The sequence below is a fragment of the Dama dama genome, chromosome 16, assembly GCF_033118175.1.
Source record: "Dama dama isolate Ldn47 chromosome 16, ASM3311817v1, whole genome shotgun sequence".
NCBI lineage: Eukaryota > Metazoa > Chordata > Mammalia > Artiodactyla > Cervidae > Dama > Dama dama.
Genome location: NC_083696.1, coordinates 33,414,711 through 33,558,889, shown reverse-complemented (window position 1 = coordinate 33,558,889; position 144,179 = coordinate 33,414,711). Strand labels below are relative to the sequence as shown.

The following is a 144,179-nucleotide window of genomic DNA, read 5'->3' as shown; positions in this document are numbered from 1 at the left end:
ACACACACATTATATTATATATGGAAAAAATCATTAACATAACTGAATACTGGAAATCTGGAACAGGTCAGACCCCATATATTTGAGTCAATAGTCTTTTTTCATACTTCTTGTTAGTCACCTTATTCTTTTAATATAATTGAAAAAATAATAAAATATGATAACTAGAGTATATTTTACAAGATTAATTAAAATATTAGTACTAAAATTTTCCTTCCTTTTTTACCCTATATCCCACTTCCCAAAGGCAAATCCTTAAAAGTGTTTTTAACTATTTATTTCAATATTTGCCCCCATTTAACGTCCTTAAAAAGTAAAATTTTGAGAACCTATTTAAAAATATTTCCTCCATTTTCTTTGATCGATTGTTTCACTAGATAGGGTTCTAGGTTGAGAAGCATTTTCATTTAGAATTCTTGAAGGCATCACACCTTGTATCTTCAAGCTGATGCTAACTTGATGGCCAGTTCTTTGTATGAGTCATCATTTTTCTCCTAAGATTTCAATTTGAAATTCAGTTTTCATGATTCTTCACTTTCTGTGCAGAGAATTTTCAGTCAGAAATGTGTTACCATTATTGTTATGATTAGTCATAATTTCTGTACCTCGACTTTTTTCATTCTCTTTTTTAGAATTTCTCTTCATTGGATGTTGCACTTTCTGAGTTGATTCTCTGGAACCTTTTTCTTTCCCTTCTTATAGTTCATCTTTTTGTTTTATTTTTATTTTTTTGTTCTCTCTAGTCAATTTCTGTGACTCCGTGTTGTAACATTTCTGGTGAGTTTTACTTATGTTTTGGTCTTGCCAGCAGCTGAGTGCTGCAAAGGCAGTCACTGAATGGCTTGGGGCATCACTTCTCCCTTGGACAATTTGTGACTTGTTTGTTTATGATGGGTGTAATCTGGCCAAAGTTTGCATAATTTCATTTCTTCTGTCAGTATTCTTTTGTTTTGCCTTTAAGTTGCACTTACATAAACACTGGAAATTATTATGTGTGTTTTACTTAACAATTGAAGTAATTGTGTAGAATTCATTCCAATGTTAGGACTTGAGAGAATTTGTCCTGAGGGACACCTTAGTAGAGAAATCTTAGGATGTGTGTGTGTTTGTGTGTGTGTGTGCGTGCTAAGTTGCTACAGTCATGTCCGACTCTTTGCAACCCCGTGGACTGTAACCCACAAGGCTTCTCTGTCCAAGGGATTTTCCAGGTGAGTATACTGGAGTGGGTTGCCATCTCCTCCTCAGGGAATCATCCCAACCCAAGGATTGAACCTGCTTCTCCTACAGCTCCTTCATTGCAGGTAGATTCTTTATCACTGAGCCACCAGGGAAGCCCATTAGGATGTGCAGAAGGGGTAAATCCTGTGGAGAAACTTTTCTGTTCCTTCCAGGTTTACATATTCTTGAGGAATCAGCCCCAGGTGACAATGAGAGCTACTTAGCATCCAGCAACCACAAAGGCTTTCTGAAGTGGGTTCCAGAAGAACTTAGTATTACCACCTGCTCAATTTACAATGATGGCTGGAGAAGGAGGCATATAGGGGGCAACAGGATTCTTGGGACAGTAATATTCATACTAATGAATCAAACTTGTGTCAACTCACCTGTGTGCAATAAAGTCAATCTACTGACACTGGGTTGGGGTGAAGGAAAGTGTAGTGTTTATTGCAAGGCCAAGCAAGGAGTATGGGCAGCTAATGCTCCAAAGACCTGAACTCCTCTGAAAGGACATGCAAAATTTGCTTCTGAGGTTTGAGGGTAACCCTGGAGCCCAGCCAACAGGCCCACATTGCTCCTGGAATTTGTGGGTTGTCTCAACAAGTAAAACCCCTTCAAGAATTGTGGGATTGGAAGTGCTGGTTAGACCCTCGACTTGCCAAACTCTCCCATCCCCCAGTTCCCAGGGGAGTTCCCAGTTCCCAGTAGAGCAGGTGGGAGATTCCACTGTGAAAGTTGAGGACCGAGGATGTTGGGTGAGGGGGATGAACCCAATCAAGTGGAAGATGTGTACCTTAGAGAGGTACAGTACCTACTACTGGGGTGGTTTAGAAAGGAGAGGAAAAGCAATGCTGCCATGTCCTGGGCCCCATTAGTGAGCACACTGCCTGGTAGCCCTTATTGCCTAAACAAAAACATGCTGGGCAGAAGACTTCACTGTTGGACCAACCATCCAGTAGACAGCACCACGTTTCCACATCCACCTCTGCACAGAGGTATAGCAGTGACCAGCAGAAAGGGGGTTCAGTTCAGTTCAGTCGGTCAGTCGTGTCCGACTCTTTGCGACCCCATAAACCGCAGCACGCCAGGCCTCCCTGTCCATCACCAACTCCCGGAGTCCACCCAAACCCATGTCCATTGAGTTGGTCATGCCATCCAACCATCTCATCCTCTGTTGTCCCCTTCTCCTCCTGCCCTCAATCTTTCCCAGCATCAGGGTCTTTTCAAATGAGTCAGTTCTTCACATCAGGTGGCCAAAGTATTGGAGTTTCAGCTTCAACATCAGTCCTTCCAATGAACACCCAGGACTGATCTCCTTTAGGATGGACTGGCTGGATCTCCTTGCAATCCAAGGGACTCTCAAGAGTCTTTTCCAACATCACAGTTGAAAAGCATCAATTCTTCAGTGCTCAGCTTTCTTCACTGTCCAACTCTCACATTCATAAATGATCACTGGAAAAACCATAGCCTTGACTAGAAGGACTTTTTTTGACAAAGTAATGTCTCTGCTTTTTAATATGCTATCTAGGTTGGTCATAACTTTCCTTCCAAGGAGTAAGTGTCTTTTAATTTCATGGCTGCAATCACCATCTGCAGGGATTTTGGAGCCCCCAAAAATAAAGCCAGCCACTGTTTCCACTGTTTCCCCACCTATTTGCCATGAAGTGATGGGACCAGATGCCATGATCTTAGTTTTCTGAATGTTGAGCTTTAAGCCAACTTATTGACTCTCCTCTTTCACTTTCATCAAGAGGCTGTTTAGTTCTTCTTCACTTTCTGCCCTAAGGGTGGTGTCATCTGCACATCTGAGGTTATTGATATTTCTCTGGAAATCTTGATTCCAGCTTGTACTTCTTCCAGCCCAGTGTTTCTCATGATGTACTCTGCATGTAAGTTTAATAAGCATGATTACAATATACAGCTTTGACGTACTCCTTTTCCTATTTGGAACCAGTCTGTTGTTCCATGTCCAGTTCTAACTATTGCTTCCCGACCTGCATACAGGTTTCTCAAGAGGCAGGTCAGGTGGTCTGGTATTCACATCTCTTTCAGAATTTTCCACAGTTTATTGTGATCCACACAGTCCAAGGCTTTGGCATAGTCAATAAAGCAGAAATAGATGTTTTTTCTGGAACTCTCTTGCTTTTTCAATGATCCATCGGATGTTGGCAATTTGATCTCTGTTTCCTCTGCCTTTTCTAAAACCAGCTTGATTATCTGGAAGTTCACGCTGCATGTATTGCTGAAGCCTGGCTTGGAGAATTTTGGAGAACGGGGGGTGTTCCCTCCAAATGCACACACACACACACCAATAAAATTTGCACTTGAGCAGAGAATAGAGGGCCTGGGAAAGTGGGTCTGACATTCCCTTCTCTGCTTCCAGCATCTTCAGACAAACCTCTGGACTGAGACTTTGAACTGAGCACTAATAATTGTACTTTCCAAATTTCACTGAGTGTTTGTTAACTAAAGAAAGAGATTAAATTTAAACTGGATTTAGTCATTACTGGACAATTGAGTTTAACTGGCTGAGCTAGATTCAGTCTTCCTGATGTTGAATGGGCATGGGGAGCCTGTTAATGAATCAGCCTCACACTTGTTTCACTGAACTGAGACTCTTCAACCAAAACTGTTGCACAGAGACGAGAATACCTGAAGGAATAGTCAGCAAACTATTGACACTGGTTATCTATGGGGATGTGTGTGGGGAGTTATAGGACACACACATTTTCTAGTAATTTATAGTAATTTATTTTTGTAGTAGTAATTTTGTAGTAATTTATAGTAGTAGTAATTTTGTAGTAATTTATTTTTATAATTATTGTGCTATTTTGTAATTATAAAAGGACAATAACAAAGTGTAAAAACTCAGAAGCTGATTAGCTTACAGCTGACTAGTTTGATGTGTCAGCTGTACTTGTTGATGGAGCCATTGCTAATGAGGAAGACCAAGACAGTCCAGTGGGGTGGGATGTGAAGACCAATGTAAACCCATTACTTCCATGAGCAAATCGAATGGAGGCTCTGCTTGGTAATGTGAGTAGCTAGTACGCATGAGCAGGACAAACATTTACTGCATCGTCCAAACCATGGCATTTTGAGTGAGCCAGAGCACTGGTACTAATTCTGCTGGGACCACAGTGTAAACCAGGACTACCCCCTGGAAACCTGGCAGTTGTCATCTGAGCGTAGAGTATATTCCATGTGGCTGTGCTCTAGGAGTGGAGGTCACCTCAGGGCTGTACCCATGTGCCCCAGAGAAGGTCTGGGCACCCTAAAGTGATCCATGTAGCGAATTTTGGTGATTAAAATGTCCTAGACTAGTAATGTCCAGTAGAAATATAATATGAGAGCCACATATGCAACTTAAATTTTTTCTAGTAGACACATTAAATAGGTAATAAAGAAGCTGATGAATTTAATCCTAATAATATATTGTGTTTCATCCATGTGGAAGGCAGAGTAATGCCCTCCAGAGAGGTTCACATTCTAATTTTGCCACCTGTGGTATGTTACCCTACAGGACATAAGGGATTTAACAGATATGATTAAGCGAAGGGCCTTGAGAAGGGGAGATAAATCTAGATTATTCTGGATTATCTGGGCCTGTTCTAATCACATGAATTGTTAAAAGCTGAGATTCTTTTCTGACTGTGGTCAGAGAAGAATGGTCAGACAGATGGAACACTGTGGGCTTTGGAGATTGATGAAGGGGTCCATGAGTCAAGGACTGTGGGCAGCCTCTAGACACTGGAAAAGGCAAGGAAACAGCTTCTCCCCTACGGCCTACAGAGGAGCACACCTGGATTTTAGTTCAGTGAGACCCAGTTTGGATTTCTGACCTCCATGACTGTCATATAAAAAATTGGTGTTGTTTTAAGCCAGTAAATTTAGTAGTAATTTGTTACACTAGCAATAAGAATCTAGTATAATCCAACATGGGCTTCCCAGGTGGCACTAGTGGTAAAGAACCCGCCCACCAATCCAGGAGATGTAAGAGATGCAGGTTCGATTCCTGGGTAGGGAAGATCCCCTGGAGGAGGGCATGGCAACCCACTCCAATCTTCTTGCCTGGAGAATCCCATGGACAGAGGAGCCTGGCAGGTTACAAGTATGTAGGGTCACAAAGAGTAAGACATGACTGAAGTGACTTAGCACACACGCATAATCCAACATATTTTCGTTTTAACACTTGATCGTATAAAAATTATACACAAGATATTTTGCATTCTCTATTTCATGCTAAGTCTTCAAAGTCCCGCGTGTATTTTACACTTTAAAGCCCAGCTCAGATCTCAATTCAGGCTCTCATTTCCAGCATTAGTAGCCACATGTGATTAGCAGCTACAACACTGAAAAGCACAATTCTAGACCCTTAGCTCCAGGATTCTGAAATCTGAGTTTCCCAGCATGGATTCATCCCAGCCTGAAGTATCTGTGTAGCATCCTTCTAGGGTAGCCCTATTTCCAGTGTTCTATTTCCAGCCAGTGACACTTTGCTTCCTCTGAGCATTTAAGCTGTGCCTGTGGGTGGTGGGGCAGGGCCAGCAGCCTTGGCAGACTTCCCACATGGCCCAGGGAAAAAAAGGGACAGTTTTTGCAGGTCCCAATTGTCCTCCCAGCGGGAACCAGCTTGCCAACTGATCTCCTGCTAAAGATCCTTTATCACTGCTCTCAGTCCTGCTGGCCTTGGCCAGCAGCTATTTCTGGGTCTCCACAGAGACCAATGTTGACTCATGGAAGGTCTGCATTCCATATTTTTTAATTAAAAAATTTTTTTTATTCTAGCTGTGTTGAGGTATAATTGAACGTTGTGTGAGTTTAAGGCACACAGTGATCTGAAAGACTCATGTGTTATGAAATGTTTACCGGAATAAGATGACTTAACACACGTTTCACCTCACCCTTTTATTGTTGTTGTTATGGTGGGAACATCAAGGCTCTACTCTCATAGAAACTTGCCAGGGTACAGTATAGTATTGTTAACTCCAGTCGCACACCCCATTTTGATCTGCTTTCTCGTGCACCTGCATGAAACAGGCAGAGGTAGTTGCAGGAGGCTCTAACTGAAGATAGTTCGGTGCCCATTCATGCCAAGCTGGCATGAGCATTTAGGTCATTCTTCGTGGCCTCTTCTAGAGCCTGACCCACAATAAGCAGGTCACACAGGGAATGGGCCAGTCTGGCTGTAGGACTAGGCACCTACTCTCTGGTTTGTTGGCACAGCTTGTCAGTAAAACCAACAGAGAGCAGTGGGCCCTGAATACCTAACTCCCCCATATAATGGCTCTTTGTAATATTAGATGCGCAAAAATGTCACAAGGGACATACCGCACTTGCTGAAGGTTGAGCTGCTGCTGCAAAGCAAGCAGAGAAAAAAAACTCTCCTGCCCTGAAAAAGCACATGTTATTATCCCCTCTGATTAGATTTCCCAGAGAAATGGCCCATCACCTGGGAGAGTAATCCTAATGTCCCTCAGCTTCTTCCGGGTCTCTGCTTCTGACTGTAACTCATTTCTCTCTGGCACACGTTGTTTGTAGTTCTGATTAGACTAAGGTGAAAAACAGGTGAATTTATTGGTACAGTTTGCTCATGTACTCTATGCTATTGGTAATTCTGAAGTACATTCAGAGGCACTGGCCTTCTAATTAAGAATTTTCACAGAATTCTGTGATGTGTGCATGGTCAGCCGTGAATGGAGAAAACCTGCATCTGAGGAGGGCGGTAGTATGGTGCGGGTGGAGCTATGAAGACTGCAGAAAGAATGATTCATTTCAAGGTTATGGTCTAGATAGGGAAATTGCAACCCTTGGCAAGTTTACAAAGTGCTATCCACACAAATAAAAATTATTCATTAAACTGGATATGGGAAATTTTGCCAGGGAAAGTCTAGTGTTAATAGCGCTATGTTCTTATTTTTAACCTCCCAGCAGATTATAGCTCAGTCTCTCCTCAGTTTTAAATGTGTGTGTGTGTGTGTGTGTGTGTGTGTGTGTGTATGTGGCTTATGATGGAGATGTAGCAGTGTTCTCAAGAGGATAAAAGTGTGAGAGCACAGAGTATTCTCACTCTACATGGTTTCTCCTCCTTCCAACTAAAGGAGTGTTTACAGGTTCTGTTGGTGGTAAAATCCACTGCTGAAAGCCCTGGTCCGTTTCTGACTTTAGTGGATTCCTGCAAGGCAAAATGTGAGCTGACGCTGGATGTCTTATTCTGAGAAATAGTGTATGAGGTTCCTGGACAGTGGGGCTGAGGGATCCTTTGGAGAAGAGCTCAGCAGACTTTCTTCTCACCTTCTTGGACAAATGCCCAGGGCCACCATGTTGCAACACGCTGGGGGCATTTTAGGACGACACGGTGGGGGCAGCTTGGGACTGCTTGCAACTCTGTTCACATACTTGGCCAGGTATACTTCGAACTCTTGTAACTAAGGTAACTTGTAACTTGTACTTGGCATTCTAGGTTCTCCAGGATTGGCCGCAACTCTCTTCTCCAAGGGCTTCCCTGGTAGCTCAGTTGGTAAAGAATCTGCCTGTAACTCAGGAGACCTCGGTTTGATTCCTGGGACAGGAAGATCCTCTGGAGAAGGGATGGGCTACCCACTCCAGTATTTTTGGGCTTCCTTTGTGGCTCAGCTGGTAAAGAATCTGCCTGCCTTGCAGGAGACCTGGGTTTGATCCCTGGAGAAAGGAATAGTTCAGTATTCTGGCCTGGAGAATTCCAGGGACTGCATAGCCCATGGGGTTGCAAAGAGTCAGACATGACTGAGCAACTTTCACTTTCTCTTCTCCAAGCTTGCTTGCCCTTCTGCCCTTTCTTGCATCCTGTGCTCCATACCTGTTAAATGACTTCCTTTCCCCCACTTCCTCATGCTCACCCACTCTGAGCCATTGCTCACGCCAGCTGTGTTTGAGAATGCCTCGTCTGTTCTTTACCTGCATGCTTGTGCGTAGTCACTTCAGTCATGTCTGACTCTTTGCGACCCTATGGACTGTAGCTTGCCTGTCTCCTCTCTCCATGGGATTTTCCAGGCAAGAATACTGGAGTGGGTTGCCATGCCCTACTCCAGGGGATCTCCCGGACCCAGGGATCGAACTGGAGTCTCCTGTGTCTCCTGTACTGTAAGTGGATATTCTTTACCTCTGAGCCACCAGGGAAGCCCCTATTCTACCTCCTTGTGCCCAAACACTATGCATTCTTTCAGATTCAGTGTCTATGTCACCTCTCCACCAAAGCTCTCCAGCTCCCCAGCCCTCTCCAGCTCCAAGTTACCTCTTCCTCTTCTGAGCTCTTTTCTTCTCTCATGACAAATCTCTTATTCCCTTTGAGTAGACATTTACGTTCATGTCTCATTTTTCATGCTAGACCATAAGTTAGTTTCTTGAGGGTAGGGCCCAAGTGAAATTTATCTGCCCCTTGAGGGACAACCTACTCACAGCAGGTCACTGTTGGGTAAATGGATGAACACAGCATTGATCAAAAGCCATTGAGATGAGCGCTCTTGGAGCAGGGTTTGTTAAAGTGAGTTCCAAGGACCATTTGCTTGGGGTGGGGACAGGACGTTGTTGAAAAATGCAGATTCATGGACCCCAGTAAGACCTAGTGAGTCAGATTCTGTGGGAGGTAATGCCTGGGAATCTAGTTTTAGGTCAGATCTTTGAGAAGTCTGATCTTTGAGAGCCTCTGGGGATTTGCAAGGAATGTTCAGCCTGGTTGAGGTTAGGTCCCCTAAAGTAAGGATCTAGAGAGTGAGGGCTGGGGGCTCTGGACAAATTCTATTCCACTGATGTGTCAGAAAGGGCATTTGTATTGGTTTAAGGCACAAAAGGGCAAGCTGCAGTGACTTGAGGTTATGATTGTAAGGAGCCCAGCATCTAATTCAGGGAATCCTTCTAAGTCAGGGAGAAAAATATATCCCATGGCAGACAGTTTAATCTGTTTGTGCCTATCAACCAAAGCATTGTCAAGTGTTAGCTCCAGGTTTGGAGAATTTTGTTAGAAAACTCAAAGGTCACTGGTTTAATGAAGAGAATTGAGTGTTTATTTATTAATAAAAAAATATTTTAAACAAGAAAGCAACTAAGGGAAATCAACCAGACTTTAGACCTCAAGCTGGAAAAGAAACTCAAAACAAAACACAGCGCATCCAAGTGATTATATTAAAATAAAATTCTATAATAAGAAATGGGAAATGTATTTCTGTGGACTTCAGTTACTATGGCCAATGGGTAACTAAGGAAATACTCTACTCTTCCCTACTGATTTTTTCTGGGTGATTTTAACCAAGTATAAAAGCCATCAAGAGAAAATGTAGCATGCATGCCTAGCTACATAGGGAGAAAAGCAAATAAAAAGGCACTTCATTCTTTACACAAAAAGCTTTTTCCCAAAGAAAAGTACTGCAGTGGTCATGCTTGTCCAAAAAAAAAAAAAAAAAAAACCCAAAAACCAAATCACAAAAAGGGACAAATACTATTAAAACGATGGCATAATAGGGCTGCTGTTAATATTTAGAAAGACAGAGAATTATAGGGTTCAGCTGTGGAGAAAATGGCTCAAGGTTCTATTTTCAGCTTTTCTACATGTCAGAGGTGGCCAATGAGGGGTGGCTGGCAGGGCGGCTGGCACGCTTCCAGCTGAACTGGTTTAAAAGCAGAGACCAGAGGAGCCTTCTTGGAGTTGAAGCAGTAGGTAGAACAGCCTCTAGGACCCATTTTTCTATATATTGCATTCTTTCTCCTTTTAATTTTCAACTTGATGGCCATTAGGAGGAGATTACCTGGTTGGATCATTTAGTCAGAAGTTATCAAGTTTCCATTTGGCCAAAGGCTGTGTATCTACCAGCCATGCAAGAAACCCCTTTTAACTCTGAGCTCTCATAAGACCTCTGCAGTGGTCCCAGGAGTGCTTTCAAGTCTTCTTTCTGTGCAGTTGGAAAGACAGGAAGACTTATTGGAGCTGCCCTAAGAGTTTCACTTGAACTAGACTGTCTAAATATATCATATTGCATGAGGCCAAATTCTGGTTGCCTCTGTGTGTGTGTGTGTGTGTGTGAGTGCGCGCGCGCGCGCATGTGTGTTCTCTGGGGCACGTGGCATTTGTTTTCTCTTCCTCTCACACTTTGGGCCAATTTACCTTATCCAGGTTAATTGCACAATTTTGTTATTATTGTGGAAATTAGGTCATCCTGGTAGTCAGACAAGCCACGTTGAGTTACCACATAAATGTTTTGCTCCGAGGCACAGAGGCAAGCATATTCAGAGGCATCTTCTTGTGAGCCTTTCCAGTTATCCTTGCCGAAAGGCCTGACAAATTCAGGTTTTTCCTGCTGTCTGAAGCAGTGTGCCCCTCTCATCTTCAGAAAGCCAGCAGCGAAGCAGTACAACACGTACCATCGTGACTAATAAGAGCACCAGTCGTCCTTGTTCCTGGGGATTGGTGCCTCATACTATCTATTCCTGAGAGGGCTCCATTTGATGTTCCCTGTCTAGCAGTGAACTCAGCAACCGTAGCTCAACAAGCAACCTCACTGCATGAGGTCATTGTCACAAAGTTGTGGCCCCCACGATGGAGAATGGGACTAAAGCGAGTGTGTGGGGAGATGGGATCAGATCCTGCTGTTGCCTTGTGGCTGGGACAATACCCAGCACATGGGATTTCAGCTGAAGCAACCACGCTCAGATCAGGCTTAGATTAGGCTCCTCTGGGGAGGATTAAACCCAGCTCTTGTTTCTGATGAACTTGCACACGTGAGCCTGGCATTGTAACTTTGACTAATAAGTGTGAAAAGAGAAATCAGAGTCCTCCATCTGTGAAGAGCTATTCTGGGGGAAAAAAAAAAAATTACACAATACCAGTGATGCCTTTATCAGGTGTTTAGTCTCTTCAATGTCTCTGGGGCTTATGAGTTTACAACAAGCTGCATTAACGTCTATCAATCACTTTGGAAAGGGAAAGGCACCATGAATGCCCTAATACTACTCACTCCTCAAGTCTTGGTCTTGCCCATTCTCTTACTCTAACTCCATTCTTGGTCTTTTCTATTTACTTATGATATATATAGGATCAGGATATCAGCTACAAAGGTGTAATGTCTCAAAAATTATTTGCTAACGTAACACCCCACAGATTACTTCCTGGTTGAGTGGATTAAGCTTGTTTCCCTTAACCCTGAGGTCAATCATAGCGTCACTAATGGTAGGAACTGAGTGTTACTTATCTCCTGGTGTGGGGCAATGTGAAGTACACTACAGCTCTCTGATGGATCCTAGCCAGGAAGTGTTTGTGTCTCATCCTTTGGATCTAGTCTTCAGTTTACAGGGAATAAGAAGATAGGAGGACAAGTTTAAGAGGATAGGACTTCTGCTAGGTACCTGGCCTGCTGTCTCCAAGGGCTCCGTGATGTGTAACAAAAGATGAGAGTCCTAGATTAAAAGAAAATTAAAGATAATAATATGGTCTAATGCATGATCCTGGATTGGATGCTGGTTTAGCTAAACTAGCATTAACACATTTTGGATACAATGGGAGTGAGGGGTTGAAAAGTATTGGATTAGAAGAAGATTTATTAACATGGAAGGATGAATGATTATATATGTATATGGGATATATATGCATAGAAGGAAAGTGTGGAATGCTATACACATAAGTGTTAACTGTGGTAACCTTTGGGAATAAGAATATGATGTTTTGAATTTTTTTCCTTATTGACATTTTTCATTTTTTCCAACTTCATTGAGATATAATTGACACATAATATTATTTAAGATGTACAATGTGATGATCCAATACACATGGGATCTAATTTTTTTTAACTTTGAAAACATATTGCTTTTGTCATCACAAAAGTTTGTTAAAAAGAAAATAAACCAAGAAATGCATTTCCAGGCAGCAGTGATGAAAAGGAACAGAAATTCAGGACAGTCAGGCTGCTCCTGGGCTAACACAAAGGATGTGCGAAAGCCTCCAGGCCACCCTGAGGCCACCTCATCAGGAAGTCCCCAGCAGAGATCATAATTCTACAGTCATGTAGCCCCACTTGTTCCATTTTGAGGCACAGGTGAACAATAAAATTTGTCACAATATAATTGAACGTGCTGATTGACTTTCCACCAATAATGATTTTTGAGGGCGATGGGCTGTTGGGATAGGGGCTCGGGGTGTGAGCCTCATGGGAGGTGCTGGGCTCTGTCATCTGCCTTTGTCTTCTCCTGCTATGCTGTGTTCTGAACGGGAAGCATCTCTTCAGCATGGGATCTTCATAACTTTGTGAATCACTTGGTTAATTCCTCAGGGCCAGGTTTTACCAGTGACATTTCCCCTTAGTCAAAGCTTTTCCTGAGAGGAGAATTCTGTAGGAGGCAGATGGATGGCACACAGTTTCCACTCAAACATTAAATGACATACAAGCTGAAATAGCATCCAGAAGTTCTCTGCTTTAATCCCTTAGTCTTTTCTCCCGGGCAGGTTAGTGATACTGAATGACACTTCCTGAATATTCAAATGAAGGGATGGTGGAATAGCTTCTTCAATCCTGTTTTGATGGTAAAAACAGGATAAGGAAAAATAAAACTAAAAATGAAGTGAAGAAAAACCAGAGGATTATATCTCAAAACTGGGACAAAAATTTTACTCTTAAAATGAAACAAAATACCTAAGAAAAATTACTCTTGCAACAAAGTAATCTTAAAGAAAAAGAACCAGAAGGGATAGATAACAGAGAACAATAACTTCAATCATAATATGCAAGGTCCCATCCGCCCTGCGGGAGGGAGGTGGAAAGGCCAAGTGTACGCTCTGTTCCTTAGTGACATCAGTTAAGTTCAAATTGAATCATCTGGCCTATCTTGTTGAGTCCCAGGACCTAGAGGGACCAGGTTGGCAAATCTGCCTCCAAATGAGTGGAATATGGCCATGATGAGTCGGTTATGACTCAGACTGAGACTGAGAACAGTCCTGTTTGTGAGAGGCTGTTCGCTGGCGGGCATGGCTGGCATTTTCACCCTTGAATATGCAGTTTAAATTAGAATGAAAAATCCCCTAAACATATAAAAAGTAGAACTATGGAGGGAGGAAACTGATGTTTACCTCTCTTGGAGTTGTTCAGCATTTTTTGGTGATTCAGTGTTGACACCCATCTCAACATGGCGATATCACTTCACACTGTTGAACTCCTTTTTGCTACTTTGCTAAAGATTACGATGTCAAATGTATGAGTTTGAATTGTATGATTTTTGTAGATCAAATATGGCTGAATGGTGCAATTTCATGTTGTTTAATCTAATAATTGGCCTTTTCCCTTAGAGGAACTAAGATGTGAGTGGAGAGACAAAGAGTAACTCATCAGTGGATGCAAAATGATTAAGAACTGGAATTAAGAAGCCTTTATTTTGAAATCAGTAATGCATATATTAGTAATACCTTAATTTTTTTTTCCTGACTCCCCTCAATAGGTGAATCTTTCCCTTAGATGAACCATCTGGTCAAATTTATAAACCACAGGGGGAATTGACCCAACGACTATATGCAACTCAGTTTTATCCCCAAATATTACTGTCTGCCTTGACCACCCATCTTACTTCTTTTTCCAGAAACAAATCCACCCTTACACAACCAAGATTTATGCCCATGGTAGCGATTTGGCAGAATATGGTGAAACTCTGAAGGCAAGTCCCAAAGAAGAGTTAGTGTTTAAGTGGCTGCAACATTTCTGGCACAAATACACAGCTTCCCAAAATGACTGCTCACTTAGATGGGTAAGCACTGGTTGCGTTTCTTTTAAAATCAAACCGATTACTTTATAATCACACCTTCTGAGACAGGCTCTGGGTCTCTAGAGTCCCTGGAGAGGCATTTTGTTCCTTCTGCCTGAATTTTATTCAATCTCATATTTCAGTGGAGTGGCTGTGACCTGGTAGGTTCTTTTTCAAGTCCTAGAGAGACTCACTCCTAGATTATCTGTTAGGGTTTTAATTTTTTCTTTTTTTGTGGAGGGATCTTTATCATGAAACTTCTCAGATTTTGTCTTAACTGCTGTTGCATTTCTATCACAGAACCAGCTGAACTGCTAGAACACATGACATGATACTGGACTGGTATTTTCTCTTCTTGCTAGTGACTTTTCTATTCTATAAGGTAAAGGACAATCATGAATTTTCTGACATAGTTAAATAAAAGGTCAAAATTAGTCCAAACTATCCTGAAAGTCCCTGATGCTGGGAAAGATTGAGGGCATAAAGAGAAGAGGGCAATAGGGAATGAGATGGCAGGACAGCATCACTGATGCAATGAACATGAGCTTGGGAAAACTCCAGGAGATGGTGAGGGACAGGGATGCCTGGCATGCTGCAGTCCATGGGGTCCCAAGAGTCAGACACGACTGGGCGACTGAGCAACAGTCCTGAAAGTCAGATGACAATAGTTCAGGTCTCAGTTCTGAACTGACTTTCCGTGTTATCTTAGGCAAGTTAACTAACTTCTGGAACTACAACTTTCTGCCATGGGAAAAGAAGGGCATTAAAGTATTAACAAATAATCTCCCAGTTACCATCTAACTCTAAAACAATACAAGTCTGTGTAAAACCTTGTATATTGTTAGGCTATTATTTAAATTATTCCATTATTCCTTAAACATTCACTTTTTTTAAAAAAATTATTTTTTGTCATTTTAATTTATTTTTAATTGAACAATAACTGCTTTACAATGTTGAAACATTCTCTTTTGTAGAGAGTAAAAAAGAAGATAGCTCAGAAACAGGTAGGTTAGTAGGAAAATCCAGGTTTTAAAGTCTCTATGGTAATTGAGTTATAGGGAGATAATTTAATTTTTTAGATATCTTCATCTTTACAAGAAAATATTATATAAGATAGCTCTGGGGATTCTGGAGGATGGCTCTCAACACCTAAAGTTATATGTCTAAAAGTTGGGATTAATAAAAATAGAAGTAGTCATATGTGTTGGAATGGTCATGGTCACCTCAAGGTTCCTTTTTGTGGTTGAAGATTGATGAGGTGCCTGTGTTACTGTTTGGAATAAGAGCTGAGCATTTAGGCAGAAGAATTGCATTTGCAGAATGTTTGGCACTAACTCTACTTTAGGGCTGATGTTAATTGGACTATTTCTTTTGTCATCTTGGGTGTCAGACACCAATCAGCGCACTGGCCTAATTTGCTCCATCATGAAGTATGGGATTGAGTGTCCTTGCTGGTGACATTCTGCCACCTTGTGGCCAGCTGTGGACTTCAGCACTGTGCATTTTCCCTATGTGTCCTGGATCAGAGAAGCAATACGGGACAGATTTTCCAGGCTTTAGGATTCCACGCACCATTCTGTGAGTTCTGTTTATAATTTACAGACTCTTCCATTGATCATCAAATGTTTGTGAGGCCTTCCAGCCCCAAAGAAGAGTTAGTTATCTAATCCTTTCATTCTTTAAGCTCACATTAGCTCACATAGCTGCTGGGATGGCAGAAAGAGAGGTGTAAGTGTTGTAAATGTCTGATCTGACTTTGGTTTTGCTCCTTTTTTAAAAAAAATAATTTTATTTATTTTTGGCTGTGCTGGATTTTCATGGCTCTGTGGTTTTTTTCTCTACTTGAGGTGAGTGGGGCTGCTCTCTAGTTGCGATGCATGGGCTTCTCATTGTGGTGGTTTTTCTTGTTGTGGAGCACAGGCCGTAGGGCGTGTGGGCTTCGGTAGTTACAGCACGAGAGCTTGGTAGTTGTGGCTCCCTGGCTGTAAAGCATGGGCCCAGTTGTTGTGGTACACAGGCTTGGTTGCTCTGTGACATGTGAGATCTTCTGAATCAGGGACTGAACCCATGTCTCCTGCATCGGCAGGCAGATTCTTTACTACTGAGCCACCAGGGAAGCCCCAGTTTCACTCCTTAATAGATTCTTGCTTCAGGGAAGCCCCAGGTCTGGAGTTGAGAGGTCAGGTTCTTCCTGGTTCTGCAGATTAAACTGTCCGTCCTTGGGAAGACCAACTCGCCCCTCCATCCTCAGCCAGAAGTTACAAGGCTTTATAGGGTTACTGCATGTCTGTTACTGCACATCATAGCACCTGTTTGTGGTAGGTACTATTTTTATCCTCATTTTATAGATTTACTGAAATTCAGAGACATCATCATCAGCTTGTCTAAGGTTGATCAGACAAACCACAGTAACATGAGTTTCCACAGTGAACCCCTTTGCCTTGTCCCTGTGAAATGAAATAAAAACACCCACTTTACTGCACACAAAGCAGGTATAAGATCACAGGAGATGATAATGCAAATAAAAGTCGTTTTAAATGAGAAAAATCTATCCAGATGTTGGTTGGCATTTTAAAAAATTATCACTATTACTTTTATTATGATGCTGAGATTGTTGCTAATGACAGGCAAAAACTGCGTATTTCCTCAGTGGAAGAGAAAAGTGATTTCTTGGAGAGGAATATCCAGATTGATTAAAAAGTTATTTGTAGCTGCTATAAAGGATATTCTCTAATCCTCTCATTTTCCTATTTGCTGCACAGTTTCAGACTAAGCTGATCCTAATTAGAGATTGTGGGAAATGAATTTCTTTGTGAATTCCATGTATAAATGAAAAGGTGGCTTTGAACCATGGGGGGATAGCAACTAGACCAGTGTGATAAAAGTTTTGAGATGTTTGCCTGTAGCTGCCTAGGGGAATTGGACAGTTAATTTAAATTAAATGGGGGAAAGGAGATGTTCCATCATCCTCTCTGAGGGATCAAGAGGAATTCATTTTGTGTTGTTTCTCTGGGACTTGAGTTCCTTGGAATGATTGCAGATAGACTTCTCAGCTCTCTACCAAACTAAGAACAATATCTGCCTCATGAAAACAAGTAATGCTCAGGGTAAAAACCACCAAACAAAAAACAATGTATCCTTCTATTCTCAAATCTAATGTTGGGTGATAGGAAAGCATGTCTTAACAAAACCTAGCCACAGTATATAAAGGGACCACACTGGATGTGAAGTATGTAACCAAATGGTCTAGGCAGCACATGTTCACCACTCACTTCCCTCACACACTCTCACAAATCATTCATTCAACAGGATAAAGCCAGAAAGAAACCCAGGCAAGAGTAGCAGCAGGTCTTTGGAGGGCAAGATCCTGCTTGAAATGCTGGAGAATCAATGGAGCAGGCATGAGATTCCATCAGAAGGCATCTCACTAGAAATTTTGAAATTGTGTCTCTGTGACTTTTCTGCCCCTAGCAAAAGAATGTTGTGTTGGAAAACATTTTGGTTTGTTTCATGGGATATAAACTGCTAATGTTTGCCACTTTGTATCCATAGTTAGGATATATGACCCATAAGTTAAATTTTTAGTCCCTGTGGCCTTTTTTCTTTCTTGGTAAATGATTGCCTTACATACTTGATTTTTGTTCATTATCTACCTGTATTGTACAATTCAGAGATATGTAGGGATTAGAAATTGAAAAATTACACCTTGAATTCCTCTTCCAGTGCATGCAGACACACACGCACACACAAATTTTAACAGGTTTAAAATAATCTATAAAATTTAAATTAAAATAGCTTCAAGGTTTTTTTTAAGGAGAAAATGTCATAAAAAGAAAGCTTGGGGGATATAAAAGAGAAGATATATCAATTCTGCCCATTTCTCGTTGATGGTGGTGATATGGGTGGTAGACAAGTTGGAGATGGGTTGAGTGTATAAGAATTTGGCTTCTTAAACGACTTCTTATCCTCTCACCTGTTACCTCTTTAAGTCCTACCTAGCTAGTGGTTGCGAGAGATAGGAGGGCCATCAATCTAGCACACTATGTAAACTGGTGGACAGGGCAATGTCAAATTACCTAAACTTGGATTCTCCTGGCCTGTATTGAAGAACATCATGAAACAATTGTTTCTACCATAAGGAAGTTGTGGTAGTTGCTGTTATTATATTATGGGATGGATGCCCTCCTTATGGAGACTCTTAAGATAAATTAATTTGCTCTTAGCATCAGGAACAGTTGTTTTTCTCCTGAGCAATGAAAAGAAAAGGAAAAAACCTTATGACACTGAGATGTGTCCTTAAAGGTCTTGTTGTTGCACTGACCATTAGAAAGCTTGAAGCTAAAGTTGCAACTCATTCACAGCAAATACATAAGACTTTATGGTATTTATTTTTGTCCTAAGTTTATTTCTGTCTTTATTGTATGTTTTAAAATCTTTTTTCCCTCATTTGCCTTAGTGGTAAGGATTAGGTTTGCCTGTGGAATGAAAAACTCAGAATGCCAGTGGCTTAATCTAGATGAAGTGGAAGTAAAAGTGTTAGGCGCTCATTCCTGTCTAACTCTTTGCAACCCCATGGATAGTAGCCCACCAGGTTCCTCTGGCCGTAGAATTCTCCAGGCAAGGATACTAGAGTGTGTTGCCATTCCCTTCTCCGGGGATCTTCCCGACTCAGGGATCAAACCCAGGTCTCCTGCATTGCAGGCAGTTTCTTTACAGTCTGAGACACCATACAAGCTTCATTTTTTCTCAGGTAAAATTCTGGGTAAGTAGTCCAAGTCTGGAAGGGTAGTTCCACGGTCATTAGGAGCCCAGACTTCCATTGTGTTGCTCTGTCATCTTCAACACACAGCTTCCAACTCATAATCCAAGAAGGCTACTCTTACCATCATGTCCACAGTCAATCATCAGGAAAAGACACATCAATCCTCCCTTTTAAGGATACTTCCTAGAAGTTGTGCAAATAGCTTTCATTTACATCCCATTGACCAGGCCTTCAGGAAGAGCCCCTGGAGAAGGAAGTGAAAACCTGCTCCAGTATTCTTGCCTGGGAAATTCCAAGGACAGGGGAACCTGGTGGGCTACAGTCCATGGGGTCACAAAGAGTCAGACATGACTGAGCACACACATACATACACACAGAGACCAGACCTTAGGCATTTGGGTACACCTAGCTATAAGGACCGGAGAAGGCAATGGCACCCCACTCCAGTACTCTTGCCTGGAAAACCCCGTGGACAGAGGAGCCTGGTAGGCTGCAGACCATGGGGTCACTAACAGTCAGACACGATGGAGTGACTTCACTTTCACTTTTCACTTTCATGCATTGGAGAAGGAAATGGCAACCCACTCCAGTGTTCTTGCCTGGAGAATCCCAGGGATGGGGGAGCCTGGTGAGCTGCTGTCTATGGGGTCGCACAGAGTCGGACACGACTGAAGTGACTTAGCAGCAGCTATAAGGACAGCTGAGAAATGTGGGTAGCCATGTGTTTCAGCTAAAAATGAGGAGTAGTAATACTGTAAAGGAAAGGGAGATGAGCTATTAGGGAATGAGTAGAAGGTTGTGCCAATTTAGGTTATTTTATGAATCTTTGTGAATTACTTTGAATTCTATCCATATTGGGACAGGGGTGGTTATAAGTAGTGAAAGAATAAATAAGTTTACGTTCCTTAGAAGAAGGACAGATCTTGTTATTGCTTCTGTTTAACATGAGTCAGAATCTCAGAACCTCTCTTTGATGGAGTTCTTCAGCAGTTTCTGTAATCTCGATTTGGGATGCTCAGATCGCTAAGGGTCAGTGAAGGTAGGACTGAAGAGATTGAATGATTGTTGTTGATCTCTGAAAGTCTAGTGAGCAATATGCATTCACCTGAGCTGAAGGGGGTTACATGAGTATTTGATAAAAAGGGGGAATAACCATCATTCAATATAGTCATCCCTCGGTATCCGTGGAGATTGGTTCTAGGTCCCCTGAACCAGGCGGTTCACCTGAGTGAACCTAAGGCAGACACTTAAGTCTGCCAATGCTCAAGTTCCTTCTAGAAAATGACACAGTACTGTCAGCCCTGTATCTGTGGGTTTTGCATCCACTGATTCAACTGCCTGAGACCAGGACTGGCTGAATCTGTGGATGCGGAATCCAAGGATACCGAGGGCTGGCTGTACATGCAATTTGTTTGGTGGACAAATATCTTTAAAAGAGTGCAGCTCTTAGGGAGCCATGGTGTTGTAAGGACATGACAAAAAGGATCCAGAATAGGGAGATGTTTTGGTGCTCGCTGGTGCTCATGCTACACTTTCAGTCGAGTTCTGCCCTTTGTGACCCCATGGACTGTAGTCTGCCAGGCTCCTCTGTCCACGGAATTTCCCAGGCAAGCATACTGGGGTGGCTTGCCATTTCCTATTCCAGGGGATCTTCCAGATCCAGGGATCAAACCTGTGTCTCCTGCAGCTTCTGCATTGGCAGGCAGGTTTTTCACACTGTGCTACCTGGAAAGCCCATGTTTTGGTGCTACTGACAGGAATTGTTGTTTTGTTATGAGACTTTAAAGTTATATAGCTATACTAGAGCAGTAGTTTTCAAACATCAGTGCACCTAAAACCTTAGGGACATTGCTAAAACTGCTGTGCCTGGGCCCCACCCTCACAGATTCTGATTTGTTAGCTTCAGTTCAGTCGCTCAGTTGTGTCCGACTCTTTGTGACCCCATGGACTGCAGCATGCCAGGCTTCCCTGTCCATCACCAACTGCTGGAGTTTGCTCAAACTCATGTCCATAGAGTTGGTGACACCATTCAACCATCTCATCCTCTGTCATCCCCTTCTCCTCCTGCCTGCAATCTTTCCCAGCATCAGGGTCTTTCCCAATGAGTCAGTTCTTCACATCAGGTGGCCAAAGTATTGGAGTTTCAGCTTCAACATCAGTCCTTACAATAAATATACAGACAGTCCTTTAGGATGGACTGGTTGGATCTCCTTGCAGTCCAAAGGACTCTCAAGAGTTTTCTCCAACACCACAGTTCAAAAGCATCAATTTTTTGGCACTCAGCCTTTTTTATGGTCCAACTCTCACAATCATACCAGACTCCTGGAAAAAGCATAACTTTGACTAGATGGACCTTTGTTGGCAAAGTAATGTCTCTGCTTTTTAATATGCTGTCTAGGTTGGTTATAGCTTTTCTTCCAAGGAGCAAGCGTCTTTTAATTTCATGGCTGCAGTCACCATCTGCAGTGATTTTGGAGACCACGAGAATAAAGTCTGTTACTGTTACCATTGTTTCTCCATCTATTTGCCATGAAGTGATGGGACCAGATGCCATGATCTTTGTTTCTGATTTGTTAGCTTGGGGACAGCATTTTGACAAATATTAGATGAAAGGAAGTTGATTGCCATAGATTAAACATTTCTTTATGGAGTCAATTAAACTTTCTTTTGAAAAAGATCAAGAACAAGTCAGTTAAAAAACCGTGGAATTTGCTTTTAATACTTTGTTTTCCAGGTTTCTGAAGGCTCCAGCATTTCTCCTCCCTGTGACAATCTCTTTAATGAAGCATTACCCTCAGACAATCAAGCACAATTGAATTCCTGCCTAAATGTTAACAATTTGATGAGAGCTTTTAGCACTCTCTTGCAGCTCTGGGCTCCTGACATGCCAGGTACCAATGGGTATGGAGAAAGCATGCTTCTCCAAGATTCTTCCTCACCATGGCAACCAGTGCAGGCTGATCTGTGTCTGTCAGTTTCCAGGCTGGCGACTCTACAGGGTCACCTGTGCCATAGCAACAAGAGAAAACTGCGATTGACTTCAACATTTCAAGTGCTCTGGAAACAGGGTTTCAATCCCAGGCCCCATCTTATTCTGCTCTGTAGTTTCCTGGTGAGAAACTATTTGACTCCAGAAGTTGGGGGCCTGAGAACAACAGGGTGCAAGGGAGGATTCTGGGATGTAAGAGACATTGATTGCTGACGTGGATAAATTGGAGCTATCAGCTGAACCAGAAGGAAATAAAAAGTATGACTTCTGGGGGAAGGGAGGGAACCACTTTAATAAAAACAGCTTGCAATTTAGGCCAGGAAGTGAATTACAAGTTCTTCACTCTATGTGAAATATCAAGGCACAAGGAAAAATCAATCATCCTTGCCTTTAAGTATTTGTGAGTGTGTATGTGGGCGGGGGTGGGGGGGTGGGTAGAGGTGGGGGCAATGGGAATGATGCAAGGTTTACAGTAAAATTAGGATGAGAAAGAGAGAGAAATGGTAGCCTTGAATTTTTCCAAACATTTTATAATAAAAAAGTTTTTTTCCAACACACAGCAAACTTAAAATAATTTTGTACTACTTAGATTCTAGTGTTATTTGATTTTACTGACTTTATCATATATTATTCACATGTATCACTCTATTCTCCATCAACACATTCTGCCTTTAAAAACTTAATATTCTGATCATGTGTCCTTTCTTTCCTTCCAGTTCTGGTGCTTATTACCCTCCTTTTTGGTCCTTATTCACAGAAAGCCATCATCTTTAATGATTATGACAAAGAACATGACGGTGATAACTACAAAAGTAGCCCTTGGATTGAACATATGGTATATGACAAACAGTACTAGCCACTTTCCTTATCTTCAGTTCAGTTCAGTCGCTCAGTCATGTCCAACTCTTTGCGACCCCATGAATCACAGCATGCCAGGCCTCCCTGTCCATCATCACCAACTCACGGAGTTTACTCAAACTCATGTCCATTGAGTCGGTGATGCCATCCAGCCATCTCATCCTCTGTCGTCCCTTTCTCCTCCTGCCCCCAATTCCTCCCAGCATCAGGGTCTTTTCCAATGAGTCAACTCTTCGCATGAGGTGGCCAAAGTATTGGAGTTTCAGCTTCCGCATCAGTCCCTCCAATGAACACCTAAGACTGATCTCCTTTAGGATGGACTGGTTGGATCTCCTTGCAGTCCAAGGGACTCTCAAGAGCCTTCTCCAACACCACAGTTCAAAAGCATCAATTTTTCGGCACTCAGCTTTCTTTATAGTCCACCTCTCACATCCATACATGACCACTGGAAAAACCATAGCCTTGACTAGATGGACCTTTGTTGGCAAAGTAATGTTTCTGCTTTATAATATGCTATCTAGGTTGGTCATTTCTTATCTTACTATCTCATCATTTGTCAGAATGAGGAGGTACAGTTATCTCTCTTCTAATAGAGTTTCGGAGATGAAGTGGCTAAACTAGAATCCAAGCCTGGTCTTACATGCCATTTTCACTTCAGCAGACCAGTTTCAGGAGAATAACAGTCCTAGAAATCTCCTTTCAAACTGGGTTAGTGAGAAGTTCAGTAAAATCACTATCAAGACAATTGCTAATGTCACTTTCTGCATGTAGAGACATCTTTAGTTCAGAGTGTAATAGAAGGACTAATCTTTGAACCATCATTATTGTGAAGCCGCTGGGTATCTGCGTTTCTTCACAGAGGAGTGAGCTAGGAAATGTTTTCCTTCTCTTTATCATCACTGCTGAAATTTATTGAATTCTTCCATGGGCCAAACACCACACATTTATTTAATACTTAAAGCTAATTCTTTGGGGTAGCTGTTATAATCTCCAGTTTAGAGATTGTAGGGGTAGGAGAGGATCCTCTCCCCTACCCCTTGGGTTCTGTGGATGGCTTCTCCTGCAAAGGAGTGGCCAAGAGCTAAGGACAGAACTGGTATATAGCGTGGTTGTTTGTGAACCTCTGGAACAGGGAGTTGACTCCCTCTCCCTGCAGACAAGGCACCATGGCGGCTCTCCTGTGCATCCTGAGGAGACAGGACATGATTCTGGATCCTGCTTTTGCTGGTGAAACTGCCGATCCTCCCCTAACTGGAAGAACAGATCCAGACCCCGGGACCTAGGCAGTGCTCACCCGTCTCTGCCATCAGCATGCCCTGTATCCAACAGTACCAGTGGGAACCATACTTTTTGATTCTCCATGAATTAGGACTTCTTTCCTCCTGGACTAGCTTTAAGTGGGGTCAGGAATTAGCGCTCAAACTTCCTTTTGTTTTATTCATACTCAGTTAATCTGTGTTGGCGTACAAAAACCCATTACAAAAACAGAGAAATCACTTTCACTTTCAAATAAGGAACTAGAAAATTAATCTTTAATTGGATGAAGATAACCTGGTGTGTCATTTACCCAGGGTTTTCACAAAGTGGATATCAGTAGTGTATAAAATCCCACACAAGTCCTGACTTGCTATTACATTTCAGTGACCGTCTTGATTGCCAGAGATTGAGCTGGTAGGCTGATTTGTACTGGAAATACATTGTCTACTCATAGTTTGTTCATTTGGCTTTGTCCTGAGTCTTAGCATTAAATAGGCAACATGTTGGGAGTTAAAATCTCTGTGTGTCTCTAGCATTTTTGTATGTGTTACAAGGAACTAATCATGAGTTTGTGCAGAGAGTTGAATACAAGAATGTGTATTGCTGATAATCAAGAAAAATGGGAAATATCTGAAATAGTCAACCGTAAGAAATTGGTTAGATTCTGGTACAGTGATACAGTGGGATGTACGGCAGCCGTTTACAAATGATGATGTAGGAGAATATTAACAATCAAAAGTGTTTATAATAGCGACTTCCCTGGTGGTCCACTGGAGAAGGCTCCATGCTTCCAATGCAGCAGGCCAGGGTGCCATCCCTGATCAGGAAACTAGATCCCACATGCCACAACTAAGAGTTTACATGCAGCAATTAAAGATCTTGCATACCCCAACTAAAAAAGATCCCGTGTGCCTCAGTGAAGATCAAAGATCCCATGTGCTGCAACTAAGACCTAGCGCAGCCAAATAAATATTTTTTAAAAAGTGTTCATGATATATTAAGAAGGAAAGGCTGGTCTCAGAATAAATCCTAGTAGTGGTCTCATTTTAAAAGTCTTACACACACACCCGCACACACACACATACACACACACACACTGAATGACTATATCCCACAGACTATTAGTACCTGTTATACTTTGTGATGGGATATGGATGTTTTTATTTTCTTCTTCAGGTTATGAATATTTTTCTACAAAAATGCAGCTGATTACTTCTTCAATCAGGCATTTATAAAAGCTTATTACAAGAAGGGGTAGAGAAATAAACTCTTGTCCCTATACAGTTGCAGCAGGCCACTTTAGGGAGTCACTTCTGGAGCCCCAAATCTCACCTCATCCTCTCAGGGCGCCCCAGGCTCTGGCCAGCTTGCTGGGACATTTCTCTCAGTCTCTGACCTGCTCCTTGCTATGGATATCTGGACAATGCCTGTCCTTTTTGGCCAGAGGCACTAGTGAAAAACTGTAACCTGAATGAAATTCTCCTGAAACATATTCTTGTATTAATGGGAAGAGGGAAAAGAGAATATTTAAGAAATTAACTTTATCTTCAGATCATCTAGATGACCACCCCCCCACCTGCCAATTTTAGATGGAATTTTAATTGAATTCTTTTTGAGTACTTTCGTAGCTTTTGAGAAAAAACTTTTTCGAGTGTCCAGCTGCAGCCTCCTGTGTGCACTTGGCTCTTGTTTGCGAACTCTGAAGTCCGTTGCTATGGAAGCAATACTCAAGTCAGACTGCAACAGGAGGACCTCTCCTGAGTCCCCAGGAACATATTGTTTCCTTCTGTTTGGTTCCTTTTGGTTTAAGTAGATGCAGAAACTCTCACTTTCTGCATAGCCTGTTTTCTATGGCCAGACCTTGATGAGTGGATGGTCAAAGAGAGCAAATCATTCTCAGCTATTTGAGATGCCCATCTCAGAAAAGGGCAGGTGGAATTTTGATGGGTGAATTCTAATGAGAATTTTAGCCTTTGTTTTGCACAGATGCTTTGAAGAACTGGCCAACCTGTCCCATAAATGGGATTAAGTTTATCATGGCTCCTAAGCAACAACATTTTCAGTTGACGGATGCTTTTGTACCTTGCAAACTACTGGAGCCTAAATCTGTTATGTTTAACCAAAGCTCACCTCGAAGATGCATGGTGCTTTCCTATAATACTTGCAAACTACAAAGTGTTTCTTACATTTCTTATATATTTTAAATTCATGTTCTCACTTTAGAATTCTATGAGGTTAAATGTTAACATAACTCTTACTTTTATTGGAGACTTAGGAAAACCAAATGATTTTTCTCAGAGTGCAATAGAGTGAGAGTACTGTTACATGCTGCGTAAGAGCAGCTAATCAACGCTCTCTTCAACCAAGAGTGACCATGTCATGGAGCTGTAGCCTTTCAGTTTGTGACCTGAAGCCAACCATCTTGAAAGTCCCCATGAAGAATGACATATAAGTAAAAATATTCAGCAAGATTATGAGGGAGAGGAAGGATGATAAGGAGCAAAATTCCAGGAATTCTTGGTGGTTCAGTGGTTAGGACTCCATGTTTTCACTGCCCAGGGCCCAGGTTTGAACCCTGGTTAAAGAATTAAGATACTGCAAACCAAGTGGCATGGCCAAAAAAAAAAGAAAGAAAGAAAGAAAAAAAGGAACAAACCTCCATGTGGGTAAACCATGCATTCTTCACATTCCAATTTATATATCTGAAGCTTAAGATATCCTGAAACTCCTTAAGAGTGTGTAGCAAATAGAAATTTCTCTGAAAAACAAATATTCTACAAAAACTAAAACAACCTAAATGCCAATCAAGAGTAGAAGGGACATATAAATGGTGGTGTAGTTATACAATGGGGGGACAGCAATAAAAACAGAATGACAGACAAAACTTAAATTCATTATGCTGAATGAGAACAACAAGAGACAAAAGAGCATGTGCTGCATGAATCCATTTATATGATGTTCTAGCTGAACCGTTTATCTGAACTGATCTCTAGTGGAAAGAAAATCTGTCAGGTTTGCCTGGGGATATGGGAGCATGGGGGTGAGGCAGAGTGGACCGGGGAGCTTTCTGAAATGATGAAAATGTGCTCCATCTTGATTGGGGTGATAGTCACATGGGTGTATGTATTCATCAAAACATACACTTAAAAATCTATACATTTATTGCCTATAAATTATACCTTGATGAAGAACAAGTGTATTTTATAGGCTTTCTCTGTGAGGGCATTTTTCTAAGTGCTTTACATGATTTAACTTTATTATCACAAAACTATACAGGAGAATATATGTTTATTTGCACTTTACAAATGGGGAGACTGAGGCACAGAGTGGTTACATAAATATCTAAGGTAATGGAGCTGGGATTTGAATTAGGGGCAGGATTTGAACAGATTTGAACAGTGATAGTTCGGATCCAGAGGTGGACGCTTAGCTGCTGAATCATATTTCATACTTGCCAGCAAGGGCAACCAGCTTGTTATTCCCCGTTTCCTATAACAGCTTTTCAAATTTGCTCATATAAGCAGAAAGAGTCTGGTGACTTAAGTATACCTATTCACATTGGGCATTGGGGTGTTTTAATGATTCCATTTAGCTTCATGGGAGACAACCCCTGAATTGTAGACTGGCCTTGCCAATTATCATGAAGACCAGTTGCCTGAACTTTGTTCTCTAATCATTGTCCAGTACAGTTTATTATAAGATATACAAAACCATGTGCTTGAGGTTGCCAAGAAATAGAAGGTGAAAGTAATTCTGGCATGAAGATTTGAAAGAAGACTCATGCACCCCAGTTTGATAGTTATAACTTACTGTATAGGTTATTATATGCTGAGAAAAATGAAGTGACCCCAGTGTTCACTGTAGCTGACTGTGAGGAATGAGACTGAGGTAGGAGGAAGATTTCTAATTTCTCGGTTATACGCTGGCATATCATTTGCAATTTTTATTCTAAGTATGCATTCTGGATGAGCTATTTTAAAAAGTTTTTTGTAACAGTGATTGAATTAACTATCCCTTCTTATGTGAAGGTTAGTCATTTTGCATTAATCATACACTGAAAAAACATGTACTGACTGTCTACTAGATGCCAGGTACTAGTACTGGAGATATCTAGGAATTAGTAGTCTATCTAGTGGGTCAGACAGGGATATGAGTGAATAATTATGAAACAAGGTGCATACTCTGAAGTTGAAGGAACTTAGATCAGACCAGGGAACATTGCCCCAATTCTCCTTTTAGCTATGTGCCTTTGTTTAGTCTCTCAGTCGTGTCCGACTTTTTGTGACCCCGGGGACTGTAGCCCACCAGGCTCCTCTGTCCATGGAATTTTCCAGGCAGGAATACTGGAGTGGATTGCCATTCCTACTCCAGGGGATCTTTGTGACCCAGAGATTGAACCTGTGTCTCTTGTGTCTTCTGCAGTGGCAGATGGAATCTTTACCACTGAGCCACCTGGGAAGCCCCTATTAGCTATAGAAATCTACAGATTACTATATCATAGGTAGCTCTACATGACTTCAAGGTGGGGGTGGGCTGGGGCATGCAAGGAAATGAGACATTTCTGAGTGACTTAGGATTCTACAGTCCTCCTATTTTGTGAGTATTATTGGAAGCATGCCCAGTACATGGAAGATATGGAGCTGATTTTGCATGTAAACGTGACTTGCAAGACATTGGTTATTTCCTAATCTTGGTTTCTCATACTAATGTGGTTGGGGAATTCCTTGGTGGTCCAGTGGTTAGAACTCCATGCTTTCACTGCAGTGGACCTGGGTTCAATCCCTGGTCAGGGAACAAAGATCCTGCAGGCCCAGGATATGGTCGAAAAAAGAAAAAAAAAAAGTGGTTGGCAGTTGCCAGAGAACTAAATTGCAAGATTGTTATTTGAGTGCTTTTCTCTGTTCCATGGCTATGGAATGTATCCCTTATTTCAGTCACTGTCTTCCTATTTTGTGAAAGGCAGAGTGAGTAGGGGAGCTGGCTTGATGCAGATCTATTGTTTACTTTCTAGAGTCTCTTGAAATAGAAATGCCAAGTGGCCCACTAATGACCAGGGTAGGAAGAACTCCCTCTACGTCTGGGGGCAGTCACAGGGCCTTTGTCATATAAAGGAAAATACACTCATCATCATGAACACCTGTTGTCTTTAGAGTCAGAAGAAGAAGGGACAATGGTACACTTTTCTTCCTGCTTTAGTTTAAATGAAAAGTTCTTTTTATTAACAGATTGTAAAACGTGGCACAAGTGGTAAATAATCCACTTACCAATACAAGAGATGCAAGCAATGCTTTGATCCCTGAGTTGGAAAGACCCCCTGGAGAAGGAAATGGCAACCTACTCCCGTATTCTTACTTGGAAAATTCCATGGACAGAGGAGCCTGGTGAGCTACACTCCATGGGGTTGCAAAGAGACACAGCTGAGCACACACACGTGCACACACAGGTTGTAAAAAGGTAAGTTATTTTTAGGACAATTAGTGCCATATGGTGCACCTGTACCAAGCCTGTCTTCTTTAATCCCGTGCTCCTGCCTGTTTAAAATGTGAGTGATTGCTTCTGTGTCCCCTGCTCCAGTAGCTTCAGTCTAGTTTAATCCTTCCTGCAACACTGCTGTCCTTCAATACCTTCTTTATAATCATTCCTGATTTTGGAATTGTTCTGTAATTGGAAGTCAGCCTCACTGGGCATGTGCATGTCTTAAGCTCTTCACAATGGCCTACCAGTCTAATTAAACTACAGAAACATGAGAACAATTAGGTGGGGGTGTTTGCAAAATCAATGCATGTTAGTAATCTGTGTAGTTACAGAGACCTCACTCAGACCTAACTCCTTGGATGTGCTGATTTTATCAATGGAAATAAAAATACAAGAAAAATTTCCACATTTCATGACTCCAGTCTATTCTTAGCTGTGAGACTAAGGCTTCTGTGGTGTCAGAGAATTTGTTTGTAACCACAGCTTCTGGATCGGAGAGAGAAATGCCACTTCTGACCTCTTCTCTGTTTGCAAACCAATGGAAAATAATAAGGAGAATAAGAAGCAGTGAACGTCCCTCTTTACTGAGATTAGGAAACATTCATATCTGGACTCATAATACTGTATTTGAGAAAGGACTTTCAGGTTAATGAAAACTATATCAGTGTGAAGATAGAAAGAAGGGTAGAAACTTCAGATTCCAGGCACAGATAAGACAGAATGCAGAATTCTTCATTTCACAGCCTTGGCTTGAAACAAGGTCAGAGTGCATAGAATGACAGCAACGTTCTGTGAGCACTGGGTGACCTTAGGCGGCAGCCAAGGAAACACAAGGACACTCCATCTTTGCCATTTCAGAAGACTATGGGTGGGTGGAGGATATACTATGAGGAATAAATAGTCCTCTAGCATCTATGTCTGCCAAAGAAGAGTGAAGACATCACTGTCTACCAAAACCTTCAACTGAGTGGCTTTACTGGGAAAAGGGAAACTCCCACCTCTCCCAGAGCCACTCACAAAGTTCAGAGAGTATTGATAAGACTTCTGGCGGCAGCAAGCCTCAAATGCTCACCAGCTCATTTGCCCGATCCTTACCCCCTTACTATCTATTCTCATCACATGACTCAGAAATAATATCTCCCTCCTTCAGTACTAGTCCATTAACAATAATTTCAGAGTGTGGTACTGGAAAGAGACTGGAGTGAATAGGATGGAGAGAAAGGGGTATGTGTGTAATATTGCCACTTTTTATTAAAAATGAATATTAATTCTTGAATTTGAAAAGGGGAAAACTAACTCTCAGGAATAAAACAGAGTAGAAAAATGCAAAGAGTTAAAAAGAGATAAAAGAATGAGAGAGAAAAATAATAGTCATAGTAAACAGAGGAGAACCAACATATGAATAGTTGGAATCCCTCACACACTGTGCCATGGGGCTTTCATGAAGGCTGACACCAGAACATAGAGAACAGAGGGAAAGGACATGTGAATACCATTTATGTTCCCACTTCATCACCACTGCACATACACACACCCCACACATACAAATCAACTATTTACACATGGATTTAAAAAAATTACTCTTGTGTATGGACAAAAATGAAAACACAAATACATTACTTAAGGTATTCCAAAACCTTTCTCACATTCTTTCTTTTGGGTGAAGCCCCTTTAATCCAGTCATTAGTGTTTGTGTTTGCTCATAAAATGTGGTCTTTATGCCATGAAGATCTTTGGTGATGAACGTTTCACTAAAAAGCATCTTTGCATCGTCTCCAGAATCTCCTTCTGATATAGGAAGCATTTTTGGAGACAACATGTCACTTTGGGACACCAAGATGAGTAATTCTCAGTTGTGGGGAGGAGAAGAACGGGGAGGAGGAAGATGCTATAGATCTGAAGCATTCACTCCTGTTTTTCTTCTTTAAAGCTGAAACTCCATGACAGAAGTATCCATCTGTGGAAATAGCTTGTTTCTCCCCCTTCTCCTCAAAGCAGAAAATTCAGCACCTGTACTTAAAGTTCCGTTAGAGGAGTGGTTGGACTCAGAGTACATTAGGAATCCAACTGCAGTTCAGTGTTGGTGGATTCAGCAAGTTGCAGCAGTTCTTCAAAGAATATAGGCTATGGTTTCCGGTTGGGATGACCTCACCAGGACCCTTGACAACAGTGCTGGAGCAAAAGAAAATAAAACGGTTAGTTGAGACTTCAAAGACAGAAATAGAAGATGAACGGAAGATGACACATGAGAAATAGCATAGGGTAGGCAGCTGACTTCTTTCCTCACATTCCAGTTAGTATTACTGTTCGTCACTCAGTCGTGTCCGACTCTGTAACCCCATGGACTGTAGCCCACCAGGCTCCTCTGTCTATGGAGTTCTGCAGGCAAGAACACTGGAGTGAATTGTGATGCCCTTTTCCAGGAAATCTTTCCAACCCAGGGATCGAACCTGGGTCTGCCCCATTGCAGGCAGATTCTTTACCATCTGAGCCACCAGGGAAGACTAACATTCTGGTTAGGGTGGGTTAAGGACAAAGTAGTTTTGATTCTTAAATCCTGTTTGGCCTGAAAGACTCCTCTTATTTCCTCCAGAGTAAACAAATAAAGGATAGAATCAATCTTTATAAAACACTTGCACATGGGGCTTCCCTGGTGGCTCAGTGGAAAGGAATCCTCCTGCCAATGCAGGAGACATAAGTTTGATCCCTGGACTCGGAGACTCCTGCATGCTGCGGACCAGCTAACCCCATACACTACAACTACTGAATCTGAGCTCTAGAGCCTGGTAGCCTCAACTACTGAAGCCCACGTGCCCTAGAGTTGATGCTCTGCAATAAGAGAGGCCACTGAAATGAGAAGCCCATGCACTGCACCTGGAGAGTCGCCCCTGCTCACTGCAACTGGAAAAAGGCCCATGCCACAGCGAAAGTCCAGCACAGTCAAAAATAAATAAATAAATAAATGAAATTATATTTTAAAAAACCCCAAAACTTGCACCTTAAGAAGGGCAGATGGAGTGGTGATACTGATTTTGAAGATAGAAACTGTACAGGATTGGGGGGCTGGCATGAGTCACTGATGGCCCCTCATCCATTGAGGCTCATCACCATCATGCTGTCAGGGTAGCCTGCATTGCTCAATACTCTTGAAAGGGAGTCGGTACCTAGTAACTAGTACTAGGGTCTTAGATAAGGGTCTGGGCTCTGTGGGCAGAAAGACTCAAATTTTCTTGGCCATTTCTATCTTACTCTTGCTTGCAGTCATTTTGCTTTAGTAAGTGACATAGTTTCTCCAAGCCCTGATTTTATCTAATGTTTAAAAAAACAATAGTGCTCAACTTATACGGTGGTTGCAAGGTTTAACTGAGCTAATTCATACAAAGTGCCTCATTCACAGCTGGGGGCATATTAAAATGTTTGAGCGCATTGGTTAGTGTTATGGTTTCTAGTCTTCGTTGAGAAAAGTCAAGATGAAAGGTGTTTTGGGATCCCCTGGTGGTCCAGTGGTTTAGAATACACCTACCAACTTACGGGACATGGGTTCGGTCCCTAGTCCAGGAAGATTTCACATGCTGTGGAGCAACTAAGCCTGTATGCCACAACTACTGAGCCTGCACTCTAGAATCTGGTGTGCCTCAACTACAGAAGCCTAGGTACCTAAAGCCCATGACCCACAGTGAGAAGTCACTGCAGTGAGAAGCCCATGCACCACGATGCCACAACAAAGAGTAGCCCCTGCTGGCTGCACCTGGAGAAAGCCCACACTCAGCAACAAAGAACTAGTATAGTCATAAATAAAAAGATGAAAGGTGGTTAGAACTGCCACACAAGGTCTTATATTAAGAGTTATGAAGTTATAATAAGTGGATGGTCTTTTTTTTATCATTAATGATGACTATAAAGAAGTTATCATCACAAGTACAATACCTGCTCAGTAGACCCTGGCAACAAGATACGACGTTGGTTGTATTTCTAACTAAGCTGGAGTTGAAGGCATTCTCCAAAATGTGGTGGCAGTTGATGTCTACAGGGGTGTTGGTAAGTATGCCTAGAAGTGGAACAGAGTGCCATTTATTTAGTTAATGATGTCACTGAACTTTTCTTCTATTCTTGACTTCTGCACCATGCTCCACACATTTCACATCACAGTATGCTTAGGAGCAACTCTGCCTCTCAGCTCTCTAGAGCAGCGTGTGCTGTGTATGTAGGAGGTGGGCACTGTCCCCCCAAAGTTGCCATCCCGTGAGCGCAGGGAGACAGGACACAAACAACACAACATAATACCTGCGATGCAGGCCGTTAGGAAGCAGGCGATGGTCCCTGCAATCAGCGCTCTCATTGCTCCTGCGGTGATGTCATGCTTTCTTGAAGGAGCCATGGAACCTGGGGAACGTGGAAGAAAGTATGAAAGGTTAACGTTGAGGATATTGATTAAAATTCCAAATTCCCTGCCTCTGAGAGTTCTAGGGCTGGAGTCTCCAGTCAGCTGAGTTTTCTTTTCCTTTTTTAAACTGAGTGGGAAAATTCAAGATTCAAGAGCTAAGTGATGAGCTTCACATCCAGAGAAGTTTCTCTGGTGTAGGAGACCTCACAGTGTGTTGAGGGCATGGCAAGGCAAATGGGTTGCAAGGAGGGATCGAAATATCTGCAACTCATCTCTCACCGTCCCCTTCTTTGCCTATGGTGGCACAGAATTAATTAATCACAGCATTTTCCCATTGAACTTCCACTGGCCCTCAGAATCCTTCTCCAGGTGGTCATTAAAAATCTATTGGAATTGGCATGCAAAGTGAAATGTATTTGTCATATTTGAGTGGAGTAATAATATCTGTTCATTTGAGCAAATTCTTCCTGATGTTAGCCAGGATGCACATAGGAAAACTACATTGCAGAGCGGGGGAAAAAACAGACCCCAAAGAATTTACCACTGTTGCAGTGTCTCTCTTTCTAACACAGATAATGATACAGAGCAACATGGAGATCAGAAGCACGTTTACACTATATCTGTTGGTGAAGAATATTCTTTTCACTTACTGAGTCCACCGATCACTATTCCCAGGGAACCAAAATTGGCAAAGCCACAGAGAGCATAAGTGGAGATTGCCTCAGAACGCATCTGGAAATAAGCATAAACACACAGATGTATACATGTTGTGATCTAGTTTAGTAAATCTGACATCCTAACTGGGCTTCCAATTCTGACTATGAAATCACTATCGACAGATAAATGTACAGTGTATGGTGTCAAACATCTGTTGTTTTTTCCATCTGCCCTTGAATTTTGAGGAAGAGAAAGGGGCTGTGTGGGTTCAGAGACTTCATGAAGTTCTTAGATTGGTAGTCTTGTCCTCTACAAATGCTATCTTCTGCTCAATGATAACTTTTATATTGTGTCAGGCAAAGTATTAGCTGCTGATGATACAAAGTTGGTTCCAGAAAATACTCACATTACATTTATTTGACAGACGACTTATTCAGAATGTATAAAGAAATGCTATAACTCATTAAGAAGACAAGCATTCAATTAAAAAATAGATAAAAAGATTTCATGAAAGATATGCAAGTGGCCAACATAAGCATAGGAGAAGATGTTTGACATCAATTGTCACAAGGAAAATGAAAATTAAATGAAAACAATGATATCATTGTGAAGTCGCTCAGTTGTGTCCAACTCTTCACGACCCTATGGACTGTAGTCTACCAGGCTCCTCCATCCATGGAATTTTCCAGGCAAGAGTACTGGAGTGGGTAAAATGGCAAAATGGCAAAAAAGATGGACAACATGAAGTGTGGGCAAGGATGTGGAGCAATTGGGATTCTTATACACTGTTCAGTTCAGTTCAGTTCAGTCGCTCAGTCGTGTCCGACTTTTTGCGACCCCATGAATTACAGCACGCCAGGCCTCCCTGTCCAGCACCAGCTCCCAGAGTTTACTCAAACTCATGTCCATCGAATCAGTGATGCCATCCAACCATCTCATCCTCTGTCGTCCCCTTCTCCTCCTGCCCTCAATCCCTCCCAGCATCAGGGTCTTTTCCAATGAGTCAACTCTTCGCATGAGGTGGCCAAGGTATTGGAATTTCAGCTTCAGCATCAGTCCTTCCAATGTTAGTGGGAATGTAAAGCAACACAGCCTGTTCGTGAAATATGAACATACCTAGCAGTTTTTTTTGCAATCGAATTAACATAACAGCCTGTATGATCACTAATACCACTCCTAGGAATGTTGCCAGGAGAAATAAAGACGTATGCCTACAAGGAGATTGTACATGAGTATTTCTAGCAACTTTATTCACAATAGCCCCAAGCTGGAAACAGCTCAAATGTCCTTCAATAGCCAAATGGATAAATAAAGTGTGGATATCCATAAAATAGGATACTACTCTGCAATAGAAAGGAAAAAGCTAACACATGCAATAACATGAATCCTGAATCCATTTATATGAAGTTCTAGAATAAGCAAAAATGATCTGTAGTGAGAGAAAGATCACTGGTTTCCTGGGACTGGGTTGGGGTGGGATGAGGTGTTGTTGACAACTGGCCAAAGGAAGTTTTCTAAGTGTGGTGGAAATGTTCATTATCTTGATTGTGGGCGTGGTTACAAAGGTGACAGATTTATCAAAATATACTTAGGAGTACATCTACCTAAAGAAACAAAAGACCTATATATAGAAAAGTATAAAACACTGATGAAAGAAATCAAAGAGGACACAAACAGATGGAGAAACATACCGTGTTCATGGATTGGAAGAATCAATATTGTCAAAATGGCTTTTCTATCCAAAGCAATCTATAGATTCAATGCAATCCCTATCAAGTTACCAACGATATTTTTCACAGAACTAGAACAAATAATTTCACAATTTGTATGGAAATACAAAAAACCTCGAATAGCCAAAGTAATCTTGAGAAAGAAGAATGGAACTGGAGGAATCAACCTGCCTGACTTCAGACTCTACTACAAAGCCACAGTCATCAAGACAGTATGGTACTGGCACAAAGACAGAAATATAGACCAATGGAACAGAATAGAAAGCCCAGAGATAAATCCACAAGCCTATGGACACCTTATCTTTGATAAAGGAGGCAAGGATATACAATGGAAAAAAGACAACCTCTTCAACAAGTGGTGCTGGGAAAACTGGTCAACCACTTGTAAAAGAATGAAACTAGAACACTTTCTAACACCATACACAAAAATAAACCCAAAATGGATTAAAGATCTAAATGTAACACCAGAAACTATAAAACTCCTAGAGGAGAACATAGGCAAAACACTCTCCAACATGAATCACAGCAGGATCCTCTATGACCCACCTCCCAGAGTATTGGAAATAAAAGCAAAAATAAACAAATGGGACCTAATGAAACTTAAAAGCTTTTGCACTACAAAGGAAACTATAAGTAAGGTGAAAAGACAGCCCTCAGATTGGGAGAAAACAATAGCAAATGAAGCAACAGACAAAGGATTAATCTCAAAAATATACAAGCAACTCCTGCAGCTCAATTCCAGAAAAATAAATGACCCAATCAAAAAATGGGCCAAAGAACTAAACAGACATTTCTCCAAAGAAGACATACAGATGGCTAACAAACACATGAAAAGATGCTCAACATCACTCATTATCAGAAAAATGCAAATCAAAACCACAATGAGGTACCATTACACGCCAGTCAGGATGGCTGCTATCCAAAAGTCTACAAGCAATAAATGCTGGAGAGGGTGTGGAGAAAAGGGAACCCTCTTACACTGTTGGTGGGAATGCAAACTAGCACAGCCACTATGGAGAACAGTGTGGAGATTTCTTAAAAAACTGGAAATAGAACTGCCATATGACCCAGCAATACCACTTCTGGGCATACACACTGAGGAAACCAGATCTGAAAGAGACATGTGTACCCCAGTGTTCATCACAGCATTGTTTATAATAGCCAGGACATGGAAGCAACCTAGATGCCCATCAGCAGGCGAATGGATAAGGAAGCTGTGGTACACATACACCATGGAATATTACTCAGCCATTAAAAAGAATTCATTTGAATCAGTTCTAATGAGATGGATGAAACTGGAGCCCATTATACAGAGTGAAGTAAGCCAGAAAGATAAAGATCATTACAGCATACTAACACATATATATGGAATTTAGAAAGATGGTAATGATAACCCTATATGCAAAACAGAAAAAGAGACACAGATGTACAGAACAGACTTTTGGACTCTGTGGGAGAAGGCGAGGGTGGGATGTTTCGAGAGAACAGCATGTATATTATCTATAGTGAAACAGATCACCAGCCCAGGTGGGATGCATTAGACAAGTGCTCGGGCCTGGTGCACTGGGAAGACCGAGAGGAATCGGGTGGAGAGGGAGGTGGGAGGGGGGATCGGGATGGGGAATACATGTAACTCCATGGCTGATTCATGTCAATGTATGACAAAACCCACTGCAATGTTGTGAAGTAATTAGCCTCCAACTAATAAAAAAAAAAAAATAGGCCTTTTTGGGTATGTAAATTATACTTCAGTGAAAAGAAATTATCTGAGTAAAAAGGAAGTTCACAGATAGCAGAGAGGCTCCTTTCAGCTATCTGTGGTATGTGCTTGCCTTTCTTTTTTCCTCAGCTCTGACCAGATCATAGGAACATTAGGTACCAGGAGAGTGAATAGTCTTTTCACGGGGAAAGATGAGAAGATGGCAGGTGGACTCTTGGAAGCATGAGCGTGACCTCCTCCTCTGTTCCAATGGACAAGACATGCTGCTCAGCCCAGACAATCTTCCTCAGGTTGAGGTGCTGACTGTGGGAGGCTTGGAAGACTCAGTGGGCTCAGTTGTTCACAAGAGGCACAGCCTATCTGGCAAAGGCACTCACATGACCAAGGCAATAATCTTCTTTACCAAAATCCTGAAAAATCTATGATTTGGCTTGAAGAACAAACCAGGCTAATGCTCTATCAAAAGTAGCCGTGCCTTTTTTTTTCTCTAACTTTTTTCCCCCCACTAACTGAATTTTTAAAAGCTCACATTCAAGATCCAAGTGGGAATGGTAAGTTTTTTTTATTGATTATAAAGCTCCTCTTCTCTTTCACAATTTCTGAGAACTCCTTTGTTGATATTCTCAATCATCATGCAGACAGGAAAAAAAAAAATTTCAAGTATTTGGGCAGTCCACTGTTTGTGGAAAAGCTCATTCTTGTCCCCTGCTCAGTCTATGGCTTTTTCATTTAGTTCAATTGGCTTCAAAAATAGGCAAGCTTGTTAAGAGACCATGGGGAAGGAGATGGCAAAAAGTGCTTAAGATTCCCTTCTCATTTCTGAGGATCTAGGGGAAGAAGGGACACAGATGTGGCCATGTAGGGTCTTATTATAATAAGAGGACAAGGAGGCTGGGATGATTCCACTTAGCCTTTGCTGAAGGGTTATGTGATAGAAAGAGCTGCACTATACTAGGAAATTAATAATACTTCTTTCAGTTTTCCTTGTACTGGATCAAAGATGCCACAGGAACAAGGAAAGTCATTGTAGCATTACTTCTAATAGCTAAAAAATTGTAATAGTGTTCATCAACAAGGGACTGGTTAAAATAAGTTATGATATGCTCATATTGTGTCACAGGCATCCAAGATATGTTACCAAGGGCAAGGAGCATTGCTGACAACAGAGAGCATGATGTGAAATGTGGAGAGGAGCTGAATGGTAGAGAAATAGGGAGGATGACTTCTTTATCCTGTACACCTCTTGTACCTTTCGAGTTCTGTACCATGGTGCATTTTATGTGTAAACAACCAAACATGCAAAGTATTATCTTTATTCTAAGAAAAAGAAGATGGTGAAAATGATGGAGTGATAAAGAGCTCATTCTGGGGATAACATGCTACATATGCATTCCTTTTTTTTTTTTAAACAGAAGTATATTTGATTTACACTGTTTTGTTAGTTTCTGCTGCTCAGCAAAATGATTCAGATATATAGATATATATTTATTATATACAGATGTGTATTCTTTTCCATTATGGTTTATTACAGGGTATAAATCTAGTTTGCTGTCCTATACAGTAGGACCTTATTGTTTATCTATTTTATGTATAGTAGTTTTTATCTGCCAATACCAAACCGAATTTATCCCTTCTTTTCTCTTTCCCCTTTGGTAACTGTAAGTTTGTTTTCCTTGTCTGTGAGTCTGTGTCTGCTTCATAAATAATTTCATTTGTGTTATATTTTAGATTTTGCTTAGATATAAGTGATATCATATGGTATTTGTCTTTCTCTTACTTACTTTACTTAGTATGATAATAGCTAGGTTCATCCACGTTGCTGCAAAATGACATTATTTTCTTATTTTTTATGGCTAAGTAGTATTCTATTGTGTATATGTACCATATCTTCTTTATCCATTCATCCGTTGATGGACATTTAGGTTGCTTCCGTGTCTTGGCTATTGTAAATAGTGCTGATATGAACACTGGGGTGCATGCATCTTTTCATATTACACTTTTCTCTGAGTATATTCCCAGGAGTGGGATTGTTGGATCATATGGTCACTCTAGTTTTAGTTTTTTGAGGAAAAGTGAAAGTGAAAGTCTCTCAGTCATGTCTGACTCTTTGCAACCTCATGGACTATACAGCCCATGGAATTCTCCAAGCCAGAATACTGGAGTGGGTAGCCTCTCCCTTCTCCAGGGGATCTTCCCAACCTAGGGATCAAACCCGGGTCTCCTGCATTGCAGGTGGATTCTTTACCAGCTGAGCCACAAGGGAACCCCAAGACTACTGGAGTGGGTAACCTATCCCTTCTCCAGCAGATCTTCCTGACCCAGGAATCAAACTGGGGTCTCCTGCATTGCAGGTGGATTCTTTACCAACTGAACTATCGAGGAACCTCCATACTGTTTTCCACAGTGGCTGTATCAATTTACATTCCAACCAACGGTGTAGGGGGGCTCCCTTTTCCCCATACCCTCTCCAGCATTTGTTACTTGTAGACTTTTTAATGATGGTCCTTCTGACTGGTGTGTGGTTGTGCTCACTGCAGTTTTGATTTTCATTTCTCTAATAATTAGTGATGGGCATCTTTCCATCTGTACGTATGCATTCTGAACACTTAGATGAAGGTCATCAGGGTGCATAATTCAATGGATAACACTGGGTTTTTGCCTTATGGGCCCAGGTTGTATGCTTTAGTCACATTGTACCTTTTCCAGGAGATGATGGGACACTCCCACTACTTGTTGGTTGGTAAACAGAAATTGTAAGAACTCGTCCCCATTTAGTTGATTGGAAATAAGACATTTGGAAAAACAAAATGCTTTCCCCTTTGTGACTCAACAATAGCAAAATCCATTGAGTTCCTATCTCCAAATATCCTCCTGTGAGTCTGTCCCTGGTTGGGCTCACTCCCAACCCAAATCAGCTCTACTGTTCTATTTCTATCCTCTTAATAACCTGTTCACAAACCTGCTTAGTACAGCCAGAACTGAGAGCTCACTTTGCTTAATAACAAAACTACTTTTTTCAGGCAACCAGCAGTAGGGGATGGAAAACATTTCACTTAATTTAGCCTATTCTCTGCTTTTGGCAGGGAAGCCAGCTAGTTTGTGGCGGCATCCAAACGGTGAGGACATTTGGCCAAGCTCCATTGCGTGGTCAGTTGAAGAATGAACATTTGAGAAATAGGAGACCTGCAGAGCTATTGTTCATCTCAGATGTGTGGGTCAAAACGCCCCTGACCATAAATACAAATCCATAGTCTCCTGGAGTATGCTGTTATATTTGTGTAACATGTGGGAGTAATCTGTGTGTTTGGTGTTTGGGAGACTGGGAGAGATGGTCAGAGGTGGGCAGTCTCAGAACCTTGAACAGCATGCTTTTCCTCCCCTTTCCCTTTAAAGCCAAATATGTGCCTAGGACATTAATTCCAAGCAGCTTGTTTTGATGAGTAATGTTGGTGGTAGGAAATGTTCACCATTTCCCTCAGAGTTTCCATGTGTCAGTTCTGTTCTTCAGAAAAGTAGAAGCCGGAGACTCAGCTGCAAATATGGCTTAAATAATAGCCTCACCCAGATTCCCTCATCCCATTCAAGGCCAAGTAGACACGAGCATCTCCTTGCAGGCTATGGATCTGAAATCCTGACATAATTATAGGGCCTGAGCTTTTTTTTCTTCCCACATTCACTTGGAGGATAGTTGTTGTGTCTCACTGCCTCTTTAATATGTCCAGGCACTAGACGGCACTTAGGCAGTTTCTCAGAGATCAAACAGTTTCTTAAACAGGAAGAAAGAGAACTTTGTGATCATTAGATGATGAGTCCCATGAGAACAGAGGCTTTATCACTCATTTAACACTGTGGCAGCCATCCATAGCACAGCGCTCAAAGACATTCCATAAATACCTGATGTGAAAGTGAAGTGAAAGTGAAAGTCACTTAGTCATGTCTGACTCTTTGCGACCCCATGGGTTATATAGTCCATGGAATTCTCCAGGCCAGAATACTGGAGTGGGTAGCCATTCCCTTTTCCCAGGGGATCTTCCCAACCCAGGGATCAAACCCAGGTCTCCTGCATTGCAGGCAGGTTCTTTGCCAGCTGAGCTACCAGGGAAGTCCAAGAATACTGGAGTGGGTAGCCTATCCCTTCTTCAGCAGATCTTTCCAACCTAGAAATCGAACCGGGGTCTCCTGCATTGCAGATGGATTCTTTACCAGTCGAGCTATTTGTTCTAATCCCAGCTCATGAATTTGCACTTATAGTGGCTCCAAAGTAAATGATCACAGTGGTAAAGATTAGCTGTGTTTTCTTCTACACACAATCACATACACACATGTGCACATGCATACCCTGTGATTAACTCAACATACCCCGATTGTGAAGTCAAAGATTTGGGGCATGTTTTCTTCTCTGATGTACCCCAAATACCTGGCATGGTATGTGACACACAGAGGCACCAGCAGCTATTTGATGAATGTGTGCATGTGTTGAAGTATATCAGGAAGGAAATGTACTCACCGACATGTATTGCTGCACCCCATCCACAAATTTGGGTCCACCTGCTTGCCTTAAATGGATCAATTTTGAGAGTTGCTGATAAGCCACAAATTCATTGAAGAATGTCTTATAACCTATGAGTTTGGCAACCATAAAGCTATCTTGCCAGTCGATTCCCATCATGAAGGCAAAGGGCATGAAGATGTAGGAGCATATTACCTACAAAAAATAAAGAAGACCTCATTAGAGCAGTGATTTGCTTCCAGTTCTTGGGCCTCATGCCTGAGACCAGATTGTTCCCATCCCCTCTGTGTCCTTAGGCACAGAAATCCTTGTGCCTCCTCTAGCCTCTCTTTATCCTTTAGGAGTAAAGGTTGAAACTGGTCATTTGAAGTAAGGAAGGATTTGGGCAAAGGAGTCAGGAATGAATGATTCTGTGTTGGGGGAAGGAGGAGAGAGGGGTGGGAAGATGGGGGGTTCCTGGTCAGTCTGTACGTGATAGAAGAGTGCACTATAGCCAGTTAGAGTATATTATAGACAGTTCATAAACCAGTTTTATTTTTAACAAAGATTGGCAGAAACGAAAAGGAGGAGGAATATGATGGAATTGTACCTCAAAACTCAGTTGTGGGTAGTCAAACATGTTTCCCAACCAGGACAGGGCTGAATTCATAAAAGACAGCAGGGCCAGGAAGGCAATCAAATTCACGGCAATGTTCGCCACCAGGGAGATGGATGAGGATGCTCCCTGTGTTGCAGCTTCTAGCAGATTCCTTGAATCACTTTATCAAAAAATAGCAATTCCAGAATTACTGAAGGATTGTCAGTGGATGGACATCATAGGTGTAGAAATGGCATAATCGGAGCTCATTCGAATGGAGAGACAAACTCTCAGGCCCATGTCCTGGCTCAAATACTCACCCGAATTCCATGAAATCATGAAAGGATTTAGTTTTTAAGTGTAGGTGATGGGCATATGAGTGTCTAAGTGTTATACCACTCTTAATTTGGGGAAATAATTTATAATAAAAATTGGGAAAGAATAAAATATTATAGGTTTAAACAAATATATTTGATTAAAAGTGGCTTCCAGAAAATATTTATAAAATATTCACAATATAAGAACTAACAATTCAAGGAAGGTCTGTGTATGCATCCATCATCTCATTTAAGAAATGGAATGTCACATCAGCTTTGAGCACTCCCTCATTAATCACATATTCTTCTCTCTAACCTCAGAGGTACTTGGCCCACTAGGATTTGCTTAAGATTCCCTTTCTTTTTAATTTTCTTTACCCCTGAATAATAGATTGTGTTAGTTTACACATTTGCTAGCTTTATAAGTGAAATCCACATATTCCATATATATACTTTGGCAACTTGCTTTTCCACTCATGGTTATGATTCTTTATATACAAACAATGGATGAATCTCAGAAACATGTTGGTTGATAAATTCTGTTATATAATGACAAACTTTTGAATACTCTAAATTCCTTATTTTTTTCCCCACCCCTTTCTCTTTCTTTCAAAAAGAGCAAAAAGTAAATGAACCTAAGAGGGGTTAGGAATACTAATATCACATCTTATCATCCCTATTATATAAGAAACTTCTGGAAATGGTGATCCTATGATTTTCCAACAGTCTTGAATCATGGCCCAATGAAGCCTATGTGTGGGTTCAGTTGCTCAGTTGTGTCTGACTCTTTGTGATGCTGTGGACTGCAGCCTGCCAGGCTCCTCTGTCCATGGGATTTTCCTGGCAAGAATACTGGGGTAGGTTGCCATTTCCTTCTCCAGGGGATCTTCCTGACCCAAGGATCAAACCCATGTCTCCTGTGTCTCCTGCATTGTAGGTGGATTCTTTACTGCTGAGCTACCAGGGGAGGCACAATGAACTCTATATATTATATTTAAAATTAACTATCTATTCACCTGAACCTATTATAATATCACAAACCAACTATACTTCAATCTAAAAAAAAGTTAACTAAATGAAATACCTACACTGAACAGTCAAGGAAATGTATTGACATTTAGGTACTGGTAGTTAAAAGAGATTTCCTTGAGTGTTGAAAGAAGATATTTTGGATGAAGTCTACATCGTTATGGGAAATTAAATTCACTTTAATTCACTGTGTTCTCTGATAATAAAATTTTTGCTGCACTTTGAATTTGGACTGGAGCAAACCTCTCCTCCTCCACCCCCAGCCTCCTACTTGGGTAGTAATTAACTATTAACTAGGTGAACTTGTCCCACTTACCCATTTTCCATTTTCATGGCATTCTTGAGGTTTATTTTGGGTGTTTCTGTCTCAGGCCAAAAAAGTTTAGAAATAGCCAATGCCGCAGGTGCAGACATAACTGAAGCAGTTAACAAGTGAGAGGACGAAACCTGTGATTTCAAGAGAAAGAGCAGTTTAAGGTTTAGCTTTTCTGTTGTGTTTAGAATGAATGATCCAAATGCCTTACAAGGGAGGAGACAGGCAGGCATTGTTTCTGTGCCAGAAATCAGTGTTTCTTTGGAGGCTTGGGAAAGCTCAATTAGTCATATCCTGGGCACCAACTTGAGAGAAGGGAGGACATGGCATCAATTGACCACATCCTCCTGGAGAAGCACAAACCAAAATTTGACTATTTCAGAAGAGAATTAATCCTGTGTTGTAGGAACTTTCAAAGAAGATAACTCTACCTCTCTGTTGTTCTTTCAAATGTTCAAATAGCCCCCAAAGCTGTTTCATTATGTCATCAATTTAGGTGAAGGGTATCTGGGGTGCAGGCATGGATACACCCCTCTCCATCTTCCTTTGTGCCTCTACATAATATCTGTTTATTCAGAGTCCCTTTAATCTGAAGTTGTTTTTGTTTTCCTCACTGCCGTTCTGCTTGAACTCTTTCCCTTTCCCTCCCACAACCTCACCTTGTTTCTGGATTCTCTTCCCTGTGTTTCCAGAATTATAGAATCTGCTCCTCCCTCCCCACTCCCATTCCACCCAGCACAGTTTTGTAGGCAGAATTCCTACAGCAATCCATCTGGGGCATGAGTCAAACCTCTGTTCCTGAGATCTCCACCCTTTTTGTCTTTCCTCTTCCCACTGATTGGCTCTGTAAGATTTGGATGAAGTCCTGGATCGAAACTTGCCTATCTTATAAGAATTCCTCATCACCTGGACCATGCAACTGCTGTGTTATTTCATTTCTCCACTGGAGGCTGTAAGCTCTGTGCTCAAGGCAAGTGCACCAGTTACCATAACATTCTTCAGCCCCATCCCATAGACCAACTGCTCTCAAACTGGGCTATACAATGAAATCTGAGGACTGAAAAATAATATTGATGCCTGGGTCTCATCCCAAGAGATTCTGGATGAATTCCTAATAAAAGCATTAGGGCTTTTATTTATTTATTTTTAATATTTTATTTTATTTATTTATTTTTCATTTATTTTTATTAGTTGGTGGTTAAACATAGTTTTGGAAGTTTTGGCCACAGCAATCAGAGCAGAAAAAGAAGTAAAAGGAATCCAGATAGGAAAAGAAGAACTAAAACTCTCGCTGTTTGCAGATGACATGATCCTCTACATAGAAAACCCTAAAGACTCTACCAGAAAATTACTAGAGCTAATCAATGAATATAGTAAAGTTGCAGGATATAAAATTAACACACAGAAATCCCTTGCATTCCTATACACTAACAATGAGAAAACAGAAAGAGAAATTAAGGAAACAATACCATTCACCATTGCAACAAAAAGAATAAAATACTTAGGAGTATATCTACCTAAAGAAACAAAAGACCTATACATAGAAAACTATAAAACACTGATGAAAGAAATCAAAGAGGACACAAACAGATGGAGAAACATACCGTGTTCATGGATTGGAAGAATCAATATTGTCAAAATGGCTATACTACCCAAAGCAATCTATAGATTCAATGCAATACGTATCAAGCTACCAATGGTATTTTTCACAGAACTAGAACAAATAATTTCACAATTTGTATGGAAATACAAAAAACCTCGAATAGCCAAAGTAATCTTGAGAAAGAAGAATGGAACTGGAGGAATCAACCTGCCTGACTTCAGACTCTACTACAAAGCCACAGTCATCAAGACAGTATGGTACTGGCACAAAGACAGAAATATAGACCAATGGAACAGAATAGAAAGCCCAGAGATAAATCCACAAACCTATGGACACCTTATCTTTGATAAAGGAGGCAAGGATATACAATGGAAAAAAGACAACCTCTTCAACAAGTGGTGCTGGGAAAACTGGTCAACCACTTGTAAAAGAATGAAACTAGAACACTTTCTAACACCATACACAAAAATAAACTCAAAATGGATTAAAGATCTAAATGTAACACCAGAAACTATAAAACTCCTAGAGGAGAACATAGGCAAAACACTCTCCAACATGAATCACAGCAGGATCCTCTATGACCCACCTCCCAGAGTATTGGAAATAAAAACAAAAATAAACAAATGGGACCTAGTGAAACTTAAAAGCTTTTGCACTACAAAGGAAACTATAAGTAAGGTGAAAAGACAGCCCTCAGATTGGGAGAAAACAATAGCAAATGAAGCAATAGACAAAGGATTAATCTCAAAAATATACAAGCAACTCCTGCAGCTCAATTCCAGAAAAATAAATGACCCAATCAAAAAATGGGCCAAAGAACTAAACAGACATTTCTCCAAGGAAGACATACAGATGGCTAACAAACACATGAAAAGATGCTCAACATCACTCATTATTAGAGAAATGCAAATCAAAACCACAATGAGGTACCATCACACGCCAGTCAGGATGGCTGCTATCCAAAAGTCTACAAGCAATAAATGCTGGAGAGGGTGTGGAGAAAAGGGAACCCTCTTACACTGTTGGTGGGAATGCAAACTAGTACAGCCACTATGGAGAACAGTGTGGAGATTTCTTAAAAAACTGGAAACAGAACTGCCATATGACCCAGCAATACCACTTCTGGGCATACACACTGAGGAAACCAGATTTGAAAGAGATGCATTAGGGCTTTTAAAAGCTCCCAGGTGATTCCAATGTAAAGTAGGTTTTGAGAATCTCTGCTGTAAGCCAGGAGTCAGAAAAAGCTTTTTGTAAAGGGTAAATAGTTTTTGCTTTTGGGGCCACAACTGCTCAACTCTGTATCATAAAAGCTGCTTAGATAAGGAACAGGAATAGCTGGCTTCCAATTAAACTGTAGTTATTAAAAAAAACAACAAAGTGATCTAAATTTGCCCCTGGGCCACAGTTTGCTAATCCATGACCTAGATGGCCTTTAACTAGTGTCTGTAATAGTTAAATTTTTTTTTACATATTTAAATTTTCACCTGAAGTAACCTCACAATATGAGGTTATGATTGAAATACCAGATTTCATTCTGGTATGGTTGGATATAGTTCATGTTTAGGTGGCTGGGATATGAAGGTGAAACACCAAAGTTCCTTGGGGTCACTCTATTCAAATACCAAAAGAACTGTGACCATCTTATGGTCACATCTTATGGAACTGTGACCTTTACATCTGGCAGCAGTAGTAAAGGAAAGAATTGAAATAACAATAGCAAAGAAAAAAAAAAAAAGATTGAATTTTTCCATAAGTTAAGCCCGAAACATTCTTACCCCAAAAGAGATGTATGCACCTAAGACACTTCCAGCAATGGTAGAGAACCCAGCGGTCATGATCGCGTGGAGTTCAGACTTGGTGACATATGGTAAATATGGTCGGACCAGCAGAGGAGACTCGGTCTGGAAATACAAAATGACCAGATTAAACCTTCCCTGAAGAGGAGAGGCTACTACTCAAAATTCCATTCTCTACAGCAGTATTTCTAAGAGTGGACTTCAGGCCAGTTCCATCCACTTGACCCAGGAACTTGTTAGACCCACAAGTTCTCAGAATTACTAAATGGAAAACTCTAGGGCTGGGTCCAGCAGCAGTGTTTTAACAAACTTGCTGGTGGTTCTGATGAGTGTTCATGTTTAAAAACCTATACCATCAAAAAAATAAAACAAACAAAAACAACCCCCCCCCCAAAAAAAAAAACAAAAACCCTATACCATCAATGTCTGGGTCTTTTGGACTCTAGGGCAGTGTATATACAGAGTCATGTATGAAGTCTGTAAGGCCAGTTTATGTAAGGCTCCTGCCTACCCTAGGATTGGACTCTGATGACTTGGTACTCTTTTCTAAGGTTGGACAACCATGGGCCAAGTAACTCTATCCAGTGGCCTGGCCTTGGGAACTATGATTCCCAAACCTCTGTGACTTCCCATCTCCCAGCTTCATCTCAACATACCCTAACCTCTTTGCTGATACCATAGAGAAACAAAGATACAAGTATTAAAAATTACCAGCAATAACAAGGACAGGGGCCTTCCCTAATTGAAAATCAGAGAACCACCCCTACTTGCATGGAAAGGCATCGATTAAAGTATAGTTGTAAAGGCTTGAGTTCCATTAAGGAGGGCAGGTGGCCTATGGTGTGGGACTCTCCATTAATAATAGCCATACTTTTAGCATATTAAGTACATACCAAGTATCAAATTGAGCACCACAGGAGCATGTGTGCAATTTTACAATTTTCCCCTCATTATTTCTAATTGTTCTATAAGACTGAGTGTGTTGAGCTTCAATTTATGGACTAAATAGAAACTCAGTACATGAGCCCTCTTACCCTGCAGGTAGGAGTAATCAACTCAAGATGGTGCCCTAATTAGTCCTGAGGGATTTTATGGCTATAATTATAATAATTTCAACTACTTAGGGAAAGAAGTATGAGCCTAAAGACTCTGCTCTAGGCTAGTAAGCTAGGCTTACCAATCAGAAGGCTGAGCTTCCTGGAGCAATTGTTAAGCCTTTTAATTTGGGGCCATGTGTTTTTTGGGGTGACTTGATTTTTGCTTCAAATTCAGTTTCCTTGCACAGCCATGCTAGCAAGTATTCATACCTGATTTCCTTGGTGTGATTCCATTCTGCCTGAAGTTATGTATCCTAAGTGATGAGGATTTCTTACTTATATACCCCTTAGGAATGCTGCCATTTCGAGAGATGCCCCTTGGCAACATATTTCTTTGCTTAAATGGACTTTGGGCAAAAATGCATGTGATGGATAAGGAAGGTGAAAATGCTTTTGCTCATCATCATTTTTCTTTAGGCTCAGCAAAGAGACTATTGGACAGTTCAGATAAGTTGAGAATGAGCTTAAGTACTGATATGGCTGCATGGTTCTTGGGGGAAAGCCTTTCTTGGTCTCTTTCATTGCCACAAGCTTTATATTAATACTAGAGAATGAGAGGCTGCCTGTTACATATTTGCAGCTTCAAGACGAATGGTGAACTCCATCCGAGTAGATGAGCTGCTAGCCTTTGACGGGTGGGTCAGAAACCTCAACAACTCAGCTAATTCAGAAAAGATTTGTTGAGAATCTGTACATGAGAAGCCCGTGCTTTGATAAAATGATTCAGTTTTTCTTCCTCTCCATAAACTTCCAAGAACCCAAATTTCACACTAGGGCATGGACTCTCTCAGAAGAGCTCTCTCTCTCTACCCTTGGAGTCTGCACATTATTAATATTGAGGGTTCCTTATCTTGATACTTTCCTCCTACAGTAAAGGAAATAACACTGTCATTAAAAAAATTTTTTTTCTCTTTTTGGAAAGAGTATCTATTTTAGCAGATGTTTTGTTTTTTGATATTACAACTTACCTGTCCAACAAATATATTGCCAGAAGCAACTACAGATTCAACAGGAGATGTTCCCATAGTCACTAGCATTACCCATCCAACCTAAAAGGCAAAAGAGGATAAACTCAGTAGAGAACTGTTTGTACACACAGAACTTCAAAGTAGGGATAAAAATCTTTAAAATGGAGGAAAATACTGAGGACTTCAACAATTGTACTAAACTTGAATATATATACCTTATTGATAGGGACAGAATAAAGGTTCAAAGTAGGTAATTAAATAGCAAATCACACTAAGGGATTGCAAATAGAAAAAAAAGGGAGACTCCTGTAAGTTAATGATTACTCAGGAAAGCAGATTTGCTTAAGCATAAAACCAAGCAAGCTTGCTTAACAACAAGCCCTGCAACAGAAGTACAAGACATGCCCCCAAACAATAAAACAATGGAGGCATGAGACCTACATCCTGCCCAGTGAGTTCACTAACATGCTCTCTGCACACATAAAAACAATAATTTAAGAAAAGGTGACACTTCAAAGTGAAAGACCCTCATTGTTCTGAGATCTGAAATAATTTTCCATAGTGCCATGACAGTCTTGGCTTGACCTGGTGGGGACAGAAAATTCTTCTGCCAAGCATGGAGGAGGAGCTGATGATGGAAGCATGGTGTCTACTCAAGAATGAGGAAGAACATAGTCTTTTCCCTCTCTGCACTTTTCCTTGGCTTATAAGACTGTAGCCCACTAGTTTCTCAGGGCGTGGCACCTTCTTGCCTGTCTACTTGTAAAACTCATAAGCGTCTAATAAATCATGCCTTTCGCTGAATTCTTTCTGCACTGAGAAAGGACTGGAGCTCCTTGGAGTCCCTCAAAACGCCACCTAGCATTTTCATTATATAGTGCATAAAGCAGGCTGATCAAATCTTATTTGAATAGTAAGTCTGAGTCAATATGCCAGCAAATTTGAATACTCAGCAGTGGCCACAGGACTGGAAAAGGTCAGTTTTCATTTCAATTCCAAAGAAAGGCAATGCCAAAGAATGTTCAGACTACTGCACAATTGCACTCATCTCAAACGCTAGCAAAGTAATGCTCAAAATTCTCCAAGCCAGGCTTCAACAGTACGTGAACTGTGAACTTACAGATGGTCAAGCTGGATTTAGAAAAGGCGGAGAAACCAGAGATCAGATTGCCAACATCTATTGGATCATTGAAAAAGGAAGAGAGTTCCAGAAGCATCTACTTCTGCTTTATTGACTACTCCAAAGCCTTTGACTGTATGGATCACAACAAACTGGAAAATTCTTCAAGAGATGGGAATACCAGACCTCCTGACCTGCCTCTTGAGAAATCTGTATGCAGGTCAAGAAGCAATAGTTAGAACTAGATATGGAATAACAGACTGGTTCCAAATTGGGAAAGGAGTATGTCAAGGCTGTGTATTGTCACCCTGCTTATTTAACTTATATGCAGAGTACATCATGAGAAACACTGGGCTGGAAGAAGCACAAGCTGGAATCAAGATTGCTGGAGAAATATCAATAACCTCAGATATGCAGATAACACCACACTTACAGCAGAAAGCAAAGAACTAAAGAGCCTCTTGATGAAAGTGAAAGAGAAGAGTGAAAAAGTTGGTTAAAGCTCAACATTCAGAAAACTAAGATCATGGCATCCAGTCCCATCACTTCATGGCAAATAGATGGGGAAACAATGGAAACAGTGCAGACTTTCCTTATTGGGCTCCAGAATCACTGCAGATGGTGACTGCAGCCATGAAATTAAAAGGCACTTGCTCCTTGGAAGGAAAGTTATGATCAACCTAGACAGCATATTAAAAAGCAGAGACGTTACTTTGCCAACAAAGGTCCATCTAGTTAAAGCTATGATTTTTCCAGTATGGATGTGAGAGTTGGACCGTAAAGAAAGCTGAGCACCAAAGAACTGATGCTTTTGAACTGTGGTGTTGGAGAAGACTCTTGAGAGTCCCTTGGACTGGAAGGAGATCCAACCAGTCCATCCTAAAGGAAATTAGTCCTGAATATTCATTGGAATGATTGATGTGGAAGCTGAAACCTCAATATTTTGGCCACCTGATATGAAGAACTGACTCATTGGAAAAGACCCTGATGCTGGGAAAGATTGAAGGTGGGAGGAGAAGGGGTTGACAGAGGACGAGATATTTGGATGGCATCACTGACTCGATGGACATGAGTTTGAGCAAGCTCCAGGAGTTGGTGATGGACAGGGAGGCCTGGTGTGCTGCAGTCCATGGGGTCTCAAAGAGTCGGACATGACTGAGTGAACAGAACTGAACTGAAGTCTGAGTCATTGTATATTCTTTGAACACTATACAATGAATGTCTCTTGAAATGTCTATTTTGTATAAGTAATGTCTTGATTTTTTTTTCGAGTAATAAGTTATAATATTTTCTAACAGTCATGGCAGTCTTCACAGCACTCCAAGGACTATTTTAAGCCCTTGTTCTAGTGATGAATTTAATCCTTATAATAACCCTCTCAGGGAGGTCCTATATTTAGACACATTTTACAGAAGAGGAAACCAAGGCACAGAACAGTTAAGTTGTTCTGTCAGAGATTGCTTAGTTAATAAGTAGTGGGGGGTAGTTGAGGTTTGGCCTTTTCTACCTGAGTCTCAAACATGGTTGACAGTCCCACTTTTGTAGTGGTTCTTCCAACCAGAGACTGTAGTGCCCACCCGGGGATGGAGACTTTCTGTTGCATCCGTTCTCCTTCCTTCCTGCTTCGACATGAAATACAGGAATACTAAGTGTTTAAATTGACAGTCAGAAAAGTATGCCTTCTGGCACTCTTGCTGAAACCTTTAATCCTGCTGGTATTCTGGCTCTCTCCCCATTTTATTTATTTACAGGGATCAAAGGAGGGTTGTGGCTATGCCCAAAACCTCTATACGCTGCTTTGTTCTCGAGTGCATTTAAACTAACTTACAAATTACTGAGTTTTGTGATATAACATGATGTAGGACTGACAGTTGTTGGGGGCAGCTGGACTGAGATGAACTTTTCAGACCTAAAAAAAATTTTTGCATGCTGACAAAACCCCCTCATGAGAGAAGAGCAGCTTTCCTTTCTTCCTTTGATTCTCTAGCAACTTCTAGACAAGGAGGATCCATTTGGGTTATCATCTGAGGGTAAGCAGTGATGCCTCTGTGTAAGGCATGGATGGATAGTTAAGATGAAAGGACAATCTGGTCCTGAATTCTTGAAGTCAATTCTTTGGCTAAAGGAGTAACTGCTGAGGTTTCATGAAGATGTCCAGGGAGTCTCAAGTCACAGAGTTATTAGAAGTCCTGGAGATAAAATACCCTCTGTTGATCCATGGAGGATTTTTGGGTTTGAATCTAATACCTTGGGGGTAGGAATGGATCTCGGTATGAAGGGAAAGACATTTTGTAAAAATCCAGATAAAAGACATTCAAGACTTTGACCCTGAGATAATCAGCTCTAGCTCTGTCACCCACTTCCTTGTAGTCCCGGTACCTTTCTAATGATCCACTGCATCAATCCGAGGTAGTACAACATGGACATCACAGTGCTGAAGAAAATCACAATGGGCAGGACCTGGGGGGTGGGTGGAGGACAAGAGTGGCCACAGTTAACACTGATCCCAGCAGGACTAGTAGGTTTCAGATCAATCTCCTCCTTTCTGCCTCCTTTTTCCCCTCTGAAATGTCATCAAAATACTGGAAACTTCTCTTGAATAAACAACACTTTTATCAGGCATCTTCCTCATCTACATACAGTCTCTTCTAATTTGTTCAGGATAAACTTGAGTGTATCTCATAGGAAACTTAAAAAAAAAATCCTACTATGATGGGCTTTCCTTTTCAGTTTCTAGAGAACAATGACATTTTGGAGAGGAAACTTATAATAATTAGATCAAGAAACTGAAAACCAATGGCATATATCCTTGTTCTTCTGATATTCAACAGATAGGATTCACTACTTATTATCAGAGCAACCTGGATCAAGGTTAACTGCGAGCAACCTCAGGTCTTTATTCATAGTAGTGACACAGTAGGTACTTAAATAATGCCTCCTATAGAGCAAGCATTCATGCATTTAGTTTTTAGAATAATGAATATTTTACTTATAGATTTTTGAATCATTATACAAAGATTAGACTTTGGGACTAGTCTACTTCTGTGTTAATGAAGGTTGTCTTTTTCTAGATCTTTTCCTGATGCTCTTTGGATGCCTTCCATGCAGCTTGTGTTTCTACAGGAAGCAGTTTCTACCCTGCATGGACCACAATGGGTTGTAGTCTGGATCCCTTACCACCACTTCTCCATTGTTCCCTTCCCCTCTGTTCCCAGCTAAATGGCCAGGAACAAGCTGCCACCAGAGACACAGAATGACTGAGGACAATTTGTACAGGATCTAAGTTAGAAAAATCTATTAATAATACATAGCAAAAGACTTTTTGTGCCATTATTCAGAATGCACTCACTTATGTGCTTTTATTGGCTTTAATGGGTAGGCAGAGTCTTCCTGAAAGCTTCAGGGAGTTAAAGGGGCTCATCTCACTAACGTTCCCACAGGGAATCTATTTTGGCAGAAAGGATGCCCCGGGGGAGAGGACAGGTGTCCTTGGTGGTGGGGGGGAGGTCTGGAGACAGTGGTGCGACCTGAACAGCAAGTTCCTCCTTTTTTGTGATTTTATTTTTTGTAATTCGGGATTCAATTTATGATAGGGACATATTTCTATCTCAATTTGTAAACACTGGACCTTTCAGAGATGGCTTAGTTATTTCAGCACCAAAGTATCAAATCAGTAGTTTAAAAAAAGATTCAGCATAGCAGTTGGCAGAGGCAATTTGGAGGTAAATGGAGTCCATGAGTGAGAAAACAATAAAAAAGTGTAGGAACAATAGCATACCATAAAAAAGAAATCTGAGGAAAAAGCTGAATGCTTTTTCTGACTCATCAACAGGATTTGTAGGGACTTCCCAGAGGAAGGTGAGCTTCCGGGGGCTGTGGGAGGCCTGGGAGAGAATTGATTAGGCCTGACCTTGGGGCTAAGTGGCCAAGTTGCCTTTCCCCTGTAAAATAACATCCTTCCTGTGGTTGGGAGAAGGCCCAGCCTGCAGGCCTGCCAAGGTGAAGGCAGTGCTGAAGGAAGGAGGAGAAAGGTTTAGCTCGGGGATGGTTCTGTAAGAACAGAGGTTGGTGTGGGTGACCAGCTGTCCCACTTTGTCTGGGATTAAGGAGTTTCCTGAGTGCAGAGCTGTCACTGAGCCTGGACCAGGGAGGCATTAGCAGCTATATGTCTATTCATTGCCAGGGACCTCGTGTTCTTTCCCCTGAAATCTCAGATCCTATTACCCCATATGAGCTTTCATAAGTGTATCAGCAAATGTTATGCAACTCCCCAGAGTACAGGCATACCCTGTTTTATTGTGCTTCACTTGATTGTGCTTCTTGCATGTTGTGTTTTTCACAGATTGAAGGATTGTGGAACTCCTTCATTGAGCAAGTCTATAGGCACCATTTTTTGGGTCACTTGTTGGTAATGCTCACAATATTTCAAACTTTTCCATTATTACTATGTTTGTTATGGTGATCAGTGATCTTTGATGTTACTGTTGTGACTGTTTTGATATGTTTTAGCAATAAAGTGATTTTAAATTATGGTATGTACTTTTTTTAGATATACTGCTATGTCACAGTTAATAGATGACAGTGGAGTTGTAAACACAATTTTTATGTACACTGGGAAACCAAATAACTTGTGTGATCACTTTATTGTGATATTCACTTTACTGTGGTGGTCTGGAACTGAACTTGCAACATCTCTGAGATCTGCCTATGTTTCGATATTTCTGATTTCCTTTACATGTTCTCTTTAATGTTTAAAAAAAGTTATTTATTTATTTGGCTGCATCGTGGCTTAGCTGTGGCAGGCAGGATATTTGATCTTCACTGTGGCATGCATAATCTTAGTTGCGACGTGTGGGATCTAGCTCCCTGACCATTGAACCCGGGTCCCCTGCATTGGGAGCTCAGTGTCTTAGCCATTGGGCCACTAGGGAAGTCTTCCTTAATGTTATAATAACAAAATAATATGCTTTCAGCCCATTGACTTCAGGTAAATTGTAAAGGAGAAAGGATGGTGCTATGCTGTGCCCCTGTGACATGCCTGGGTTCTGGTCAGTTAGGGTCTATCTGAACATCTGCTGATGGAGAAGTCACTGAAAAGGAAATGTCTACACAGAAAAAAAAGTGTTTGGTTTTACCTTGAATGCAAAAAAGTGGTCTGTATATTTCTCACCAAAGACAAATGAAGCACCAGCATCAGTGTACCCCAGGAACATCTGAATTACAGAAAGGAAAAGAGCAGATCATTACAAACGCTGAAACAGTTGTTACCATCCACAAGACCAACCAGGCTCTGCAGAAGGTGAGGACCCAGAAAACTTGTGGAGAGACTTGGAGAGCTAATTTTCTCAACTTCCCCCCTCCAGCAGATGGCCGGGAAATATATTTTAGGACTGTAGCTGCATACAGATTTCCTGGCATTTCTGACATTCACTATGACTCCACGGTGCTAAAGAATAAGCTGGGTGTGATAATTTGCTCAAGAAGACATAGATGGTACATGGGAGGTACTAGTTACTACTGGATGTATAGAGTTTGTTTCCCTGTTTGGGGAAGCATCTTAGAAGAGTGGCCCCTGGGACAGGATGCAGGGGTCAAATGAGATAGAGAAGTGATGTCATGGGTACTTAGTCACTCAGTTGTGTCCGACTCTTTGCGACCCCATGGACTGTAGCCTGCCGGGCTCCTTTGTCCATGGGGATTCTCCAGACTAGAACATTGGAGTGGGTTGCCATGCCCTCCTCCAGGGGATTTTTCCAGCCCAGGGATTGAACCCAGGTCTCCTACAGGGAAGCCCATGATATGGGTAAGAGACAACCAAAATAATAATGAACTTGGCAGATTAAATTAACATATTCCACATAAACAAAATTATTTGTCTAACTCATGCTATGAAATTAAAATTTGAATCAACCAAATAGGAAAAAGAGTACGTCAAGGCTGTATATTGTCACCCTGCTTATTTAACTTAAATGCAGAGTACATCATGAGAAACGCTGGGCTGGAGGAAGCACAAGCTGGAATCAAGATTGCTGGGAGAAATATCAATAACCTCAGATATGCAGATGATACCACCCTTATGGCAGAAAGTGAAGAAGAACTAAAAAGCCTCTTGATGAAAGTGAAAGAGGAGAGTGAAAAAGTTGGCTAAAAACTCAACATTCAGAAAGCTAAGATCATGGCATCTGGTCCCATCACTTCATGACAAATAGATGGGGAAACAGTGGAAACAGTGGCTGACTTCATTTTCCTGTGCTCAAAAATCACTGCAGACGGTGACTGCAGCCATGAAATTAAAAGATGCTTACTCCTTGGAAGGAAAGTTATGACCAACTTAGACAGCATATTGAAAAGCAGAGACATTACTTTGCCAACAAAGGTCCGTCTAGTCAAAGCTACAGTTTTTTTTCCAGTAGTCATGTATGGATGTGAGAGTTGGACTATAAAGAAAGCTGAGCACTTGAAAATTGATGCTTTTGAACTGTGGTGTTGGAGAAGACTTTTGAGAGGCCCTTGGACTGCAAGGAGAGCCAACCAGTCCATCCTAAAGGAGATCAGTTTTGAGTGTTCATTGGAAGGACTGATGTTGAAGCTGAAACTCCAATACTTTGGCCACCTGATGCAAAGAGCTGACTCATTAGAAAAGACCCTGATGCTGGGAAAGATTGAAGGCAGGAGGAAAAGGGGACGACAGAGGATGAGATGGTTGGATGGCATCACCGACTCAATGGACATGAGTTTGGGTAAACTCCGGGAGTTTGTGATGGACAGGGAGGCCTGGCGTGCTGCAGTCCACGGGGTGGTAAAGAGTCGGACATGACTGAGTGACTGAACTGAACTGAATGCAGATAAATAAATTTATTTCTGACATATCTTAAGGATTATATTCAAATGTTAAAAGCACTATAAAAAACAAGGTAATCCTTTGAACCGAACTTACCTGAACTTGTTTGCCCAACCAATCAAAAGCCATAAATCCAGGTTCTGTCCTTAGTATCAAAAGCCCAAGAAGAAACTGTAACCCAATTCCCCAAAAGACAGGCCTCCAGTAAACCTATACAGAAAAAAGAAGAGACATTTTATTAGAAAATGAATGTTGAACTCAGCATAAATTACCAGAGGATCACTATTTTCTTGGAAGCTTCTCAGATATGGCTTGTGACCCACCTTCTTTCAGAGGCCAAAGCAGCTGTGAGCAAAGAATCCCTCCTTAGAATTATACTAAAAATCTCAGAATTGTACTACTTCTTCTTAAACCTGAGTTTAAGCCTTCACTCCTGGAAACGTATGTAACCATTTTGTCATGATAAAATCACTTAGACATGAAGAGTAGTTTTAGTAGAGTCACTAAATGAGGAAGGAAGGATCTGGTCTTCCGGTCATGTGGTAAATCTTAGATACATACAATTATTTTCCCATCTGGAAAATGGAAAGGCTGAACATGACTTCTCTGTGTGTCCAAGGTTTGTTGATCTGACGATTTGTAAGTGAATTAAGTGAAATTCCACCCTGTGGAGGGGCTTTCATTTCACTGGTAAAAGGAACCAATTAACTTTAATGCAGTCCCAGGGAGTGCAGCATGTAAATGGACATTCAAGTGCTTTCATCTTTGGTGCAGAGATGAGTGCTCTGCACAGAATTATGGGACTGGAGGCACAGAAAACAGTGGAGATGTTCACCTAAACAGGGAAAGCAATTTGGATCTTATCAAGTGGCTTTGGTCTTTGATTAATGCTCTTTTTTTTTTTTTTTTTTGGATCAATCACTCAGCCAGTCAAGTCTTCAGACTTTCAGCTAGTAAAGTTTGCTGTTATGAATCATATGTGAAAGTTTTACTATCTCAAAATTCTTGCCAATTTAGTGGGTTCCAGGATGATAAAACAAGGATGAGAATTGAATTCAGTGTAAACAAAACTGCTTAAGGACAAATTTTTGGAGTAAAATAGCCTCAATGGCAAATAGAAATTTGATAAACTGCAGAATCCAATGGTAGAATATTGGCCTGAAGAAATTTGGATCAAAATGGATGAGTTTTCTTTGTATTTGTGTTTAATGGTGGGATGGCAGTACAGAAGTAGAAATCAGACTTGACAGAAGAGGATATCTCACTAGTTGAACAACTGGAAAATTACTGGGAATGAAGAATGTAGAGTAATAGAACTATTAACATTCAGGAAAAGGGCACCTTAGCCATTTAAAATATCATAGCAAGGTAAGAAAAATATGGAATAGCAGTTCAATTCTTTCATACTCATTACTTTGAGCAATTTACACATGAGGGAAAAAAAGGAAAAAAAAATGATTGATTTCATACTTACTTTGGTTGGGTGCTTGGAAAATAGAAACGTCAGGGAAGTGTACATTATAAGTCCTCCAAAAGACACCAGCTGCTGTTGGCCCAGTTTAGCAGTGTCAAAGACCAGCCAGAGAATAACTGCCAGGATCAGGCAGCCCCATATCACCCTAAGAAAACCAGGAAGGATGCTTTGGCATCATTTGTTGTGCTACCTTGGAAATCTTAATCAGGCTTAAATGTAGAAACAACACACATTGAGTAACACATCCTGGCACTTGGAAATTATGCTTCTAGAAATTGCAACAGACCCTCTTTGGGTGTAGCTAGAAAGGCTACATAGTCAAAAAATGAAGCAATGTATCCCCAATACTCCACAATTCTTGGACTCTTTGCTGGGGCAGTATTCATAAAGGGGTCAGAGAGGAGAAAGGATGTCTGGAGAGGAAGTCTGGTGATTTCTTCCTGAGAGCTGCTGGGAATTCTCTCCTCCATTTAGGGAGATGCGTGAAACATTACCTTCTTCCTTTCAAGGAAGAACTTGAAATGTGTCCTCTGCACTGGGGGACCCACCCAAGCCTTGGAGAGCTAAGTTGGACTTTAGACCTGGTTCTGACTCCCTGGAGAACCCAGTGGGCACAACAAGAGTGATTCAGTAGATGGCAGAGCTGGAGAGGGTGCTCTGTTTGGATTGTAAACCCTGGTCCTTAGGCCAAGAATGTGTGAGCTTTCTTGGTAGATCCCATGTTGGCCATACTGGGGAGAATAGGTTCTGGGTGCTACCCTGTAGGGCCACCTGGAAGACAGGGGGGCTCCCAAAGAGACAGGCTGAAAGAAAAGCCCTGAACAGTCACCTGCAGGACAGGGGTCCTATAAGAGAGAGCTGATTTTACTAATTCACAGACCTTTCCTCCAAAAGAAGCCAGCTTCATGCCCAGAGAGAAAGTCACCCCTTCAAGTCAAAACCATCCCAACTTTTGGACAACATTTTATCATTTAGTGGCACTTGAAATGAAGGCAGTTTGTAGGGACATTTGAGCACATCTTGCATGAATCTAGGCCTGATCTAGGCCTTCATGTCCTGCTTGTAAAATGAAGGTTAAAAAAATTTTTTTTTAATGGATTATTCCCTAGGTTGTTTCTAGCTTCAATATCCCATCAGTGATGAAGCAATTTCAGAATAAATCTATGGAGCAGTGTTGGAAAAGACTAACATCTCTCTCAACCACAACAGAAGAACTGAGTGCATTTACCACTTCAGCCAGAACCAATGGCTGTCCAGTAGCCTTTGGCCTGGAGACAGGAACCGGGCTATCTGAGACTCATATTTGGCCATGAAGTGATCCCAGACCACAAAGAAGATGGCAACCACGGTGATCACGAAAAGAGGAAGGGCTCTGTGAAAGTTCATCACACAGGCTGCGATCACCAGGGCCAGGTAACCTGTGCAGGAAGCAAACACAGACAGTGAACATCACCAGTCAGCCGGAGACCAGCCTTCAGCACTGATCTGGCTCAGCCAAGGGCAGGGCCCACCAGGAAATCGTTGAACACGGGGGTGCTCTTGACATAGCTATTGGCCCTTCTGATGATAAGGATTGTATTTTGGGTTAAATTCCTTTATTTTTTTTAAAAAATAGTCTCTCCAAGAATGCTAGAAGGACAAGGTGCCAGGTTTTTTTCTTAAGGAAACTTCTGAATTCCTGAATCTTGTTGCTTGATCACTGGGGCTCTTGCTTAGTGCGTGCATGCTAAGTCACTTTAGTGCTAAGTCCAACTCTGTGTGACGCTATAGGTTACAGCTCCCCAGCTTTTCTGTCCACGGAATTCTCCAGGCAAGAATACTGGAGTGGGCTGCCATGCCCTTCTCCAGGGGATCTTCCCAACCTATTGATCGAACCCGGGTCTTCTGCACTGCAGGCAGATTCTTTACCAGCTGAGTCACTAGGGAAGCCTCTTGCTTAGTACTGACTACTTTTTCTGATACCCAGACTCAGCAGATGAGCTTCTACAGAGAAAGGCCAGGCACCAAAGCAACCACTGGCAAAAATTATTGAGTCTCCTGGTTTGTGGCCCAGATTTGGCCTAAACTTGAGTAGGAAAATCTCTGAGTACCACAACACCGATATGCTACAGAATCTCTAAAAGAAAGAGGTGGGTGATGGCCAGGCTGATAGCTCTGGAAGAGAAGATTCTGGGATAAGAACACAAGGTTTTCCATTAAAAGTTGGCAAACATAGCTTTGTTTGCAAGTTAAATTTGGCCTGCCACTTGTTTTTGTAGGTGGCAAGTACAGTTGTATTTGTATATTTGTATTTGTAGTCTACAAATAAAGTTGCCTTGGCACATGGCCACACCATCTGCTTACTTTGTACTACAATGGCATAGCTGTGTGGTTTTGAGTATGGTCTGCAAAATACTACTTGGGCTGGTAGAAAGCAAGCAAGCAAGCTTTCAACCCTGATGCTCCCTGTTCTGGCAGTGTGAGACCGGAAAACCACTGACCTCTTGGGGTCAGCCATCTTGGACTAAGGTCCATGGACTTGGGTGGGAGGGCTCACATTTTATAGACAGTAATGTTCTTTGAAATGGGCCCTGGAGCCCTTTGTTTGGAGGGAGTCAAAGCAGGACACCTGCTCATCTGTGAAGACACCTTGGTCTTACTTTCAGGTAGGAGGAGAGGGCTTCATGACCCTAGGCTCCTCCTTGTTCTGTTTTCATATAAAGCATTAATTGATTGGTTATATCACCACTTCAGTTAGGTTGCTGCCTTGTGATTATCACCATTTTTCCAGTTACCTGAATTTGCATTATCCAACCCTCAAATCCATACCACAATAACAAAGACCATGTGAATAGGTGATCTTAAAAAATCAGCTGCTGGCTGCCTAAACAGGACATGGGGCTTCCCCCTGGTGGCTCAGGGGCAAAGAATCTGCCTGCAGTGCAAGAGACCTGGCTTCAGTCCCTGGGTCGGGAAGATGTCCTGGAGGAGGGCATGGCAACCCCCTCCAGAATTCTTGCCTGGAGAATCCCAAGGACAGAGGAGCCTGGCATTATAAATTCTTAGACACTATACAGTCTATAGGGTCACAAAGACTTGGACACAACTGAAGTGACTTAGCATGCAGAACAGCTATCTACATGGGCATTTCAAGCTGAGACCCACCACTCAGGGGCTTTCTGGAGAAATTCTCTTCTCTCTGGATGACTCAGAGATGATTCAGGAAAGGGAAGACTTATTTGTTTTCTACATAAAACTGATATTTGAGAGAACCTGGAAAAGAGACACTAGCATCCCATCCCCTTTTGCTACTTACCTGCTATTAAAATGCCCCAGATGATGTACCGAAGGGTTGTTTTGTGTTCCCTACAAAAATCAGACATCCTCCCACACATCCTTCCCAGGCACCTGTAACAAGACAAAGCAAGAAGCAGGCAGATGTAAACACCACATACACGACATATCCTGGCACGCTAAAGCTATAGCAGATTAGGCTTTGTAAATCATCAGGCAAACAAATTCATGAGGTTTGTGTCATACAAAATAAAAATAAGAAATTCCTTTCATTTTAGACCAAAATCAGCCTTGGTTTGGCTCTACCTTTGCTGCATGGATGTGCCAAGCCCTGAAGGAATATGGAGATGCAGAAAATGTGCTCCCAGAAATAAAGCAGGGGACAGGATAACCAACCAAAAGCTGAGAATGAATCATAGGATGAGACCGTTTCTCACTAGGCTAGATCACCCCCTCTCTAGTGGAAGGGTGACTGTGTTCACAAGATGCTTGAAAAGTGAAGTAGGATTTGGGGGATTTGAGGGCTGTCAACCAATGGGTTGTGATATAGCTTTCTCGGAAGGTTCTGGAATTGTTGATGTCTTTGTTTCTGCTCAGAGCTTTGTTACAGGGTGGTGTGGAGTGTGCAAGCCGTGTGTGCATCTGATCACTTCTTCCAAGGAAGATGGTGTACACCAGTAAGGGAATCCGGAGAGGTCACAGGGTGGTACCCACAACAACTGTCCTTCCTTCTCCCGGGTGTTCCCGGTCTCCCGTGCTCATTTTGAACCCTGGCTTCCCTGCATACACCTCTTTCCTCAGTGTGCCTCCCAACGCAGGCCTCTCCTCTCCTACTTGAGGCTAAATGGAAGGAATTTACTTGCACATTTAATCATGACCACTTTCGGCCATTGGACAGGGTTTCTAAAATAACCCTTTCTCCCATATAGAAGATTCACAATCTCCAGGATCTCAAAGGACTCAGCCCCCAGCTGGGACCTCCCATGCCCTTGGTAAACATTCTCCAGTTCCCCTCCCTCCAGCAGTCATGCCCACATGTCCATGTCACAGTCCCCTTCACGGTTCAGGGCACTGCTCAAGCCCTTCGCTTCCGCAAAGCCTTCTTGCATTTCCTCAGACAGAGGTAGTCCTCTGCAACCTATTCCTACTATCTCCTTTGATTGTGTTTTGTTATGAAGCCTTGACTGACTGTAACTTCATGGAGAATAGATGTCTGAGCCCAACATCAGCAGCTTGGACACTGAGTGCTTGACAGGCCTTTGTTGAATTCTTAGATAAATGAAATGGGAGTTCTTGTTGCTTTTCTGGAACAATATTTTACAGCTGTGGACCCACTCATGAGTTGTGAAGTTTGTCACACAGTGTATGATACCTGTCCTTAAACAAGAGAATAGCACATCTCAGAGTATATCACACACAGTGATAACAGGCATTATTTCATGAAAATTTTGTCTTATGTATGTGTATGAAGAGGTGTACTGAGAATTAGTCACATTGTTCTGGAACATGTTGAGGGAATATAAATACGATAAAGACTAAATTTTTCGTGGTCTAATTTAGGACAGGCTGCTGATACATTGTCCTCAGTTGTGGGTATAGTGTTATAAAGCAGCGGTGTCAGACAGCAACATTCAATAGAGCACATCCATCTACTCTAGGTCAAATTTATCAGATTGTTTAATTGCAGGGAGTGTGTATAGTCCATTACAGCAACCTGACACTGCAAAAAAAAAAAAAAAGGAAGTGGCTAGAAATAGTCGCTTTGGCCATTTGGTTATCTAGGCTGAATGACTCCAAATCTCTTGGTGGTTGTTTTTCCATCCATTAACACTGATGAAACTTGAGTACCTCTGACCACCCAAGAGAATCTCTTGGCCCCAAGGGTCAGAGATTCTTGAACTAAAATGAGGATGAAACCAAATTCAGGTTTCCAGCATGGTAAAAATCCTTTGTAAGAAGAAAATTTTTATTGGCGTATAAGCTGCTTCACAAGGTTGCGTTAGTTTCTGCTGTCCAGGAAAGTGAATCACCTATGTGTGTACACAACCACTCTTTTTTTGGATTTTCTTCCCATTGAGGTCACCACAGAGCGCTGAGTAGAGCTCCCTGCGCTATACAGTAAGTCCTCATGGTGGTGAAAATTCTTTCTGATGTATATGTGACAAGAACTTTCAGTCTGAATTTTGACCAGCTCTATCTTCTGATACACAAAAAGTTCCTCAGAGACTCAGGAATTAACACCAAATTTAAATAGGAATTTAGAAAATTTACAAATACTTTAGTGTTATGATTGAGACAGTCTTGGACTAGGAATCAGAAGCTGAAATTTAAATTAGCATTTTTCCAGCTGACAAACCCTTGCCTAAGTCTGAGCTTCATTTTTCTGATCCAAAAACTAAAAATAATAATTTGCCTCTCCTGCTAATGAGTGATAAGGACTTGGAATATTTTCATGATACCACGAGGTAAGAGCAAGTTTGTTGGGACTTAAAGTGAATTGGATTTTGAGAAATCAATTTCTCATTGATTGAACATTGAAAAGATGAATTAACTACTTTCGCATGGACTGGAGCAATTAGTTGGCAATTTACAGCTTTAATTAGAAGATTGTCCTGGATATTGGGTTCCTAGGACATCAGCAATTTGAATTTACCACATTGATTATACTAGAGTGTCATTAATTTTTCTGAAAATGTTGTTAGGTGGGTAGTAGGGAGGGGAGATTGGCAGCGACTATCTCTGATATATCATAATTAATGTTAAAAATTAGATGAGAATAAAAAAGTGGCAAAACCACTTTGCTTAGGAGGTGCTGTGCTGCGCTTAGTCACTTTCTCCATGGATGGTAACCTGCCAGGCTCCTCTGTTCCTGGGGATTCTCCAGGCAAGAATACTAGTGTGGGTTCCAGGGGATTTTCCCAACCCAGAGATGGAATCCAGGTCTCCCGAATTGCAGGTGGATTCTTTACCGTCTGAACCACCAGAGAAGCCCAAGAATGTCTATGGTTTGAACCTGTACCCTTTTCGATGTGTTTCTTGATCATCCTCCTCTTCTTCATCCTTTCTTAGAGAATCCTGCTCGATGGTGATGTGCTCTCCTACCTGGAAATCAAACATGGGGACAGAGATGGAATGAGGAGAATGCTGAGCATAACGGACCCTGATCTCTTTTGCTCAGAATTTTGGCAAGGAAAAATTTCCCAATTATTTAAATTACTTTAAAATTATTATGCAAGATGATGTCTCCAATTATCAACTGCTCAGAGATTTTTCGCCTTGTCACAAAAAAATCTAGGTTCATTCATTTCTCCCTTTACTTAAATTCCCGCTCTGTTTTCAGACAAGTGCTAATTGAAGTTTCTACCAGAGGCTACATAAATCTCCCTTTATATTCTGGCGGCCCCCATTTCCAGAGAACTGAGACTAAGGCTGTTTTTATTTTCCTGGCAGCCCAAGGCTTGGTCTTCTGACATGAACAGTAGCTCAGCATCTTCCAAAGCTGTTAAACTACCCTCAGGAACCAGGGTTCTTCTATCAACTGGGTTAAGGGGAAATATTTCCTCACTCAATTAGCCCTTGCTCTAGTTACTGAGTGATGTATACGCCTGGGCTTCTCTGGCGGCTCAGACAGTGAAGAATCTGCCTGCAACTCAGGAGGCCCGGATTCAATCCCCGGATCAGGAAGGTCCCCTGAAGAAGGGAATGACTGTCCACTCCAGTATTCTTGCCTGGAGATTTCCGTGGACAGAGGCGCCTGGTGGGCTACAGTCCATGGGTCACAAAGAGTCAGACATGACCGAGCAACTTCCACCTTTTCTTTTTTGTACCTGTGCTATCTTTTTCTTTGTGGGGGGTGGGGGGTGGTGCAGCATGTGGGATCTTAGTTTCCCAACTAGGGATGGAACCCATGCCCCCTGCATTGGAAGCATAGAACCTTAACCACGGGACTGTCCTGCTGGGAAGTTCCAACCTGGGCTATCTTTTATGGACAATCTTCACAAGTACTGTTGGAGCTCTTAAGCATCCATGACCCATTCTATTCTTGTGATGGTGGGAAGGATTTCCCACCTCCCATCATTCTGTGATAATGTCTCAAACAGGTTCAGCTATTGTAAGCAAAGGCAAAGGAAGGTTGGGAGGGAGTAGGGAGCTATTAAGCAGTTTTGAACATGCTCAAGGGGTATAATGCCAAATCTCAGACTTAGTTTGTTGTCTGATCCTATGAGGTTTTCATTTCTCTTTAACAACAACAACAAAACCCATGGAAATTAGTTATTAGCTTGTCTCTGAAAGGATCCTCAAAGATTATCTTGTTCTTTGAGGCCAAACTCCCATTATGCTCCTGATTTAGGCTGCCTTCATGTTGTGGGCTGGGCCTCACGCATAGGGATGGTTGTAATAGAGACCAGCTGAGTCCAGGCTGCAGCTGCAAAGGTCAGGGGTTCAGAGAAGCCCTTCTCATTTCCCCCCACCTAACACCAAGCTTGGACAAGAGAAAAAGTTTGGTAAAATTTTCACTTAAATGATCTTCATCATTATTTTCTTTGAGTAAAATTGTCCCAAGTTACCTACCATATGGAATGTCTAGCATTTCTTTGTTTTCTTTTTTGTTTTTCCAACCCCTTTTCATCTTTGAAACAAAACAAAACAACAAAACCTTCCTGACCCCACACCCCACAGTCATGGGACATCTACCCTCCCTCCTTCCCTTCACAGTCAAACCACTTGAAACAACTTCCTTGCTCTCAGGGACACTCCATATCCTGTTCACTTCTCAACCCTCTGTGACCAAACTTTTTGCTGATATGGCTTCTGCTAAGGTCACTGCCAAGGCCACCTAAGGACCACTGTGACCAAACCAGTAGCTACTCCTCAGCCTTCATATTTCTATTTACAATAATACTTAATTTTTGTTTTTGACTTCTCTTGTGAAATAATTTTTAAACCAAGACTTTTAAGAGCATATTTATTTAGGTTCATAGCAAAATTGAGAGGAAGGTACAGTTTTCTCATATGTTTTTGCCCCTACCTCATGCAGCCTTTCCCATTATTGACTTCTCCACCAAAGTGGTACATTTGTTACAACTGATGGACCCATGAAGTCTATAGTTTACATCAGGGCTCACTCTTGATGTTGTACATTCTATGGGCTTGGTCAAATGTTTAATAACAGGTATCAACCATTATAATATCATACAGAGTATTTTCACCATCCTAAGAATCCCCTGTGCCTACTTGTCCTTCTCTCCCTCCCATCTTCCCTCCCATCTTGGCAGCCAGTGATCTTTTTACTGTTCCCATAGTTTTCCTTTTCCAGAATGTCGTATAGTTGGAACTACACAGTATGGAGTCTTCTCAGATTGCTTCTGTTACTTAGTGATACACATGTAATGTCCCCCATTTCTTTTGATGTCTTGATAGCTAATTTGTTTTTAGTGCTGAATAATATTTTATTGTCTGGATGGACCACCATTCATTTATCCATTCACCTACTGAAGGATATTTTGGTTGCTTTTAGGTTTTGGCGATTATGAATCAAGCTTGTATAACCATCCATGTGCAGGTTTTTGTCTGAAAAGAACTATTGTCTTCTCTCTCTTTTATTTTTGGTTGAAGAACACTTACTGATATGAACACTTTAGAATACATTAAATGAAATAGATAATTACTAAACAATATGAAAGTACAGTCCCAACATACCTGACAAGCACGTAGATGTATATGTAACTTGGATTGAAACAAGCTATATTCTAATATGTTAGACACTGATTTTTTTTTTCTGGAGTTACAATTCATTATTTGTCTTCCAAATTTTGCTGCAATAATATTTCAAATTTTCTACTTCAAATAAGTTATTCATTTATCATGAGCAAACTCCCCCTAAAATATGGCACCCAAACAAAATTAATTTTTAAAGGATGATATACATGGGTAATTTGCTCCCTTTTTAGCAGCAGGTTTTTTTCAAATGAGATCCTTACACCTGTAGCTTATATAATACTGTATATTAACTATACTTCATAAAAATTTAATTAAAAAATCTATAATCAGTGAAAATACCCTTCAAAAATGAAGACATAATACAGATATTTTCAGGCAAACAAACAAAAAATAAGATCATACCCAAAATTCAGTATATAAAAGAAATAAGGTTTTTTCACAGAGCACCTAAACTTGGTGTGTACACTTAGATGTCACTGAGGAGCCCTAGGGTGTCACAAACACAGTTTTAGAACCGTGTCTTAGAACCTTCCTCTTGTCTGCCTCATTCACTTTAAAATTGAGATGTTTTTGTTGAAGTCAGTGCTTTCTGTCTTGGGATGGAATTTGGAATGTGCAATCAGGAAGTGTCAGAGCAAGCCTGGGTACTCTCTACATCGGAGAGGACAGGTGTATAAACACAAAATCTTTGTTTGCGCATATGCGTTTTCCTCATGACCCTGCCATGCCCACTCTAATTACCCTTTAACTTGTTCCTCTGAGTGCCAGACTTCAGTCCCCGTAGCCGTGGCACAGCAGTTGCCATGGTGACGGACTCACTGACTGTTTCCCAGTCATACCTGTTTGCCATTTTCATGCTCTCTGTTTTGCACAATTCTGTTCCTTAGCGAGTGGTCATTTGCTGAGGTGTTCTGGTTTTCAAAGCCATCTTCATCATTCTAAGAAAAAGTACAGGATTGCAAAAATAAAATTTCAGAGCCAAAAAATAAATGTTCTTTCAATGAGTGATACCCAAAGACTTCTGAGGGATGGGACAACAAAGAGGAAGTGTTTAGATGAGTCAGCTGATTAAAGAAAGAAACAATGAATCTTAGTACTTAAAGAAACAGAAATGATTATTAAAAAATTTGAAAATTTACTGTCTGTAAAAACCACATAAGGAAAAAGATTATCTCAATCCAGAAATGTAAATCCTTTTGTTTTCTTTCCTTTTTTTTGGCTGTGAAATCTTAGTTCCCTGACCAGGGATTGAACCCAAGCCCCTTGCAATGGAAGCACGGAGCCCTAAATACTGGACAGTCAGGAAGTTCTCTAAATCCTTTGTTTTCTAATATAATCTAATGGTACATATGGTTGCTGGTACAAAAATATGTTTTAGTTAAAATTTTGGATGACTTATTTTTCACATATTTTTTTCCTGAAAGATATGAATGCTGTAAGTACAAGACTAACAAAAGCTTAAATGTTTTGCATTTTTCCGCTTCTTTGATTATACATGTTCCTGATCAGTTTCTCTGCTTGTAATCTTTCTTTCCTTCAGATCTGTATATAAATTCTTTCTATGCTATTCTTTCTACATCATAAAATGAGACTCCTGGCCTCTGGAGTCAATTGCACACTCCTCGGCACAGTTCAGGGTTGCTCGATCCTGTTCATTCATTTTACTCCGCTCCCTTTGCAGGCACCATGAAGGAACACCCAGCCAAACAGAACTATGTGCCCTTCTCCAGGCCCAGATTAAGTTCTCCTGCCTTGTGCTTGCCATATGCTTTCCATCCTGCAAAACATCCTATAAAATATTAGCAGTTCCTTCTAAACAAGATTTAAAGATAAAGCATGGTTCAACTACGAAAGATGATGATCTGAAAAATGCATGTGTTGTACTGAAAGTCACTACTTATATTTGAAACATGCATGATTTTTGTTGGTGTTGTTATGATGGAAAAGATTGGTGTGGTCCAACTTGAAGAAGACAGAAGGAAGAAGGTTGCTGGGACTAGGCTATGTAGCCTTCCAACAAGCAGAGCTGAGATGAGAGTGCAGCTTTCCAACCTCCTTTTCAACTCTTCACACAGACTTTCAAATTATAAAATGAAACAAAATATAGTTAACTGTGGGCTGGATAATTTTATTCTTAGATGTTGGATTTGTGAGATGTTAAAATGTGTTTTGTTTGGTTTAGAGCATTCTCTGGTAGTAATGAGCATGATAAAAAATGCCTTCTTCTGCGAGACCAATTTGGCTTTAACTTTTTCTGATTTTTCTTTCACAAACTGAGTAGGGTTTGCTCTTGGAGGTGTGTCTTGACCCCTAGCTGCTTTTCCAAAATGTGACAAACACTTGGCTCATTTTTCCTTTACCTTTTTGGGATGGGTCCAATCTTTCTCCCATCTCTTCCCCAACTAGCCTTTTTAGATGGCACTTCATTCCAAGTAAGGCCACAGATAGATAAACAGTGTCAGATAGGTGCCTTTATCTTTTCAAGAAATGTTTCCTGCTAGCCCTGTCAGCCATGACTTTGACTTGAAAAAGAAACAAGTGTATGAGTTTGATTATTATTTTTAGCCTTGAAGTGCCTGATGTAGGATCTTCCACCAGGGATGGAACCCGTGCTCCACTGCATCACCAGGCAAGTCCCTCTGTGAGTTTCATTTTAACTTTAGATCTCTGGCTGGCCCCACAGATCTAGGGGAAAAAAATTACAATTCCAACTTGTAATGTATGTTCCAAACCTGCAACTCCTGCTTGGAAGGCAGATTCTTTGCCTCTGAGCCATCTGGGAATCCCCTATTGAAACACAGGACTGTATAAACGTGAATAAAGTTTAACTTCCAGCATCACCTGATTTATGCATAAAAGTCTTGTGGCCAAACTGCTTTTGTGTGTGTGTTACAAATGCTTACACCTTACTTTAGCCCAGCTCCTCGCTTATAACTTTCATGAGTGCTGAAAATTTGCATAATAAAAAGCTAAAAATAAAACCCAAGAGGAGTTGGAAAAACAGGACCTAGGTAACTGAGGGGGTTGGCCCTTTGGGTCCCTAAGTACACAGGTGACGCCGGGCAGGTCACATCTTTTACCACTCTGTCCACCCATCTCCACGACAGTTTCGACTTGGTCTTCTCATGGTTCCTTTCCAGCTCCTATCATTTTCTGGCTCCAAGAACGTCTGCTTCTAGCTGCTGATCACTCCTGCCACCTAGTGGCAGAATTGGAGACGTCCTTGAGCAGCTAGGGGCAGGATGGGGCCGACCTTTATACGGTTAATGCAAGGGGAGAGGGGTGGGGATGGCCGTGTAGGGGTTGAGTGAGGGGTGGAGTGGGCACCTCTGGACGTGTAATGGGATTGTTTGACCCCCACCATAGTACATGCTTTGGCTTTTCAGCGTTGTTCAGAACAATATCTCCCAATTGGGGATTTCCAACAGAAACAAAGGAGGTGTTTATGGGTGTTACTTGGTGCCTGAAAAATGACCCGTAAAATACCTGTTTATCTGCTTCTTTTTAAATTGGAGTCCTGCGGGCTATAACAGGTGGCCCATAATTACTTCTTAGCCCACTGTTTTTTTTTTTTTTTTCCCCATCTATTTAGCAATTCGGGTTGAAAGATATCATAGTACACTGGACTCTACGACCATAACTGTATATCTGAGGGCATACCTGCTCCCTGAATGGGTAACAACGTTGTGGGTGCGGTGTATGAGTACTTCTAAGCAATTCCCAGCACAGCACTTTTAACTTCTTTACTTAACCTTAGTGGCTGTGTGTCCTAAGGAGATGATCTCGGATTGGGCCCCCGCTGGAGGGCAGATCCTTGAGCCAGGAGTACGTGGTGTTTGGGCTTGTTCCCCCTTCTTTGTCTTTTTAATCTTGCATTTCCATGTGGTTCAAGCAACTATAGATCCACAGTCGGTATTCCAGGGAGTACAGATGGACACAAGCCTTTTAAGTTAATTTCTTCCTTTTATCAGTTTCTAAGCCACACAACTTCTAGAACATAGTCCTGAAAACTGAAATCACCCTCCTCCCCCCTGGCATCTATTTGTGGGTGGGAGGGGTCTCCTGTAGAATCTTAGCTGAACACATCGCCACCCAAAATAAAGGTGACGATTGCAAGCTTCCCTTTTAACTAGATTCTGGTCAAGGAAATGTAAACAGAAGTGGAGCCCTGAGTCGGGCAACTTGGGGATGCTCCTTAAGAGATGGCTGGCAGGTCCTCTTTATTCCTTCTAGCCTCTGCTCTGTGCTGCTGCCTGGTGTGTGGATGGTTCCAGCTGGGTCACAAACACAAAGGCCCCATCCTTGTGGTGTCAAAGTGGTGAACTAGAGGGGCCTTGGGCCCCTGGAAACCTTGAGCTCCCACTCTGCCTCTGCACGACCCATCTCCTGACTTACCTGCAGGAAACACACTTCTCCCTTCTTACTTTTGGTTTTTGCCTTTATGTACACCTGAGCTTACATAATATTTAGTGGGTTCAAAACACTGCATGAAACCTTTACAGCATTTTGCATTAGATCTATAGAGGCCTATGAGGTGACTATTGGGATCACCCCTTTTACAGATGAGGAAACTAAGGCAAAGATAAGTAAATTCCCTGACCCAGGTTGTACAACCAGAAGTATAGGAGATGGAATCTGAGTTAAGACTTTCCAGTCTCAGGCCCTAATGTACTCGTAGAGTTTAGCCAGTGGGCCAAGGCCTTTTGGCCTCTGAAATGTCTAAAGACGTAGTAGTGTACCTACAGATTGAATTCCCTTTCAATTAAGAAAGCCTGATTTGGACTCTAGCTATTAACATTAGATTAGAATAGAAATGATAGAGATAATTAAGATTCCAGAAAGGCTGGGGTCACTTTTAAACTTGTTTTAGATTCTGGTGGTCATTTCTTATGCCAGCATGATGGCCTTCCTACCTTAGACAGATTCTAAGTCAACTTTGCCCTTTAAATAACATGAGTGGGCACTCCTGCATTTGTGGGCAGGTCATGTCTCCATGGGGGGCTTCCCTGGTGGCTTGGATGCTAAAACATCTGCCTGCAATGTGGGAGACTCAGATTCAATCCCCAGGTCAGGAAGATCCCCTGGAGAAGGGAATGGCAACCTACTCCAGTATTCTTGCCTGGAGAATCCCATGGACAGAGGAGCCTGGCGGGCTACAGTCCATGGGGTTGCAAAGAGTAGGACATGACTGAGCGGCTAAGCACAGCATAGCACATGTCTCCATGATGAGTGTGAGATTCTTTTTTCTTCTAACCATGCCTGCTCCACTCACTTGGTCTCTTTCTCACACTGTGGCCCTGATTGAACCAACATTGCTTCCATTTCTGTTGCAGTGTCTCCACCGAGACTCAGGATCACTATGCCAGGAGGGCCTTTCTTTCCACCTTCCTTATACAAACTGCTCTGGCCCCACATGCTCTGACTGGGGGACTGGCCTTGCTGAGGGGGCACAGCTTGGCTTTGAGACCTGGAGCAAGAATGGAAAACTTCCCGCAAGGAGACTTTGATCCTAATCTTTGGCTGGACATAGAGCATATAGGTTTATCAAAGATGAGATTTCCCCGCAGGCAAAGTGATGTTGACAAGGACCTCCAGGAGTTGCTGTGAAGTTCCTTAATTTGTTCTAGGGCTTGGCATTACATAGCAGGTTTTAGGAGGTGTTTGATAATTTACCTTGGGTGGAGGGTTTTATACTGCCAAAACAGATTAGATTGGTGATCTAGGTTGCTTATTTTATTTTCCATGTATTAAGAGTATGGTGGTAGTGGTGGTTTAGTCGCTAAGTTGTGTATGACTCTTATAACCCCATGGACTGTAACCTGCCAGGCTCCTCTGTCCATGGAAATTTCCCAGGCAAGAATACTGGAGTGGGTTGCCATTTCCTTCTCCAATATGTGTGTATCTATTTCCAAATCTCTGTCCACCTTTAATGCAAACTTCCTCAAAGTGTCATTCATGCTATGCAGCCCAGACCCTAGGCACAGAAATTGGTTTTCAGCTGTATAGGCTAGTTGTATTTGCTCAACAGGATACCACAAAGGCCCACAGCAAAACCAGATAGTGGACAAAGCAGACTTCGGGTCACCGCTTTCCTTGCCTTGATTTAATCCCTCTGTTTCCATACCAACCCCTGAGAGCCGAGGGACATTTGCCTGATTTATCTCTGAGTTTCTTTCCAAGGTACCTGGTGTTTGGCAGAAATGCTCTGGAGCTGTGCTGGGGGAGATATATGCCTGGAGAGATATACAGTGGTCAACCACCCAGAGCTGGCTCTGACGTGACCACAGGAAGACGCCTGCGAAGATGAAGCCTGGAGGTCTCCAAGGGTTACCTTTGCTTCATCACCCAAAGCGGGCATTTGTGCTCTGCTAGGTGTAATTGGTGCCATGTGCAAAGGAGGGTGGGAGATGGAGCATGCCCCGGTTGCCCCTGGAGATCCCCACCCCTTTCCTAGAGCCCGATGACCTGTCTGCCTCCTGGTCCCGGGAATTCCCTGACTGCTCTCCCTCTGGGAAGAAGGTACCTTTAGAATGTGAGCTCCCCTTCTCTATTCTCTGGCAGTTGAATAAAAGCCTGTCTTGCTTGCACCAAACTCAGCTTCATTATTGGCAGCATAAAGCTGGGCAGCAAAGAACTCCCTGACCAAGCCAGGAGTGCTTCAGTTTGACTAAAGTCCCAGGAGGGGTGGCCTTGTGTCTAATTTGGTAACAGAAGCAACAACGTGGTACCTTCTGAGAGTCAGGGACACCTTAAATATGGCCATGGATGTTGAAGTCCCAATGCCAGCAACGAAAATGGGAATGTGATGTCATTTGGACTCGGGACTGGGTAAATCTGTATTTTAGCCCCTGGACTCTGAGCTGAGAAGCCAGATACTCTGTCCTTTGTTCTCTGATGAGTACCAAATGCCCAGCACAGTGCCAGGCACAGAAGTGCTCAATGACTGTTTTAGAATCTTACACTAACAGATAAATCAGTGTCTCTATGAGTGGCAACCCACTTGAAGTGACTCAGACGGTAAAGAATCAACCTGCAATGCAGGAGACCGGGGTTTCATCCCTGGGTCAAGAAGATCCCCTGGAGGAGGGCATGGCAACCCACTCCAGTATTCTTGCCTGGAGAATCCCGTGGACAGAGGAGCCTGGTGGGCTATAGTCCATGGGGTCGCAAAGAATCAGACACAGCTGAGTGACTAACACTACCAGTGGAGGGGGCTGGCACAAGACTGCTCTCTCTCCTTCCTTACAAAGGTCATCTTCTGTTCTGATATTCTTAGCCTTAAGTGTCTAAGAGAAGGTGTCAGTAATACATCTCCAATTTCGGCTGCTTTTCTGAGTTTTTTCCAAGTGATCTAACCTTTCTGTATCCATTTCTCTGATCATGGATTAGGACTAGATTAGAGCAACTAACTCAAATAGTAACTTAAAATTCCAAAATGCAATACAAGTAGATCATAGGCAATGACTCAGCATAAATCTGGCAACTGCTTCTTGGGATATTGATAAATTATCTATGTGAATTGTGGCTGCATTATGATTAAAAAGCTTGAGTTCCATAGTCACACTTGGGTTCAAATCCAGCCTTAATTTCTTGAGGCCTCATACTCTATTATACGGGAATGCAGCATTCTTTACCTAACTGGGGGGGCGTGTGACCAGTCTGGTGCCACTCATAGTAAGTACTTATTGACTTTCTTTTTTTTTTTATGTTAATTTTATGGTTTAGTTTGCTACTTGCTTGCTTGTTCTGGAGCATTTAGTCACTTTGTCCTCTTATCAAAATCTGGCTTGTAAAAGTTAACATCTGTTTTGTGAATCTAATTTCTTCAAATTACCATTATTCCCCCCCACCACCACTTATCCACCTATCTATCTATCCATCATCTATTTAAAAAATCTACAAATGTCAACTATTTTAAGACTATTCCTGGGACTTCGCTGGTGGACCAGTGGTTAAGACACTGCCTTCCAAGGCCAGGGGCATGGGTTTGATCCTGGGGTGGAGAGCTAAGATCCCATATGCTTTGAGGTGCAGCCAAAATAAAATAAAAATTTAAAAAGGCCATTACTTTCCAATATTTTCTTCCAAGTTGCATGAGCATTGCCTTGGAACGCTTGCATTTTCAAAGGCAGTATTCCAGAAGCCTCTAGACTGTACCTGTCACTCCTGACCTGTTGACTCATTCAACCTCTGGCTCAAGCCTCGGGTTTACGTAATCCTTCATGTGAGGTGATGGGTACTGGCTAGACCGCTCCTCTGTGGAACGTTTCAGTTTTTCCTGCCAAGCCTGTGTGGGTCGACAGGTTGGGTGCAGTATCGTGGGAGGAAAGCACCTGTCCAGCCTGGGGCTTATTGTCACCCTGCTCTGGCACAATCCCCTGTTACCTCTGAATGCTCTAGTGGGAGCTCTGAGCTGGGTGCAGGGTGTCAGGCCTACAGAACACTGATGACATCCTCCCCTCATGATCTTTGTGAGCCAGAGGCAAGGGGAACCTCTAAGGATAGAAATATAAGGAAAAGTAGAAAGAGGCAGAGTTCATCACCTGGAGGAGAAAAGTTAGAGGAAGGTTTTATTTGTTGGATTAAAAAGAATACATTTAAACATGCAAATACTCATGGACTATGACTTCTGTGAACTTTCTAAGAATTTTTTTTTTTTGATGTGGACCATTTTTAATGTCTGTATTGAATATATTACAAAATTGCTTCTGCTTTATGTGCTTTTTTTTGCTTTTTTAAAAAGTTAATTTATTTATTTTAGTTGGAAGCTAATTACTTTACAGTATTGTGGTGGTTTTTACCATTCATTGACATGAATCAGCTTTTTGGCCATGAGATATATGTGGGATCTTAACTCCCTAGCCAGGGGATGAACTTATACCCAGTACATTGGAAGGTGAAGTCTTAACCACTGGACCACCAGGGAAGTCCCTGGTGAGCTTTGTTGAGGAAACTTCTCAAGGGAAAAATAGCCAAATGGAGAAATGTTGGCAAAATAAGTGATAGTATGTTTTGAATCTTTTTTTAATGAATCAAAATCCAAAACAATTTAGGGATTAAGATTCCAGAACAAATTATAAACATTATAACCCCTACTAATGTAGAAAAAATGATCAGAGCACTGCTTGAGGGAGGAGGAAATAAAAAGATCGATGGCAGGCTAAGTAGGCCTGTTTCCTCAACTTTTAATTTCTGGAATTGGAAGAGATTTTAAGTAGCAGTGTTTAAAGTAGAAAGGTAAATGCTAAAACATATATAGTCAGCTAAAACCAAGTGATGGAAGAGAAGGAAATGAAATAATGGAAAGTAGAAAATATACAAATTTTGTGATCATTCACAATTTTAAGTTGGTTATAAAAGAAACCATTAAATAAACAAATACATCTTCAGAAGAAACAAAAAAATAAATAAATAAAATAAACCAAACCAAACAACGAAAAGATTAAAAAAAAAGTACAACCTGAAATATGATGAGAGGAGCTTTTTTTTTTTAAGTTGCTCAGTTGTGTCCAACACTTTGTGACAGTATACAGTCCATGACATTCTCCAGGCCAGAATACTGGAGTGGATAGCCTTTCTCTTCTCCAGGGATCGAACCCAGGTCTTCCACATTGCTGGCGGATTCTTTACCAGCTGCGCCGCAAGGGAAAACCAAGTATACTGGAGTGGGTAGCCTATCCCTTTTCCAGCGGATCTTCTCGACCCAGGAATTGAACTGGGGTCTCCTGCGTTGCAGGAGGATTCTTTACCAGCTGAGCTACCAGGGAGAGGAGCTGCTGCTGCCAAGTCGCCCCAGTCGTGTCCGACTCTGTGCGACCCCATAGACGGCAGCCCACCAGGCTCCCCCGTCCCTGGGATTCTCCAGGCAGGAACACTGGAGTCGGTTGCCATTTCCTTCTCCAATGCATGAAAGTGAAAAGTGAAAGTGAAGTTGCTCAGTCAAGTCCTACTCTTGGCGACCCCATGGTCTGCAGCCCACCAGGCTCCTCCATCCATGGGATTTTCCAGGCAAGAGTACTGGAGTGGGGTGCCATTGCCTTCTCTGGGGAGAGGAGCTAAGAGCAAGCAAATCAGTTTGAGTCAGATAGAATAACAGAACACAACCATATACTGAAAATGACTCAGTGGTCATCATCTTAATCAATCCAGGCTGAATAGAGCACAAAAAATTCAATGACTGTATCCAAAAAAATACCAGTGGTCAGGGTACACTCACACTCTTTAATGTATGGCCGTCTATATACAAGTGGCATGGATTAATAAGGGAAACAGGGAGAAAAATTTAGCCATGTTTAGAAAGAGGTTGAGAGAACTCTTTCAGTCTATGACAAATCAAATGGGAAAGTAAGGATAAAGGAAAACCAACATAACAACAAAGAATAGAAATCTAACATCTCTTGAACTCCAATAAAAAAATATATTGTAGCCGAAATGGCTAGTGGTCCCCCAAATCTATTCTTCCCCATTTCCTTTAGAAATAGAAATTCTTCCCCCATTTCCTTTAGCAGGACCTATGATTTCCCAGAAAAGGGCATGTTTCCTAACCTCCCAGCGGTTATGATGAAGTCTGCATTTGTGATTGAAGCTATGTGCAACTTCTGGGAGCTGTTCTAGGAAAGGACAGTGGGTGGAGCTGACAGAGCCTTTCAGAATGTTTTTAAAAACATAAAATTAAATATATAGGATTAAAAGGAAGCCAATTATATTGAAATACCAGTTATTAAAATATTGACATTAATTTGTGATAGGATAACATATATGCATCTCTATTAACACATTATAAAACAGGAAAAAAACCCAACAAGGTTCAGTGGCAAGTTCCAATAACCACATTAATTTCAATGCCATGGCTGCAAATTATGCAACAGATACGAATTCTTTTTTCTACTTGTATTTATTAACTCAATGTAGTGAGGCTCCTGTCACAAACATTTCAAACATGGGGTTCGACCTCCCCTTGGTCTATGGAGTGGAATGTGCTCCTTTCCCATCAGGCCCATTGGGAAGGTTTCCCTGCCCACTCTCCAGCTGACGTATCTCTTAGTTATGAAGCCACCATAAACGCATACATCTGGGAGAATATGGACCTTTTTAAAAAAATCTTATTTGCCACTGGAGGTCCTGGTTTTACATCTGATTCTATTCGCATTAACATCCAGTAAATCTACTAGTGAGATAAATCACGTAATGCCCAGGAATAAAGAACTTTGCATTTGATTCTTATAGATTCTTGAAATAAGGAGAAAATGAGTGGTGGTTAAGCTTCCTGCTTAATTGTCGGAGGCTGACATCATATGATTTTTCTAGATGACTTTTTTTCTATCAGAAATCATCAGAGTCCTGGGTTATATTTAAAAGATGAAATGCAGATTATTTTCCAGTGTAATTCTGGAACCCGACCAGACCAAGCTCAGGTAGACTGGAGAGTGGTTGTTGCATGCAACGTCCACTTGGTGGCGCCACTCCCCCTAATGCTGCCAGATAAAGGTGCCACGAAGGCCAACCCAAGGGCCTCCTCTGATTCTGGCAGTCTGGAGGCTGGAACCTGGTAAAAACCATTACTGTGACCTCATTTTTATATACTCTGAATGCTTACTTAATATCCTGTCTAGGGTGATTATATTTAATAAATAAATCCAGTCGTTGGTAAAAAGCATTCTGAGATCACTGACCAAATCTGGGACAAATTGAATACAAAAAAGTAAAAAATATGAATAAAGTCTGTAACTTACTCACGTCAAAAAATAAGGTGGAATGACAGATGGATAAAGGACAGCATAGATGAAGAAATATGTGATAAATTGCAGTAAAATATAGATTGTAGGTGATGTGTTCACTACGAAACTCTCAACTTTTCTGTGTTTGAAAATTTTCATAATATAATGTTGGTAATTAATTATAAAATGATGAATAAAAAGGAATGCTAGTCCACAGTGATATTCAAAAAGAGGAAAAAAAAGGGAAGTTCATTCTTTTCAAAAGAAAAGGATAGGTAAGGAATATTAACAAAATGAAAGTCAACATTTTGCAACTCCTAAGGTAACAATTGATTGAGAAAAAGGTCATCAATGGATGCAAAAACCATGGGGTGAAATGTACTGGGGACCTGAAGAATCACTGCTCATATCACTTACTAATTAGAAACAGAAAAATGTAACTTCATAATGGAATAGTCTACCAAGTTATCCCAATAGTGGATAATAGTTAAGTTTCTCTAGCACAGTATGTGTATGTTTTCCTTTTTTCACATATGGTTTCTAGATCCTGGAACTTGCTAAAAGTCATATACATGTAGAATTGTACTTTCCTAGACATCACTGCCCTTCCGCTGAGCTGCCTTTCCCTCTTATCTTAGTTTTTGATACCTGTACTTGATAATGAGTGATTATTTCAGCCTGGTTCCAATTTCCTGTTATTGTTCCTTTTGCCTTTCTTTGACTTAAGTTGATTGTTTAAATATTTAAGGACACTCCCACAAGGACTCCTAAGATACACTTGAGAGGGAGAGGTCTCAAGACACCCACAGAGAAGCTAATCCTAAGAACAATAATATGACAACTTCTATACTTCTTATTCTGGGTCAGGCACAGAGCTCTGTGCTTTCCCATGAACTACCTCACTCAACCCCCTTTGCCCTTGATTTTCTAACATTTGCATCTTCATTAATTTTTTTGTTACGTGAAGTCAAGAATTCTTCTCCCATTAAAAACCAGTTTTCTATCTGCACTTACTGGTTGCTGTGGTCTGAATGTTTGCATCCCCTCAAAACTCATTATGTTGGAATTCTAACCCCCAAAGATGGTATTAGGAAGTGGGGGTGAGCCATGAGGGTGGAGCTCTAATGATTGGGAATAATTAGTGCCCTTGTGAAAGTAAGCCCACAGAGATCCCTACCCCTTCCACCACGTGAGGACACAGGGATTTCAAGGGTGCTGACTATAAAACAGGAAGAAGGCTCACACTAGAACCATGACCATGCTGACACCTTGATCTTGGGCTCCCAGTCTCCAGATATAAATTTCTGTTATCTTTAAGCTACTGAGTCTGTGGTATTTTGTTACAGCAGCCTGATTAGATAAGACACTGGTTCTATTTTTTGCCTCATATTCATTCTTTAACCCATGCCAAACTGGCTTTCATTCCTACCATGCTAGAAATCACCCTTGCTAAAGTAAATCAATGGTTTCCATTTCCCTAAATGCAGTTTTCATCGTACACAATGAACCAGGTACTCTTTGAAATATTTTTGTCCCTGACTTCTGTGTTTTTGTTTTGTTAGTTCTCTCCTACCATCTGGGCTTCTTCTCTTTTCACCCAACCCTTAACTGTTATGCACAGTTCCCTGGGGCTCCCTCCCAAGCACTCCCATTTACTCCTTTAACAAATACCTACTGTGCACCTACTATGGCAGAGACTCTGTATTAGTTACTCGGCATTGCATATACAGTCCCCCTTCTCAGGAACTTTAGAGGGAAAGCTGTCAACCATAAATTACTTAACTGATCACTTCATCATAATCAGTATGCTAGCTAGTGACAGTGCTCAGACTCAGCCATGTCTGACTCTTTGTGGCCCCATGGACTGTGTAGCCTGCTAGGCTCCTCTGTCCATGGGGTTATCCAGGCAAGAATGCTGGAGTGGGTTGCCATTTCCTCCTCCAGAGGATCTTCCCCACCCAGGGATCAAATGTGTCTCCTACATTGGTGGGTGGATTCTTTATCACTAGAACCACTTGAGAAGCCCCGTAGTTGGTATAAGGACTATTGGAAAGTTCAAGGTACCGCTTCAACAGGTTAACTGGAATAAACGTGGCTGTGTCTGAAATTCCAAAGATTCAACCCATTTAATCACAGGGGGAACCAGAAATGCTCTTATAAGCAAAACATCTTCTCACATTTGAGGAAAAAATTAATAAACAAGAATAAAATCCTTTTGAATTTCTCAGTTGAAATTAAGGTTCTTCTTACCCTCATTTCCTTCTCTGAACTGATTCACTAGGTAAATCTCTAGTCTGTCTGAAGGGATCAAAATTAAGGTGGTGAGGTGATTGCAGATTGTGTTTTGTTTATAAAAATTCTTTTGCCTTGTGCTCTGAGGCTGCTGGTGATCTTTCTGTAGGGCTCCTGATTCTCAAAGATCAAAAGATTAAGAGACGTTGGCTAACTATATTTTGTTGCAACTTTTAAATGTACCTTGAACTTCCAAACCACATCATTCCAGCCTGGTAGGACAAATATTTTTGGATCTTTGATCAAAACCTGGAATGATAGCTTTAATAGAAGGCAAAAAAATAAAGTCATTTTCTCCTTATCCCAACTGTAACAAGATTGTGACTCCATCAAGAGTTCCATCAATGTTGAAGCCCAAGTGGTTGGTTGGTTCCTGTATTAGAACTCAAGTTGGAATTACATAATTCTTTGAAATTTGGGGGTCTGTGTTATTTATTATACATGGCCTAAAAACATTGTTCTGTCTCTGTTATTACCTGTCACCCACATGTCTAGGGTTTGTTGTTCTTATTGTTGTTTTTGTTGTTAACCTGTCTTCTCTTAGAGTTCTGGACCTTCTTGGTTCCCTCTTCTCCCTATCTAGACAGTTTCAATTTTAGAATGATTCACATGTTAAGAGGTAATTTGTTACACATTTCCTATGCCTTATGGCATCCAAACACCAAACAAAAGGATAAACACCCCCTCCCCCCTTTAACAAACAGAACCCACACAGATATCCAAGTGTAACAAAGCCCCACATAGTCAGAGCTGTGGCTATTAATAAGGTGGCATTTTCAATTGGTGACAAAGCTGATATAAGGAGTAAGAGTGTCTCATTTAGTAACAACATCAGAACCTCTTCATGAAATTTCAGGCTGTGTAAAGTACATTTTAAAAGGGTGCATAAGTCAGTATAGTAGAGGGGTCCTGTTCAGTTCAGTTCAGTCGGTCAGTCGTGTCCGACTCTTTGCGACTCCGTGAACTGCAGCACGCCAGGCCTCCCTGTCCATCACCAACTCCCAGAGTCCGCCCAAACTTATGTCCATGGAGTCGGTGATGCCATCCAACCACCTCATCCTCTGTCATCCCCTTCTCCTGCCCTCAATCTTTCCCAGCATCAGGGTCTTTTCAAATGAGTCAGCTCTTTGCATCAGGTGGCCAAAGTGTTGGAGTTTCAGCTTCAACATCAGTCCTTCCAATGAACACCCAGGACTGATCTCCTTTAGGATGGACTGGTTGGATCTCCTTGCAGTCCAAGGGACTCTCAAGAGCCTTCTCCAACACCACAGTTGAAAAGCATCAATCCTTCGGCGCTCAGCTTTCTTTATAGTCCAACTCTCACATCTGTACATGACCACTGGAAAAATGTAAAGGCATCTAAACTTGCTATGAATGCTAACTGCCACGTGAAGCCATGGGTAGACAGCGGCTCTGCTCTAAACCACATTTTAGCAATTGTGTTTTTTTCCTGATTATATTTTTAATGTACTTTGATGTTTATGCTGATGAGTTTTTAATGTACTTTTGGAGATGTTTCAGTCTTGTGTACTCTTCTGATGTCAGAAAAGTACCCCTGGTTGTTTGTAGTCTTATCGTATAATCAGCCTACCACAGGCTTTCATGTACAACAAAGTAATTAATATTGTGCAAGTGTCAAGTACTTTTGCTATAAAAGTAGTTTGAAAAATAAGAAATTATTTAAAATGGTTACAGAATACAAGTTAATTTCCTTTCCCCACTTAAGTCTGCTTTACCAGCAAAAGGATCACTTATTTGTCATTGTGAAATTCTTATAACATGTGTTTAATCCTCTTAAATACACTCAGTACTAAAAAATCTGTATTTCTTATTTTGATAAGTATGGTAAGTTCTGTTGGGTACAGAGTACAAGGTGCAATCAAACGATGGTGAGGACCTGTCCCACTGGATCTCTTGAGCTGTCTGATTTTTTTTCTCCAGTGTTTCGTTTTACACAGGTTTTGAATTTCTTAACTTTTGTTGTGTGTACTAAATACTGCATATGTACTATTCTAACTATTTACTACCAATAAAAGACCTGTTAATCACACACACAGAAAAATTAAAATGAAGTATGGTCTAATACTTATACAAAAACTGTGAAGAATATAACACTTGTCTGTGAAGCAATTTGGTCAGACAAATCACTAAATGACTTTATTCTTTCAATTAATTTCTTAATTTCATTTCTAAAATTAATGGCAGAAAACATAGCTTCAGCTCTTCATTAATGTCTATTTGTCTATTATTGGAGAAAGACAGAGTAAGAAGGAAGAAAAGGGAAAGAGGGAAGAAGAGATGCAGGTGGTATCAAGAGACATTGGATATCATTAATGATACCTTCATCTTGTAACTTCATCTTGTATACCTTGAGTAGCTCCTAAGCTATTCAAAATCTTGCTTTGTTATTGCAACCATTGGTTTATATAGTGGGTGTTACAACTTGGGACCTTCCTGCAAGTTCAGTGAAATCAATCCCAAGTCTACTTTCGGTTCTTGCTTCAGCCACTCTCCAGCCCTTTTCATATAAAGATGTGTTTTCAGGGACTTCCCTGTTGGTCCAGCTTCCACTGCAGGGGGCCCAGATTCAACCCCTGGTCAGGGAACTAAGATCCCACAAGCTATGCGGTATGGAAAAAAAAAAAGATAGGTTGTTTTATGTCAAAGCCTGAATCACCTGCAGGATAAAGTCTGGGTCAGTCATGCCTGATTCTTGAGTTATTGTGGGGAGTTATGGTCACTTAGAAAAGGCAGAGGAACCAGAGATCAAATCGCCAACATCCACTGGATCATCGAAAAAGTAAGAGTTCCAGAAAAACATCTATTTCTGCTTTATTGACTACGCCAAAGCCTTTGACTGTGTGGATCACAGTAAACTGTGGAAAATTCTGAAAGAGATGGGAATACCAGACCACCTGACCTGCCTCTTGAGAAACCTGTATGCAGGTCAGGAAGCAACAGTTAGAACTGGGCATGGAACAACAGACTGGATCCAAATAGGAAAAGGAGTACGTCAAGGCTATGTATTGTCACCCTGCTTATTTAACTTATATGCAGAGTACATCATGAGAAACGCTGGGCTGGAAGAAGCACAAGCTGGAATTAAGATTTCCAGAGAAATGTCAGTAACCTCAGATATTCAGATGACACCACCCTTATGGCAGAGAGTGAAGAGGAACTAAAAAGCCTCTTGATGAAAGTGAAAGAGGAGAGTGAAAAAGTTGGCTTAAAGCTCAACATTCAGAAAACTAAGGTCATGGCATCTGGTCCCATCACCTCATGGGAAATAGATGGGGAGACAGTGGAAACAGTGTCAGACTTTATTTTTTTTGGCTCCAAAATCACTGTGGATGGTGACTGCAGCCATGAAATTCAAAGACGCTTAGTCCTTGGAAGGAAAGTTATGACCAACCTAGACAGCATACTAAAAAGCAAAGACATTACTTTGCCAACAAAGGTCCGTCTAGTCAAGGCTATGGTTTTTCCAGTGGTCATGTATGGATGTGAGAGGTGGACTGTGAAGAAAGCTGAGTGCCAAAAAATTGATGCTTTTGAACTGTGGTGTTGGAGAAAACTCTTGAGAGTCCCTTGGACTGCAAGGAGATCCAACCAGTCCATCCTAAAGGAGATCAGTCCTGGGTGTTCATTGGAAGGACTGATGCTGAAGCTGAAACTCCAGTACTTTGGCCACCCCATGCAAAGAGTTGAGTCATTGGAAAAGACCTTGATGCTGGGAGGGATTGGGGGCAGGAGCAGAAGGGGGCGACAGAGGATGAGATGGCTGGATGGCATCACCGACTCGATGGGCCTGAGTTTAAGTAAACTCCAGGAGTTTGGATGAACAGGGAGGCCTGGCGTGCTGCAATTCATGGGGTCGCAAAGAGTCGGACACGACTGAGTGACTGACCTGAGCTGATGGTCATTTATTTCTAAATATCATTCTTACTTAGAACTGCAGTATTTTATGCTGGTGGAGAGCATATCATTATGTCGTAGGCATTTCAATTTGCCCACAACTGGAAAAATTTTGGGTTTTGGCTTCCCTGGTAGCTCAGCTGGTAAAGCATCTGCCTGCAGTGCAGGAGACCTGGGTTCAGTCCCTGGGTTGGGAAGATCCTCTGGAGAAGGGAACGGCTACCCACTCCAGTGTTCTGGCCTGGAGAATTCCGTGGACTGTATAGTGCATGGGGTTGCAAAGAGTTGAACATGACTGAGCGACTTTCACTTCACTTCGCTTCAAAATTACCTTAGCCATTAAGCACTTCTTTCCACAGAGTGCTAATTAAGTGCTAGAAACTTACAGTATACAAAAAATTTTAAAAAGAAATTCATTTGACTAAATAGGACATGAATCAAAATGAACCAAAACATCTGTAGTGCCCGCACGGCTCAGTCATGTCTGAGTCTTTGTGACCCCATGGATTGCAGCCCCCCAAGCTCCTCCTGTCCATGAAATTTTCCAGGAAAGAATACTGGAGTGGGTTGCTATTTCCTACTCCAGGGGGATCTTCCTGACCCAGGGATCAAGCCTCTGTCTTCTGCAACTCCTGCATTGCAGGCGGATTCTCTATTGCTGAGCCACTGGTGAAGCTCCAGAATAAAGCCAAATATTTGTAAATCACTTTTTAAAGTGCTGTGAAGAGCCCCAGGTATTGAGAACTGAGCTCTCCAGTGTGCTGGGGACCTCAGAGACATAAGATTTTACGTTCAGTTGACATGGTAACAATTCAGATCTGCTTGCTGGCATCTTTCACAGTTTTTCCATGAGTGGATTCCAAGATTTGCTATAAGAAGAGACAGACTTCACACTTAGAGTTCAAAATTTGGTTTCATATGCACCAAAATAGCCTCCCCACCTAAATGGTTTAAATAATAGCTGCCTGAGCATTAGTAATAAATATTTGAGCATTTGTTAGGTACCAGTGCTTTACATTTGGAGAAGGAAATGGCAACTGACTCTGGTATTCTTGCCTAGAGAATCCTGTGAACAGAGGAGCCTGGTGGGCTGCTGTCCATGGGGTCGCACAGAGTCGGACACAACTGAAGCGACTTAGCATGCATGCATGCATTGAAGAAGGAAATGGCAACCCACTCCAGTGTTCTTGCCTGGAGAATCCCGTGGACAGAGGAGCCTTGTGAGCTGCCATCTACGGGGTCGCACAGAATCGGACACGACTGTGAATTAGCAGCAGCAGCGCTTTACATTAATTTCACAAAATTCTTATGATGAAGGCCATCAGTAACTATTTTCGGATTAGAAAATAGGTATAGAAGTTATGTAACTTGGGAGTTCATTGCTGGTCCTGTGGTTAAGAATCTGACTTCCAAAGCAGGGGACGCAGGTTCAATCTGTGGTCGGGGAACTAAGATCTCACATGTTGTGGGGCAATTAAATCCATACACCTCAACGACTTGGGCCACGCTCTAAAGCCTGTGAGCAGCAACTAGAGAAGACAACACTGCAGTGAAGACCCAGTGCACCAAAAAAAAAAAAAAAGAAAGAAAGAAAGAAGAAGAAGTTAGGTAGTGTGCCCAAATCACAGAACTAGTAGTCTAGTTCTGAAGCTTCAATCCAAGGGGTTTTGCCTTCCTCAGAATAATTTAATATGTAGTTTTCAACCTCAGTGTCTGTGTCCTGTTATCCTCACTTTTCCCAACACCCAACAGTCTGGCTTTTTTCAAGAGTTCACCCCCTTTCTCTCTCCTACTTCTTCTTTAAGGAGAGGCCCTTTGCCATCTCCAGCCAAGGTCAAAGTCACATACACTATGGCCAGTGCTTGGAACACTGCAGACTACTTCTTACTCCCACCGGTGCTTTTCTGAATTCTTCCTTTCCTACGCCTTTCTTCCCTCTTCCTTGACCGAAAGACCTCATACTCTGCAAGGGAACAAGGAAGTGGCCGTGTGGAGCAAGAGAAAGCCACAAATATGCGGTCTCCTGGAAATGTCCTTTGTTGACTCTGCCCCCCTTTGCTGGATCCAACATACCCTGTTTCTAGACCTTTGCTTCTCTCCTGCTTTTCTTGCCTGCATCTGCTGCTCCATTAAGCAAATACTTAGTTTCAAACCTCCCTGGCTGCACAAGTCAGACCAGTACTCTCTAACCAACTTCCTCCTTGTAAAAGTTCCTGAACCTTTAGTCTTGAGTGGATGAGAAACTCAGAATGCAATAACCAGAATCAGAAAAATAAAGATTTTTTAAAAGCTAGGAAAGTTATAAAGTAATATGCATGACAGAGTAGGATGATCAGTATGTTTCCAAAGCTGAGCAGGTCAGCAGAGTGAGGTAACTGGGTGGTCCAGAAGAGGAGCTGTTAATGCCTGTTTTGGCCCCTTTTAGACTATGACTGACTCTTTCTCATGATGCAAAGAGCCTTGTCTCATGTTAATGGGTTACTTTCTGATCCTGTTTCATGGAGGAATATACATATATATTTAATTGACGTATAGTTGATTTATAACACATGTTAGTTTCAGGAGTATAGCAAAATGATTCATATAATTGCAAGATTTTGACTGTAGTTCCCTATGCTATACAGTAGGTCTTTGCTGTTTATTTTATATATAGTAGTGTGTATGGTGAAAATAAAAGTGAAAGTCGCTCAGTTCTATCCAACTCTTTGCGACCCCATGGACTTTGTTCATGAAATTCTCCAGGCCAGAATACTGGAGTGGGTAGCCTTTCTCTTCTCCAGGGGATCTTCCCAACCCAGGGATTGAACCCAGGTCTCCCACATTGCAGGCAGATTCTTTACCAGCTGAGCCACAAGGGAAGCCCAGTAGTGTGTATATGTAATCCTAATTTATCCCTCCCTCTCATGGAGGAATTTATACCATGACTTTAGTTGCAACCTCTTATAATCTGGCTGGCTAACTTACTCTAGAATGTTCCTAAGTCCACAGAGTATAGAAATTCAGTTTTAAATGTAAACATATTGGTTTTAGATTCTTGGGACCAAGATTTTGAAATTAGCAAAGAGCCATGAGGTAAATAAGAACTGTCCTCTATTCCTGTATGCCTCTCTTTACCACCCCCCGCCCTCCCCCCCCATCTTCCTGTTCATGTCTCTCATATCTTTTTATTCAGGGCCTTGACTTCTCCATATAATGTCATATGAGAAAAACAGTTCTTGACATGGTGGCCTGGAGAATTATACCCTTTGGGCCCTCATGAGTATTTTCTTTCCACTCAGCTCAAAGGTCTGTGTAGTCAAAACTATGGTTTTTCCAGTAGTCATGTATGCATGTGAGCATTGGGCCATAAAGAAGGCTGAGCACCAAAGAATTGATGCTTTTGAATTGTGGTGCTGGAGAAGATGTGTGAGAATCCCTTGGACTGCAAGGAAATCAAAGCAGTCAATCCTAAAGGAAATCAACCCTAAATATTCACTGAAAGGATTGATGCTGAAGCTGAAGCTCCATGTACTTTGGCCTCCTGATGCGAAGAGCCAACTCATTGGAAAAGACCCTGATGCTGGGAAAGACTGAAGGCAGTAGCAGAAGGGGGCAACAGAGGATGAGTTGCTTGGATAGCATCATCTACTCAATGGACATGAGTTTGAGTAAACTCTGGGAGATAGTGAAGGACAGGGAAGCCTGGTGTCCATGGGTTGCAAAGGGTCGAACCCAACACAGAGACTACAAAAACAGCAAAAGCTCAGAGTAGGTGCTCAAAAGATATTTGTAGAATGAGTTAGTGAAGGAATGAAAGCCTGGAAATATTCATTTTGAACATTTAGGAAATATTCTCCAACTCCCATTCTAGGGGAGATCACCTCCTTATATCATGAATAGCACTTTTTACATACTATGTTGTGCTACTTTGCCATCATTACCTAATTTAACCTAACAGAAGCTCCCTGTTTTCAGTTCCTAGTATAATGTCTGGCATGAGGTCAGAACTCAATAAAATTTTTGTGGAATCAATAAATGTTATGCTTTATGTTGAAAGAGTTTTGGCTCTTGGAAGGAATGAAACAAAGGGTTGAATTTATAAAACCAGGAGACTGGAAAGAACACCAAGATGTCTTCAGGTATGTTTCCTGACAATCATTCCCAGTAATCATCTCCTTTGTTCCTGAAAACCCATGAGAGGTTTCTTAACCTTGTGACTCCCAGGATTTTCATAAAAAACCTCTATTTACTGTCAAAGGATACAAGACATTTTTACCTTTTCTTTCTTTCTGATTTTCAAAGGAAAAAGAAAGTATGACCAGGCATGCGAAGGCTATAAATGGCTTCTGGGCCAAAGGTCTTAGCCCATGTGTGGAGTGGATTTAGATGCCTCCAACTCCAGAGCCTGGCTTTGAGTGAAAATCATGCTGTTCTACATCTGCCTAAATCTGCAATATGAAAACACAATTCCAAATTTCTGTGGCATGATAGAGATTTGGGGTTCATGCTCCCAATAATCTGTTCTATATAAAATTTCAAATTCTCCCACCTTTGATATTTTTTGACAAATAACAGTTCAGTTAGCATCTGGGGCCTAGTTTGTTATCAACATCAACAGTGTCTAGATAAAATGGGTCTGCAAGCACCACTATCTTCCTTTAAATTAAGAGCTTATGGAGTGGAAGTTTTATAATCAGTAGTAAAACAGAGAGAGAGAGAGGAAGTCTGATAACCAGTCTTGGATCTGTCTTAACTGCAGTAAGAATGTTTTCTTGAAAACCTGGGCAGCCCATCCTTTAGAGGTCTGGAGGTTTGGGCTGTGTTGCAGCACACAATGCCCTGTGAGCCAGTTTCAATTGGTGTTCCCATGACTGATCAAGGGCTTTCAGTCATCACTGTCATGACATCTGCATGACAATCAGGACCAGAGATAGATAACAAATCAGGTTTTACTCCATGCAATCAACATGCAGAACCTCAAAAGAACCCTCTTATAATCAGAAGGGATATTCATGGTAGGAAAATAAAGCATTTAATCTCCCTCTTCTCCTTTCCTTTTCCTATGACCAGTAGATGCCTGAATTCTTCCCCAGTTTTGGTAAAAGGCAGCCAGGATGGCTGTAAGCCTTAGGCCTTGCTGTATCATGACTGATCATCTGGTGCATTCCTCCCAAAGCTGCTCTCACTCTCCTGAAGCCTCAGATGTGGCTAGAACCATTTTTCATTTAATCACACACACACTCCTTTATGACATGTCTAACTTCGCTATTAAAATTTCAGGTTATTGGGCTTCCCTGGTGGGTCAGTGGTAAAGAGTCTGCCTGCCAATACAGGTGACACCGGTTCAATCCCTGATCTGGGAAGATCCCTTACACCTTGGAGCAACTAGGACCGTGTGCCTCAAATATTGAACCTATGCTCCAGAGTCAGGGAGCTGCAGCTAGAGAATGATCCTTGCTTGCCACAACTGGAGAGAAGGCCCACACAGAAAAGAAGACTCCCCCAAATTAAAAACATATTAAAAAAACTAAGGTTGTTGGTACCATTGCCAGGAGTGATGGAGTAAGAACATCTCAAATTCCTCACCTTCGTAAAAGCAACAAGAACACTGGCAAAATTGTCAAAATCACTTTTTCAGAGCTCTGGAAGTTAACCAAAGACTTATGACAATCCAGAGAGTATTTTTTCCAAGTAAAATGACTGAATCTCAGAACTGCAGGCCTTGTGGTGTCTGAACTCTCTAGTCATATTCCACTCTCCCCAGAGTCATGATGACCTTGAAAAACAACGGAAAGAGCAGTGAAAACTAAGCAGCCTAGCCTCCTAAGGAAGAGGCAAAATGCAGCTGTCATTCTCCCAAAGTCCAGTTCCAAGATTACAGCCCTTATTTGACCTGTCTTGCAGGTCTTCTGCAATTCCCACTCACAAGGTCTGTCTTTATTTAATCTGAGTCTGCGTTCGTGTGTGTGTATGCATCCAAAGTCGCTTCAGTCCTGTCCAACTCTTTTGTGACCCTATGGACTGTAGCCCACCAGGCTCTTCTGTCCATGGGATTCTCCAGGCAAGAAAACTGGAGTGGGTTGCCATGCATTCCTCCAGCAGATCTTCCAACCCAGGGATCAAACCTGTGTCTCCTGAGTCATCGTTCACACAATACTATTTCCCTGAGGGCCATGGCTTAACATCGGAGGCAGCTGCTTGAGATGGTGATGACAGTTGGAGAAAAGAGCAAGATAAACAAAAATTTAAAGGAAAAGTTGGAGAATGAGATATCCATAAGGGAAACTAGAAGCCCAGGGACATGCCTGAGAAAGACCTGAGAAAAATAACAATTCTCATCTCTGGCTGAAGTTGAAACTCAACAGAAGCAGGGAGTGAAGTAAACACAAACTTGGACCTGGCCTGCTGGAGGACTGCAGACAATCTCCCCAGCAGTCACAGAGCTCCTGGCATGGACTGGGAGATGGATTGGTTTCAGGCACTTGGGAATTTATGTCAGATCCATTACTAATTATTAAACTCACTGAACAGAGCCTTTAGTAGCTACACATGACAATAAATGCAGACTCCATAGAATTAATTCAGTTAATTCAATAAACAAACCAATAGGAACAGTAACGGCAACAGCAACAACCAGCAACACCAACAAACTCCGGAAAGGGGGGAGGTACTTGTTTTTCAGAATTACCACATTATTTTATTTTCTCAAATCGAAGTACAGTTGATTTATATAATGTTTTGGTAGTTTCAGGTGTCCAGCGAAGTGATTTAGTTCTATCTATATATTCTTTTCCAGATTATTTCATTGTAGGTTATTACCAGATGTTGACTAGAGTTCCCTATTTTATTTTTCTATCCTGAGGGAGGGAAGCAGATGAACAGAATGTGCAGGATGCGACTGTCCGAGCTGAAGGATGACAATGTCCTGTTCCTTGACCTGGTTGGTATTTTTTAATACCTTGTCTATCTGGTTTTATGTGTTTTTCTGCATGTTACACTTTATAATTATTGGAAAAACCCTTCCTACAACTCTGATCTTGCCTCTTCTGAGCCCACCTCTCTCCCCTTTGCCAGAGGAATGTCTTTTCTATACTCATTTTCTCCAGGCTCTTAATGCCTACTTACAACACAAACTGTTTCCGGCCCCCACTCTGCCCCCAGTGACCAGTGATATCCAAGTTAGCAAATCAAAGGAACTTGTCTCCTCCATGGAGGAGTCTTTGCTTTCGACCTTGCAGTTCTTTTCCCCTCAGCTTCCCCAGACCCTTCCCCCTCACCTGGTTCTGTCCTCTTTTCCTGTGACTTTCCTGTTCGTGAAACACTGATGCTCCCCAGGGTCCCTTCCCATGGCCTCACCCACACCCTTGCCCACCTCTCTGCTAACAGCCCCCCAAAGTACAGTGTCCCTTCCAGACTCTGGTGCAGGTATGCATGAAGCTTCCTGCTTTATCTCCATCTTCATCTGAATGTTGGGTATCATCTGAATTTCAAACAACAGGCCTCAAAATGAAGTCATTCTCTTCCTTGCTCCAACCTGATTCCTAAATTTTCTATCTCTGTAAAGGCAATCACTTCCAAGTTGACATCTCAAGCTAGAAATGTGGATGTGTTGTTCTCTTTAACCTGAGTACCAAGAGCTACGATTATTATGTTCACATTGTGCTAGGCACTTGCTACTTTATGCCTCGCCCCCTCTTCCAGATTCCTATTTTGAAAATCTCATGCCCTGAGTGGTATGTTAGGAGATGGAAACTTTGGGAGGTGATTAACTCAAGAGGGCAGAGCCTTTGTGAATGGGGTTAGTGTCTTTATAAAAAGAGACCTCAGAGAGCTCCCTGGTATTTTTGTCTTTGTGAGGATGGGGGCCTCACCAGATATTTAATCTGCTGATGCCTTGGTCTTGGACCTCCCAGCTTCCAGAACTGTGAGAAATACATTTCTGTTTATAAGCCACCCAGTTCGAGATGTTGGGTTGGCCAAAAAGTTTGTTCGGGACTTTGTCGACAAAGGTCAGTATAGTCAAAGTTATGGTTTTTCCAGTAGTCATGAATGGATGTGAGAGTTTGACCATAAAGAAGGCTAAGCATCGAAGAACTGATGCTTTCAAACTGTGGTGCTGGAGAAGCCTCTTGAGAGTCCTTTGGACTGCAAGGAAATCAAACCAGTCAATCCTAAAGGAAATCAACCCTGAATATTCATGGAAGGACTGAAGCTGAAGCTCCAAGACTTTGGCTACCTGCTGCAAAGAGCTGACTCATCAGAAAAGATCTTGGTGATGAGAAGGATTGAAGGCAGGGGAAGGGGGCAACAGTGGATGAGTTGCTTGGATAGCATCATCAACTCAAAGGACATGAGTTTGAGCCAACTCCAGAAGATGGTGAAGGACAGGGAAGCCTGGCATGCTGCAGTCCATAGGGTTGCAAAAAATCAGACATGACTTAGCAGCTGAACAATAACAAGCCACCAAGTCTGAGATAGTGTGTTGGCCAAAAAGTTTGAGTTTTCCTGTAAGATTTTATGGGAAAAGCCTGAATGAACTTTTTGGCCAACACAATATTTTGTTACAGCAGCCTGAGTGAATTAAGACAGTTTTTTAAGAAACATATAGTACATACATCATTTACGTATATTACAGAGGAAGTCGTGAAAATATTCTCAGGCAGGGCAGCTCTTACTCCTCTCCCTGACTCCTGCCAATCCCACTGCAGGGGGGCCTCTAATTAGTAAGAATACTGTCACCCTGCATCAGTTTCCATTGCCTATAACCTGGTTCTGACCATCAGATTAACCTAACTGGTGTCTCAACCACACACAAATTTCTTCCCATTTCTGTTCACCTTTAAGTAGTAGAGTAACTTTAATACTTTGATCATATAAATTTTGGTCGTTTCCTTCTTGAACATCTGATGAGCACCCATGGAGGCCACATGGTCTAACACCAGCCTCCCCCACTCCCTTCATCCCCCCAGCTCCACGTCCTCTCTACCCAGAGCACACAGGCTCTTTCAGGCCCCGGGCCAGGGCACAGGCAGTTCTCTTTGTTTGAGATGCTCTGTTCACAACCTTCCCTGTTTATCTGGGAAATCCTTGCCTACCCTTAAGCGACACCTGATGTTCTCTGAACATCTGTGACGCAGAATAGTGCGTTATTCCCTCTTGAATTGGCTTCCCCCCTGCTGCTGCTGCTGCTAAGTCACGTCAGTCGTGTCCGACTCTGTGCGACCCCATAGATGGCAGCCCACCAGGCTCCGCCGTCCCTGGGATTCTCCAGGCAAGAACACTGGAGTGGGTTGCCACTTCCTTCTCCAATGCATGAAAGTAAGAAGTGAAAATGAAGTCTCTCTGTCGTGTCTGACTCTTCGCGATCCCATGGACTGCAGCCCACCAGGCTCCTCCGTCCGTGGGATTTTCCAGGCAAGGCTCCCTCCCTAGTGGTGGCCATATCTAGGGGCCAGTTAACAATCGTGCTGAGTAAATAAGTGTCTCTGGAAATTCTTATTGAAGGTCTAGCACTGGACAGATAACCTGGTCAGTGCTTGAACAATCTGTATCACTGGAGGCAGAGATGGTGAGAAGACATCTCATCAATCTTATCTTCCATTAGTTACTGCCACTTCCCCACAATTTATTGACCCTAACAGCCCAATCCCTCTTTCCTTTGTCTATTCACTTCTCCACAATTTATCATCCTTTTAAAAAAGGTATACAAGCCTCTGAGTCTTACTGCTTCACTGGGATTTTTACTTTCTTTCTGTGAAATTTATGTGTATAGAAAATTAAAAATATCAATAAAATTTGTATGCCTTTTCTCCTATTTAATTTCCCATTTGTCAGTTTAATTCACAGACCTCAGGAGCTGAATCTAAGAGAGTAGAGGGAAAGATTTTCTCTCCCCAACACTTATAACCTGTGAGATGAGCATGACTGTGACAAATACACAGACGATGAAACTGAGGATCAGGGAGGTTACAATAACTTGTGGAAGACTCAGGACAACTCAGGCTTGAGTCAAACCCTTATACCTTCCTTGTTCCTTTCTTTGCTATTGCTTAAACATTTGTTTTGCTTGTGAATTGAAGCTGAAGCCTAGGGGATTTCTGACATCTGGTCACATGGGCTTCCCAGGGTGAGTGTCAGCTGAGGAAAGGAAGCATACTGGGGAAGAGCCCTGAAAAATCCCTGTCCCAGTCCCAGTCAGAAAGCCTGGTATTTTCTGGTGACAGTCTCCTGTGGAATATAGACCTGGGCCAAGCAGCATGACTCACTCAGTGAGTTTTGGTTGATGACATAAGACAGTTTGCAAAACCCAGCTGTGTGGGGCCTGATCTGACAGAGGATTTAACACCTGGTTTAAGAAAAAGGAACTCTGATCTGAATAGACATTTCTTCAAAGAGGACGTACAGACGACCAACAGGCACACAAAAAAGATGTTCAACACTGCTAGCTATTAGAGAAATGCAGATCAAAACTGTGATGTGATATCACCTCACACCAGTCAGAATGGTGGTCAGCAAAAAATCCACAAACAGCAAATGCAGGAGGGGGTGTGGAGAGAAGGGAACCCTCCTACAGCGTTGGTGGAAATGTTAATTGGTACAGCCACTACGGAGAACAGCATGGAGGTTCCTTAAAAAACTAAAAATAGAGATACCATATGACCCTGCAATCCCACTCCTGGGCATATATTCATGCAAAAACATGATCCGAAAGTATCCATGCACCCCAATGTTCTTTGCAGCACAATTTACAATAGTCAAGAAATGGAAGCAACCTAAATGTCCATTGACAGAGGGATAGATAAAGAAGATGTGGTACATATACACAATGGAGTAATACTTAGCCATTAAAAAGAATGAAATTATGCCATTTGCAGCAATATGGATGAAGCTAGAGAGTGCCATTCTGAGTGAAGTAAGTCAGGCAGAGAAGGAGAAATATTGTATGACATCCCTTATATGTGGAATCTAAAAAGAAATGATACAAATGAATTTTGTATCAAAGAGACTCATAAACTTAGAAAATGAGCTTATGGTTGCTGGGGGAAGGTATAGTTAGGGAGTTTAGGAAGGTCAAGTACACACTGCTATATTTAAAATGGATAACCAGCAAGGACTGGAACTGCTCAATGCTATGTGCCAGCTTGGGCGGGAGAGGGAGAATGGATACATGTATATGAAGGGCTGAGTCCCTTCGCTGTTTACCTGAAACTGCCACAACCTGGTTAATTTACTACATCCCAATACAAAATAAAAATTTGAAGCTGGGTGGGAAAAAAAGAATACACATGTATACTTAAAGAAAGGGAGAAAGGAAGGGACTCTGGGGTGCTGACTACGTTCAGGATCTGGATTCTTCCCCATTCTTCCCCGCTCACCAGTTCTTTGGGAAACTGTCTGTAGGTAAATACTATATCCGTGCCATCTGAGCCCTAAACACAGCAGGAGAGAACACTCTTGTTTTCAAATGACAGGGCAGGTCAGGGATCAAAACAAGTTCAGTTAAGAGACTTTTCAGGTTTGTCAACCCAAGAAGGAAAGAATAATAGGCTTAAAGAGAACCATTAAAAACCTTATTGCATTACAATAATCCCTCTTCTTTAGTGAAGAAACTTGCCAGAAAGGCCAGGAAAGAACATTACTTACTCGGTCTTAAACATAAAACAAAAGACCTGCTGACCTGAAAGCCACTGTTGCTGCAACCCTGGGCCGGGAGGGCCGCCACCCTCTGCAGCTCCACGGAGCTTTTGCTGCTCATGGACTTGGGCTCCGGAGTCTTTTCAGATGTCTAGAGAGCCGCTGTATCTGTGAAATCAAACACAGCCTCTGCTGAAGTCAGAATGCCACATGCTGTCATAGGCACCAGGCCATCGATTCACTTTGGGAACTTTGATCCAAATCTCCTGGTTGGGGTGGGGCAGGAGTGGTGAGGGGCGGGGTGGACGCTTTCAGGTCAGGTCCACCTACCTCATTAATCCTTCTCATTATCCCCATTCCTGCCGGTCCATTTTCACTCTGGGAAGAAGACTCCTGTGCTGCTCAAAACAGAAAAGGACATTTTCTCTACAGTCTTGAGTGAAAGAATCTAATTCTTGTGCTAGTGTTGGACACTGGGAGTGGTGAGTGGCAGGAAAAATAAGGGCTGGCTATTACCAAGTGACCAGGATTCTGTGCTAGGTCTGTGTTCTAGACATTTCAGATGGTGGTCATGATTTATCTTGAAACAAGGGAAAACTGAGGTATCCATGAACATCACCTCAGTTAATCTGAGTGACAAAGTTAATGGTTTGCTCAGGGCCACGTGGCTAATGAATGGACAGTGAAAAGTAAATTCAGGTCTGGTGGATTCCAAAGCCTTCTTACTCTATCCCTGCCAGCAAACAGGGTTGCTTCAAAAAATCCAACTCCTAGAGGGACTTCCCTGGTGGTCTAGTGTTTAAGACTTCTAAGAGTTTAAAAATGGTCCAGATCAAAATATCTTAAAAATGAATCCAACTCCTAGAAATGGAAAGATGTAGCAGGTAAATGAAAAGCGACCAACTTAAAAGATTCTTTCCTCTATGAAATTTTTAGCTGTGGGATTTTTTTTTTTTCAAAACCGCAGTTTCTCCTAGTACATTTAAACATTCGTGCATCTATTAATTATTATAATTGTGAGGCCTGTGTGGAAATGTGAAAAATGTTCATGTTAAGTGAAAAACTAAAATGTATAAATTGAATGCTGTGTACAGTAGACAAAAAATGGAAGAAGATATAAAATTCTACTAGTGGTTATTTCTGGGTTGTGTTTTTTTTTAAATCCTCTGCATGTTTTATTTTATTTAGTTATTGGGATTGCACTGGGTCTACATTGCTGCTTTCAGATTTTCTCTAATTGTGGTGAATGGGGGCTACTCTTCCTTGCGGTGCATGGGCCTCTCGTTGCGGTGGCTTCTGTTGCAGAGGACAGGCTCTCAGTGTGTGGGCTTCAGTAATTGCAGCACGTGGGCTCAGTAGTTGCGGCCCCCAGGCTCTGGAGTTCAGTCTAAGTAGTTATGGTGAATGGGCTTAGTTGTTCCAGGGCACGTGGGGTCTTCCTGGACCAGGGATCAAACATGTGACTCCGACATTGGCAGGCAGACTCTTATCCACTGTACCACCACTACCAGGGAAGTCCTGGGTTGAGGCTTTATGGGTGGTTGCTATTTTCTCTTTCATCCTTTGCTAAATTTTCTATAAAGAGTGGGATTTGCTATCATTATCATCTTATTGAATATATGTATACACACAAATGTGTATATATGAACATATATACCTGTATACGTATATATACAATATGATGATATGCACATATATACACACATGTGTGTGCCTGTGTGTATGTTAAGAGCTCATTGGACGTATACTGCCTGGGTTCAAGTCCTGGCTCTGCTACTCACTACAGTGAACTACAACTCAGCTCAAGATCTAAACCCAGCCTTCTGCCTGTCCTTAGGCAGCCCCAGAGCTAAGAATGGTTTCTAGATCTTAAAAACAGTTGAAAAAATTGAAAGGGTGACTATTTCATGACATATATAAACTATATGAAATTCAAATTTCAGTGTCCATAAAAAAAATTTTGTTTGCACACAAACATTCCCATTCATTTGTGTATTGTCTATGGCTGCTCAAGACTCAACCTAGTTTATAGTTGGAGAGGATCCTTATTCTTCAAAGAAAAAGAAAAACCTTCATTCTTCTGTTTATGGTTGTAATTGCAGAAATGTGATTCAAATGTCTTGATATTCTTGCAGGTATTGTTATATGAACCTTTTAAAAGGCAACAACCCAGTATTTTCTCTACCCCTAGGCTGTAGATAGCATGTTTGAAAAGTTACAAGCATATTTGAGAGCAGGCCACAGTACAAGCAAGATCACACTACAGTGTTGATTGAAAGACTCAATGACCTGCTCATTTCATTCTAAGGCAATGCCAGCTAAAAGGAAAATTGAGAGCTACTTAGGGCAAATTGCATGTACAAGTAGGATGCTAAAATGCAAAAATAGATAGTCATTTCCAGAGAAGTTTTAACTTAAAATGCTATCTATCTGAAACTTTTGGTTAAGAGCTTTTAGAAGTAATGAAAATTCTAACTCTCTTGGCAACACAAGAATTAACTTGGGACTATTCATGGGACTATCACTTGATGGTACCTTGGTAGAAGCTATGGCTCATTTTAAACAATTTGGAGATAGACATTGTGATCAGAAAATGAGGTGAAAGACCCTTGCAACTTTCTAAGACTGCATATTAAATCATTCCCCAGTTACACAGAATCACTATTTGGAAGGAATAATTTGTGCCAAGGCCTGGGAAACTGTCTCTTAATTCCCTGCATCAGCTATTTTCATTGCAGGGTTCCTCAAATTCAATTTTAAACTTTGAAACCACTGCATAGCAATCGAATCACTAGACTTTTTAATTAAGGGATCTATGTTCTATTCCATTCCATAAAAGCTGGCTTTTAGACCAAAAACCATGGATTGTATATACAAACTCAAATATTAAAGAAAAACAAAAAACCTCCCAACCTCTTCAAATTTATTAAAAATAGGCAAGTAAAAAATTATAAACACATGACAGTAGGTCTTGCTTCATGTATGTAGTTCTATAGTAAGGTTATTCTTTTCCTTTTTGTGACATTATTTCCAAAAAGAGTAAAATGAATGTAAAAAAATTGTCCACAACATTTCCCCCATGTTGAGAACAATGTATTACATGTTTCAGCATGATTTTTATCTGCTCCTGCTGTCATCCCTGGAAGGACATTTCATGTACTACAGATTGATATTTTTTTTTAAATACATCTTGAAGTAGTTTAGTAAACTAAAAATGTAATCCTGTGATGGCCACAAACCTTAATCTAACCAACTTGAATTTTTGAGTTGGTTAGTTAGATTAAGGGAGAATCCAAGAGTGAGGGAAAAAAAGAAAAAAGCAATAATGTGTGTTTGAAATAGAAAATACTTTGAGATGTTTCTCCAACAAAATCACCTTTGAAGTTGGATTTTGCTTTTCAACACCCCCGCTATAGAGCTGATACTAGGAAAGGCCAGGTGTAGAATCTGCTGCTTGGATAATGCCTATCCATGATTTACGATTACTTGGCCTTCTGGATCACTTTAGTTATAATTCTTAGACAGATGATCTTGGTACAAGGGTGGACCAGTAAAGCAAAAGGGAAGCAAACTAGCATCTGTTGATCATTGCCATGCACCATTTAGGTACTTATAGTGTTTCCATTTCATCTTTGCAACAACTCTACAAATGAGGTGTTATAGCCCCATTTCACAGATGAAACACTTGAGGCTCAGGGGACAAAGTGACTTTTCCAAGAACATAACTAGTAAGTGGTAACATCGTGATTTGAGCCCAAGCACCTGAAACATAGACCTGTCAAGAGCTAAGTTCTGGAAGGAAATAAAGTCCAAGAGAAGACCAACTGAGTTAATACCCAAAAGTGTTCAGTCTATTAGTGGGAAAAGCAAACTACAACCAAGATGAATGGAAAAAGCTTAATAAAATGGGAAAACAAAGAGGTTGTCAGTACAGCAGAGTTTAATCCATCCTCATACTTCGAAATCCCCAAAAGATGTGCCAGGGCTTCAGTGAGGCAATTTCTAAGAAGCCCCAAGGGTTGACCTGTCATATCTGATTCCACTGGAAGTATATGCTTGGACCTGCCAGTGACAGGAGGGCAGGGATGGTACCCACCTTAGTCTCTGTATTTAGTATCATTTAGAGCAGAGATCTCTGTTCGTTTCCAAGGCAAACCATTCAATATCATGGTAATCCAAGCCTATGCCCCAACCAGTAATGCTGAAGAAGCTGAATGGTTCTATGAAGACCTACAAGACCTTTTAGAACTAACACCCAAAAAAGATGTCTTTTTCATTATAGGGGACTGGAATGCAAAAGTAGGAAGTCAAGAAACACCTGCAGTAACAGGAAAATTTGGCCTTGGAATACGGAATGAAGTAGGGCAGAGGCTAATAAAGTTTTGCCAAGAGAATGCACTGGTCATGGCAAACACCCTCTTCCAACAACACAAGGGAAGACTCTACACATAGACTTCACCAGATGGTCAACACCGAAATCAGAGTGATTATATTCTTTGCAGCTAAAGATGGAGAAGCTCTATACAGTCAGCAAAAACAAGACCAGGAGCTGACTGTGGCTCAGATCATGAACTCCTTATTGCCAAATTTAGATTTAAACTGAAGAAAGTAGGGAAAACCACCAGACCATTCAGGAATGACCTAAATCAAATCCCTTATGACTATACAGTGGAAGTGAGAAATAGATTTAAGGGACTAGATCTGATAGACAGAGAGCCTGATGAACTATGGACGGAGGTTCGTGACATTGCACAGGAGACAGGGATCAAGACCATTCCCATTGAAAAGAAATGCAAAAAGGCAAAATGGCTGTCTGAGGAGGCCTTACAAATAGCTGTGAAAAGAAGAGAAGTGAAAAGCAAAGGAGAAAAGGAAAGATATTCCCATGTGAATGCAGAGTTCCAAAGAAAAACCAGGAGAGATGAGAAAGCCTTCTTCAGCATCAATGCAAAGAAATAGAGGAAAACAACAGAATGGGAAAAACTAGAGATCTCTTCAAAAAAATTAGAGACACCAAGGGAACATTTCATGCAAAGATGGGTTATAAAGGAAGAAATGGTATGGACCTAACAGAAGCAGAAAATATTAAGAAGAGGTGGCAAGAATACACAGAAGAACTGTACAGAAAAGATCTTCATGGCCCAGATAAGCACAATGGTGTGATCACTCACCTAGAGGCAGAAATCCTGGAATGTGAAGTCAAGTGGGCCTTAGAAAGCATCACTATGAACAAAGCTAGTGGAGATGATGGAATTTCAGTTGAGCTATCTCAAATCCTGAAAGATAATGCTGTGAAAGTGTTGCACTCAATATGCCAGCAAATCAGGAAAACTCAGCAGTGGCCACAGGACTGGATGTCAGTTTTCATTCCAATCCCTAAGAAAGGCAATCCCAAAGAATGCTCAAACTACCGTACAATTGCACTCATCTCACATGCTAGTAAAGTAATGCTCAAAATTCTCCAAGTCAGGCTTCATCAATATGTGAACCATTAACTTCCAAATGTTCAAACTGGTTTTAGAAAAGGCAGAGGAACCAGAGTTCAAATTGCCAACATCTGCTGGATCATAGAAAAAGCAAGAGAGTTCCAGAAAAACATCTATTTCTGCTTTATTGACTAAGCCAAAGCCTTCGACTGTGTGGATCACAATAAACTCTGGAAAATTCTGAAAGAGATGGGAATACCAGACCACCTGACCTGCCTCTTGAGAAACCTATATGCAGGTCAGGAAGCAACAGTTAGATCTGGACATGGAACAACAGACTGGTTCCAAATAGGAAAAGGAGTACGTCAAGGCTGTATATTGTCACCCTGCTTATTTAACTTATATGCAGAGTACATCATGAGAAACGCTGGGCTGGAAGAAGCACAAGCTGGAATCAAGATTGCCAGGAGAAATATCAATAACCTCAGATATGCAGATGACACTTTAGGGCAGAAAGTGAAGATGAACTAAAAAGCCTCTTGATGAAAGTGAAAGAGGAGAGTGAAAAAGTTGGCTTAAAACTTAACATTCAGAAAACTAAGATCATGGCATCTGGTCCCATCACTTCATGGGAAGTAGATGGGGAGACAGTGGAAACAGTGTCAGACTTTATTTTTTTGGGCTCCAAAATCACTGCAGATGGTGTTGCAGCCATGAAATTAAAAGATGCTTACTCCTTGGAAGGAAAGTTATGACCAACCTAGATAGCATATTAAAAACCAGAGACATTACTTTGCCAACAAAGGTCCATCTGGTCAAGGCTATGGTTTTACCAGTGGTCATGTATGGATGTGAGAGTTGGACTGTGAAGAAAGCTGAGTACCGAAAAATTGATGCTTTTGAACTGTGGTGTTGGAGAAAACTCTTGAGAGTCCCTTGGACTGCAAGGAGATCCAACCAGTCCATCCTGAAGGAGATCAGTCCTGGGTGTTCATTGGAAGGACTGATGCTGAAGCTGAAACTCCAGTAATTTGGCCACCTCATGCGAAGAGTTGACTCATTGGAAAAGACCCTGATGCTGGGAGGGTTGGGGCCAGGAGGAGAAGGGGATGATAGAGGATGAGATGGCTGGATGGCATCACCGACTCAATGGGTATGAGTTTGAGTAAACTCCGGGAGTTGGTGATGGACAGGGAGGCCTGGTGTACTGTGATGCATGGGGTCGCAAAGAGTCAGACACGACTGAGCGACTGAACTGAACTGAACTGAACTGAAGAGCAGAGCAGGCTCAAGGCTGAATAGCTTATCTATTGACCAAAGGAGGAAACTGGAAACCCCTGCATTCCCATTGTCCCAGGAATCTGTGTGAACTGTATAATGAACTGTGAAGGAGGTTAGCTCCCATGGCTGACCTTGCCCAGGAACCAGCATTGGGAGGAGGGTAAAGTAAGCAGAATCTAGGGTGCACGTTTTAAGGGGCCACTCACTCTCAGTGAGTACAGGGTCAGAGTCTTCTTAAATTTTGTACCCCAGACCCCTAGCCCAGATCACCCTACTCCTGGTCCTGCCGTGAACAAGCCCTGAGTCTGTTTTGGGTCAGTGCAGGTAGCAGTTAAGCATGTAGGCTCTGGACTCAGTCTAGCTGCCAGCCCAGGCTCTAACTAGCTGGAACTACGCTAACTAGCTGGAACCTCGGGCAAGTTACTCACCAGAAACCTCTCTAAACATCTGTTGTCACCTGCAAAACGAGGTTCGGAGTTGTGCCTACCTTCTAACAGGCCTACTGGGAGAGTTTGATGGGGTACCACATGGAAAGTGTCTGGTGCATTGTTGGAAGAAGGCACACACTCAAGATTCCAGGCCAAATCTCCCAGCAGCTGCCCCAAAAGGCAACCCAGGGGAAACACTCTTTGGTCCTTTTCAATGCACGAGAAAGCAAGACACAGTTTGTGAGGCCATGGTAGGTGGTTTTGGATGGTCAGCGAAATAAGGCTGCTACGAGGAAAAAATATTGCAATCTGTGGAGAAGAAACCACTCAAATGTGTTTTCTTCACCATTTTGCAACTGTGATGGCAAGAAGTATGAATGGATGCTAAAGTTAGTGGCTGGCAAAATTTGATGAGAAGGACAATTATGTGTTTCTTAGTGTCTCCCCAAAAAGTACATATTAATTAAAGAAAAAGTAAGAGAAACTTTACAATGGGGAAACCTGGAGGACACCACCTTATCAAATAGTCACCAGAAATGGGGGAAAGTGACATTCTGTGCTTCCTGATATGAGCACTGAGCAGGACATCCCATCACTTTTGTGGAATTATTGTCCCAAATGTATAACCTGAGTCTAATTAGGGCCAATTGGGGGATGTTTTATAAAATAACTGGACTATATTTCTCAAAATTGTTATGGTTGTAGAAAACAAAGAAGACAGAGAGTCCACCCCAGATTACAGAATACCAAACATATCTGACAGATAAATGCAGCACATCATCCCGGAGGGAGTCCTGTACCAAGGGGAAGGTTTGTTATAAAGACCAACATAGGGACAATTGAGCACATTTGAATTTTGGTCATAGTAAGGTATAATCTTAAATTTCCTCATATTGATAATGATACTGTGGTTTTGTTAGAGAATGACCTCAGGAAATAGACTTTAGAATATGGAGGAATAAAGGGGTATGATGTCTATAATTTATTCCTAAGTGGTTCAGAGCAAAATAACATGCAAATGTATATGAGAGCTATTGAGGTGTTATATAAAGCTAATGAGGTGTTACAAAATAAAAAGATACAAAAAGATGTTTTGTGAATTATTCATATGTGCTAACTATAAATTTAACCTCTGTGTCATGTATGTGGACAGGGAAATTAATTTGTATACACATGTTTCCCTTTTACTTTTTTATTTTGCACAGTAAAAGCAACAACAATCAATACCATACTGCTTTTCTTCACATCTGTATGATTTTAAGAAATTGCTTTTTGTTCTGGAGAAACAGCTTATAGATGAAACAAATAGTAACAAATTGTGAAATCTGTGAACCTCAGAAGTCAATAGCATGAAACCTACCCTCAGGGGCAGGGAAGAAAACAAGTGTCATGAGAGAAGAGGCAGGCATAAGGACAGCAAGCTGGAGAAATGAACGTTTCCAATGCCACTAACTCAGAACACACAGTAGTTACACTTTCCCTCCTTCACTTTAAAGGGTGATTTTTGGTCTGTAGTCTGAAGAATGACTTCAAATGACACAGGAGTTGCTTTGAGGAGACATACAACAAGAAAGTTTCCAGGACAATAAGAATCACCCTAAAGGCCTAGGTCCCAGAAAGAACCCACAGTGAAAAGCAAAGCCAGAGAACTGATGTCTTGCTGCTTCAGCCAACCACCTCCACTGGACCCATGAAGGAGTCTCAGCAGCATTTGAGGGAGAGTTCAAATCAGCATATATATCGTGTCCTTACAAACCCTGTAGGGTCACTTTCCTGACCAGATGGTGACAGCTTATGCCCTGAAGAAGCACAGACAGAGATTTCCAGAGTTAAATAAGCTGGAAAATGAATTGGCTTCATAGCTTCCTTTTCTTCTAGTCTAACAACAGCTTTCCCCTCCTGGCTCCCCACCCTCTGTTCCTGCAGGTGCTTATTGCCTTATGCTTCAGGCAATGAAGAGGTGAACTTTGAAGATCAAGGGCTGGGCAGTCCTGAGGGCAGGACATCTGGAGGCCCAGGAGCCACATACACTGTGTTCTCATAACGGCTGGGCCTGCCTTTGGTCCTGAGAACCTATCCCTGAGGTCAGTAAAGCTCCTTTGCAAGCCTGGTGACCACTCTCTGTTCCACAGGGACAGCATGGCAGCCTGAGGTTTTCAGTGTTGCACGGGTCTGAAATACCCGTGAGTTTAGAAAACAAAACCACAGTTCTTCCTGGCTGGGATGGTCTCCCAACTCAGTTTTAGCAGGACAATGCTGCGGCTGCGGGCTCCTGCCGAACTCGCTGGCACCAGCATGGAGCTAGCTAGGGCACATGCAGCAGGAGCCCTGGGCGTCAGGGCTCGGTGATGGTGAGACTGCCGTGAATGAGGAACTGACCGCCTCCCCTCCGCAGGAGGGAACCGGGGGTGGCTCGGAAGGCAGGGTCTCAGAGCCATAGTGCAGGAGCTGGCTGGAGACCAAAGAGGAGGTGGTCACTCCTCCTCTTCCTGATGGGACTGAGGGCCTCCTTCAGGCGGAACTGTTTGGTCTTTGTGAGGTTAACCTTGCAGATGGTGGGTGAATTGGGGAGTCCAGTTTCCCGGTGGACCAGGGCCTTTCCTTCCTTCCCCTGACATTCTGTGAAGCCTATGGCTTCTTGAAAAGTGAGAGCTAATGTCAGACTTGGGACTGTCTTCTGCAGAGACCCCTTTGTCGTGTAGATGAGCTGGGCAGGCCTCGAACATCTGTAGGAGACGTTCAGTGGGGCTGTGAAATGCAGATTGGTGAGGATCACACACTTGGATGCGTGGTAGGCATTTCCAAGGTTGGGGAACAGAAGGACTGTAACGGGGCTGCCTTGTTCAAAAGCTGGCTGATAGCTGATGTGAGCACTGGTTCCCACTCTGTCTATTGAGGGCTCTCTTAGCTTCAACCTTGTCTTGTGAAATGAGTATTATGTCCATGCAATGCTCAGGGTATTTCAAATAAAGGTGTCATATCCCCCTTTGAGGAAGTAGACCTGTGGGGCTGGGGCCAGCAGACAGCCAGGTGTCACCAGAACATACAGTGCAACCCCCTCCCCTCAAACTCCCACCCTGGCCTGGCTGCTTCCTGCCCCAGAAACTCATATTTATTTGGCTGTGCCACATAGCTTTGCAGGATCTTACTTAGTTCCTTGATCAGGGATTGAACCTGCATCCTCAACAGTGAAAACATGGAGTCCTAACAACTGGACATCCAGAGAACTCCTCAGAAACCCTAATTTATATTTTTTGTATCTCTGAGGCTATGGTTTTTCCAGTGGTCATGTATGGATGTGAGAGTTGGACTATAAAGAAAGCTGAGTGCCAAAGAATTGATGCTTTTGAACTGTGGTGTTGGAGAAGACTCTTGAGAGTCCCTTGGACTGCAAGGAGATCCAACCAGTCCATCCTAAAGGAGATCAATCCTGGGTGTTCATTGGAAGGACTGATGTTGAAGCTGAAACTCCAATACTTTGGCCGCCTGATGCGAAGAGCTGACTCATTTGAAAAGACCCCGATGCTGGGAAAGATTGAGGGCAAGAGGAGAAGGGGATGACAGAGGATGAGATGGTTGGATGGCATCACTGACTCAATGGACATGGGTTTGGGTGGACTCCGGGAGTTGGTGATGGACAGGAAGCTCTAGTGAGCTGTGGTTCATGGGGTCGCAAAGAGTCAGACACGACTGAGTGACTGAATGAATGAAACTATGTTACCCCATGTATTTCCCCCCATGTGGTTAAACACAGATTCCATACATATTTTACTATTTATGTTCAGAGTTGGGATGGACTTATTAATAACAGCAAAGATTCTGCTACTTAAAAAGGTTAAGGTTTTTGGAATAGGGGTTTCCTCTTACACAGTATATCCTTAAACCAGTAAAACTTGTCATTTCTAGGTCAAGTTATGTGACTTAGAATAATAGAGATGCCCCAAGTAATTGTCAGTGATACTGAATTTTAAAAATTTAAGGAAGTACCCCCAAAGTTGTAAGTGGCCCTTAAAAGTTGCTCTAATTCTAAAAGTAAATGTTTAAAACACACCTTGAGCTCATATTTTCAGCCTCATCCATCATTACCCGGTTATTTCACATTTTGGCAGAAGCCTGAGATAGTGTCAGGGCTCTGACAGCAGTTGGTAGAACATCTGGAAGTTGCAGCATTATTTGGGAACACAGGGAAATATTGGTATTTAAGTCTGTTCAATCTACTGTGCAGGAAAGGACAATGTCCTTCATGTGTAGTGTAACAATCACAAACACAGAAAACTATGTAAAAGTAAGCAAGAAAACCTCTGTTTCTGAGTTTTTTTTTTTGTTAACTTTAGTTTCTTACTTACCAATTGCTTTATTAGCATTCATTAGCCTGATTTAACAGTCATCAAAACCAGTCATTCTGGGTAGCTTTCACTCATTCACTCAATACAAATTTTAATTATGAAAAGAAAAAAAATAAATCCTATTCTCAGTGTCTCTAGTGAGAATTGCAGGTAATGAGATACTGTTCATCACTGCTCTGCCAGTGGAGGAACCCGGGAGATTGCCTGGCCCTCGCCTGCCTCATTTTGTTCACTCTCTTCCTTGCTCATAAATCTTCCAGGGCCTTGAGGCTCTATTCTGGCTTTGGAGCACTTTTCACCTGAACTTGGAGCAGTCCCTGGACTGCTTCATTCTCACAGCTCGACTCTCAGCTCCTCAGGCGAGCTGCCTGGGACCATCCAGTCTTCTTGAAGGCGCTGACTGTCTCGGGTATCACAGGGCACAGGGCCTGGCCTGGAGGGAGTGCAGAGGCATAGAGCGGGCTCTGAAGGCTTCTAAAGAGCATCCCCCTGAAAAGAACCAGACAGATGCACTGATGACTTCTAGAAACAAGGACGTTTTTAAACCTGAGGTTGCATCTAAACGTGATCTGAAAAGTGCTTCAAAAGTAATCAAAGTTAAGACGATTCTAACATCCAAAAGGACAATGTTTACTACAGTGGAACCATATCAAGTCTACAAAAATTCATGAAACCATAACCGTTCTTAAAAAAGAAAACTCTAGAAAAATCCCCTCATGCTTATCACCACTAAGCAAATTTAACTCCTTACTGTGAAAGTTATGGAGAAAAGTAAGCATTTGTATCATCCAATAGGAACAGGATTTCAAGGTAACAAAATAGCCCCAGTTGATGAGAAGCGATATTTTATACAATGCAAGTATAAAAGGAATGACGGGATTTGAAAAGCCTTATTTGGAGACCTCTTGAGCAAAGACGATCAGTTGGTCTTAAATAAGTGAGTGGATAGTAGGTGGGATGCCGGATACTCTATGGAGCCAAGTCTGTAGGACACAGGTGATACGCTGGCATGGGGCCCAGTGAAGCAGCAGAATAGAGATCAGGCCAATCGCAGTCCAAACGGACAATTTGTTTCAAGTGGGTCCACCAGATATTATGAGCTTCTGCAGTGGGACAACGTGAAGTACACAACACTTCTGTTTTTGCATATGGACGTCTTGGTGTCTTTTTTCTTAAAAGCTCTAAAGTGAGATTGTTGTTTAGTCACTAAAACAGAAGCCGACTCTTCTGCCACCCCATGGACTGTGGCCTGCCAGACTCGTCTGTCCATGGGATTTCCCAGGCGAGAATACTGCAGTGCGTTGCCATTCCCTACTCCAGGGGATCTTCTCCACTCAGGGATTGAACCTGTGTCTCCTGCATCGGGAGGCAGAGTCTTTACCATGGGAAGCCCTAATGTTAGATTACCTGGTTCTAACCCAAATTTTCCTCTTCAAGGCTGAGTTCTTGAGCAGAGTATGCTATCTCTCAGAGACTCAGTTTCCTAGACCTCTTAGGGTTTTTTGAGGGCCTAATAAGAATATTTGTGAAATTGTTGGACCAGAGCCTGACACTTTCAAGACTCAATAAATTAACTATTAATATTTTATTTTCTGTATATGTCTGTATATAATCTCCCCTCTCCTGCCTTCATCCCAGTCCCGCCCATGAGATTCTAGACTTCCAGTTGGGTAAGTTTAGAACTCATTAAAGTGTCAGGACCCAAGTTCCAGACTCTTCCACTAATAACCTCCTTGTAGAACCTGAGTGAGTCAGTTGCTCAAAGACTCTGACCCTCAATTTCCTCACTGTGAGCCTGGGAAGAGAGGTGGGCAGGGTAAAGGGGACCTTAAATGTGTGCCATGTGGGGAAGAAAGATGACACAAAACAGGATATTAAGATGTTGTTCAGCAGGATTGTGTTTTAAAACCTGGGACACATGCATGTCAGATAAAAGTGATGTTTCCCAGTCAGTGGGCAGGACACTGGTCTTATTTTTCTTAACTTCTTCTAAAATAAAACTTGAGGGCTGCCCTGATTCTACTCCTTTCAGGATTTAGTGAACAAATATTTGTTCACTAAATCTTTTAAATCTGTTGTGATCATAATTCTTGTTCCAGGATAAAAATTCCATAGCACTGTCACTTAACAAAACAGTAAAATGTACTTATTGACCACGCCAATCACCTGCTTGCCTGATAGACCATAAGCTCTGTTATGGCAGAGAGCTTAGTTTTTGTTCATTGATGCAAGTCCAGGACCTACGACAGTGACTCACATATAGTAAATATTTGATAAATATTAGTTTAATTGTTCAAAATTTCTTACAAAGTTATCAGCATGGATATCGAATGTTTCTGTAAAATATGGGGCTCAGGTCCTGTGAAAAGGCTACATTTACTTGTCTCCATTCAAGGTTGATTTGAGTCAGGGAAATGTCAAAGTTGAGTATGGATTTTGTAAACATGGGCGGTGTGTGTCACTTGCCAGAGCAGACTGGGTTTTCCCCATAACTCTCCCTGTGCAGGGTAGTCACAGGAAGTAGGTAGGAATTCACATTCCAATCCCTGCCTCTCTTTGTTCCTCCTAAATGAGGGCAGCTGATTACAAAGGAGCCTGTCAGTGCTGAGGTCTCCGTGTTCCAGAGTTGGGTTAGGAGGTGATCAGGGAGTGGAGACTGAATACTTACAGCCTTGGCAGACAGCAGAGACAGGGCAACGGGTGCCCCAGGTAGAATTGCTTTGTCCCCACAGTGAGCCATGGAGGAACACCTTCCCTGTCCAGGCCTATAGAATCACAAGGACCTCAGAAGTTGAACACCATGCCCCAGGTCACAGAGCTAGAATCTGCTGGAGCCAGACAACCCAATCTAGGCTGTCTGCCTTGAAGACTTGAGTTTTCCCTGCTGTTCCTCTTCTGCTTTTGGCATCTCCACTTTCTAAACATTTATTGAGAGCCAGTCATGAACTAGACACTATTCTAGACATTTAGGTGCTATCATGAACAAAACAAAGGTGTCTTAATCTGTCAGGCCTGAAAGCAACAGAAGGACCCAGAGACTAAGCCAAGAATTTTGCCTTGAGCTCTTGCCTTAGGGGCAGAGACAGAAGCCAACTTCTGTAAAGACACTCTTTGCTTCCCCCCCCATCCAATCTGAATATTCTGCACATAATCTGGATGTGAAAGTTAGACTGGAAAGAAGACTGAGCACCGAAGAATTGATACTTTTGAACTGTGGTGTTGGAGAAGACTCTTGAGAAGTCTCCTTGGACTGCAAGGAGATCAAACTAGTCAACCCTAAAGGAAATCAGTCCTGAATATTCATTGGGATGACTGTTGCTGAAGCTGAAGCGCCAATACTTTGGCCACCTGATATGAAGAGCCGACTCACTGGAAAAGAGGGCAAGAGGAGTAGCGGGCTACAGGGGATGAGATGGTTAGATGGCATCATCGACCCAGTGGACATGAGTTTGAGCAAACTCTGAGAGATAGTGAAGGACATGGATGACTGGCGTGCTGTAGCTCACTGGATTGAAAAGAGTCGGACATGACTTAGGGACTAAACAACAATAACAATCTGGCCTCAGCATTAAAACTTCTCCAGATGGAGCCTCATTAGTCCTTGTAGCTCTGTGTAGGCTTTATCTCAATCCTTGGTTCAAGAATGGTAATTTAAGCAAAAGTAAACATGTGTTGGGTTTTTTAGTGGGGAGGTTTTGAAGTCTAGAGTTCCTTAAACAGGTAGCAAACAGGTAATAATAGAGGGCACTGGTTTACTTGAAAGTGCCTTTGGCATCACTACAGATCAGATTGGAAGAATAGCAATTAAATTTATGACAGTGATCATCTCAGAGCAAGACAAGGAAGGCTGGGTCAGTGGCCGTGGGGTCCCTTGACAACAGAGTTGGCCATCTGTGTGCATTATTTGGATTCTTTAACAAAGAAATGTTATAAAGCAAATTGGATTGAAAGTCATCAGTTTTGCCTGGTGGGAACATGGTTGTTTTTTATTCTACTCTTGCACTTTCTGGGTGCTGAGTATATAGGTTAGAACAAGGTGGTTGTGGTTAACAACCAGATTATCTGGGTTCATTTCTAGCTCTGTCACTTATTGACTCAGCCTGTCTTTCTTTATTCATATGTTATAAAGATTGAGTGAATTGGTATGGAAAGCATTTCAACTAATGGTTGGCACATTATCAGAACTATCATAGAAGCATTCACTGTTCTTATAGCTAAGAATATAGATATAAATAATTATAGATTGATCAACAAAAATGATACCTAGGATTTTCTAAGTGCGTCGAAAGTTTACAATCGTGATCAAAGAAGTTCTGCTAAGGCCCCATGACTCCTGTGAAGTGAGCCTGATAATATGGAGTGGATCAGGAGATCCAGATCATGAATAAGAAGTGGAGACAAACTCTGAAGTGTGGGCACTTAGGCATTTGTTTGAGTCTACACAGTGACATCCAGTAAAAGAGGACCTTTCCCTGTGGTTCCAAGAATTAGTAATTCATAAACAGGAAGCATTAATTCTAAGAACCAAGGTACAAGGCTGTTTTTTTATAGGCTTCTGTACAATAGGTTTTTTCTTTTTCTTAAAAAAAAAATGTTTCCTGCTGCTCTTTCATCCATTTTCCAATTACAACCTCCATGTGCAGTGGATTAGCCTCACTGCAGATGTGGGTTATTTAAATGCATGTATATTTTAAAAGTTGAGTAATTATTTTTTTATCCTTTAATTAGCTTATAAACCAAACACATTTCTGCTCTCTTTGCTGACAGGAAACTGTCATATCTTATGTGTCTATTGCCTCTAAGTGAAATGACTTTACTCAACAAGTTTATTAATTTCTGATTTCATGTGTAAAATAGAAATAACTCAAATTTTAGTCTCTATAACGAGAAAAAAAATTGTGAACCCATGTGTGGTTGTTAGCGTAATGGACACCATCCTGGGCCCATATAGTTCTCCCTATCTTTCTGCTGACCCCACCCAGGAAGGTGCCGTGCAGTGAATCACATCTCTGTTGTCAATGGCTTTGTAGATAATAGATATTGTTTATTAATCATCAGGACCAGGTGGCTTTTATGTTCTGTTAGTCCCTTAACAATGATGAAGACCTTTGAGAACGTATTCCTAGCACCCATGAGACTAGTTACCCATTCAGTCATCTTGACTCAAGAACACACACCCTGTTTCCAAGCCCTTACCCCCATTGTTGTTGTTTAGTCACTAAATTGTGTCTGACCCTTTGGTGACCCCATGGACTAGAGCATGCTCCTCTGTCCATGGGATTTCCCAGTCAAGAATACTGGAGCAGGTTGCCATTTCCTCCTCCTCCAGGGTATCTTCCTGACCCAAGGATTGAACCCATATTTCCTGCATCTCCTGCATTGGCAGGTAGATTCTTTACCACTGAGCCAACAGGGAAGCCCACTTGCCCCCATACCTGAGGTTAACTATAAAATTGTCTCAATGGCCCCTGGGGGTGTGGAGTGCATCTGTGAATGCTTCTAGGTCATGGTCCACCCAATCCCGCCCTGGGGGTTACCCTGTAATAAACTTATCACTGATTATATGTTTTCAAGATGCCTTTCCAGTTAGGTGGGCTCTTTTCATTCCCTCCATCCTCCAACAATCCAACTCACAGTTGGATAGACCAACTCACAATTCTCTTTGTTCATTTTATTTTTCTTCTCTACTCACTGCCCTCTCAGATCTCCTCACTCTCTCCTCAAAGTGTTCTATTCTTAAGCCCGACTTTCATTTCTCAAGAGACTTGAACTCTCTAAATAAATATCTAGGCTACTGGTTATTTGTCACTGGTGGAAGCATTTCAGATGTGCAGGGCACTCAATGCCAATCTGTGGATAATGATCTCAGATCTGAACAGACCTTTAACAAAAGAAATGGGTACACTCCTTAAATACACTTCCTCTGCAGGTCACTTCTCCACATCTTGAGCCTGATCACACTACAGGAGCCTCATCCACTGAGGTCACCAGTGACTCCTTCTCACTGCAAATCCATAAGCCCTGGGCAATCCTTAGTGTGATGCTGAATCTTGGCCCACTTTGGTTGCAGTTACCCTGCACTTCTGCTGCCCTTTCCTGGTGCTCCTCCTCCCTTGGCCACTCCCTCTTAGTTGCCTTAGTCACGTCTCTTCCTCCACGCACCCGTGGGGTGTTACTGTCCCCAGGCCTTTGGCCACAGATGTATGATTTACTGATTTACAGACTTTCTCTGAATGGAATCTCTAGAAGTCATCCAAACATTCTGCATGCAAGTTGTGATATGGTGATTGATAGTAACACATACATATTTGGTCTTCTTTCCCCTTTCCTGGCACAGAGCTCCTGAAACTCTTGTAAATTCCTAACCATGAAGGGCATTTTTTGTTCTATGGAGGCAACTCTGGGTGGGCTCCTGGATGGTTCCAGGATGGAGGCTGGTCAGCAGCAAGATCAAGCCATGGAGACTCGGGATTTTTCTAATTAATCCAACCTGATAAAAGTACCATGGGAATCTGTATTGATCAGAAGCACAGGTGACATCATGGACTTGTGATTGGCATCTGAAATGGGAGGGTGGGAGGTTTTGAAGGACTGAGCCCTTAAACTGTGGGATTTGATGCCATCTCCAGGTAGACAGTGTCAGAGTTGAGTTAAACTGTAGGACACCCAGCTGGTGTCAGAAGTGTTATGAGAATGGTACTTGTGTGAGAATCAAGGAAACACAGGAGGATTTTGCTTATGCACATATCCACGTGGACATGTGGTTCTGGAGAAAGTATCTTGAGCTTTCAGTATCGTTCTTAAAGATCCATAATCCATAAGAACTAGTGGAGAGAGAGAAGGAGGATATGAAGAACCTGCATCTCTTATGTCTCTTGCATTGGCAGGCAGGCTCATTACCACTAGTGCAACCTGTGAAACCCCCAAAGGAAGGAAAGGAAGTCCAAATTTGCAGCAGGCAGATGCTCCACACCCATATTTGGAAACATTTCCACTTGGCTGTCTCATAGGCACTACCAACTCAGTGTGACCAACCCTGAAACTAACCACCCAAACAGGTTCCCATTCCTATCTCCTTTCATCTATCTGTATGTGGCACTGCCATTCACCCTGGTTCCCAAGTCAGAACTTTGGGGGAAAGTTTAAGTTATTAATTTATTCTCACATCTTACACTCAATCAACTTTAGTACCTGCCCAGTTCAGACAATCACCTCCTTTCACCTAAAGTATAGCCATAACTTTTTGCCACCTTCTTGTCTCTAGTTCTTTTCTACAATAGTTTATCTTCATGTGACTGCCCAAGAAGTATTTCACATGTGACATTTCATCCAGTATTCCACAAGGGCTCCCCGTTGCTCACAGGGGAAATAAATCACCTAAGCCAAATAGGTAAAGTCCTGGTCCTTGCCACCCGCCCCCCCTCCCCGCCCCCAAGAAGGCATTATCTTTCATCTCTTGACAACAGTGTGATCAGCCAGGCTGAACTCCTTGAGGTCATGCCACAGATCCCTTGAGTTCATGCTTTGCACATGTGATTTCTCTGTATGGAACATCACCCCCACACCCTCACTTCCTCCTTTACTGTCCACTTGTAATCCACCAGGCAAAACTCACCCCAAACTTCAAGCCTCTCCCCCTCAAGGGCCTCCTCCTTTGTGATGCCTTTTTGGCTTCCCCAGGTGACATGGGCCAGGCTTCTGGGATCCACCTACTCTCAGGTACACCTACCTAGTTACCCACCTCCAACTTTCACACCCCTCTTATACTGCACTTTCATTTTACACTGCATTGACTTTCGGCATCATTAATGATTTGCACCAGGCAGCATACTTGCTCTATGTATAGAGAACCAAAGCAAGATCAATGGAAGGAAGAAAAATTTAGATGCAGAGATCTGGGCAACCAATCATTCTAAGCAAAAACGGAGTAAAAGGTGGTCCAGTGGTTAAGAATTCACCTGCCAGTATAGTAGACACAGGTTCAATCCCTGGTCAGGGAACTAAGATCCCGCATGCTATAGAGCAGCTAAGCCCACAGGCCACAACTGGAGAGTCATGTGCTGCAATGAAAGATCCCACACGACAAAACAAAGATCCTGCCTGCCACAATTTAAGACCTGACACAGCCAAACAAATATTTTTTAACAAAAAAAAAAGGAGTGAAGGGGCTATATGGAGAATTGTAAAACTCACATGTGGAGTTTGCTTAATTTCATTTGTACCACTGATTCCTGTTACATATTAAGATTTATTTGAGGCTGTGAGGATTAAACAAGATTAGCAAAGTGGTATTGTATCCAGAGCTAAATGCACTTTGCAGTGATTATCTACTTTTCTTAAATCTTTTGCTAGTCTCTGAAATCCTTGGATGATAACGCTGTGTCTTTTCACATGTTTCTCCTCTGAGCGTGGCAGTAGGCAGAGAACTCCACAAGTTCTTCATCATTGGGAGGTGGGACTGCCTCTTACTATTAAGAATTGAGTGAGTTTTTGGAATGAATGTGCAAAATAATGAACCAGAAAGGAGACATTTTCTAATAATTCTTATAGAGATCATTCATTATGCCTTTAGTAAGCAGGGTGCCTGGCAGGCACTAGATACAAGCAGTGAGCCAATTAGGGGCTCCAGGTCAGCCTGGCTCACAGGTCTGCTGGAGGCTGTGAATGTGGCCCAGAGTGGGTGTGGTCCAGAGTGGGCATGTCCTGCTGGGTATGGTCTGTGTAGCAGGCTGGGTGGGTGGTACTAGGGCATTAAGTGAGTTTTTTTGGACACCCCATAAGCTGTTAGAAGGGGATAGGGAAAGACTTGTGGACTCAACATGTTTGCAGGTTAGATCCTTGGAAATGATTCAGGACAGACATAGAGTTTCCTGTGGTGTGGGAGGCAGGGGAACATGGCAGTGTGGAAAACAGGCTTCAGCCCCTCACCAGCTGTGTGACCCTGGCTCCTCACCCTCTGTCTTGGGTGGGTTAGAGGGCTTTAAAAGAACATAGGCAATAAGTGGTACTTGTTTCTGTGTTGAAATCTTGAACACATCATTGATAAGTATCCAACCAAACCACTCTACGAAAAAAAAAAAAACAAAAAAACCCTCCTGGCCAAACCCAAGAGTCTTTCTATAAGTCTCATTCTCCTTAATTTCTCTGGCCCCTGGCTCTGTTGATGGTGCCATGCTTTTCTTGACCTTCTCTCCAGCCTGATTATCTTCATTCCAATTGCTACTGGCCCCCTGCCTCCCCTGGGGTGGGAGTGATTGCTTCTTTAGATGTCATCTTTCTCTAGATTCCCAGTTCCCCCCTGCCCCTACCTTTGTGACACTTTCCAAATCAGTATCTCTAACCTGTGCTGTCATCCTAACCCTGTTCTGATCTCCATGTGTCACCCTTCTGTTCCAAGATTCCTCCTTTGTTATAGACCCCATGCCCTCTAATACTTCTTCCAACTCTAGACTTTGGTTTGGGGCAGCCAAACAGAACAGATAAACATCTTAAAAATGCACATTTCATATGATCCAACATTACATGTATAAGAATCTGTCTTACAGAAATACACAAATCTTAAAGGACAGATGGTCAAATATATTCATTATGACTTATTAAGAGAAAAACATTAGAATGGTTTATAGGACAAATGGTGAATTATGGTATTTCATACCATGAGAGAATAAGTAGAAGTTAGAATGAGGCATGTCTATAAGGACTTATGATATAAAAGGATTCTGCAGAGTATGGTGAAAAAAAAGTGAGTTGCAGAACTTTATATTTGTACTATTATCCCATTTGTGGATGTGTTTGGGAGGAAGCATGCCTATGAGAATAAATCAAGGCTTAAATCAGAATACTCAAAATGTCTTTTTTTATTTTTTTTTGGGGGGGGGACCTTTGTAAAAACTTTTATATTTTATTTTTTTTTAAACCCAATTTCTATTTTGCATTGGAGTATAGCCAATTACAATGTTGTGATAGTAGACACCAATGGAACTCAGCCATACATGTAAATGTATCCATTCTCCCCTTAACTCCCCTCCCATCCAGGCTGCCACATAATGTTGAGCAGAGTTCCCTGCGCTAGACAGTAGGTCCTTGTTGGTTACCAATTTCAAATATAGCAGTGTATACATGTCAATCCCAAACTCCCTAACTATCCCTTCCCATAATCCTTTACCCTGGCAACCATAAGTTCACTCTCTTAAGTCTGTCAGTCTGCTTATGTTTTGTAGATAAGTTCATTTGTATCATATCTTTTTAGATTCCCCAAATAAGGGACATCATACTAAAATGTCTTTGAGACAAAGGTATGAGATATATTAGACATATATATATATCTAAGCTATGACATATATTAGAGCCTAGGAATGAATGTTAATGCCTCATTTTAAAGTATTAAGCTGCAAAAAACTTAAAGACTAATCTCATGTTAAGTCTCTATGGGGCTGGAGGTGCTAAAGTTCCTGGATTGGGAAGGAATCTAGAATTTCAAGGTCTTTGAGGCTAGGATGGGAGAGAACAAAGCAAAAGTCTTGGAAGTCTCCCCTTTAGGCATCTGCATTCTAGTCTCAGAACCACGAAAGCTACTGGGAGAGTTTCATTAAAGGAGAAGGCATGGGGAGTAGCAATTTGAAAAAAAGATACAGAGCCTTGAAGTTGATTTCACTGTCATTTACTGAGATAGACCATATTAGAGTTTAATGGTTGAGGTGAGGTGGGATGGGCAGGAGGGTCTTGGAAATATCTGAGATTTTCCATGGGTCATATGGATGTGGAGAAGTGGAGAAAAGTTTGAGTGAGTTCTGATAGTGGCCTTCAAGTCAAGCTGGAGATAGAAACATGAGTTGACTGTATATGGACATGTAGAGTGAGGAGGATGAAAACGGATCAAGGATAATCCCAAGAGCTCTGACATTTCCTTATGAGGATTAAATGAATGACACACTTCAAATCCCCAACACGATGGGTGGAACAGAGTAGGCAGTCAGTAAATGTTAGGTTCCTTCCTCTCAAGAAACACTTTTTGTTTTTATTTTTTATTTATTTATTTTTGTTTTGTTTTTTATATTTCTTTCTTTTTTCACTTGTTCTTTTTTCTCAAGAAACAGTTTTTTTGGGGGGCCACTCTGCACCACTTGCAGATCTTCCCTGGGCAAGGGATCGAATTGGGACCCACGGCAATGAAACACCGCCAGGGAATTCCCAAGAAACACTTTTTAAATGAACTGATTGTCAACAATTAATGCCAAACAAAACTGACCTTTTAGGACTTTCCTGGTTGAACTTTCCAGGTGGCATCAGTGGTAAAGAATCTGCCTGCCAATGCAGGAGACAAGAGATGTGGATTCGATCCCTGGGTCGGGAGGATCCCCTGGAGGAAGTCATGGCAACCCACTCCAGCATTCTTGCCTGGAGAATCCCATGGACATAGAAGCTTGGCGGGCTATAATCTATAGGGTCGCAAAGCGTCGGACACAACTGAAGTGATTTAGCAGGCACTCACAGTGGATAGGAATCTGCCTGCCAAGGCAGGGAACATGAGTTAGATCTCTGATCTGGGAAGATTCCATATACCTTGGGCAACTCAAGCCTATGGGCCACAACTCCTGAAACCTGCGAGCCCTAGAGCCTGCATGCCGTAGCTACTGAGCTGGTGTGTTGGAACTACTAAAGCCCGTGCACCTAGAGCCTGTGCTCTGCAAAAAGAGAAGCCACCGCAATGAGAAGCCCGTGTACCACAGTGAGAGAGTAGCCCCCTCTCACTGCAATTAGAGAAAGCCTGAGTGGAGCAACCAAGATACAGCGTAACCAAAAAGAGATAAATAATAATTATTATCTTTTAAAAAACAGATTGACCTCTAAGAATAAACCTGCAAATAGGGTCACAGGGCTAATTCATAGCAACAGCCATTGCACATTTGTTGAGTTATACAAATATAAGCATTTCAGAAAAGGAAAAGGAAATTGTGATCTCTGTACCTACCATGGGAACCGCAGATCATCTCTGGTGCTTCTTCCCCCAGTGGAGGGCCAGACACCAAGTTCTCTCCCCAGCTCACCTAAGAGAGTGCCTTAATGACTCCTGCTGACTGGGCGTGGAAAAACCCATTTTAAAGAATCTGTTTCCTCTTCCACTCTGCCCCACCTTGATCTGTCCCACCCTAGGTCCTAGGGTAGATCTCAAAAGGACAGACCATAGGAGATTTTCAACTCTGGAAAAAAAAAATCATTTGGAGTAACTACTAGGGGAAATTTCTGGTTTGGAAATTTGCTGAAGAGTTCATTCTAGCCATTCAATCCTGTTATGCCCCTTTCTTCAATTATAAGAATCCATTTGCTTTTCTGGCCTTCCCTGGTGACTCAGATAGTAAAGAATCTGCCTGCAATGAGGGAGACCTGGGTTTGATCCTAGGGTGGGGAAGATCCCCTGGAGGAGGGCATGGCAACACACCCATTCTTGCCTGGAGAATCCCCATGGACTAAGGAGCCTGGTGGGTTGCAGTCCATGGGTTTGCAAAGAGTTAGACATGACTGACTCAGCATGCATGCATTTGCATTTTTCCGGGGGAGATCTGGGTTATCACCGTTTTGTGTTGTTGTTTTTCAGCCGTTCAGTCATGTCCAATTCTTTGCGAGCACATGGACTGCAGCACACCAGGCTTCCCTGTCCTTCACCATCTCCCGGAGTTTGCTCAAACTCATGTCCATTGAGTCGGTGATGCCATCCAAACATCTTGTACTCTGTCCCCTTATTTTGTTACTAAAGCTTATTGACTAGAGAATTTCAGATGTTTTGAAGGTAAGGGAAGGCAGAGTACACTAACTTGGTGTTAGAATTTGGGCTTTAGGGGAATTCTCTGGTGGTCCAGTGGTTAGGAATAGGTGCTTTCACTGCTGGGGCAGGGGTTGAATCCCTGGTGGGGAATTAAGATTCTGCAAGCCATGCAGCAGCCAAAAAATAAATAAATAAAATAAAATGGGGCTTTAACAACTGGGAGGATATGGGAAGAGCTCTGAGGCGAGGGAGAGGAGCGAGTGTGAAGCCCCAGAACACAGCCCCAAAGCTGTGTCTGTATTGTTCATATTGAGATGCCTACTAGATACCCACGTGGAGGAGTCACGGAAGCAACTGAATTTACAAGGTTGGAGCTAGGGCCAGAGTCAGAGTTGAAGACAGAAATTTAGAACTTACCTTCATTTAAATCGGGTGTGATTAGCTTTCTGCCAAGAGTCCCTCTGACAGTCTGGTGAAATTACTAGGGTCATTTTATATGTTCCTGTATTATTCAGTTCAGTTCAGTTCAGTCGCTCAGTTGTGTCCGACTCTTTGCGACCCCATGAATTGCAGCACATGAGGCCTCCCCGTCCATCACCAACTCCCGGAGTTTACTCAAACTCATGTCCATCGAGTCGGTGATGCCTTCCAGCCATCTCATCCTCTGTCATCCCCTTCTCCTGCCCCCAATCCCTACCAGCATCAGGGTCTTTTCCAATGAGTCAACTCTTCGCATGAGGTAGCCAAAGTATTGGAGTTTTAGCTTCAGCATCAGTCCTTCCAATGAACACCCAGGACTGATCTCCTTCAGGATGGACTGGTTGGATCTCCTTGCAGTCCAAGGGACTCTCAAGAGTCTTCTCCAACACCACAGTTCAAAAGCATCAATTTTTTGGCACTCAGCTTTCTTCACAGTCCAACTCTCACATCCATACATGACCACTGGAAAAACCATAGCCTTGACTAGACGGACCTTTGTTGGCAAAGTAATGTCTCTGGTTTTTAATATGCTATCTAGGTTGGTCATAACTTTCCTTCCAAGGAGTAAGTGTCTTTTAATTTCATGGCTGCAATCACCATCTGCAGTGATTTTGGAGCCCCCAAAAATGAAGTCTGACACTGCTTCCACTGTTTCCCCATCTACTTCCCATGAAGTGATGGGACCAGATGCCATGATCGTAGTTTTCTAAATGTTGAGCTTTAAGCCAACTTTTTCACTCTCCTCTTTCACTTTCATCAAGAGGTTTTTTAGTTCCTCTTCACTTTCTGCCATAAGGGTGGTGTCATCTGCATATCTGAGGTTATTGATATTTCTCCAGCAATCTTGATTCCAGCTTGTACTTCTTCCAGTCCAGCATTTCTCATCTGTTATATAATATATTAAATAACAGATCTAGTTGGTAAATCTGTTAATCATTTGAGACCTGAGAAATTAACAAGTATGACCTCCAAGTAATAGAAAAGGTATCAATATCTTTAGATATCTGGAACAATTGTAATATGAAAATATTTGCGGTTTCTGTTGATGACAAAGCCACAGGTACTGCAATATTATTGTACTTACATCCCTTTGTTCATGAAGGAAACGTTCAGCCTTTTCCAGCTGCTTCTCTGTAGATTTGGAGTGCTTGTCTATGCCCATGGCCGTGCAGTCTAAAGGCTCTCTGCAGTCTGTGTGAGTCTTCGGACTCAAGACGACTGCCATGGCCCAGGTGCACTGCTCACGAGATAACAACCTCATCAAGGTGAATGGGAGATGGCTGGAGATGATTGAACCAAGCAAGCTACTGGAACCTGTTCTGCTTCTGGGCAGGATCCTATTTCTCTGCCCCCTTTCAGCTCAGCTTTCCCCCCAAATTTGTTTGTTGTCACCTTGCTTCCTTGTCTCCCTCATTCTTCTCCTCATTGCATGCCAAGCACATGCTGATGTTCTCACTTATCCAAAGCTGCTCTTGTCAAAATTCCCATGATCTTCACATTGCCAATGGCTACTTCTCTGCATCTCTTCTTTATCTCCCAATCTCCATTTTACTTTTTGAAGGATTTTCTTCTGGCTTCTATGACTCGTCACTTTCCTGGATTCCCTCCTACCTTACTACTGTTTCTCAGTCACGTATACCTTATATAATAATCCTCAAGTTTGGGGCTATATAGAACTGTGTGTTTTGTTAAGAATTAAAAAAAAAAAAAAAAAAAAGAGAGATGAATGGCCTCACCCCAGACATTCTGAGTCAGAATGGGTGGTCAGGGTACTCATGTCCCACTGTGTTTTAAAATAAATGGCGTGAGTGGGAATTCCCTGGCAGTCCAGTAATTAGGACCCCATGCTTTCACTATTGAGGGCACAGGTTTTGGAACTAAGATCCCTCAAACTGCTTGGTGTGAGCAAAAATAATAAATAAACAAACAGCACAAGTCCTGACACAGATCAAAATTTGAAACCTAGCACCATCCAGGATTTAAAAAATTACTTTTTCATAGCCTAATTATATAATATGTATAATAATAAAATCAATATAATATTCCTTTTATACATTGTATGTAACCATAATCCCATTTATAAGTGTCATAATTGGATGTTATGATAATCTCATTTTAGATTTCTATGATTTCAGTTGAGTTATCAAGGATGCAAGAGGGTACACATTCCAAAAAACCAATCATAAAAATAAATTCCCTTGTTTCCATCCTCTGCCTAAACATAAAACAGCAGCAACCCTGGATCTGGAGTCAGAAGACCAAGTTCATTTTACAGATGTGATTTTCCTGTTCTGGAGATGTCATTTAACCTTTCTTAGATCTCAATTTTGTCTCATCCACATTATGAGTATTGTTATAATCCCTGTTTAGACATGATTCATTGTTCTATTGACCTGCTTCCATCTCTGCTTGACACTATTTGCTGTTTCAAGGTTCCAGGACAACTGCTGGAAATGGACCCATTCATCAGTTTCTATCTCTGGAGGAGTTAGACACAAGACTCTGTATCCAAGATGCTGTTTTGATACTTAGGATAGTCTGACATAATTATTTGAATATATTATTGAAAGATTATTTTGATAAAACGTGAGAGGCTAGATCGTAGTTTCATTGTTTTGGAGCGCAGACTTTTTGCAAGACTAGATAAAACAGAGTTTAGATTCATTTCTAAGAAAAAGGTCTGACAAATCTCAAAAAAGTCCATGTTCATCTTTTTTTTGGTCCCATTTTGTGTTTGTGTGCAAGTGTTTGTGTAAGAAACAACCTGCAGGATTCTGATTACAGTGTGGAAAGTGACTGGATGAACAAGTGCAAAAATAGTAAGCCCGTTTCTTAAAGAAAACCGCTCTGAACAGATCTGACTGAAGTTTTTGTTTCTTTCTCTCTTCTTCTCAATCTATAAAATGAGCAGTCACTAGCAAGCTGCCATAAACACAGTTTGTACAACTTGTCTTGGCATCTTTATGAAGTCCCAGCTCTCTCCTTTGAAATGATCTGACCACCATCTTCCATGAAGAGAGTGCTCAAGGCAGGTATGACAATATTACGGAGCTTTGCTGTCCAATGTGGTAGACTTTAGTTACCTAAAGGCTGTTTAGATTTAAACTTAATGAAAGTGAAATACAATTAAAAATTCACTTCCTTGGTCAGGTTAACCATACTTTAAGGGTCAGTAAAGCACAGGTGGCTAGTGGCTAGAAAAAGCATGTAGTCAAGCATCAAATGATTACTGCTAATTACAAAAACCAGACATCTCAGGTTAATCATTCTTGTGCTTTTCTGTCTATGGGAAGATGCAAGAAATTGGAGTCATTTGAAAATTTCCCTTAGATATGCGTCTTAACTATCTAGGGGACAGTAAATTTAAAGCACAGATTGCTTCCTGATTTGCTTTGTTTTTTTTCCCCATCCTGAGTTCCCCTCAGCGCACACTGTCCTGGGCAACTGCAGTAGCTAACTGCTTGATCCTTTTAGACTGGAAAGGCAGGTAACTTTTTATTTTTCCCAATACTAATTTCATCCTTCTTGGTCTTCTCTTGTCCTCTGCTGCCTCTGCAGACAGTCCTCAGAAAACAGAGCACACCCTTCAAGCACCTTGGCATTACCCTAACTGGCCCCCAGTTAGGGACCCTCCTCAGTCTGGTCCCCAAATTGTAGCCTTTGTCTGGTTTCTAAGTCTCCAGTTTTGTGAAAACTATTTGTTCTCAGAGGCCCAAGATGTTAAGAATGGTCCATTAAGCAGACTTCTGTAGCTCTTCGAAATAAGAACGGTTCCTGTATCTGGTGCCCTCTGTGTACCAGGCACCGTAGCATACTCTCTATGTGCATGTTTCATTTATTTCTCTCATTAGGAGAAATGCTCTCATACTTACATGCAATGGGTAAGGATTTTCCTCTGTTTTCCAGATGAGAAAAGGGAAACCCAGAAAACTGAGTTACATGCTAAAGTTGATATAGAAATACTCTCCAGCCACGCCCCTTGCCCTTGCCAGAATGGTTCTGATCATGTTATGACTTGTACTGTGGCTGTTTGTTTATCTAGTGGGCTGTAATCTTCAGGAATGGGATAATATCGCATTTGTCTTTGTATTCTTTATAATTCCTGGCACAGCCCCTTTCACACAGCAGGGGTGCACTAACTGGGTGATGGAACAGTACTTAGAAAGCCTAACCTTCACACTTAGAATTCTCAAGTTTTTTCACATCCTTCAACAGAGAAGAAGAGCATTTTAATAAGATTCATGGAAGAAGTGAACGGAAAGCAAAATTTGCCAAGGAAATCTGAAAAAGTTTTTTTTTTTTTTTTTTTTTCAGATTGGCTCTTGAGGTCAAGGAAGCAGGACACGCTCCTGTGGGTGGAGGTGCCCAAGGAAGGCATCCTCTCACATTGGGTTCAAAGCCAAGTTCTTTGCTCCGTGAAGTCCTGTTTTCGTGGGGTTGAGACAAAAACCGCATTTATAGATTAAATTGTTGCTTATGCTGGTAAACTGAAGCAAATTGACTGCTTGGAGAGGGTGTGCGTTGTTAATTCAGCATCAAGCTGTTGTCCTGGAGGGGGAAACACCTCTCTCCACCTCTTTCTGGTCTTCTTGTGGCTGAACTAATAATAAAACTGGCACAAGACAGAGTAACAGGAGGAAAACTTATTTTAATTAATTTGCGTGGCGGTCTGGTGGAAAATGGACCTAAGAAGTGGTCAAGGCAGGCAACTTTTGTACTTTTTAGACAAAGAACCAGTACATTTGTGAGGAATTGATGGAACAAGACATTTTGGCTTTGGGTTCTTGGTGAAGAAACGAAACAGTTTGGGCTTGAGGTAGTAAATTGAAGATGTAGCCAGGTTTGTTTAAAAAAGCCTCCCAGTTCAAATTTCCCATCTCTGAAGATAAGGGTGTCCTCTACTTCTAGATGTAGGGAGGGCATTTTTCACATGGAGATTTATTTTCTGCTTTCAGGGAACAGAGAGGACGGTCAAAGCGTCTTTCTTGCATCAACTGTTTGTTAGGTAGCTATTTTTTAATGAAGTTTTAAAGGCTACTTTCCATTTACAGTTATTACAAACCATTGGCTGTGTTTCCTGTATTGTACAGGACATCCTTGAGCCTGTCTTATACTCAGTAGTGTGTACCTCCCACTCCGCCCACCCCATGTTGCCCCTCTCCCCTTCTCCACTGGTTACCACTAGTTTGTTCTCTATATCTGTGAGTCTGCGTTTTTGTTATGTTTACTAGTTTGTCGTGTTTTTTTGATTCTACACATAAGTGATATCATATAGTGTGGGTCTTTCTCTGTCTGGTTTATTTCACTTAGAGTGTATGTGTGCGCCGTGTGTGACAGTCACTCAGTCGTGTCCGATTCTTTGCGACCCCATGAACTGTAGTCCACCAGACTCCCCTGTCCGTGGGATTCTTCAGGCAAGAATACTGGAGTGGGTAGCCATTTCTTTCTCCAGGGTATCTTCCCTACCCAGAGATCAGAACCCGGATTTCCTGCATTGCAGGCAGATTCCCACCAGGGAAGACCTTCACCTAGCATAGCACTCTCCAAGTCCATCCATGTTGCTGTGAATGGCAAACTTTCATTCTTTTTTTTATGATTGAGCAGTATTATATATATATATATAAATCACACCTTTTAAGTAACTTTCAGTTCAGTTCAGTCGTTTAGTCGTGTCTGATTCTTCGTGACCCTATGGACTGCAGCACGCCAGGCTTCCCTGTCCATCACCAACTCCTGTACCTTGCTGAAACTCATGTCCATCAAGTCGATGATGCCATTCAACCATCTCATCTTCTGTTGTCCCCTTCTCCTCCTTCAAAACAAAGAATATGCCAAGAGGCATATTTGGGGGTGGTCTGCCCTGGGCTCCAACACTGTGCTGGGCATTATTGAAACGCAATTGGGAAGGGCTTTCTGATCTTCATGGACCATCTTTAGGTGGATTTTGCATTTACATTCCAAACACTTCTAACTAGCTCTCTTAGCTAGTCAAGACCAGTTGTCTTAGCAAAGCCATTAAGGAGCTAATGTTGAATAAAGTGGGCAGATTATTTATTTTTTTATTTTTTGCTTTGTCTTCCAAAGCTACAGGTTATCTTTGACCACAGATGAGAAAGAATGGATTCATCAAACCCGGATACAAATAGGAATTTATTATACAAAAAAGATGGCATATCATCAAATCAATGGGGAAAATTTGGTTTATTTAGTGCATAGTGATGGATAAACACATAATCTTGCCTGAAACAATCCCCTCTTTTCAAGCAGCTTCTTTGTCCTGCCCCCTTCTGCCTATAAAACTTTTATTTTCTAAGCTATTCAAAGCTCCTTTCTATTTGCTAGATGAGATGCTGCTGATTCATGAACCAGTGAATAAAGCCAATAAGATCTTTAAAATTTACTCAGTCGAATTTTGTTTTTCAACAATCATCAGTTACTGGGACTTCCTTGGTGGTTCAGTGCTCCCAATGCAGGGACCCCCAAGTTTGATCTCTGGTCTGGGAACTTGAGTAATGTTTTGGTGCCCAAGTGCAAGAATGCTTAGGGTATATGTATTTAAGAAACAGCCTGATGTGTGCTCAATTTGTCAAGATAGTGCATCTTTTTATATGCTTACTGGCTTCCCTTGTGGCTCAGCTGGTAAAGAACCCGCCTGCCATGCAGGAGACTTGGGTTTGATCCCTGGGTTGGGAAGATCCCCTGGAGAAGGGAAAGGCTAACTATTTCAGTATTCTGGCCTAGAGAATTTCATGGACTGTATAGTCCATGGGGTTGCAAAGAATCAGACACGACTGGGTGACTTTCACTACACGACTGGGTGACTTTCACTTCATACGCTTGTTGGCAATTCTGAAAAATGTTTGTTCACGACTCTTACCCCTTTTTCTGTTGGGTTGCTAGCATTTTATTAATAGTAGGAATTCTATATTAGGTGTAGCCAGCTGCCAAAATCTTATTGCACGTTTTGAACTTTTTGCATTGTAAGAGTATTAACTATTAAAATAACCAAAAATAGCTTACTAGCAGTTTTAAACATTGGTGTGCTTGTGAATTATGAAGGAGGAAAAAGTTTTCCTCAGCCTTCTTAGGGTTCCTTGCTGGGTCTGAAAATTAAACTGACAAAGACAGATTAACAGGAGAAAACACATTTTATTGGATTTTTGTAAGTTCATTAAAGAATGAAGATGTGAAGAAATGACCAGAGCAGGAAAGTTTTATATCTTTTAGACAAGGGAACAATAAATCTGTGAAGAATTGACAAGCAAATGGGTTTGGGCTAGGGACTAATCCAGTTAGTGCTAGTTAGTCCTTCTCTTCCTTAACTAGGAAGATAAAAGTTAGCAAGTATTGTTGCAGATCCTTCTGGTTGGTGTCTGGGCTGATAAGTGTTTGTCTCTAGTCAAAGGAGAATTTATTTCTTGCCTTAAAGCAGGAAAGGGCAAGCTTTTCTGAATCTACTGATGCTTAATTGCTATCAGTTCAAAATAATTTTTTTAAAGAGGGTGACATATTTAGGGTGACATATTCTGATTTCCTCAGACTCATCTGGAATGTTAAAAATGCATATTCCCAGACCTCAACTCTGGAGAGTCTATCAGGTTGAGGTGGGACACAGCAATGTGTATTTTGAACAATTGATCAACTTAAGATTGGTTATCCCTGGAGAAGTATTGTCTCAGAGGGTGTATAGGGGATAGGGGACACCTGGGGAGTTTTTCACTGTGCAAGAGTGGAAGAGGAGGAAATGAGTTAATTCAGAGAAATTATGCAGTGAAAAAGAGAAGTTTGGGGAGCTATCGTTAGAGAGCATCTCCTTTCCAGTCTAATACGAGGACAGTTGAATGTTGAACGTGAGCAAGTCTCGATTACAAGTATGAGAAGGGAAAGGTTATAAATCAATGCCAGGAAGGATTATTCAGGAAGTGACTATGTGAGAAATAAAAGTTGGCTCAATAAGAACCTTAACTGAGAAGCATTATATTCATTCATTGTACAAATATGTGTTGAACACATACTGGGTTTAGGTACTGAGCAAGATGTTGGGCATGCAAAGAAAATAGAAATGATTCCTATGCCAAAAAAGAATGGGAAAGGCTGATTCACAAAGAGGTAACCCAATAAGGTTTACCATATGCTATAGCAGCAGTTAAAAGTACTATGGTGGCACAGGGAATGCTACTCAATATTCTGTAATAATTTATATGGGAAAAGAATCTAAAAACAAATAGGTATACATATATGTATAGCCAAATAACTTTGTTGAAACTAACATAACATTGTAAATCAACTATAGCTGCTGTTCAGTTGCTAAGTAATGTTGTACTCTTTGCGACCCCATGGCCTGCAGCAGGCCAGGCCTCACTGTCCCTTACTATCTCCTGGAGTTTGCCCAAGTTCATATCCATTGAGTCAGTGATGCTTTAGAGGGGGAGGGGAGATTGGCAGTGAAGTGGGAAAGGAAATCAGCCAGATCCTAATGCTGGCCTAAGGAATTTTATCTTATTCAATGTGACAGGGAAACTACTAGAGGATTTTAAGGTGGGGAGTGGATGAGATTTGATTTAAATCAGAGAATGAATTGGGGTTTCAGGCAGGAAATATGTTGGGAGCCCATTGTAAGGAGTCCAGGACTAGGGACCAAGAAGCCAAGATGGCAGTAGGAGCCGCAGAGGTGAGAGAGGTGAAGGGTCTGGTTACCCTGGTGGAGAAGGTAGGACCCGCTATTGGAGCAGACATGGACAGTGAAGGGAAGATAAGAATCCAGGCTAGGTGTCCATAGGTTCGTGGATTTATCTCTGGGCTTTCTATTTTGTTCCATTGGTCTATATTTCTGTCTTTGTGCCAGTACCATACTGTCTTGATGACTGTGGCTTTGTAGTAGAGTCTGAAGTCAGGCAGGTTGATTCCTCCAGTTCCATTCTTCTTTCTCAAGATTACTTTGGCTATTCGAGGTTTTTTGTATTTCCATACAAATTGTGAAATTCTTTGGTCTAGTTCTGTGAAAAATACCGTTGGTAGCTTGATAGGGATTGCATTGAATCTATAGACAGCTTTGGGTAGAATAGCCATTTTGACAATATTGATTCTTCCAATCCATGAACACGGTATGTTTCTCCATCTGTTTGTGTCCTCTTTGATTTCTTTCATCAGTGTTTTATAGTTTTCTATGTATAGGTCCTTTGTTTCTTTAGGTAGATATACTCCTAAGTATTTTATTCTTTTTGTTGCAATGGTGAATGGTATTGTTTCCTTAATTTCTCTTTCTGTTTTTTCATTGTTAGTATATAGGAATGCAAGGGATTTCTGTGTGTTAATTTTATATCCTACAACTTTACTATATTCATTGATTAGCTCTAGTAATTTTCTGGTAGAGTCTTTAGGGTTTTCTATATAGAGGATCATGTCATCTGCAAACAGTGAGAGTTTTACTTCTTCTTTTCCTATCTGGATTCCTTTTACTTCTTTTTCTGCTCTGATTGCTGTGGCCAGAACTTCCAACACTATGTTGAATAGTAGTGGTGAGAGTGGGCACCCTTGTCTTGTTCCTGATTTCAGGGGAAATGCCTTCAATTTTTCACCATTGAGGGTGATGCTTGCTGTGGGTTTGTCATATATAGCTTTTATTATGTTGAGGTATGTTCCTTCTATTCCTGCTTTTTGGAGAGTTTTAATCATAAATGAGTGTTGATTTTTGTCAAAGGCTTTCTCTGCATCTATTGAGATAATCATATGGTTTTTATCTTTCAAAGGAGGCAAGGATATACAATGGAAAAAAGACAACCTCTTTAACAAGTGGTGCTGGGAAAACTGGTCAACCACTTGTAAAAGAATGAAACTAGAACACTTTCTAACACCATACACAAAAATAAACTCAAAATGGATTAAAGATCTAAATGTAACACCAGAAACTATAAAACTCCTAGAGGAGAACATAGGCAAAACACTCTCCGACATAAATCACAGCAAGATCCTCTATGACCCACCTCCCAGAATATTGGAAATAAAAGCAAAACTAAACAAATGGGACCTAATGAAACTTAAAAGCTTTTGCACTACAAAGGAAACTATAAGTAAGGTGAAAAGACAGCCCTCAGATTGGGAGAAAACAATAGCAAATGAAGCAACAGACAAAGGATTAATCTCAAAAATATACAAGCAACTCCTGCAGCTCAATTCCAGAAAAATAAATGACCCAATCAAAAAATGGGCCAAAGAACTAAACAGACATTTCTCCAAAGAAGACATACAGATGGCTAACAAACACATGAAAAGATGCTCAACATCACTCATTATCAGAGAAATGCAAATCAAAACCACAATGAGGTACCATTACACGCCAGTCAGGATGGCTGCTATCCAAAAGTCTACAAGCAATAAATGCTGGAGAGGGTGTGGAGAAAAGGGAACCCTCTTACACTGTTGGTGGGAATGCAAACTAGTACAGCCGCTATGGAAAACAGTGTGGAGATTTCTTAAAAAACTGGAAATAGAACTGCCATATGACCCAGCAATCCCACTTCTGGGCATACACACTGAGGAAACCAGATCTGAAAGAGACACGTGCACCCCAATGTTTATCTCAGCACTGTTTATAATAGCCAGGACATGGAAGCAACCTAGATGCCCATCAGCAGATGAATGGATAAGGAAGCTGTGGTACATATACACCATGGAATATTACTCAGCCATTAAAAAGAATTCATTTGAACCAGTCCTAATGAGATGGATGAAGCTGGAGCCCATTATACAGAGTGAAGTAAGCCAGAAAGATAAAGAACATTACAGCATACTAACACATATATATGGAATTTAGAAAGGTGATAACGATAACCCTATATGCAAAACAGAAAAAGAGACACAGAAATACAGAACAGACTTTTGAACTTTGTGGGAGAATGTGAGGGTGGGATATTTCAAAAGAACAGCATGTATACTATCTATGATGAAACAGATCACCAGCCCAGGTGGGATGCATGAGACAAGTGCTCCGGCCTGGTGCACTGGGAAGACCCAGAGGAATCGGGTGGAGAGGGAGGTGGGAGGGGGGATCGGGATTGGGAATACATGTAAATCCATGGCTGATTCATATCAATGTATGACAAAACCCACTGGAAAAAAAAAAAATAATAATAAAAATTAAAAAAAAAAAAAAATAATCCAGGCTAGGGCTCTCCGCCACTGTCTCTGCTCCTATCTCTCACCTTGAGCGGCTACCAGACACAGTCTGATCACTTCCCTGGGGCCTCAAGCCTGCCCTCTCCTCCTCCATCCCTAATCACATTGCTGACTAAATGATATTTTAGATCAGTGATACTTCTAAACAAAGCTAATCACATCACTCCCCTCCTTAAAATTCTTAGGTGAGACCCTAATTGTCCTCAGATCAAAGCCCAAACTCCTTAGGGAAACGGAAAGGAATTACAAGTACAGGTTTTCTACATTGATTCCTCATTTAATCCCTCCCAGAATTCCATAAGGAAGTGATTATCCCCATTTTATGGGTAATACACTGAAACCAGAGGTGAAAGAATTTGCCCAAGATTACAGGGTCACAGAGCCATTAAATGGCAGATGCTTGTTCACAAGAAGCCAGTGGTTTCCAAATAAGGTTGTAAGAGGAGTAATTGTTGAGGGATGAGGGAACCCCCAGGGCAACAATTTCTGGGGGAGGAGGTGACTTTTTTAAAAAATAGATTTTAATTTTTAGAACAGTATTACATTCATATCAAAACTGAGTGGAAGTACGGAGATTTCCCATGCATTCCCTTGTGTCCCAACATATGCACAGCCTTCCCCATTATCAACATTTCCCGACAGAGTGGTGCATTTTTTACAACTGATGAATCTACATTGGCACATCATTATCACCAAGAGTCCACAGTTTACAGTAGTGTTCACTCTTGATGATGCCCATTCTATGAGCTTGGACAAATGTATATTAACATGTAACCACCATTATAGTATCGTACAGAGCAGTTTCATGGCCCTAAAATTCCTCTGTGCTCTGTCTGTTCATTCCTTCCTCCCTGCCCACCCCTGGCAACCACTGATCTTTTCTGTCTCCATAGTTTTGCCTTTTCTAGAATTCATATAATTGTATTCATGCAGTATGTAATGATTGGCTTCTTTCCAGATTGGCTTCTTTCACTTGCTCAGTCGCTTTAGTCATGTCCAACTCTTTGAGACCCAGTGGACTGTAGCCCACCAGGCTCCTCTGACCATCAAATTCTCCAGGCAAGAATACTGGAGGGAGTTGCCAAGCCCTCCTCAAGGGGATCTTCCCGACCCAGGGATTGAACCTGCGTCTCCTGCATTGCAGGCAGATTCTTTACCCACTGAACCACCTGGGGAGCTCTCTTTCACTTAGTAATATGCATTTAAGGTTCTTTCATGGCTTTTAATGTGCATTTAAAGTCTTTTTGTGGCTTGATATCTCAATTTTTTAAAATGCTGAATAATATTCCATTTTCTGAATGGACTAAAATTTATTTATTCATTCACCGAGTAAAGTACATCTTGGCCACATCCACGTTTTGGCAATTAAGAATAAAGCTGCAATAAACATCCCTGTGCAGGCTTTTATGTCGACGTGTTTTTAAACCCCTTTGAGTCAATACTAAGGAATGTGATTACTTAATCATTTGGTATGAATATGTTCAGTTTTGTAAGAAATTGCCAAAGTGGCTGTGTCATTTTGCATTTCTTCTTGCCCTACATCTGACCAATATTTGATGCTTTCAGTGATCTGAAATTTTACCATTTTAATAATTGTCTAGAGGTATCTCATTCTTTTAATATGCATTTCTCTATGACCTTTGACATAGAGCATCATTTCATGTGCTTATTTGCCATCTATAGATCCTTTTAGGTGAGGTGTCTGCTAAGGTCTTTGATCGTTTTTTTTTTTTTTTTTTTTTTAGTGCGGTCGGTTTTTTTAAACCAGTTATTTGTCTTCTTATTTTTGAGTTTTAAGAGTTCTTTGAATATTTTAGATAATATTCCTTTATCAGATATGTCTTTTGAAAATATTACCTCCCAGTCTGTGGCTTATCTTTTCATTTTTTTCACAGAGTCTGTCACAGTGCAGGAAAATTTAATTTTAATGAAGTCCAGCTTATCAATTCTTTCTTTCATGGATCATAGCTTTGGTGTCATATCTAAAAAGTCATTGCCAAACCCAAGGTCATCTTGCAGGAGTTTTGTAGTGTTGTATTTTACATTTAGGTCTGGGATCTGCTTTGAATTAATTTTGGTGAACCTTTATGTCTAGATTCCTTTTTTAGTGAGTGGATGTCCAGTTGTTCAAGTATGATATGCTGGGTATGTTGTTCATGGCTTTGACCGCACGTGGGCACAGCTATAACTGTGACAAAAAGATCAGTCATGGCTTCCATCTTTGTAGTGGTTTCTTGAAGGAGTGTGTGGTCTTAACGCAGATTGGGTGTCTGCTCAAGCACTTCCAGCTCTCCTGAAGAGATAACACAGCAGAGAGTCGGGAGAGTGCCTGCCCAGGGAGGAAGCTTAAGGGGCTTTGGAGTCATGGAAATGTTCTGTCTCTTCATCTGGGTGGTTGTGATGTGTAAAAATTTGTGTGCTGTATGGATGTTATGTTGCAATTACAAAACTAATAAAGGGGCAGTACAGTGTACAGGTTAAGAGACCAGGCTCTGGGCTCAGGTAAATCTGGGTCTGAATCCTTAGCTCTTGACTTGGACAGGTCACTGTCTCTAGACCTTAGGTTTCTTACTTGTAAAATGGGTATTATACTTTCTACCTTCATGGTTAAATGCGTGTGTGTGTTAAGTCACTTCAATCATGTACAATTCTTTGCAACCACATGGACTGTAGCCTGCCAGGCTCCTCTGTCCATGGGACTCTGCAGGCAAGAATACTGGAATGGATTGCCATGCCCTTCTCCAGGGGATCTTCCCCACCCAAGGATCGAACCTTCATCTCTTAAGTCTCCTTTATTAGCAGGCAGGTTCTTTACCACTGGGCTCAGACGGTAAATAATCTGCCTGCAATGTGGGAGACCTGGGTTCGATTATTGGGTTGGGAACATCCCCTGGAGAAGGGAAAAGCTACCCACTCCGGTATTCTGACCTGGAGAATTCCATGGACAAAGGAGCCTGGCAAGCTACAGTTCATGGGGTCACAAAGAGTCTGACACTACTGAGCGACTTTCTTTACCACTAGCACCACCTGGGAAGCCATTGGTCATATGTATAAGGCTGCTGCTGCTGCTAAGTCGCTTCAGTCGTGTCCGACTCTGTGCGACCCCAAAGACGGCAGCCCACCAGGCTCCCCCGTCCCTGGGATTCTCCAGGCAAGAACACTGGAGTGGGTTGCCATTTCCTTCTCCAATGCTTGAAAGTGAAAAGTGAAAGTGAAGTTGCTCAGTCGTGTCTGACTCTTAGCGACCCCACGGACTGCAGCCTACCAGGCTCCTCCGTCCATGGGATTTTCCAGACAACAGTATAAGGCTTAGCAAATCTTAAATTTAAGAATTTAATAACTTGTAAAAGAACTAATTCTTCTTTGCCTATATTATCACTGAAGACAAGACAAGAATACATTTTATCAGGAACACTTGTTCAGTTCAGTTAGTTCAGTCGCTCAGTCATGTCCGACTCTTTGCGACCCCATGAACTGCAGCGCGACAGGCTTCCCTGTCCATCACCAACTCCCAGAGGTGCCCAAACTCATGTCCACTGAGTCAGTGATGCCATCCAACTACCTCATCCTCTGTCATCCCCTTGTCCTTGTTAGATTCCAACTTATTAGATACCAAGCAAAAATGTTTACCAGCTTGTTAGATACCAGAAAAAATGTTTTTGTTCATGAAGAGGTGGTACAATTCTTTCTGGCATGTCTGAGATTCTCTTAGTTTACAGGCCTGGAATGCTGTCTGTCCCAGCCAGCCAGGAGAGGAGGACCCCCGTTCTCCTGCACACGACCACGTGACCTCGTGGCAAGGCCCTGAAACTTCCCTCTTCTGTAAGGCAAGGGCAATTCTCTATGCAGCTGTACAAAATCTATCAGTACAAAATAAAAAATGGAAGGCATGATTCAAAATTGTGATTTGTTGTTGGTTGCCATTTCCTTCTCCAGAGGTCGGTCTGAGGAGAGGAATTAGAGAATCCTTCTGGCATCCTCTAGCGGGCACTCTGTTATCGCACCTTCCCAGGGAATTGACAGCGTCGTACCATGTGAAGGGACATGGGAATCTCTTCTTCCTTCTAAATACACAAGATTTTCTCTGTTCTCTCTGCCTGGACTGGAAGAGCTCATATGAGGGCGAGACTATTTCACACACCCTCGATGTCAGATGTCTTCTTCATGAGGGATTTCCTGATGGGTTTAAGTGCGTAGCTGAAGAAGCGAGTAATGTCCGAGAGAATAAACTCTGTCCTTTGTTGTTGCTCAGTGTGGGGCGAAAGGGACAGTGTTCCCTGGAAGCTGGTTAAAAAAACAGTTCAGGAAAGAGTTTTAGAGCACTTGTGATTCTGGTAAGGTCCTGAGGAACAGCAGGATTAGGGAGTAGAAAAGAGGCAATCAGCTGAAAAGAACTCTGGACTTTACAAGCCTCATTAGATGTGTTTGTTATGCTTTCTCCAAAGTCAGAAAGTGTAAGTGTGATGGAGTGAGAATCTGCTAATCACAGTTTAAAGCTGTTCCAGCTGCCAACCCCCAGCAGCTGCTAATTATTTATCAGATAAAGTTGTCCCATGTAAAAAGTTCCACTGAGGTTGAAGGTCTGTGGACTTGGTATGACTTAACCAAATCCACAAAGTGTTTCTGGTTTTAGGTTTTAGAAATAGCTTAATCAGATCTTACATAAGAAAAAAGTCATGCAGCTGGAGCATAGGTTAAGCTTTGTGAGGGTTTCAAGTAGCCAATAATGTTACGGATCACAGGACTCTCAGAGTTGGCAGGAAATCCCAGATTGTGACCAGGACACGATGCAAAGCAAGTAGTCCCTTTATGCCCACATCCCTGGATCTCAACACCAAGGCAATTCAGTCAGCCACAGGAACTGTGCTTTAAGAGAAACCAGACTTTCTCAATCCCAGCACTAGTGACTTTCGGGCTGGATAATTCTGCGGTGTGGGGTCCATCCTGTGCCTTGGAGAACGCTGGCAGCATCCCTGGCCTCTCCCCTCTAGATGGCAGTGGCACCTCCGCTGCCCCACCTTGAGACAACCAGAAATGTTGCCAGACATTGCCAAATGTCTCCTTAGAGGCAAAATCCCTTGGCTGAGAATCACTGCAGTAAGACTCAAGATAGGATATCATCTTATGAAATTTTGTTTTTAATTTTGTTATTGGGAAGACTGTTTTAGCTGGAGCATCTCAGGGAGACTGGGGTAAGAGGAGGAAAAAAGTCATCCTAAACCAGGCTGGACTGCAGCATTAGTATTCTGACTTGGTCCTTGGAGATCATTGGTTAAACCTCTGCTTTACAGATGAGGAAACTTCACCTTACAGGGAGGTTTATCATTTATCTAAGCAGAGCTTGTGATGTGGAAAACACTGGAGAACTCCCACAGAACATTTTCTTTTTCCCTTATCCAAAATGAAATCCACTTGAAGAATTAAAGAGGAAATCCTTTATTTAAAGACACTGTTTTCTCTTTCATGGTGTTGGCAATAAAGCTTACAGCTCTGAAAAATGTAAAGAGTCGTGTTTCATGCATGGCTTTCTGTGTGACTATGATGGGAAACTCAGTATAATATTCTCTGATCACTGAGGACTGTTGAACATGCCAGCATGAAACTAAGGGCTTTAAACTTAGTGTATCATTTAACTGTTGCTTAATTGGGTAGTTGCCCAATGGTTAATAACTACTGTTACCATCCCCATTTTAAAGATAAGGAAATTAAGGCTTAGTGAGGTTGGGTTGCCAAAGGCCAAGCCTTATAAATGATGGGCCTGGAGTACAAATTCAGATGGCCATACTCAATTCAAATTGAGATTAATATCTTAATAGGAAGTGTAAAGCAGACTGCCCACCCCTCATCACCCACTGACGGAGTCATCTTTCTGCTCCTGGCACTCCAGGTCTGACACACTGTGGCCCCACTCCTGCTCTGAGTCCTCCCCATTCCTCCTCCTCTCACCCCCTGTGTCCTCTGAGATGAAATCACTGCCTCTGCTCCCCTTTCCTTTTCTGTTTCTCCTTCTCCTCACCGGGATGGCCTTTTCCCCGTGAGTCTATATAGAAATCCGTGCTGGATGTGTCCTCCTACATGAAGGCTTCTTGCTTTCTCCACTTTGGGAGAAATATTAATACATCTTTCCTGGGAATGGATCAGGATGCTGGGTGTACTTCAGAAGCAGGGATTTAGTTCTCCTGAATGACAGAGGAAGAAGGGCCAAGGAGGATGGATGGGCTGGAAGGGACACAGATAAGCAGGTTAAAACATTACATTGGGAGAGAGTAGAAGGCATAAAGAGTTGAGGTCTGGGGGAGGGAAGGTTCTGTATCATGTCATTGTGTCGGGTTTATTAACACAGGGCCCTAAGGGGTCTGGGAGGGGCACCAATATTGTCCATCATTGACCTGACCACCCTGTGCTTTAATCAGAATTGTCCAGCAGTGCAATTAGGAGACTATAACTGGGACCAAACCTGCAGAATTCTTCAGATTATAAGCTTCTTGAGGGCAGAAGTTGGTCTGCTTTGTTGAATCCTCAGGTCTTAGACATGTGCCTGGCACATTGTAGGGACTCCATAGGTGTATGTTGGATGAATGAACTAGAGACATAGGGAGACAGCATCATTTTCACATGATATACATCCAGGAGAGTTTTTAAGAGTTCAAAAAGCATGGGTAAAACTCTGCGGATTTTTTCTGGAGTCCTGGAAACTTCAAATAGTGGATACTTCTTGCCAGGTAGAACTTCTCTCCAGGAACTGTAGGTGTCCGAGCAGCAGGGTTTCCTTGGGGATGTTCCACCTCCCCTCAGCCTCCACCTGTATCTTTCTTCTTATGTTGAAAACATGACCTTTTATGTGGTCACGCACAGGGATTAGATTATTTTTTGGTAGATTATGGTAGCCAACAGTAGGTGGAGGTGGATGATATTCTATGGACTCAGATCAAATTCTGCCCAACATCGAGTGTATTTAACAGTCGTTGATTAGAAAGCAGCTCAAGTCAATATAGCCGTGTACTCAGTGAAGTCCCAGCTCTCTAAGTCAGGGTTGGGAGGCACAGATGCAGTAATAGCAGGGAGGACGGATTCGGCTAACTTAATATGCATCATGCAAATAGAGTCTTCTCAGTAGCTGGATATAGGACCATTCATGGAACAAGCCTCACGTACCATTCCCAAAGTCAAAGGGCCAGTGGAGACCCTCAACTGGTTCAGGCAGCAGGTGGCATTTGTATTGCAGCGAATCTACTTCTGTTGAATATGAAGGTTGGACATGATCAGATTTGTGCTTTAGAAAATCTGGTTCCAGCTGCTGTATGTGGAAGGAACTGGGGACCAGAGTGCATGGATGGACTAGTTGGGAGACAGCTGCAGGTTTCTTTTTGAAAATTTGTGTTGCATTTATTAATATTGCAGCTTAACAGATCTTTGGTATTACTTCTCAATTAAATCAAAAACACATTTTTGAGCATCTAGAATGTGCCGGGTATGGTAATACATATTTTCACAAGTACTATTTCATTTCATCTTCACTGTGACTGTGAGGTAAACAGAACACATGCTTTTATTTATTATTTGACTTCCAAAGAGGCTGTTGCAGTTTTCCAAGCAAGAGATATTCGTAGCTTTGGCCAGGGCAGTGGAGGTGGATGAACTTGAGAGTTATCATCAACAGACTGTGGGGGAGCGAGGCCAGAGACCTCCACCTAGCTCTGCATGTCCAACCACCTCGTGTGAGCAAAGCAGATCTCGCAGTCCTCCAGGGGACATCGCACCACGGCAGGAAGTCCTGTTGGAAGAACAGAGGATGGAAAATGTAGAAGTAAAAACCTTGAGTTCAAGTCCTCTATGACCACCTGCATTTGTGGCCTGGAAACCAGGCCACATGACCCTCCCTTGGGCTCCATCCCATGTATTGAAGTCTGAGAGCAAGGCAGTCAAACCTCACAGAAGCAGGTGATGACGTGGTCCACTGGGGGAGGCCCTGGGGGCTGTAACGCTTCCCCAGGTCACAGCCGTGCATCATGCACTGTCCCCCGAGGCCCTTGTCCTGTCTTTGCAAGAAGGGCGGGGAGCCACCCTCTTAGCCTGCACTGCCTGCAAGGGACAGCTGGTGCTGTGTTCATAATGAGGTCGCCACGCCACGCGGCCTGTGGGGAGGACAGAGTCGGGCCCGTCCGGTCTCTGTGTGGGAATTTTGAAGTGTCTCTTCCTGGTTGGTCATCACATTGAAAATGGGCGACTGCAGCCCGGGATGTGCAGGTCCGGAGCAGAAGGGCCTTCTGTGTAGAGAACAGCCACCGCCGCCCAGGAAGGCGCCCTCTCCTGGCCTGGAGCGGAACGTCACGGCCTGCGGTCCACGTTTCTCCCGTTTTCCACTTCCGGGTTGGCCGTCCCACTTCCGGGTTGGGCTAGTCTCGGGGCAGCCGGGACCGGCTCCCTGATTGAGTGGGATCTCGGGTGCAGTCAGGTGCTATTCTGGGCCCTTGGGAAGGACTCAGTACTTGAAGTGCCTGTTCCTCCAGGGAAGGCGGGAGCCTCGGCTAACCCTGGCTCTGGCAACAGAAAGCAGGCCCCTCCTGGGGCGTCCTGTGCTTCAGCTCTGTCGGTCGCTCCCCCCACATCTGTGCATGTCCCACAGGCCCTGGTTAGAAGGAGCTGGTGGGAAAGGCGCTCAACTACTCACTGGCCATGCAAGCACACTGCCAGGAGACGGCGCCGGTGGTCAAGACTGGGAGGTAGGTGGGGTGGGGGAGGTGGGCTGGGGGGAAGGGAAGGAACAAGCTCGCTCTCAGAGCTACCTGGAGGTGTTCCGGTACACCTAGGAGGCCAGAAGCTGATAAAACATCCTTCTATTCTGACCTGGGAGCTTACCAAGGACCCCTGTCACAGCCAGACTGGCCTAGGCAGAGGGCGAACGTCCCCCAAGTTTATAGCTGTCACTGTGGAAAGATGACCCTCACCTAGTGGGAGCTGGGAGGTGCCCAGAGGCTCCCTGCACCTTTGAGTTCATTCGTGGGCGGTGAACAGGCAGCATGGGCTCCTCCTCTCCCTCCTCTTTTGATGGAGGTGCCTGTCATTTGTCTGATGGAGTATTCGCTCTACTTGACTGCCTGGGCTTCTGAATGTATTTCCAGATATCTCCAGAAGCAAATTACTTGGGAAGGATGACTTAGCCCGGTGCCGAGGACTTTACCCTTAACCACCAACCCTGATCTGCTGGTAGGAAGGCAGCCTGGGGTCAGGCACAGCTGCAGAGGGAATTATATTGCAGCTGCAGCCCAACTGATGAGAAACACAGGGAACGTGGAGGACTAGAGAGTCCCTGCTGAAAATGAATGCTGTGAGGCTGTGGCTAGTTTATGTCAGTGTTGCAGATAGTGTTGCAAATATGTGTGTGCTGATTCCCATGTATTTAATGCTTAGTTTTAAGAGCATGGGAGGGCTTTTGGGGGAAAGTGTTACACCATCTGAGTTAAATTAGGCCATTCCAGTCCATTTTAGTTCACTGATTCCTAAAATGTCGATGTTCACTCTTGCTATCTCCTGTTTGACCACTTCCAGTTTACCTTGATTCATGGACCTAACATTCCAGGTTCCTATGCAATATTGTTCTTTATAGCATCGGACTTGACTTCCATCACCAGTCACATCCACAGCTGGGCATTGTTTTTGCCTTGGGTTCGTCTCTTCATTCTTTCTGGAGTTATTTCTCCACTCTTCTGCAGTAGCATATGGGGTATCTTCCGACTCGGGGAGTTCATCTTTCAGTGTCCTATCTTTTTGCCTTTTCATACTGTTCATGGGATTCTAAGGCAAGAATACTGAAGTGGTTTGCCATTCCCTTCTCCAGTGGACAATGTTTTATCAGAACCCTCCACCATGACTTGTCCGTCTTGGGTGGCCCTACACAGCATGGTTCATAGTTTCATTGAGTTAGACAAGGCTGTGGAATGGGCGAATTTAACTTGGATGACCATTATATCTGCTGCTGTGGGCAAGAATCCCTTAGAAGAAATGGAGTAGCCATCATAGTCAACAAAAGAGTCCGAAATGCAGTACTTGGCTGCAATCTCAAAAAAGAATGATCTCTGTTCATTTCCAAGGCAAACCATTCAATATCATAGTAATCCAAGTCTATGTCCCCAAACCAGTAATGCTGAAGAAGCTGAAGTTGAACGGTTCTATGAAGACTTCCAAGACCTTCTAGAACTAACACCCAAACAAGATGTCCTTTTCATTATAGGGGACTGGAATGCAAAAGTAGGAAGTCAAGAAACACCTGGAGTAACAGGCAAATTTGGCCTTGGAGT

General features: G+C 42.0%; 2 protein-coding genes across 2 annotated transcripts; one reads left to right on the top strand and one right to left on the bottom strand.

The window, feature by feature from the left end:
- Positions 1 to 8,117: 8,117 nt before the first annotated feature.
- LOC133071433 (uncharacterized) lies at positions 8,118 to 22,067 on the top strand. Its single transcript, XM_061164018.1, has 3 exons — positions 8,118 to 8,340; positions 13,810 to 13,974; positions 21,468 to 22,067. Exons 1-3 carry the CDS (start codon positions 8,206 to 8,208, stop codon positions 21,933 to 21,935), a joined length of 768 nt encoding a protein of 255 aa, XP_061020001.1. The 5' UTR covers positions 8,118 to 8,205; the 3' UTR covers positions 21,936 to 22,067.
- An 8,497-nt stretch (positions 22,068 to 30,564) lies between these two features.
- On the bottom strand, positions 30,565 to 98,199 carry SLC28A3 (solute carrier family 28 member 3). The gene is made up of 18 exons (XM_061164019.1): positions 98,026 to 98,199; positions 69,285 to 69,383; positions 65,744 to 65,826; positions 62,747 to 62,838; positions 60,680 to 60,869; positions 59,452 to 59,596; positions 58,074 to 58,187; positions 56,272 to 56,349; positions 53,516 to 53,596; positions 50,017 to 50,097; positions 47,931 to 48,056; positions 44,553 to 44,683; positions 42,903 to 43,071; positions 42,311 to 42,508; positions 34,347 to 34,428; positions 33,597 to 33,695; positions 33,240 to 33,360; positions 30,565 to 31,484 (listed from the first exon to the last, which is right to left on the bottom strand). Exons 1-18 carry the CDS (start codon positions 98,101 to 98,103, stop codon positions 31,358 to 31,360), a joined length of 2,094 nt encoding a protein of 697 aa, XP_061020002.1. The 5' UTR covers positions 98,104 to 98,199; the 3' UTR covers positions 30,565 to 31,357.
- Positions 98,200 to 144,179: the final 45,980 nt, after the last annotated feature.

Coding starts and splice junctions, on each gene's coding strand:
- LOC133071433 (XM_061164018.1), top strand. CDS start 8,206: ATGGACTGTAGCTTGCCTGTCTCCTCTCTCCATGGGATTTTCCAGGCA. Junction 8,341..13,809: donor TCTCCTGTGTCTCCTGTACT/GTAAGTGGATAT, acceptor TTCTTTTTCCAG/AAACAAATCCACCCTTACAC. Junction 13,975..21,467: donor ATGACTGCTCACTTAGATGG/GTAAGCACTGGT, acceptor TTTGTTTTCCAG/GTTTCTGAAGGCTCCAGCAT.
- SLC28A3 (XM_061164019.1), bottom strand. CDS start 98,103: ATGAGCAGCAAAAGCTCCGTGGAGCTGCAGAGGGTGGCGGCCCTCCCG. Junction 69,384..98,025: donor GCAGCAACAGTGGCTTTCAG/GTCAGCAGGTCT, acceptor ACTTTTTCTTAG/AATGATGAAGATGGCTTTGA. Junction 59,597..60,679: donor CATTGGTTCTGGCTGAAGTG/GTAAATGCACTC, acceptor TGGTTTTCTTAG/GGTGATATGGGGCTGCCTGA.